This window comes from Cyclopterus lumpus, chromosome 5 (genome assembly GCF_009769545.1).
Source record: "Cyclopterus lumpus isolate fCycLum1 chromosome 5, fCycLum1.pri, whole genome shotgun sequence".
NCBI classification, from domain to species: domain Eukaryota; kingdom Metazoa; phylum Chordata; class Actinopteri; order Perciformes; family Cyclopteridae; genus Cyclopterus; species Cyclopterus lumpus.
This window is the reverse complement of record NC_046970.1, coordinates 14,089,554-14,231,024: the sequence shown is the minus strand read 5'-3', so window position 1 is coordinate 14,231,024 and position 141,471 is coordinate 14,089,554. Positions and strand designations below refer to the sequence as shown.

The following is a 141,471-nucleotide window of genomic DNA, read 5'->3' as shown; positions in this document are numbered from 1 at the left end:
GATAGTTGTCATGTTGCCACAACTAATGATTATTTTCTAGGGCTGTCCTTGACCAAAGACATTTTTTGTCAACTAATTGACTTTTTGTTTATCGACAGATCTGGAAATCTGTGGAAATTATTTATTTAACATAAAAATGCATAGACAAATGGCTAATCAACTCAAGAAATGTTAGTCCACTAGACCAAAATAACTGATTAGGCGACTAATCAACTAAGACTGAGCAGCCCTATCTTTTGCATTCATTTTTTTTTTGTATTGTTTTGTCTATAAAATATGAGAAAACTATGAAAAATGGGCATCATTTCATGCATTGATTTTTTTCAAATAGTTTATTTCAGTCCAACAGTCCACTACTATCATAGACAACTAAGAAAAATCAACACCCATAAAGTATTTTTGTTTTTACACTATCTCATCACTGACTTTTTGCTAATTTTAAGTCCATTGATCTATAGCCATATTATTGCCTGAAATGGATTGCCAGTATTTAGCAGATGCTTCTGATAAAGTTAATTTGTAATGTCTGAACAATGAAATAAAGCATGTTTATTCACTAAAACATTGTGTCTGATAACTGTGATTTACAGGTTAAATTATGACCACATAGATACATTTTTTTGCTTTTTCACCATCTTGTGTTAAATAATTTAGACACTTTGCTAAATGTCTTACTATACACTGTTATCATAGTGTTGCTGGATACATTTTCTAATGCACTTTAACACTTGATCTAATAACTTGTCAACTGATTTTAGGACATTTCTGAATGACACCAGAAAATTCTACTAATATACATTTCAAAATTACATTTATATTATTTGATACAAGGTTTCGGGGGATAATATATTATGCCAAAAAGTTGTAAAGCTAACCTCACTTTTTATTGCTTAATATTGTCTGAAAGCTCACAGTATTTAGTGAAACTGGTGACTCGTTTCGGACCATGATGATTTGTCCTCTGATGTTCTCTTGTTGGTCTCGTTTAAATGGCAACCTATAGCATTGAAACACAAAACAGTCAGAGTTTTTTTTTGTTTAAACCAGAGTGGAGTGGAGACAAATGAAGCTGCACAGTGTGAGTCACTTACAGCCATGGCGGACTTGACGGCTTGTAACTGGAAGAAGACACGCCCCCCTTCCTCTTGACACACGGTCTTCAGCTCCTCTCTGGTCATCCCCAGCAGCATAGAGCCACTCAGCCCACCCAGACAGCGAACAGTGCTGCAAGAGATAAGTGACATTGGTCTGTTGTGAAACAATTCTGGGGTTCGTTCTAACAGGAGAGGTACTGTATTACTTCACCACAATAGAATGTGTGTTGGTTGAGTGCAGGTATTTTAAGTTGCCACTGATGTTCATTTGAAAAGAAAAAAAATGGATTGCACTACAACATTGTATAATCAACTGTGAAACTCAAAGCAAAAGAGGCTTTCTGTTCAAGTGTATCAGTCATCCAAAGCAGTGTAGAGAAAAAGAAAACATATTCTTCTTAAAATAACTGATCAAATTATTCGAATATGTAATATAGTCATAGATTCAACCTTTAATGATGCATTTACATACAGCTATAACTTGTTTTTGTTAAGGTATAATTGAATATTTTTGTGAGAGACAGCACCTCATTGATTTAAGTAGGTTTTGTTTATCAAATTGAATTAATCACTCAAATATAGCTTTATTGTAAATGTTAGTTTAATGTAACATGTGATGACTTACATTTTACTAAAGCCCTTGTCTTCCAGCCAGACTTTCACATCTGCAGGCTTGGACTTCTTTGTGAGGACAGGAGAACCTCCAGAATACTGAGAAAATGTAATAATGATGTTAATGAAATGTAAGGATAAATTACATATGTATAAATATACTAAACATATACACATACAATGCACATGTACATTATTGTTTACATAAACCATATTAATTATATGAAATAAAGCTACCAGGCATATTTATTTAGTCATATTTCCCATTTTGTCATTCTGGTAATATTTACACTCCAAATTACTCAGGTACATTTCAGCAAAAGGTCAAAACCACTGAGAAGTAACACATTACACACACGCATATTGTGAAACTACTAAGTGCTAATGGACTGAAGGGAAACAGTTACTTAAACCGTAATTGCATTCCCACCCGTGTTTGAGAAGAAGTTTGAAAGAAAACGGTTTTCTGGCAATGAAGTTGCGGTTTTCCTTCACCGTCATTCACAGAATCCCCCAGTGACCTTCTAAGTTCTTGAGGCTTCCTTTGATATCAAGTTTAAAGTAACCTGCGGTGTGTAAGTGGTACCCACTTCGATTGGTTGCTTGTCATGAGCCTCTAGGACATTATTAGGTACAAAGCCCTCCTCCCCTCTGCTGTTCCTCACTTTCCACCACTGCTTCGACATGTCCAGCAGCTGTGGATGGACAAAGAAAAGAGTAGCCTGGGTCTTGAAGTAACCTCTTTTGTAACCAATGCCACTATGATAAAACAGAAAAAGAAGTTGCTTCATGTCACTCACTCACCTCAACTATTTCTCCTTTTCTAACGGTGAGCTCTCTGTTGTTTCTTGAGATGAAGTCATACGTAACATGTATGCAACCCAGTTTTGACTCACCTGAGCTGAAAACACAAAGGGCGTCAAAAATGATTCACATGATATTGAATTATATTTTTATACTGTGCGTACCGTGTCTTTTGTGGGGGCAGAGGTGATGGTGTCAACTTGGTGGAAGTCTACACAGAAAGAGAAGATGGTCTTGTTATGCTTTTCATCTTTCTCCCTCTTCTCTCCAAACTAGCTGTCTATCAGCACTGAATGCTTGATGTGAAGGTTTACCTGGCTGGTTGCAGGTTGTTGATGCTCCTGCCTTCTCATTGGTTCACTGGGTTCAGGTGCTGCAGTCGCCTCAGGAGGCTGCCAGCCATCGGAGAACTCCAGAGTGTATGTTGGAATGTCCTCGTCATCTTCTGGCCATTTGGTGCTGGTAATATTGTCAAAGTCTTAACTGATTATTATCCTTCTACACAGCAGTCTGATATATTTGACTAAACCCAACTGAAATGTGAATGTATGAGCAGTAGTCCTCTGGTTGAAGAAGTATTCAAATAGTTTACTTAAGTAAAACTACCAATGCAACAATGGCAAAAATATTTCAGGTACAAAGTAGTAAGTTATACTCTGATTGTATGTGTTTTATGTAAAATCTATACTATACACTATACTTCTAAACTGTTCTTAAGTACAGTACTTGTACTAAGTTTCCCCAACTGCAGATGTGAAGTGAGATGAAGGTTAGATTTCGGTCCAACACAGTGTCTCACCTGGGGATGTTCCAGGCGTCTCCTAAAGACTGCCACAGCTGGTCCTCCTCTGTGGAGGCTTCTTCACTCAGGAAACGGAAACACTGAGGCGTCAGCAGCGGTGCCACAATGGTCTGAGGCAGATCCTCGGCGCAGTGAGATGCCACCTGTCAAGGAAAAGCATAACTCACTTTGTTGTGCAGTAGTCATGCAATTGTGCCAGGTGCATGGCCCCAGAGGATGTCTGCACACTAGATTACATCTCCCACAATGATTTGACGACAAATTAAGCAAATGCATTGGTTAGATTGATCGATCTCATGAATAGCACATTTTACAAACAAATACAAATACATATCACAGAAAATGTATTAAATACAAGGAGAAAATATATAAATGAAGTGACAAGAAGGGTGTAGATAATACATGTGAAAGGCTGAGCTAATTATACATATTATTTAAAAGAAGAAGACAAGAGAACCAGGTTTTAGGTGTATTTGTAAATCATTTTAACGGTGATTATAAATTCTAAAAATCATACATTATTTGTGGTCAAGTTCAATTTGAGGAGATGTAGTCACTTACAAATGCTAATGTGGAGAATAAGGAGTGAACAAATTCAGGAGCGCTGGGATTATTAATCATCCCGTTGAGCTCCCCCTGTCAAGGGAAACATTTTACAGTTACACAAACTGTACACTACAGGAAAACTGTGAGGATAGTCTGTACATGTGATTTAGGACACATACCACAAGGTTGAAACCACATTTGATTTTATGGAAACACACTTCAAATTCTGCTGCAGGGGGCATACCGTCCATGACTAAAGAACCAAAAGAAATACATGATAAAGTCTCACAACTGATTGATTTTCTTTATAGAATTAACATTTGTATACAGAATATTCCTTTACAAACTATACAATGAAGCTTACGTGGAAGTTCAGTCACTTTACACTCATTTTCATTAATATATCTCTCAGTTTCTTTCTCTCCCTTTGCTTTACTCTATCAGATGATTGTGGGCGTTCATTTTAAATTAACCAACCTGGTTCTGCACAGTTTCCTTAAGCCAAACCCATCGTTACTGTCAAGCTTTAAAATAGGTTCTCCTCTCTGTTGCTGTCAGTTGTCATTTCAGCACAATCAGATGCGATTCTGCCTTATCTGACCTCAGCATCACTACCCCTCTATACTTCAGAATGTCCAATTATCAAAGACTTTGCACTATTACATTTGTATGAATTATTGTTAAATTATAAGGAAGTCTCTCCTGATTGAACTGTCATTTATATACAGTCTACAATGTATATCTTCATTCAATTTCTGTATATTACCTTTTCCTTTTTTCTTTTTCTTCTTTTTCTTTGCATTTTTAGCTACTACTGCAGCTACTTTTCCCATGAAGATTTCGATGTCACTTAAAAGATGATTCAAGATATCCTGTAGAGAAAGAAAAAAAATCACGTAATTTACACATTCCTCTTCTTGTGAATGTTTCTAAACGTGGAAAATTAACTAATAATAATAATAATAATAATAATAATAATACATTTATTTATATAGCACCTTTAAAAACAGGGTTTACAAAGTGCTCTACATAGAAGCAAGGTAAAAACATAACATCAATACAAGTAAACATTTCACAAAATACATGAGGCAAAGGAGACAATGCCATATAGGCAATGAACACAATAGAGGAATAGCAAATTACAAATACAAAATAAAGCAGAACAGACAAACTAAAATAGGGGAACCAAAGAACTGCATAAAAGGACGACATCTTGGAGTGTACCAGTCCGGTTTTGGGGAGTGGAGTCAGCAGGAAGAGTAGAGGGTGGTGGGGGAGCTGTAACAGTTCCTAATTTCGTTGCCACTATCTCGCTATTGGGGACTGTTGTTGTGATGACGAGCTGCAGCGACCATCGGAGCACCAGGACCGCTGAGAGGCGACCAGCCTCAGAGCAACAGGATGGAGCAGGGAGTCGGCAGCCGCCGGCCAGCAAGAGACCGTCGGCCAGCCAGCAAGAGACCGTCGGCCAGCCAGCCAACGCCAGTTGTCCAGGATTGTACGGCGGCAGCGGTGGAGAGCATCCAGCAGGGAGTCGGCTGGCTCGTTGGTAGCCGCCGGCCAGCAAGAGACTGTCGGCTAGCCAGCCAACGCCAGTTGACCAGATCGCAGTGGTGGAGAGCAGGAGCCAACGGCAATCACAAAAATAAAAAATAATCCAAGATTTGCAGAATAATTAAGTCAGAAGAATGGCTACACTGTTAAATAACATTTTAAATAATTTAAATGAATGTTAAATTGTAAAAAAGGTAGAAAAAAACAAAAACAAATAAAAACAGTCCTAGACGGAGTGGTGTTAAGTTTCGCCTGCGTCCCCGTTGCCAGGACTACTAATAGGCAACTATATCACAGCTTATACACTCACTACATTCCTGTCCAGCTCTGTGTATGGGCGTGGGGTAGACAGAGGTTCTTCTTCGTTGGTTGAGTGCTGTGGTGATGGCACCTCCTCTCTGGGAGCTGTGGCCTCCTCCTCCTCCTCCTCCTCCTCCTCCTCCTCCTCCTCCTCCTCCTCCTCCTCCTCCACCTCCTCCTGAGGTACAACCAGTTCAGGCGTAAGGACGTTATCCTCCTCTATATGGACAAAAATGGAAGGTATGTGTTGATTTTGACTATATCACTAATACTCATATCAATAGTTATATAACTCCTCAAGTTCTGACTCACCATAGTCAGGAACCATCCATTGGGGCTCTGGGTCAACTGCAGGCTTCTGCTCTTTAGGTTCATTAGATTTTTCAGCATTATGAAGGTTATTCATTCCCGGATGTCCTGCTATTATACCTGCATTGCTGTTTCAAAAAGTGTGAGAGGCATTTTGAGGAATACAATTAATTAATTAATCAAGTTTCAGGTATTTATTCTCACTGACTGTAAATTCTTACCTGATGTTTGAATCATGTCTCCTGTGTGACAATGCTCCTGAGAGATCCCTCTGAACATAGTCAGCCTGTGAACAACAACAACAACAAACACAACCATTAACTCACTCAGTCATTTCATTTTACAATCACAGTAAGATAAATTTCCATGAGTTTGTCCTCACCCTGACATCCTCACACTGAAACATGAAGACAGTGGTGGTGTGTTTTCCCCCAGGCCGGACCGACACTGTGAGCAGGGAATTAAACACTCCAGCGTCAAGCACAGCCTTCAGTTCCAGGATGTCGCCGAAAGCCATGGACTCCAGCTCCTCCTGAGAAAACAGAACAGGTTTTCATACACATAAACCACGTCGAAGACCTCTGCATATACATTTATATTAAAGAAAAAAACAGGGTGAAGTATCTTCAAATTCACGTTTATTATCATCTGTATCGGAACCACTGTAATCTATACAATTACAAAAAACTATATATTAGCTGTATTCTGCGACCTTGAAGCTCTAGAACAGCTTCAATGTTCCTTGGCTCGAGATCCTAAAGGTCTATAACTAAATAGACATTTATTCATTTAATCTAAATATTCATAATACAATTTAGATAGAGTACCTTTAATACCTTAATATGTTATTCAATGTGCTTCACAAAGAATGAAAATTAAATAAGTAAATAAATCATGGTTAACTGTGGGTATAGTAATCTTTGGCTAAAGTTTCTAATGAAAAGTAAGTTTTAAAAGATGAGCTTTTCATTTTCATTTAAAATGTGTGTCTTGTTCGGTTTTAACGGAAGACCCTTTCGACCCTTTCTAATCGTTAATTTCCAAAATGTAATTAACAAGATTGTCAACAGGAGTCAGATCATCAGGTGAAGCAGATATACTGTTATCTTAAAAGAAATTAACAACATATAAAAGTGTTTTCGGATCGGATCCCCCTCTGAACATGATTATATTTGTTTGCCTTTCAAAACTTTTATGATGCAACAACCCTATTCTCAAATATAGAGTTGTGTGTTGTCTGCGTAGAAGTAGAAACGGATGTTTTTTTCGAAGACCATATAAATATGTACAGACAGAAAAGAATGGGCCCCAGGAATGAACCTTTGGGTACACCTTAAGGAGGGAACCAAACAAGTTGTGACCTGTTAGGTAAGACCTAAACCAGTCTTGAAGAGGTCAATCTCGAAGAGCTCAATCCACATGTCTAACCATTTTAAAAGAAGATTGTAATTAATTGTATCAAACATAATACTTTCATGACTGTGGTATTCAATTGAGTTGAGATATGTTAATTGTGAAGGCAATAAGATAACATCACATGACATAATCACACAATGTGACGTGACATAACATGATCTTTTGTCATGGTCATCTAACTATTCAGTGAACCTCTATACTTTGGGTGGGGCCATCCGTGTATAGACAAATCACATCAGATTTGAATGTCAACTTGTCTGTAGGCTTCATATGCTGCTGACCTTGGTTTCAATGTCTGTGAGCAGCAGGTTGGCACCTCGCACCTCCAGCTGCATGCTCTGACCCCACACACGACCCATCCCGTCCAGCAGCCTCAGCCGCTGCACACAGTCTGCTATGCTTCTCAACCCCTTCCCATCCAGGTCACAAGTGAACAAGTGCTGCAGCAGCAGAGAGGCATTCAAACACAATATTGAACATGGTATGATTGAGAAAGGGTCACATTTGTATGGAAAATGTTATATACCTCCACTCTGTACTGAAATTTGTTCATCATCTTGTTTATTGATACTGCATACTCCATCCTTTGCACTGTTAATCATCAACAAGAGCTCAGTGTTAGTCATGAACATAAACAGTACAGGTGTAACCACTAAATTTGTTGAATGCAGGGGTGATAACTTACAGTAAATTGACTTTGCACTGGGCCTCGACAGACTTGACACCTGTGATGAAACCTCATCCATAGAATAACCACTGTCACAACAAATGCAAGCAAGTTACAACATTGATCATCTGCCGATGAATAAAGTAATGAATGTAACAATCACTTGATCCATCAACAACAGAAAATGGTGAAAGCCATACTTGGACTGGAATGATCCTGTGTAGCTACTGGTGTCATTGCCAAAGGGACTGTTACTCCTGAACATGTTCACCACTGCCCTGACACACCTGCCATATCATACATGGTATGAGTTATACACATCATAAATCTATAATGTCAGTGGTATGAGCTGTGTCAGCAGCCTGCATCTGAAATAAATCTATAAATTATTTCTTTGGGAAGTTTGTCGTATCATCATTGTTTATTCAAAGCTGACAGAAGCTTAAAAAACTCAAGTTTTGTTAAGTTGTAATTGACAAAAAAACAGGTCTTGATAGTCATCAACTAGTCACCTAGCAACACGACACTGTGATCAACCTAACAACGACATCTTCATGGTGCTGTTGATATATTTTAAGCGTTTGCATATTTTAAAGACCGTCTGTGTCTAACACAAATGTAGATAAAAACAAAAAAGGTAAATTATCTCTTTGAATACAACAAAACAAATTCAACATTTGTCAAACACAAAAGCTGTGTGAATGGTTGAGTACATTTTACAGTAAGTCAGAAAAGTAAAAAACTAAGTTCTAATTACATCTGTTTTTCTTAATATAAGGAATAACCGATCATTGTGATGGAGACTTGTTTGAATTGCGTTAAATGAAATATGAACAGTACAGAAAGCATTAAGTACAGATCATGTACAAACATAACAAAGACATATCCAGTTTATTATGGAGATTCATGGTCAAAAGCTCTTACCTTTGATTTCTGGTCGATGAATACTGTGTTATTATTTAGTACAAGTCCAACTCATATTTTAATTCTGTACATCAGTCGACGACCAACACCCAGGACTTCCTCATAAAGGAGAAGGGCAAAGTCCACTGTCAGCAGCCAAGTGGGAGTCGACTCAGTGAAACCTTTAGTGTGGCGTCCCGCCTGAGCAAAGGTTACTAGATATGAAGGAAATTATCCTGGAAAAGCTTAAAGGTCTCCAGGTCTATAAATACATTTGAGGGCCCATCAGCATTATGCCATTTTTCATATTACATGTTGTGTGATTACGAGTATTGAGCTACAATGCTCCAACTCCTCTTTTGATTCTTCTTCCTCATTAAAAACACACAAAGTGTACATCCTATCTGAGATAACTATCTCCAACTCATCTGGATCACGTTACAGTGAGTTAAAATATCTACAGAGCGAGAAGAGAATGAGTACATTGCAGTATTGATATTTATTGTTCATAACTTCTATTCCAGATGTGTCATATTTTTGTAACTCTATAATTTTATTGTACTTTAGTTATATAATGTAAAGGAAAATCAACTTCCCTAATAACCATTTCTTCATATATTAAGGAGTAAATGTTGGGCCATTGCCAAAGAAAGAGCAATTAGGGAATTTAAAAGGGAACTTCATCAGTGTTGTCAAATTGTAGAACTTCACATCTGTCAGGACTGTGTTAATATACTTGACAGACTGGCTCCACAATAAAACCGTAATCCCTTGATTTGTAATGTCACACTGCCGAACATTAACCAGAAAACATTCCTTAATGATGTAATGAACCCACAGTGAACATCATCTATCAATCTATCTTTGATGTTTTTATGGACAATACAGTATCTTTCTCAACTTCAATATAATAGGACTGAATTCTTCAATAAAATATATTTATATTATATATATATATAATATATATAATAATATCGCTCTACATGGTTCAATTTAGGACTGTCACAGCAAACAGGTTGTTGCATTATTGTCTAAAAGGGGTCTGAAGGAAGTCTGGCGCACTTTTGGGCAATCGCTGTTCCAACACCAAAATATTGGGCTGAGCTCTGGCTCACCTGGAGACACAGTCCTTATTGAACTATAAGGGCTGTGACCTTAATTGTAGAACATGATACACAACAGCAGCAATACAGGATGTTTTAAGACATGCATTAATCCAGAAATAGATTACGTTCCGAGTTACTCAAGACCATTAAAACAACAACTTTTTCGTTTTGTTTCCCCCATAACTATTCCAATGACTCGTCATTCATACTCTATATTGGTCACTATAATTATATATTTGGCAAGCTTCAGATGGCTGGAAATCAACTGAATGTAACCAAAAAACAACCTGACTGATGCTGACACCAAGCACCAAATTACTCAACGTTAAGCTCATCCCAGACCTGCTGTGGTTAAAGTGAACACTGGGAGTCAGCAACACTTCATGAAGACATTCACAAGGTGCATGGCTCCAGTTGACGCACATATCAGTCAACCTGCAGGTATATTTGGAGCGCAAAAGTAAACAAACAGTTTGTACAAGAATGCATTGCACAAAGCTGATATATTTTAATCTTATCTGCCCAGAAACAAGTCTACTGTTAACAGTAATTCATAAACTCCCATTGTGTTTGTTCTTTGTTTTTTATTGATAAAATAAACATGCAATCACAGGATGAATTCTACAAGATGTAAAACATAATTCAGCACCTCAAAGTGCAGTGAAGATGAATTTTGTTAAATGCCTGCCTGGATACAAATAAATGATCTAAAAATCAAAGATGTGAATCCAAAGATAACCTACAATAACCTTATTTGATGGAAAAATAAATCAACTGAAGAAAAAAACTGTAGGCCAGGTGATCAGAAAGCTGAATAAAGATGGACTGTTAAGTCATACATTTATAGAAGAAAAAAAAGCAAGTCATACTTTAATTCATATTTGGCTAATTTTATCCAACGTATACAAATCCCATGCGAGTTGTGTTGTTTCAAAACAAGATTTAAAAAAAGGTATTCTGCACAGTTTCTCGACTCCAGTTTTAGATAAATACGGCACAGGGCGATTCCTGTAACTCATTAACTATGTTAAATATTCCATTGCATCAAGCAGAACTTTGGCCCATGCAGTCGCCACATCTGTCTATGGTAGCTGATGCAGGGTGGCTACTTTATATACAGAAAAGCCTCGTCACAGAAAATTACTTGAGAAAAGAACAAGAATCCTACAGTATAGTGTGCACACTTCTAAATATGATTACACATAAGTACTTCTTTGCCAACGATATGTAACTTCCAGTAGCAGTGTGAAACAAAGTGATATGTTATATTTTAGTTCACAGTGCTTCACTGTGCCTGCAGAGCCTGGACGATGTTCAAGCCTGGGCCGGGGGGCAACGTCCAGCCGTCCTGGCCCTGGTGGTTCTGCAGCAGGCAGTACAGCTGCTTTAGGTGGGTCACTATGTTGTCTTTGATATCTGGAATTGAGATCTGCAGGCGAACGCTGCCGCTGTCGAAGGACCGTGTGTTTTCTCCAGAAAACATCTCGCTCAGCATCCGGGCCACCACTGGAATGATCTGTAGGACAGAGGTGGGATGAGGACCGGCATGAGTCACACAGTCAGAGACTCTGAAAAGAGTACAGCTGATTGCTTTGTGGTTCACACAGATAAATAACCATCCTCATTATGAGAAGAGAAATATGAGTGGAAAAAGGAGTTAACAGTTGCAGCTAACGTTAAAATAAAACAGCTTCTATTTCCTTTAAATAAGAGGAACCTTTTTTTAATGAGATATTTTCCACTATTTATAAAAGATAATTAACATGCACATTATTTATTAAGCATTTTAATATTTCCATGCAGATTACTATTCTTCCAACTTTTGTAAACAGAGATAAAGTTTAAAGTGAAGCTGATTACTGGCCTCTAGTGTCCCGTGATGACCACTAAGATTCATTACTTTTTGTTACAAACAACAATTCTCACCTGAACCATGATCAGTTTCCTCTCTCTGGGTCTCCCATCAGGCCACTCCTCTCCAAAACACAGGTTGATTTCAAAGTGAGGAGGGTTTGGTATCTGGCCACGCTGATGGGCTATCACTCCTATACACCATACAAACAGTTATTAGATCTTATTATTAGGTACACATGTTATTCAATTTAAAGAGCTGCAAAGACCATAATCAAACCTACATATAACTCAAGTTGTTTTACCAATTGTTCCAAAAAAGCAATAATTTTACTTACCACTGAGATAAGACTCCAAGCAAAAGAGTTTGATCTTCCTCTGGCGCTCTATAAGATTTGGAGCAGCTGGATTTGGAGCACAGGGGCCAGACCAGTACACTTTGCACTGGCAGAGACGCACTGCGTAGATATCATGACCGCTGACCTCCAGGATTAGGCCTCTGTCCATCACATCCAGCAGGCGGTTAGTGAAAACCCGTTGCTTGTCATTGGTAATGTGCTCTGTGGTCGGAAAGCGTAGCTGCTCTAAGTTCACTGGCCCGAAGAGCTCCTCCTGATTGACCATGGGGCCGAGGTCTCCGTAGAACAGCCTGCAGCCCTGTGGGTTACTGACGTTCGCTGTGGGACACATCTCTTTCCCTCTGTAGAGAAACTGCACCTCCAGGTCGGTCACTGGCTCAGAGACAAATGTAGATGTGTGTTAAAACCATGTTTGTCATACAACTGAAGTTATGCTTTTAAAACCGGAACGGTTCAGCCAAACAACATAAACTTACAATTTCTCCCACTGTACCCAAAGTGTTGTCAGCTTTTATTTAATTATTCTATGAATTGATCCTTCCAAAGTATTGGCTCTGTGCCATAGACCTCAATTATTGTCAGAAATAGGACACATTACGATGAACACTTGCAATGTAGTTTAGTTGGAGTCAATCTCACACACACCGTCCTGGTTCTGTAAACACTAAATCACAGCTCAAAATTGTCCCCAACAAAAGGGAATATTAACTTGTTTATGGGTATCCTTTATTTAAAACTACAATACCCAGCTGTTTTAGAAAAATACACACTGGATTGAACTATAGTAGCTATCCCCAAAGCTACAGCCTGTGTAGCCACACTGCATCAGCTTGTAGCACTGAATATAATCTACTGACTGGGAAACAGGAACAACCCTAATTTTGTGCTTTGCGGGGGTCTGTCTCTTTAATGATGTGTGGTGTTCACTGGATTTCAACAATACTAGAAGAAGTGCTTACTCGGGAGGGAACTGATCCACATTTCTGGAGAGGCAAAAAAGGCGTCAGGTAGAGGAGGGGGTTGCATCGAGTGATCGGGCAGGGGAGCAGGAGGCAACAGGGGAGTTGGGTGCATCTCCACATCCACAGGCTCCTCTTTAGGCCAGATTTTAACAGACTCCTCTTTGGGCCAGGTCTCATTTGAAGGGGGACAACTGGAAAGCTGCGACTCTGAGCTAGGAGACCACATAATAAGAGGAGAGGGACTAGTGCCTAGATGAGGAAAGAGAAAATAATTAATTAGCTGAATTAACAGAAATCAAACTTTACCGCTTTGCTTTTATTGATGTAGAGCCAGGAATTATGCGTAATGTGTGAGGAGAATTCATTCACCGTTGGATGGGTATGGAGGGAGAGACTCTGGTGTATCTGGAATGTCTTCCTCACCACCATCTTCCTCATGTGGAGTCCAAGAACCAGCGTCTGAGGAGGCTGTGGGGTAAACATTATAATATGATGTGAAATTGAGGAAAATGTGTAATTGAGGATGAAGAAAGGCTGTCAGATCAAACCAGTTCTTATTCACCTTGGTTAATAGAGGGCAGTGGGATGTCGCAGACATCATATATCTTCAAAGGATTCATGGGAACCTCTTTGGTGCCATCGAAGACCAGGTTGAATTCTCTGCTTTTGTTCAGGGCACATCTAAGCTGAGCTTTCCACTTTGCAGGATCAGGTTCATCAACTCCTTCTTGAAACTTCCCGGTCTCCACAGCCCACGCCTGGAGGAACATTTAAACATACAGAGGTATCAATATCAGTCATGTTTTAACATTTCAGATTCCTGTACATGATCTACATAATTGTACTGCTTTTTCTTTAAAAAAAAAAAAAGGAAGCTGAGAATGTAAGAGACTCAGCACTCTGAAAGAGTTCCTTAAATCGTGGTGCATGTGTACAATGTGTCACCATTTGCATGCTCAGTACCAAGAGGTTCTAGTTTTACCAAGCGTGTGAACAGGGACAAAGACAACGCAATGCACTAATACAAGGAATGTACACAGTCCAGGAATAACTGGAAAAGAAAAACAGGAGCAGGATGGCCCAACATCACTGTCTCGGATCTTTAATTGAAGCCAAACACATACAGACCCAATGCTAGCCTTTAGCCTACCTACATGACCCCATGGCTTTCCTTTTCTTTTTAACCAGTATAAGCCTCGCTTAAACATGAGATGAAAAATATTGACGCAAAAAAAAAACGTGTGATTGAACAATTTACAAGTTGCGACAGTCTGTCGGGGGGGGGGGGGAAGAGACACACACATTCCTCTTTTAGCTGAACTCGTTTTATTTCCCTGACATCTGGGGTGACATAAGAGCCTTCACCTTAAATATGGTGTCCTCGTCCTCGTGCTGCGGTGTGTGTCGTGTGGCGTGTTTCCATGGGATCCTGAAGCGCATGGCCTCACGGTCAATCCACACCAGGTCTGGGTATCGGCCGCTGTCCACCTGAGCGACCAGCCAGGGCTTCAGGCGGACACGTCGAGGGGTGACCGACATTCCGGCTGAAAGGACAACACCAGCCGGTGAGTCTCACGGTGGACTGCTCCTGTGAGTCATGTCTAACAGCCAGACATCTTTAATAAACTCAGTGACAGACAAACATTTGAAAAACACTCTTGACAGGCGGAATGACCTTTGGCTTATTTAGTTATTCGTCGTCTAACCACAGCTGCTTACGGGCTCGGTCGTGGATGGTAGGTCAACATATATTTACATAAGAATATACATTGGAATATATCCAAAACTCAAATAGACAAAGCGACCAAACACGATACTAAAGAACGACACACATACCTGTGGCAAACCAGGAAGTCGAAGTCCGTCCTCGTCGGCCTGCTCGCCAGCAGCTGGAGATAAAACCGCGTCTCCTCTGTAAATCTGATCCAGTTTCCCTCAAATAAAAAGCTCACTGATATTAACTCGGACAAATGCGGGATCGAATAATAACAAATTGTTCTCGGAGGACTCCGAAGAGCTGTTGTTGTTCACTCCGGCTTGGCCCTTCCCCTCTCCTCACCGAAACTCAGGTACGTGCGTGACGTCACACCGGTGACACACCTTTTCTGAGCAACTGAGTGGATACCATTTCATAGAGCACTGGACACTTTATTTGTCCATGTGAACATCATTTCACAGTGACCCAACCTCAACTCATAATACCGACAGAGAGAGGCAATCTGATCATGAATAATTATACAATGTTCATAATATCACCGATAAACAAATGCTTTCGTCAGCAAAATCTGAAATTTCATTTATTTTGGTTTTGACAATTATCATGGCCATATTGTTTTTTGCAAAATTCATTTTGACAGCATTTATCACATTTTCATGGATGTTTTTCCTCTATATACGAGCATATATCATAAAGGCCTAACCTAATTACCAAATAATCCTGACTGGCTCCACAATAAAAAAAAATGTTTTTCCCTCTGCTGATCTTTACACAATTCCTAGATTTCTCTCAACGAATATATTTGTCTGCATTTTTTTGTTCTGAAGAGTGTGAGAAAAAACACATAGTTTTATCTGAAATGTATGAGTGACCTACTTACTGCATATGCATACATTCACTCTGCCGGAAGGCAGAGTGGGAGTTTCCACAGAAAACATCAGCTCATTCATTGCTAAGTGTTATGAGATGGGACGGTTGATGATGATCTTGTCACTAATACAAAACAAAACAGCCCTACAATAACAAGCCACTCCCTGAAACTACTCATGGCTTTCTGCGTGTGTCCGACATCCAGGTGCACACATTTGCCTTTGGGTTTCCTGGTTTCGACATAATATCCATAATAAGTTCTGTCGCCAAGTGTTATTTGCATTCTGAAACAGATGCCTTTCTGAGCCATTGGTGACTGGGTGTGATGGGTTGATTTGGGTACAAGTGCCAGCTGCCTCCCCGCAACAATGTGCATATATATGTTCCCAACCTGAGGTTCAGCATCCCATAACATAACGGTTATGGCGTTATAACATAAAGGTTATGTTATGCTGATAACATAACGGGACTGTAGAGGGGTCCCCAGATTAAAAAAGGAAAACAGATCCCACACAATTAGGGAAATCTAATCAGACTTTGCTTAACTTTTTGTCTTCTTGTTGTGGAATACTTAAAACTCTTCTCTCTTCAGGCCACTGAATATGATTCAAATGAAAAAGGCAAAACTCCCAGACTGTCCACATTAATGTCATTACCTGTGATGTAGGGTCAAGAGTAGATATTTTATTTTAAGTCACAAAATGTCAAAATGTTTAGGAACTAGCAACAACAAAGTCATCAAAAGGTTGTAGAGGACTCTGTGTTATTTTTCCAGTCATTCTGTCAGTCACAGCCAGTTAGATAATAGAAGAATACCTAATAGAAAATGAATTAAAACAAAGAATGAATACAAATCTATCACTGTAATATAAATATTGGATATGCTTATCGCTTAACACTTTAAAATGTGTTCACATATCAGAATTAGCTTTAATTGTTGCTGTCCTTAAACATAAATTCTCCAGCCAACAAACCTGATAGCATCATTAACTAATCTAATGTGGAACTTTATTTATATTGAACAGTATAATGTTTTGAAGCTTGCCAGGGTTGTGAAAAAGCTGCAACAGTTGTTAGCTTGTTGTTTCCAGTTTGCTTTAAGTTATCAATTTGAAAGGACAACAATTGGAAATACACACAACTTGAAATAAACAGTCAAAATCTAAATGGAAATAGATTCAGACTAGAGGCTGAAAGAAGAAAAGTAAATGATTTTGATGACTACACTTTTATTGTTCATTCTAAAATATTTATCAGAACTACTGTACATTTACCCAAATATAGTAGTAGTGGTGATGGTGGTGGTGGTAGTAGTAGTAGCAGGTAAGTATTGTTTTTACATCGAGGTGTTTAATTTCATCTGAAGTCCAACAAAGGATGCACTTGATTGTTAAAGTTCCTTTCCTTTTTATAAATACACCTTTCAAAGTTGGGGTTGATATAAAGTCTTTGTCTGGCTCATGATGTGAGGAAAAATCAAAACAGTACAACCGTGCTGCACTTTGACAATGACCCACAGATTGGTCCACATCCGTTGGTCCTGATGATTTGTGGGTTATCCTGAACCCACTTCTTCAGCTGTGGCATAGTTAAACACAAAAATGTATCAGGATCCATACAGTTAGAAGTATTAGATGTTGGTCCTCATCTCTCCTTGAATTTTTTGGACAATGTGTGTGAGGTCCAAGCTCTCTGTTAGTGTCGTCAGCAGCAAGCTGTCATTCTGAACCCCCTCCATGAACTCTTCATAGGAAAGTTCCACTGGAACAAACAAACACACACTCTGAACTTAAATCCTCTCTGCTGGCGATAACAGAGATTCATATTTAATCAATAATTTGCCAACGTTGAGGATATTCAGCTTTTTACCCAGCCCACTCCCCCAACCCAGTTGGTGCTCCCCAATTTCTGACGAAATATTTTGCCCTTGGGCCTTACCATCTCCATTGGTGTCAATCTTGTCAAACACCATGTTGGCAAAGTCCTCCGATGATATCTCACTAGGAATCCCATTGATCGCACGAATGGACTAAACATGACATAAAGAAAGGAGATCCTGTTAAAAACTGATAAATTGTTGCCTACATTTCTTCAACCAGTAGATGTCATCTAAGTGACAGCTATTGAACTCTGCACCTTGTATCACTGCAGTCTGGTCCACGCTCCTCTAAGCCAGAGGTGGGATTTCTGTGCCATATCTCAGTCAGACCCGAGAGGTCTGAGCAGGTGGTTTCAGGACAGTACTCTGGATTTTCCTGCTTTAACATGAAAGCTCATGCCCACCTTAATTATCTGAAGCAGCTCCTCACGGTCGATGCAGCCACTCCTATCTACATCATACAGTTTAAAGTACCAGCGGAGCTTCTGCTGCACTCCCTTCAGCACCAGGCTCAGAGCAGCTACATACTCCATAAAATCAATGGAGCCATCCTACAGAAGAAAAGGACATTATGGACATTGTCATGACATCAGTGTGTCATTTAATGTATACTCCTGCCACATTCAAGTCTGTGCAAGTGACTATCACATTGTGGAATTAAGGCCTGTTGACCACACATTTGATAGCTTATTGTAATGAAATGCACACTGATCTACACCTCCATGAAAAAGAGGTTGCACTGTCTTGTTTTCAGGTTCGTTGGGTAAGTAGCCTCAATGGGATACGCCCCCCTCTCTAATAGATTAAGTCTCTCTCTGTCCGATTTCTATTAGCAGAAACAATCTCATAAAAACACTGGCAGGCACTAAGGAAAAAACAAAGTTTTTAAAACATGAACCAGTTTCTTTGCTCTTACAGTTTGCCATAGGGAATGAACAGACATGAAATTAATGTAGTAGGTGGAAATAAAGTACATGCAAACAACTATCAATCTTTGTGTGTTCTATGATGAGGATGATGAGGATAATTTGAATCCTTATTTATTGGTAATAGTAGAAGCAGATAATCAAGATAATAGATATATTATGATTATGATCTGGATTATTATTCAATAATAGCAGAGTTATCAAATGAATAAAAAAGGCAATGAGCACTTAACTTCTGTATTTTTGTGCAAAAGGTGCATATTAAAAACATTTCACTGTCAATTCTATTCAGTAAGGATGAAAAGTAAATGAGCACACTTAATGATTTAGATTTATATATTACTCCCCAGAAGATTATAAATCAGCTTACATCATTCATATCAAACGTTGTAAACATGGTCTTAACGTAGGCGTTGGACGTATCCGACAGTTTCCTCAGACCAAAGAACAGCTTTAACTTATAAAAGCTGAGAAGTCCAGATGGGCACTCGGTCATACATTCTCTGTACCACTGATGACTCTCACATGCTTGTAGTTCCTCCACAGCCAAGCCCGTGCAGTTTCCCATGTCTGTTTATCAAAAATAAATCCTGTAAAAACCATAACCAGAATGTATCGCATCCACCGAACATCCGTGCATTGCCAGTATGCAGACTAAAAATAAAATAAAAATAAGCAGCAGGATGCAGTGGGTGTGTGTGTGTGTGTGTGTGTGTGTGTGTGTGTGTGTGTGTGTGTGTGTGTATGTGTGTGTGGGAGAGAGAGAGCCAGCCAATCATCCTTCTGTGCGTCTCTGTAGTATGAAAGGCTCAGAAGTAGTAATCCACTTTGTTTGCCAGCAAAGACTTAACTAATAAAAGAGACCTCGGAGTAGAATACATCATAGCATACAAAATGACACCAGCTGTCCAAAGAATGGTATTACAATTTCTGACTGGCTTTTGTGAATCAAATATCAATTACCCCAGCTCATTAAGTTTCTTTGGAGGCATTATTATGCTTGATGAACTTGTATGGATCAATCATCATTACACTATATTACTTACTGTGTGTTCACCCGACCAAACAACTATTCCATATTTAGTTTGATGTGTCTCCTTTTATGTAGTATTAGATTACTACTATTTCCTTGTGAAAGATTATCCAACACGTCTCTCCTTAGCATATATTTTGATTGTTAGTGGCCAGTAGTCTATGTTTTCTGTTACTGTGAATATATATTTGAATATTTGTCCCCCATGTTTCTGTTTTTTTGTTTTGCTTCATTTTGTTCTCTTCCTGCTTTGTATTATGTACATGCTGACGTAGCAGTATATACTAAGGAATTCATGTTCTCAATTAGATTGAATGTTTTCCTGTCATATTCTGTTTTGTCGTTTCATGAACAAGACTCTACAGCCTTGCTGGCAGCTCTGTACGTGACGCTCACATCAGCATACTAACATGCTTATGATGATAATACATAGCATGTTGATGTTTAGTAGGTTGGTTTACTGTGTTATCATGCTAACATTTGCTAACTAGCACTAAATCTGAAGTACCATCAATTAAAAATTGGGCTTTATTGTATGCAGATGTTTACCTGCTGGCCCTCTCCTTCACTGGGTTGTATTCTTTAATGTCAATGTGCGGTTATTGTCTCGCAGGTGAAATGGGAGCGAGGAACGCTTTTCAGAGGGCCTCAGTGAAGAAATCGGTCAGTCAACTCAACACTGTGAATGTGTTACACCTCTACAGACATTGACATGACCTCAACCTCATAGCGAACAGGTCATTGACACATAGGAGACAAAATGAAGTAAGGAAAACAACCATGAAATGCAGCGTTACATTTTTTTTGAACATGAAGTTATAAAAGCTCTTTGTGGCAAACATCAGTTTAAACATTTGTAGCCATATTCATTAACCTTCATTCCTTAAGACTTCTCACAGTGATCTCCGAGCTTACCGAGCTTCATTGGATTGACGGCACTGTTGCTTTATAGAGTAGACCCTATTAAAGCTCCTCCATCTGCTGTTTACACTGTTGCGGCTGCTGATTTGTTTGACTGGACCAGGATGTCAACCAACTGTAAACATCCCCTGCTATTGAGAGAATTAGATTTTATGGTCCTCAGAAAAAAGAACAAAATATTTTGTTCAAGCTAGATATTACAGCATTTTAAAGCTCACTTAAATTATATTGAGAAACAATACTTAGGAGTTTGTAGCAGTGAAAATGTGTCTTATTTGAATATGTCTGCTTCCACCAATCAATAGAGAGTCATGCAATTTTGGTTTACTGCTTTATTATTTGCTTCATTGATTTTTGTTAAGTAGAGATAAGTGAGTTAGCCTCAACAAGGTTCATCTGTCCCTCGACAGTTTTTACACAGTGGTGCAGGATTGAGTCCTAAAACCCAGAAATGATGTAATATTTTTGTACTTCCAGTTCCTTGTCTCAGTCTTTTTTTAATGTTTTTGTTGGATGCCTATAATAAGGTATGTGGTAGACACAAGTGTAGAATAACGTTGTGTTCAACAATACAAAATATGTCAGTAAAAATCGCTCTCATGGATATGGAAGCTGTTGAATTTCTTTAAAAAAATTGTTTTTTAACAAGAGGCTAAATAAGACAATTGAACGTTATCCTGCCGAATAGTCAACCTTCACAGCCTCGTTCTGTTTTCTTGCACTCATGCAACGTATAGTGGAGTTTGACTTCTGCTGATTGCATTCACGCTTCAAAAACCCTACATATTGCGATTATTTGTGAAGATTATCTTGGTGAACGAGAGTGGTTTCTTTGCCACATTGCTTATTTTCAGTAATAATCCCAAAAACAATGTAAAAATCCCATTAGCTTTTTGTAGGGGGAATCAGTGTGATGGTAACTTCTGGGGTTGGCCGACAGAAATACGTCATAGTCACCCTATATAGATAAGCAATAAAGACGCAGAGCAAATTGAATATTAATGTTGCTAAACACAATGTAATGCAATACTATATCACTTCAAATTAAAACATACATACAAGACATACAGTACATAGAGCAAGCAACACATTCATTAACAAACATAAATCAGATGCACGTAGGCTCACAGACCTCACTGTGAACAGTTTTCATTCAAAGTACTGTCTTTGGAAGAAATACTGCTGACAAAAATGAAAGCTGGCTTTAGATAAGAGATCTGTAAATATGAAACCATTTGTAACTGCTGTCATCTTAACTGCAAACATTCTTCCACACAAAAGAATCTGCTTCTGATATCATCTTCAGTTTCGTTTAAATTTACAACCAATTTACATCTCGTCATGATGGAATGCAAAATATTTATGGTCTTTCGGTCTTCACTTCTTTTTACATTAGTATCTATAAACCAATTATGTCTGCCGACTTTGTACTCATTTTGGATTCCTAACACAGGTCAAGGCCTGTATGGTTTATGGATAAAATAAGATGGAAACAAAGGCAATCAGGTGTTGATCAATACAAAATGCTGTATAGTGGTGCATGTATTAGCATTGGCACCAGTTTCTATAAATCACTATACTCTATGACTATGTTTCTATAAAACACAATACACCATTTTTATCAACCGTGTTCATATCTATATTAAATATCTGCCATCATTGAATAAGTATAATCTGTCAAAAAATAAGTGAATAAATGCCTGAATAATTCAATTCCAAAGAGCTCACGGTGTGCTTTTCACAATATTCATGGTAGAGTTGAACTTTACAATATGTTCAGCAATGGGAAGCAGCTAAAGTGCCAAAGGCTCTTGCCGACACATTCTTCACATTTCAGCCGGCATCAGGTGGCATGATGAATTCCCACTGATGACAGAGCAACTGGATGGACCGGTCTGGTTGTCTCCAGGGCAACTGAAGGTGAGACAGGCCGAAGTGACTTGCTCTCTAGACCGGTGATTATTTTATGACACACTATTATGTAATTAAAGTACAAGGCCAAAACTGCTCCTACTTAAACTTGTTAACAGATTATTAAGTTAATAACACAGATTTTTAAGTCTAAGTATATGCAATTTTACATTTGTCCTTACTGGATTATTACGATATCAGTAAGATTCACGGATCCGTACAAACCATAGTCTATCATAAACACCAGTAGTGGAAGAACTGTTCAGATCCTTTACTTAGGTTGAAGTAGCAAAATGTACCAAATACTAACTTTACACAATTTTTTTACCTAACTATGAGTCAAATAAATAGTGAATACATCGTCATCTTATATAACGTTTGACAAATAAAATAAATGAACTCACGGTGCAATTACTATCTTTTCATGTTTTTATACTGTGTTCTTAAAGAACCAACAAATAGTTGGTATAATAATTCCCATCCTTTAAAAGAAGGTATTGATTTCAATTTAGACCAAAATAATGTGATTTTTAGAAAGAGTAAGAGAGAGTAAGACGTCCCGGTCACTCCCTGGCCTGGCTGCCTGCTCTCCTGTGGCCGACAATACTGCTTATTTGCTTTGTTTGTTTAAGTTAGTTGTGGTATTTTTTAAATAAATGTCTATTTATTGCTTTTAACTCGTCTGGTCTTCCATCCATGTTGCAGCCTTTGAGCCAGGTCATAACAACATATAGTTCCATGTACTGAATGCCAATGTATAATATATAATACATAAGTGTACATACATCAGTAGTAACTGCAGCTGTAAAATTCAAGGAGAGAAGTGAAGTACAATGCACAGTATATTCCCTCTGAAATGTAGTGCAGTTGAAGCATAACATGTAAATGCTCATGTAAAGTAAAAAGACTTCCAGGTTGTACTGATATAGTTTGAGTAAATGTACTTAGTTACTGTGTGTTACTGGTTATGTAACAAAGCTCTTGATTTTCAGTCGGTGGGGGCTGCAGTAGATTCGCTGTCATGCGTCAGCTCAGTCTGAGCTTTAGATGAGTCTTGTTATCCTGCTTACATAGGTCGAAGGCTTCAGCATCCGGAAGTAAATAACACAGTTCAGGTAATACCTATAGAGATGACACATATTTATAATAAAGATGCAAAAAGGGGATTCATAACAGAAACGTACTGTTTCAACCATAATTAATGAATGACTGAGCAAACACCCAAAGGGATAATTAGCATAATACTAACAATAAGGCTGACTTTTGTAATGTTTAGAAGAGGAATTTATAGCTTTATATACTTTTGGCCAGTATAATTAATAATAATGCATCATGTGTTATAAGCTGATCATAGGTTTTGTAATTCAAATCTTGATCATCAGACTACAGCTGTAAATTAAAAAAATACAATGTTTTCATTTGAAATGAGGTGGAGTATAGAAGTATAGAAAGCTTCTGATGGAAATACTCAAGTAATGTATTTGTACTTTCGTTAGCTAGTTACTTTCCACTTTGATCATTGTACAATACTGGCTTTGAAAAACGTTATAGAAGTAAAGTCAATTAGAATACAGTTTAGAGTCTAAACTGTATTCTAATTTACTTTAGTTGTACTTACATGTGTCATAATCATTCTGGTCATAAGTAAACAGTCTAAACTTTAAAGTGTTTACTTATGACCAGAATGATTATGACTCATACAATAAATAGACACATTAAAAGCAGAAAAGCCATTTTATTTCCCATCAACATCTTACTTCCTGTTGGTGACTCATACAAAACAAAAGCCTTTTGGCTCTTCTTAATGTGCCGCAAAGGTAAAACTGCTCCTAATCATGTGTATTATGTAATTGGCCTGATGTCTCTACCAAATGAAGCACTGTTACAATCAGTCAACACACACCACGGTGCTTTGGAAATCAGCCGAGAGCGAGCACGGCTCATTCAGCGCGCAGGTGAGATTTGTGCTGGAATGAGAAAAGGAGAGTCACGGCCTCACCTGTTGGGAGTGTACAAAGACAGGGAGGCGCAGTGCAAAGGGAGTGGGCGGGGTCAACTTTTTTTTCTGTATGGCCCAAATACTTTGCACCAAATCATTGGAGTCAGATTTACCTGGTGCGCGGCGAGGCACCTGTCGCGAAACTATCACCTGCGCTTTGCCTCGGATTTACCTGTTGATTCAAAATGCGTCAGTGATCCTGCCGTCCAGTTGTATCTACACGCCAACTCATCAATAACCATGAAGAGGGGGCCGTTGAATTTTCTGGGTCGGAAGAATCAGTCTCTTTTCGACACCAATATCAAAATCAAGGACATGGGTGAGTAGCCAACACTGCGTACAGGGCCCAGTGGTTATAATAGAGAATACGCATTCACTTTAACTCGCTAAAGAATAACACGACCTTTGCACTATGTTGACATGGACAACAGTGTTCAAATCACGAAGCTCCCATGTGTAAACTTAACTGGCTGCCTGTTGATCCGAAAGGAAATATCAACAGTATTTCAATATGTTTAATGACACGTCCTGAAGTTCATGTGGCTGCAGATGCCATCAATGTGATTCATCCATGAAAAACCTGTTCTCAAATGTCAAAGTCCCTTCTTCTTGGTGGAGCTGTGACCTTGCCTGTCTGGCTTCACACTGACCTGTCCTCTGCCAATTATGTTCACTTACTGTGATTTAGTGTTGCCTCAACAATGCTTTGAGGAAACAAGGGATTGTGTGTGTATGTCTAGAAACTCCAACCAAGGAACATTGGAGGAACGGAAAAGATCAAATATATTGTAATTGTGTCTAAAACAGCTGCATTCAGTGTGTTTGTTTGTTCAACTGTTTAGACATTATCTGAGAGTAGTTTATGTAAGTATAATTTCAGGAAATGACTTATAATGATGATTGTGGTCTCACCTGTAGTGTAAGTGACAGATCATTTTTGTTTAAATACCTTGAGGGATTGGAAAGTTTTTGAGTACTTTAAGAACATATAACAGCATATATTCTTCAGCATTTGCTGAGGAAGACCATGAGATGCGGTTGAAAGCTCTTGAAAAATATAGTAAGTGGACCTTGAGTTCATTGTTTATTGCCAAACTATAAAAGAAAAGTGTGAAATGATGACCATGTATTTATAAGATAACTAACCAGGTGTCTGTGGCATTAGTTCCATTTGATTGACAAGAGCAGGACACAGGAGGCATTGCTACATGCAAAGCTGCAACTTGAGAGAGAATATTTGTCTATTTAAATGAGGCAGGTGCACAATGAGAAAACTAATATGTTAGACTGGTTCAACACCCAGGCCATTCTTTTAATAATTGTTTGTACTGAGTTGATCCTACAGCGTTGTAACATGATGGTTATATTAAATGCATAAAGGAAAAATACGTTGGGTTCCTTCCTTGTTTATAACGTGAAGCCCTTTGGTTTCTCTTCAATGAAAGGTGTGGTCATCGATGGCTGACGGCACATGCAAACTAATTACCTCTCAATGCCAAGTTTCTTTCATCTGTCACTTATTGTATAAGCACGATGACTGACACTGTAGAGGACAGCTAAGGTATATGTTGACATTCTTTTGCTTTGAACTGAACACAAAAAACAACAGACAACTTTCTTACCATTTCCACAACACAATGATAAATACCTCTTTGGCTTCAAAATGCTTCATTATGCTCTGCTGATTGTTGATTGCACTTCAAACAAAAAACCTGGAATGCATTGAAACCATTAATGCCAAGCTGACATTTGATGCAAGTTCTTTTGGAGAGTCAAATTAAAAACAACTCAAACTAATTTCACCTAACTTTATCCCAAGAAACGTGAACATGCTGAGATCAATTTGCAAAGTGTCAGATGATATCTCAATTTGAAAATAGGATTAACATTATTGTGTCTTATGCTGCAAGTTATCAATTCAGTTACTAGGATAATGAAACTTTCACTTCAACACAATGCTGGAGTATGAACAAAGATTGCAATCATCTGTTCAGCTTCCTGTAACTATTTAGTTGTCAACAACAAACCTGCCTTTCACAGCAGATTTTATCCCACAGTAGATCGTTAAGTTCAACCAAGAGGTCGCTTTGGTATGTCATCACCTGCAAAAGGACCAGAATGTACTCATCTTCACAAGAGAGAAGAACAATAGACAGATAGACACGGTGCAGTTTTGGATGGTGAAGGCTTTCAGAATTTTTTTAATTTGAAACACTGAAAAATTTATTTCTGGAAAATAATCATGAATACTGCACAGTCAGTAATGATGTGAATGTATTGTTCTTTTAAATCAAGACATGCCGTGTTTAGTTCAGCGTGTCTCGACCACATTGTTTGTCCTCACTGGCCAAACAAATCATTCTCAGACTTCAGAAATTGAATGGCTAAAAGCATTAAGTGTATACAGTACAAATCCTTTGCTTTTTATTTTCTCAGAAAATGTAGAGCTGGTGCTGAAGCCATCGGCAATCCCCGAGTCAGGAACTGCCAGTGTGCGGGCCAGACCCACCGTCAAGCATCATGCTGTGAGTATCTCAGTGAAGCTCCTCAGTTTCAGATATTGGAATAACATTAAATATGCGTCACTCTGAGCTGTCGTTTACATGCAATTGAAGGATTACTTCATCTTGCACTCTGTATCTGCAGAGCACAGATGCAAATGAATGATAAAGGACAGTTCAGTGCATGACTGTGAGTATATGGGTGAGCTTAAACAAGCACAGGGACAGTTTGTTAATCAATAATTTGTGATTTTGTCAGTTGAGCATTGAATTTCGTTGAATTTCTGCCCATTTGTGTTTGTTTGGTGAGAGTCACTTTTAGTTCTAATAACTATTATATATCCTCATGCGGGAGTGAGAACACTGACATTGTTCTTTAAATCATATGCCGTAGGCTGCGAAGGGCATAACTCATAATGTGTTATCATCGCAAACTGTCATCCACAATAAAGATGGTATCACCATCCAGGTGTGTTACATATGCTTTATATTTGTTCTGGAAAACGAAAGCTAAATCTGCTGATGTATTTTTCAAAAACCAAGAGCAAGGCATAAACAGTACAGTGCCATATGCATTTATTGCATTCAGAGAAATTCTAAAACTGGAAACTTGAAGTTAAGAAATTGTTAAGTGATTCATACATTTAATAGAAACAGACATATTTGATTTTGGTCTATTGATGATGTAACATCAGAGGTGGAAAGTAATTAAGTACATTCACTTTTTGTTAGTATAATTTAATTATTATTTATACTTTTACTTCACCACATTTGAGAGAAAAGTAGACATTTATCTGACAACATTTATCATTTATCTACAACTACTAATTACTTTTTAGATTTAGATTTTACATTAAGATATGTGATATTCTTTGACAATACATTGTTAAAGATTAAACCATTGGTTCCCAAACTGTTTGGCCTGTGGCTTCTTTAAAAATATCCGGGGTCGCTCATGTACAAACTAACACTCACAGGGACCATTCTGCAGCATAATAAGCACTTTAGCTTTTGATAGTCAAAGAACATTTCGCTGATAAAGGTTTTGTATTTTTACTAAAGTAGAATCGTGAATTAAAGACTTCTATTTATGAGGAAGTATTGTTACTTTTACTTGGTAAAAGATCCCATGGTTGTCAGGCCTCCCATTATGTTTTCATGGCGCAGATATAAATAAAGAGCTCCTTGCTGCTCTGATTCATGCACCTCAGAGTTTGGGAGTGTCCACTGAATGCATCTGTGGCATGTGTTGGACCTGGCACACCTAAGCACATGGGCAGGACAGCTGAGACTGCTGCAACAGATGAAAGTGAGTCATAGTGCAGTTGAAATCAAACTGGATCAAACACGACATTTAATGACACGCCCTCGACCTGTAGTGTTGGGTTCATACTTTTCCAAGAAGCTAATTGTGAGAGAGAAGTGTCATTTGAAGCATGACATCAGGCAGATCTCCAATTTAATTAAATCTGGAAGACAAGCATTTAAAGGGCTAAAAAGCAGTATACCATCAGTCATTACCAGCCTTATTAATAATGCATGTTTAAAGCGTGTTGCTTGGTTACTTAAAGAGCCTGCATCACATTAATGTCAAGAGATACAGCAGTAAATAAAGTAAAAGTTTTGTGTTGCTGGAATTATAATTATTTTGCCCTTACGAAGGGCATATAACCCGTTAACTCTCATGGACTTGTATTGTGTCAACACAGTCTATGTTTATCTTTGGTGGCCATGACGAGAACAGCAAATCATACTCACACACGCACATACAAGTCCACAGATTTTTAAGTGACAGCCTGCAATTTTCTCAGCCAGGCCCAGATTAACACTAGGACAATGTGACAAATATAGGTGTGTCCTACCCTATGAATCACAGAGTGCTCCTAATGAGTGACGTATGCAGAGTGTAAAAATTATCATTTTGAAATCTCCGTCTCTGCTTTCATCATGACAAACCTAAGAATAGCCTAAAAAATTCACTTATTTGGAAACAGACATTAGAACTGTATACATGTTGTAACTGAATAGTACATTGTATTATATTCCCTATAAATCATATTATATATATATATATACATATTATTGTATTTTATTGATTTAACTTATTTGCAATTACAGCTATACATACATTAAGTTCTTCATAATACCCAGCCCTGACAGCCACTAAAGTGACATGGACTATGTTTTGTTGATGCCAATACTGTAGAAAGTATTGGACACAGGCTCATCTGTTTTCAAGGTACAATGAGCTCTGCAGTAGTTTAGAACTGGTTTGTTCACTCCAGGAGTGAATACTTGCCAGTGCCTCTTAACAGGATGTGGACTTTATTTTATGTATATGCTTGTTTTCTTGTGTCTCAGATGTTGAAATCTCAACATTTTAATGTTTGTTTGTCTTCACAGTTCTCATCAGAGAGTTTTCAAGGGTTTGCCGTCCCAACACCCAAAGTCCCCCTCCTCCCCTCTATCAACGGTCAAAAGATCAACAGTTCAGGTGAGCGTCTACCTATCGCAAATTTGTACTTTGAGTTTAACTTCGTAAACACTATAATTTCATTATTTACACTCTCAAGGTGCCAGATCTTTTGCAGTGTTTTAACTTTGACTCATTTGATGGATCACAGCAATCAAAATGTCTCCGTAAAGGGTTGAAAATGCCGGGCAGGTAAATGTTTGTTCAGGTTATTGCTCAATAAACCTCCTGAATGTGTCCAAACCAGCATACCAGATGGCAAGAGTATTTACAGAATGGGAGTGTTAGAATGAACAAAGTGGATATTATTTGTTTCATTTTAGCTGTGAGTAATTCTGTAATTTACTGACTTTTAACTAATTCCTTTCAGCTTGGGCTGGGTGATAATTCAATGTGATAGTTTATTGTCTTTCTAACACAAGAGAATACAAAACCATGTTATTTCATTTATTTTCCAGATAACATGCTATATCGTGATATATATATATATATATATATATATATATATATATATATATATATATATATATATATATATATATATATAATTATCAAGATATGAAGTGACCTTGATTGGAATAGAACATTTTGTCTATAACGCCCAGACCGGATTTCAGCAGTAAACATTGTTGATTCTTTATGATCTATATAGTTATTTCTACTTTGATAAGAGCAAGACTCCGATTTCTTCTGTTGACCACCAGGTTTCATGAACAACATAAAACAAATCTAGACAAGGCATGGATTGTTTGAACGTTTCACACAGTTTGGCACCTCCTTAGCCTGTAAGCGTTTTCTTTCAGTAGTTGCTACTTAACATTTCTCACAGACTTATGAATACTTCTACAACTTCTTGACATATGATACATTTTATAATTGCTCCTGTTTCACAGTATACAACAGTGCCGAACCTTTCTCAGTTATTCTCTCTTTTCTTTCTTCCCTTAGTTGGTGGAGATCACCTTTCCAATGGATCTGTTAGATCTGTGCCTGACCTCGGAGAGGAAGGCATATTTGTTCCTCCTCCTCCCGCTATGGCTCCTCCACCCCCTCCAGGGACTTTTATCCCTCCACCAGACTTCATGGGTGACCTGAACAGTCTAAATGTGGCAACCCTTCCCTCTCCATCCATGCCCGATCCAAAACCGATCTCACTGGGACCTTTCATTGAGGGGGAAGACTTAACCTTCATAAAACCGCCACCAATGGCTCCACCAAAGCCTCCGCCAAAGCTTCCATCTACTAGCTCCAGTGGCTCTGTATCATCCGGACCCATTTCCAGTCCACCGCCAGCCAAAGTTCCTGAGCGTCCAACATTTTCCCCACCCATGCCTCCTTCTGAAAGGCAACTCAAGAACCCACCTCCAAAACCCATTAGACTGTCCTCTATATCCAACTTTGACTCCCCACCAGGGACTCCTGCCCCACCTCCTCCCGTGCAGACAGCCAGACTGTCCAGTTTCAATCCCCAAAATGCAGCAAAACTTTACCATGTTCCTCAGACCTCAATTCTCAGTGGGTATGAAGAGCATGACAAAAGACGCACGCAGATGTTACTCCTGGAAGATTCTGTGTCCGTTGACTCGGTCCCAGTTCTTGTCCAGGTGGATGGGAAAGTCCCTAAAGTGGCTACACCGTATAAACCAGCTCCCAAAATTGTAGAGGAGCTGAAGGAGAACTTACAAATTACCCAACCCTCTAAATCACCGCCTCCTGAGCCAAAAACTGAGGCTAAAAAAGGAACAGTTTCAGTACAGCCCAAAGAAGACCAACCCCTCCAGACTCCACAACAGACTTCACCACAGCTGCTGAAACTAAATGGTAGTCGGGTGAATTCAGAGCCCATCAGGGACAAATATGTAGGATCTCCAAGTCAAAGTCGTAGATTCAGTCCAATATTAGATCATAAACTGCGCAACCTGAAGAGTGGTGAAACCAACGGGGCACGAGATGGACCTGCAGCATCCCCGCTGGCTCTATTATTGGCAGCTAAAGAAAGAGACAAACATAAATCGAGTCACCCTCTGTCGCGGGAAAACAGCGGCAAGATGATTGCGCAGCCTAGTGCAAGCATTCACCCGAGTGACACTCGTCCCAATTCATTTATTGTCACCCCAAGGTCCAGCTCATCCTCTTCTCTAACATCTCTAGAAAGAATACAGGAGAGTCTAATGTCTGTCAGTCCTGTGGACGATACGCAAACAATTCAGGATCCAGTCAAATCCAGTAGTCCTGCTCTAGTCAGGGATGTGATGCCATCCGTCAGTAGGACGGCTGCATCCCCAAGTACGACCAACCTGGTTGTGCAGAAGTTAAAGGCATCGCAAAGCCCCTCAAATTATCAACACACACAGCCTGAGGACTTAAGTATGGCATTACTCCCTCCGCCACCAGAGTTTGATGATTTTGACGGGGTTATGGAGCCGCCTCCTTCCGTCCCAACACCTGACCCTCCCATGAAAATGGCACCAACAGTAAATGAGATCCCTCTCCCTCCATCTCATGTTCCCCCTCCTCCATCTCATGTTCCCCCTCCTCCATCTCATGTTCCCCCTCCTCCCCCAAAGCTCAAAGCCCCAGCAGCTCCAAAACTCCCGCCTCTTGACTTCGACTTCAAACCGAAGCTTCAACCCATGATGAAACCTAAGTTGGCCCCTGTTCAGCTCCCATCCACTATTTCACCCAGTCAGGCCACGCTCCTGAGCATCCTTCAAAAGAAGATGTTAGAAATGGACCACAAAATGGCCCCAGCGAACGAGGCAGAGTCCACATCTGATGACTGGGGCACCCCACTGCCCGATGAGGACAATAATGTCCCTGTTGTCCACAGAGCCGCACCACAGAGCAAGAATTACCCCGAGATCAGCAAAGCAGCAACACTGAACATGCGGGAGCTGGAGAGTAAAGTGGTCAAAAAATATAAGGAAACCTCTTCAGTGAAAGTTCCCACCAGGTAAGAGTGCTCAAAAATGAAACCTTCACTTTTCTGAGACAAAAAGCCCAGTGTCTGTCTCCAGAATCAACACATAATCATGAATGTGTTTTCTTTTCAGCAACGGGACAGAGTCAAAACATAAGTATGGTATGACCTTTACTGTTCGGCCTGGAACCAAGCAGCCCATTTCTCTTGTCAGTAAGGGGGATCCGTAATGAGACAGCTGCTCTTCTGTTTAGCACACATTGCATGGGGTGGAAAAGCACTTTGAACAAATGATCCTAGCTAATATGTTAAGAATGTCGCATTGCAATGTTCTGCAGATTTTTGAATGTATTTCTCAATCTTTGGAGAACACACTATCACTTTCAAATTGTGTTTTCTGATTTGTATTTTATTTTTTAAGTGTCTGGTGAACCATTTTTGTTTGGCTGCTGCTGCTTTTTATTCAGTATATAGGTTAATGTTGCATAATATGTTGCCTTTTTAACCAAAGCTTTTTATCAGTCTTCATGCCACATGGGTTATATTCATGAGTAAAATAATATTTAAAGTTATTCATAGCTGGTAAGTGTATGGTGAGTGAAAATGAATCTACTTTACTCTCAACAAATTTGTGACAAAGGCTTTGACAGATATATCGGTAAACTTAAAATACAATAATAATGTACAGTGCAGCTATTGTGGTTCATGCTGCAGTTACATGTCCCATAACTGAAATGATCTTCCACTGTTACATGAAGATGATGTAGGTCCACTGTAACAAAGCCAACAGTTAATTCAGACGTGTGTTTATCTCCCAGTAGGATTGTTTCTCATATTTATTGATCCTGGAAATGCTTTGCCATCTGTAAAATAGGTATTCTACTGCAGTAAATGTTGTGTCAATGTATCTACACTCATCCTGTACATATCAGTTTATATAAGATGCCAAAAGTACCTAGATATTGTACGATGTAGTTTATGTACCTTACGTTTGTACAATCTAAATATTTAAAATGTTGGTTGTAAAGTCTACACCATCTACACCAAATGTTGTCCAACAACTAATCCAAAAGTAATTGCAGTGATTACATGCTATAATAAAGGTCCTTGAGTTTTTTAGTGCACAGTATTTAATAATTTTATCATTTGTATTAGCATCAAGACATCTTCGTCACAAAAAGACAAAAGTGCAGATGGCATGGTACTAATGGTTTGTGCATAGGAAAAATAACTGGAATGACACTGTGGCACCAACATAAAGATCTTAATATCTTGAATAAACTTTTCTCTTTCTGTCTTGCAAGTTATTTCAAGATCCACATGTGTTGCAGATCTCAGTCTTAGTTTTAAATCCTTTGTGAAATTGATCTAATTTAGTAAGGAATTATTACAGTAATTATACATATTTCGATATTGACAACCACACCATTTCATCACTCAAAAATGGTATTCAAAATGGTACAGTAAGTGCTGGTGAAGTCAAAAGTCAGTGCGTTTCTAAATAAATACATTAAAGATAATATGTATTCCTGTCAGCAGATGGCGACCTCCCCCTAAATGCATTAGACAAGATCATCACGAGCTAAAGTAACGTGGTAGAGTAGAAGAAGTGATTAGTGGGTTCAAGTTTGCGGGGAAAAGAAAGTGACTGAATCCAACAGGTAAACTCATCATAAACTCAATCCCCAGTCGTGGTACACTTGAGTAAAGCCTTAGTTCGTAGCTATGACATGCAGGCACATTACATTTGACCATAGCTGAAGAATATTGTGTAACTTTAGCTTCTCTGATTGTATTGATCAAAATAATTCCGCTAGCTACACTGAACTACTTTGTGTGAGCTAACATCAGTTTAATTAATGGAAACGTATTCGTATGGTCATAAATGTATGACTGAATTGGGAGAATGTTTATAGCAACGGAGTTTACTTGTGTTTCAAACAGGCTAGAAAGCTAATGGTTAAATGAACTGGTGTGCTAATGCTAATCGCTGATAGCATGCCAGTATTACAGGAGATGTTCTGCCCCTTCAATGTCATTGGGTTAAAAGGATCCTTCAAAATAAGAGTTTACACAAAAGTATGGTAAGAGTAAAAGGTCCTGAGGCGTTTCTGGATAATATGCCCCAGAGGACAACCTCTGTATCATAACACCAACCCAAACCAGACAATGTAAAGTTACTTTTTTCTGGTAAGGCATTGCCCCATCTACTTTAATGATGGAGGCAAGACAATGTTCCTGAATTCCTGCATGGTGAGCTAAATATTTATATTGACAATTAAAATGTACCAAACTGCTATACAAAGGGAAGTAACTATAAGTATAGCTTGTCTGATTTGAGTAAATTGTATTGTATTGGCCCCAACACATTGTACTGGTGCCATGTGAAATTGATTGCCCCATCTAATCCAGTCTATGTCAGACCACAGATTCGCAACACCACCATAGTCGCTACAAATCACACATGTAATCTTGTTAACTTCTGCCTAAACAGCCCACTCTTGTCACACTTTCAGCATTTGACCCACAGTGGGTTTATCAATGTACAGTATATGGCTATATGATTTATAATATGTGCATTATAGCAGCCATTCTCAACCAGTTGGCACCTCAGAAGTGGGTAGTGAAGGTACTGCCAAATGATTGAAATAAAATAAAAAAGTGTGTGTGTGGGGGGGGGAGGGGTTACTTTTGAGTTAAAATATGCTCAATAACTCATATTTTCAATGACCAGTTGTTTTTTAACCACACCAATCTATGCAGGCAGTGATGGTAAGCAGAATATGTATGTTGGTCATTACAGCTGACAATAGCACACCAATTAGAGAGTTGAGGTGCCACCCCATTCGAGTTCAGAAAAATTATAATAAAAATAGAATTCTTCTCATCCTCAATACTTTCAAAATTCCTTCTTTGAGTCTTGCATTTGTTAGCATAAATAGATTCCAGCAAACACAAAGAAATGTAAAAATGCTCTTGCCATCAACATTAAGTTACCTTTAATGTAAAATTATGCCATACAAATGGGTTGCCTTAAGTGTAATTACACATGGACATATACAGAATGAAAGACGTGGATAGAGAGTACGTAGCAATGCACTGAGGCCAGGACTGGGAGAGCAAAAGTCCAAATATTCTGCACATATGTGGAATACTAAATGACCATGACACACTTTAATCCATACTTCCTGACTGACAGATTTAACTTTAGATATTATGGAAACCCCTTTAAAAATAGGGGGGGGAAGTAGTAATCATAAAATGTGCTGCTCTTTCCAAGGTGTGTGTGTGTGTGTGTGTGTGTGTGTGTGTGTGTGTGTGTGTGTGTGTGTGCGTGCGCGTCTAAGAGGAAGAGTTGGGGACTTCAGCAGCTGGATCCACCATGTGGTGAAGCACAAGGTGATCCCAGCCTACGGTTGTGAGTGTGTTGGAACCACCATGGAGCCAACACACACCTTTGACAAAGTCCTGGTGTTGCCGATCTTTGAGTCTATAGAGGAAGAATATATGAGTACTATTTATTTTTTTAACGGTAGAGGACTTTAACCATGTGTTTAAATATTTAAGTGCAAAAACTCACATTTCTCGCAGTTCACAGTTCAAAACAACGAGTGAACAATCATCACTTATGGAAGCGAGCAAGGAGGCACTGGGAGGGAAGAACATTTCAACAAAGTTAACATTTTGTAGAGGAACAATGTAAGCGCTCATGATAATATGTTAGAATGTATTACCTATGTGTAGAGAAGGCCAGCCCATTGACTCTACGGCTGTGGACGTTCTCCACCTGGGCCGGCTCTGTTCCCAGGAAATCCTTCACTGTCACTCTGCCCAACTCATCACCTAAGGCACAATAAACATAATCAGAAATGTAGGGACTGACCATTTTATGCATCCGTCAGTCAATCTGCTGCTGGGCCTTACCAAAAGCAATGGTGCTTCTGTGGTGGGGGTGCCAGGCTACAGTGGTAGGTGAGCAGTTGGCGGACTCTACATCTGAAACAACAATGGAATATGAATAATATTTGTGTTTATATATATATATATATATATATATATATATATATATATATATATCACAAAATGCAGAAATGTCTGGACCTGGTTGTTTAAGCTGGACATTTTGCTCACCTATTCTTGAGGCTGGTTTGTTTGGCTTTCTCCTGTCCCACATCAGCACACGGCCATCCTGAGGGATGGAGGATAACAGGTTGAGTTTGATGAAGACAAGTATAGTTTTATTGTAGCTTTGTGTTGCAACACAAGATGACAGAGGTTCATCCTTATTAATTTGCATGTTTATTCTGCAAGTTTCTCCAACATGTAGTTCAAGCTGTTATTGAATTGTTACGTGTTGTTTTTTTAACAATGCATAACAACTGTTATTCTGTGTCTTACTTGACCACAGGAGATGAAGAGAGACTCGTCTGTAGGACTGCAAGCAACACAGCTGACTGGCTGCGTGTGCACTGGAGGAAGAAACAAAGTTGAGTAACATATTGTGAGTTAAGTTTATACTATTTATAAACAAGCTTTTTTTTCTTCTTTAAAACATTTTTAAAATTACTGCACATAACTGGCAATTATAGGACACATGCTGAAATCTCTGAATTTAAATAGCTAATGAGAAAAGGAAGTTTCAAAAGATGTAATTGTTTTAGAAAATCACCCCAAAAATAAAACTTAGATCTGAACCAAAATATTATATTTTGTTCTTTAAACCCATAATTGAATTAAACCAGACCACATGTGCAGTAGTCTGTTCAAGGCTTTAGAAGATGATGTGCAAATAAACAGACACACAAATCAAGGGAACGGTTCTTATGATGGTGATTTTTAGGGATCTAACCTTCTACTTGACTTTAAAAAATGACTCTTGGACAAATTAATTTTATATATATATATATATATATATATATATATATATATATATATATATATATATATATATATATATATATATATATATATATAATTTGATTGATACATTAAAAAAAAACATTCTCTTCTAGATATTTCTAGAGCTGTCGTGAAATGTTCCCTCACCATTGTAAGTAGTGACAGCAGTCTCCTGACTGAGATCCCAGACTTTAATTCTGTTGGGGAAGTGCATTTTGATGAGAAAAGTTTGGAGAAAAAAAAGAAGAAGTGACAACCAAAATCACAATGCCTAAGTTTACCATAAATCAATCAACATGCTTCTGTTCAGCAACCGTGCATGAATGTGAAGAATGGCGTCTTACCGACAGTCCATGCTGCCAGTGACAGCGCTGCTTCCTCCAGTAACTGGGCTCACTGTCGTGACAATGTGGTCGTGCTCATGTTTGGTGAAGCGATTCACCAGTAGACGTTCATCCTCTGCCAGTTCCCAGAGCTCCAAGGCACCTGCACAGAAACCAGTCAAATGGAAATAAAATGTAACATTAAAGTCTTGAGACTAGTGTTTGATAAATAATTACTATGAATCCGTTTCATACCCGAGTCTGATGCAACAACAATAGCCTTTTCTGATACCCATTTGACATCTGTGACTCCAGTCTCAGTCTGCACACCAGCTTTGCAGAGGTCCTCATCGGGGGCCTGCTTTGGGTCACTGTAGATCCAAACTGATCCCTGCCAGCTCCTGCCAGTGAGGCTGGAGGCACCGAGCAGCAGAGTGCCATCTGTGAAGAGAGATAACAAAAGGAAAACAATTCAATAAAAATCAGCAATGTTTAAAAGTTATTTTGGAAAAATAACAAAAATGAAATTTTAAGAGTCAGCAACTAATTCTACTAGCATCCGATCTACAAAGTAGCAAAACAAAATTGGCTGCGAAATTTAATTTGTTTGCTTATTAACTAATTTAGTCCCCTGCGACACACTAGATAACTTAACGTTAATTCAGCTGGGCTGCTATGCTTGTGCACGACTTTTATACATATTATACATTGTCATTTAACATATTGACGGGTTCTATAACCGCTGAAGTACCAGAGCACCCTGGCACTTGAGTACATGCAGACTCTGACTAACAATAACCAACTAGCGGCACCACGTGTAACCCTCCAACTCGCTGGCCTTGTGACCTGACGTACCTGCTCTGTATTGCGCAGAGCTCAGATGCTTCTCCATGCATGCTGGGGCATTAGGGGGGACGTCCCACCGGTTCTCCTTGATCATGCTCGTATCCACTGCACTTTTCATTAGGATTCTGTGATCAGTGGCTACAGATGAATTTTTTTCCGAACAACTTTAGCGCAATTTCTACGTTAGCTAGCTAGGCTCTTACTGGTCGCGTACAGAGACGCCGCAGCTTTCTTCTTTGGTTTATTTTGGAAAGAAAGATAACAGGTTCGCCAAAGTTGTCGTTTGCAGAATGAATGAACGAGTGCGCAGTATCACATGGGGCCGATATGAACAGACACTTCCTGCTCCGGGTCTCTTCTTCTACTGCTGCGCCTCATTCTTCTTCGTTTTTTAGGCGGATTGCAAAACCAGATTTTCAGTGCATACCGCCACCCACCCCAGCGGAGTGTGTAGAACAGAATCCCTTTACATTAGACTGTAAAACATATGAATATAATATTCTATTAAACAATCCTGTGTGTATTAAACAAATCTAGCGGTTGCTATCATGGCACGTTGCTGATATCTTCTGGAGTTACCAAAGCTTAAAAAAATAGATTTATTTAATTTGATTATACCGTAAACAACATACACATGTATTATCTTTCACATAGTTTACATGGTCCTGGCCAAGATGAAATCTCTCCCAAACCTACCAAGAGAAAATAAGACTCTGTCCTATCTTGAGACTATTTCTTTATTAGAGTGAGAGATATGCTTTATAGTCTACTGTCAGTAAGTTGTGGTCTTGTTTTTATTTTTTATTTGAACATCTGAGCATAATTTATTTCCCTGGAATACAACTTATTTGGTCTGGATTTAATGTTAAATGCCACTACAGTTAATTATTTTGTTGCCTGTTTATTGTGCTGTTCTGATGTTGTGTCCTCATTGATACAATGAGTCATCTCTCAAAAATGTGGTATGACCTGCCCAAGATTGTAGGAGTGGCTTGTGAACTCTCTTTAATTATATGAAAATGAAAAAAACACAGAAGCAGAACATCAAAAAAACATACCACCATACCACAAAAGAGATCTGTAAATGTATCAAGTATCTTAGTAATACAATAAAGTCACCAATAGGCTACTTTAATTAAAGTGATTTGTAATACAACTTTAAGGAGTGAAACATTCTGTTCAAATCATACATTAAAACAAGAAAGTGGCTAAAATGAGCCCGTGGGGATTTATGCACAATATGATTTGAAACAGAATTCATGTCAGTTACTCGACGTAGCTGGTGTTGCAGTGTAATGTAGGTTATAAGGCTGAAGTGGTTTTGTTAAGTCGGAACGCAGAGGTTTAATGGCGAGTTGTAAAGTTGAATTCAACTAGCTAGCTGTGAACAGGAACTCCGATGCGCTCATTGCGCTATAAGCAACGTCGTAACTCACACGTTTAGTTTATTTTTTAATTGTGCCCCGTGGTTTCTAAATTCTCAAGCGGTCACTCTTATACGACCTCCATATCAAACTAATCCAACATTAAAGCGAGAATACAGAAAAGAAGCATCGCAATCTTGTAAACCACACGTATAAGAATCCATTCACGCTTTTATTCTGAAGGGGAACAAACGGAAGTGGAAGTCAACTTGCTGCCGCCTTCACACTTCTGTTTCTCGGTGTAAAATCGATAAGTGATTGGCTTTCTTGATTATTAAAGATTTTGGAAGTCTAGTAACGGGCTCCCAGAAGGTAAGCACACTGCTTCAAGGGGTTAAAGTAAAATATGCCCCATCATGTGTCGTAGTCTCACCTAACGGCAGCTTTGTAACGCTAGACGCTGTTACAGTGACGCCTTTGTCTCGTCTCTAACCAGCGTTAGATGATGCTGAAGGCTAACCGCGGAGTGTAGCTAACGTTCGCTGTTACGTGGTCGTTACCTGTCCACACCTGAGTGATAGTCGGGGGACAGCTGCCGGTTTGTGTGTAGCTTACTGCTGATGTGTGCCCACTGGCCGAAGCTCGTTGACATTAGGGAGAGCGGTTCACGTTTTGGTTGAGACCTCCAGACAGCATCATTGGTGTCCGTGGACGTAAATTACATTCTTGGTGATAATAATGAGCTGTTGTGGTTGTCACCTTTTTTTAATAATCTAACTATAAAGCGCAATACTCCTTCAAGGAGGTCGAAGGGCCTGTTGAAGAAAAAAAACAACTTGAATTGCTTATTTCCGTTGCCATTTTATTGCAGAATGTATCAACATTTAACACTAACGAGCAGTTGCCTCAAGTATAAGATTCATTGGGTAATTTGGGTGACATGAAATTGTCATTAATGACATGTGGGCGTCTCCCAACCCTATGGCCCTGCTTACACATAATGTAAGCATTTGTAAGATATATTCTGTGACTTCCAAAAAAAGAATAATATAAACTGTAACTCAGATATTTCTACATTTTCATTTTACAATGTAATACCATCTTGACAAATAGTTTCATGTTTCTTCAGGGGTACCCCTCCATCTCCACCATTTTTATAGAACTACATGTAAAAGTGAAGCTGTAGAACATAAATGGGTCAATGAAAATCACAATACAAATATAGACACAGTTCAGAGTTGTCCCTATGTGTCTCTATCTTATTCTGTTTCTCCAAATGTGTAGGCTTTGCATTCTGTCATAGCTTTTCTGCTGAAATATTTACATTTCTAGTATTACATCTAGAGACATGATTCGCACCCATAGACCTTTTTTTAATGGAAGCGCAAATTACAAAATATATGATGACTTATTATCCTATTTAGGTGATTTAGTTTCAGGGTTGTGGTATTGTGCATGTGAGTTTACTATCACACAGTTTTGTTACAACGGCTGTGTTATCAGTGTTTTTCCTGCCAACACAGATCAAAATGTGTAAAATTAAACACCTGCTCAGTTCTTCAGTATTGGTAATCATAGCTTCCCATTCACAGCAGTAGTCTGTTGCATTTTATTGGAGAGGGGTGTGTCATAAAGGGGAAGAGGCCATTTGAAATTAGAGTGTTAGTCTGTTTAATATAGATACATGGAAAACAATATCAGGATGATCAAACATTTTACAGTAATTGTGTGGAAATGGAAATCCATTTTGACGACATGGGAAGTCCAAACTAAACTACCATGAATTTGTATCATTGGATACAACACCAACTGCATATGCTAATTCGCAATGTTAAAAAAGATCCCACTCCACATCATCCATTGTAAATCACTGGGACAGTAGGCCTAAATATTGATTGATTCCCCATCTGTACTTAATGTTACACAGCTTCTTACTTCTAGCAAATGTAGCAACAACTTAAGGCAGCAAACCCACTGTGCAGGAGAGAGAAACTCTGCCAGCTCGAGGTATAGTTATGAAATAAACTATTTTGTCATGTTTTACAATATTTTTTTATTTGGTATTATACAATCAGGAACAATGTTTTGTGAGAAATCATTAAGGAGTCACTATTTTTCATGGCGCAACTATTCTGTTTTATGTGGCACGGATGGCAACGCTTTCAGCAGGTCTAACCATCCAGTGACCCTTGTTGAGATTATTCACTCAGTCTCCATAGTGTACACATTGTTCAGATACTGTAGAAAACTGAGTATGTAATGTCTATAGCTCTAATGGAAGATGTTCACCATGCAGTGATATTTGTTATTTTACTGGTTCTTTACCTCAGGGCTCGTCATGGCCTTGAAAAGGAGAAGGGCGACATCCCCCTCTAGCAGTGTGAGTGGAGGCGATTTTGACGATAGCCAGACTTCATCGTTAGTGTCTTCAATTGGGAGAAAGAGGAAAAGGACCTCAAACATTCCAACTGTGGATCCTGTAATTTTACAAATTTCAGTTTCAGTTTTTCTTTTAACACACTGTCAGAATTATGCTACCAGACTAATGAACTGGTTGGCATGGTGAAAGATGCAGATATCGTTCATTGTTTAATCCTTTCACTTGCAGATTGCTGTGTGTCATGAACTGTATAATACAATCAGAGATTACAAGGATGATCAGGGCAGGATGTTGTGTGAGCTGTTCATCAGAGCCCCCAAACGAAGGTGAGGAAAGGGATGAGTGGTAGATATGTGCATATAATTACACCATAACATTCTTTAAATATTGGTTATTTAACACAAACATTAGAATCAGAAAAATTACACAACTCTTTTTCTTACAGGAATCAACCGGATTATTATCATGTGGTGTCTCAGCCTATTGACATGATGAAGATCCAGCAGAAATTAAAGATGGAGGAGTATGATGATGTTGAACAACTCACTAGTGACTTTCAACTGTTATTCAACAATGCAAAAACATATTACAAGGTTAAAAAAGAAACCAACTTATTATAAAATAAAAATTGTTAACAAGTCTCTCAGCAGAAATTTAAATTATGATATACACCAACATGAATATTAATTGCTTGTGTCTGTATAGTCTGACAGTCCTGAATACAAGGCAGCCTGTAAACTTTGGGATCTTTACCTGCGAACCAAAAATGAATTTGTTCACCGAGGCGATTATGATGATGATGATGAAGATGGATACGATGCAAACGACAACCCCGGAGGGTCGACTGAGGACGAGGTGACACTAACTCACATTGCTGATAACACATATTTATCATAACTATACACACCATAAAACAAAAAAAATATATATGTTAGAATCAAAGGGAATCATGCAAGAAACACTTTTACTTAATTTTTTTCTTAAGTGACTTATACAAGCTATTTAGGAGAACTTGCCATATTCACCTAATTTTCTCGTATTTAGAAATTTCGCTTTGATACGTGTTTTTCACGAATAGATTGTATATTTCATTACTTAAAAGCGATTTTTCATTAGAAAATCTGAATTTGACTCTGCAAATTCAATTATAATATAATTCAAAATTGTCTATTGGAGCTGTTACAACAATTTGACTATGAACACCTCAAGCTGCAAAATCAGTGATAAGTATAACCGGGTACGTCATGGCTAATTTACCTAATTTGGATGACTTGCGTCAGGCCTTTGGAAGAGATCACATCTTTAGACAGCGACCTGATATTGGTAGAGGCAGATGGATGGTTCTTCACTTGCAGGTTTGTGAAAGTTGCCGTCCAGGGAAACATCCTCCGTTGCAATGCCTGATATTACAACACCATCTATAATGGCGTGTATTCTTTTGTCCATCTCTGACGGAGACTTCCCATGGACACCCTCCCGCTGCAATCATTGATTGTCTTGCTGTGGCTAGATGTTTAGATTTTTTCCATTTTCATAACAAACAATTAGTTTATTTCAGTAACAGTATGACCTTCAGGTAACACTACTTGTTATTTTTTCCCCATCACTTGGCTTGAGCAGGGCCCTAATCCTGCTACTGACGCTTTTGAAAAAAGTTTATCTTTCAAAGAGAAAAAATGTGGAGACTAAAATCTCCACATTTTCCCGAATTACCCATGTCATTCACAAAGTAATCTGAAGATAGGAGCGTTTGATGAATATGATGTGGCACACATACGAGCCCACAGTACAAAAAAGTAAGAGAAAGTTAAGATAACAATATGAAAATGTTTTTGCATGAGGCCCATTGCTTCTAATCTGTTGAATCATTCCAACCAATATGTCTACTAGGATGGTGTTTTTTAATGTGATACCTACAACACTGATCTACCTAAGATTGAAGTCTTGTAGACATCCTTTGAATAATTTTGCATTCATTTGGATAGTTAAGTATACTGCATGTCACTAAGGGTGATGTAGAATTTCCTTACCTAAACCGCGTGACCACTTGTGTATGACAGACTGCACCTACCTGTTTGAAAGAAGTCCTTGAGCAGCTTCTTGATGCCGTGGTGTCTTACACTGAGCCCACTGGCCGTCTGGTCAGCGAGCTGTTTCAGAAGCTTCCATCCAAAATGGTACAAGCACCTTCAGTATGACTTAAGACATTGTCTGTAACATTAGTGATTTGCCTTTGATGTGTTGTTTGCCTTTTTCTTTTAGCAATACCCGGATTATTATGCCATCATTAAGGAACCAATAGATCTGAAAATCGTTGCTCAAAAGATTCAGGTATGCTATTACACCTGCATCAAATATGCATTATAATATTAACAATCAATTTTGTGTTACATTTTAGTTTTTTGTTGATAAAATGTCCAATAACTGTATTTGTCTTTTAGTTGAGCAACTACAGGAGTGTTAGTGCCATGGCTAAAGACATAGATTTGCTGGTCAAGAATGCCAAAACGTACAATGAGCCTGGATCGCAAGTGTTTAAGGTGAGTGAGTCAATGAGACCATGCCGCATATTCAGTATTATTTGCAGTGTTTGAAATGCAGACCAATGACCTGCTCATGTGTTACAGGATGCAAACACCATCAAAAAGATTTTTGCACAAAAGAAGTCTGAGATGGAACATGGCGAACCAATCAAGTCCAGCATTCGTATTAGGTGAATAGGAGACAACACTGGAATCAAGTCATTTTAGCTTTTGCTTTTAACTCTATCGCCCTTGTTCTGTCTTTTTATGTTAGGAATAGAAGATCTGCCCAGGGAGACCGCCTCTCAGCTATCACCATGGCTCTTCAGTACGAAAGTGACGAGGAAGGCATACTCTCGGGTACATCTCTACGTCATTGGCTTCGGTTCATAAAACATCAGAATCCCTCGTTGTAATTAATTGACGGCATTATTTATGATCTTCTGTATTTGTCAGGTTCTGTCCACTATGATGAGGGTGAATCTGAAGCAGAGAGTATGACCTCCAACATGGACATGAATAATCCCATCTTCCAGCTATATGAGGCTGTGCGAGGTGCCAGGAACAGCCAAGGCCAGTTGATCTCTGAGCCTTTCCTGCAGCTGCCCTCCAGGAAGGACTACCCCGACTACTACCACCAGATCAGCCAACCCATCTGCCTCCTACAGATCAAGTATGACGGAGCTAGTACTAATCCGATGTCTGTGTGTCTTTCATCTTTAATATTCAACCACATTGAAATATATCTTCATTTTTTCCACCCTTAGTGATGTCACCACCTTAATTCAACACATATTTGATATGTTGTGTCAATGTATAGTACGTTAAAGGGGATTTAAAAAAAATGTAATCCCTGTTTTCACCCAGTTTCTAATCCATGTTTCATCATTGATTTGTTTTATTTTGTTTCACCAACATTCTCTCTTTTTATTTCCTACCCCTACGGCATCACACACTCACTATACAGTACAGCATTTCTGTGCCCTCCTTTCCAAATGTGAGAGCCCGTAATTCCCCACAGGAACAAGATAAAGAACAATGAGTATGACAGTGTTGAGCATATTGACTCTGATCTGATGCGGATGTTTGAGAATGCCAAACGCTACAATGTTCCTCACTCCTCCATCTACAAACGTGCACTCAAACTCCAACATATTCAACAGGTCAGTCCCAACTTACACTTTTTGCCAGCCATGTGGTATTTTAAGAGGTGAATATTAGCTGTATGTTACCTGTTATCTTTATAGATGAAGAGAAAGGAGCTGTTGCAGAGAGATGACGACGATGGAGACAGCATGCTCTCCTCTGCCACGTCTGACACCAGCAGCACAAAAAGAAAAAGGTTTGCACTTTTATTTACTCAATATGCTGAAGCTTCTTGTTTAATTGTGCATGAAAGTAGAGTGACAGTTGATCTGCATTAGAGTGACAGTTGATCTGCATTTGGTTTCCAGTCACAAGAAGAATACAAAGAAAAACCGAATGAAAGCTCTCTTTGCTGCTGTGGCTGAGGCACGAGAAGCTGGTACTGGTCGAAGACTATGTGACCTCTTCATGGTCAAGCCCTCGAAGAAGGACTATCCTGACTACTACAAGGTCATCCTGGAACCAATGGACCTCAGGAACATTGAGCACAACATTCGCTCAGACAAGTACATGACTGAAGATGCAATGGTGGAGGAAATTAAGCTGATGTTCCGCAATGCTCGACACTACAATGAAGAAGGCTCTCAGGTAAGATCTGTTTGGTATTTCTAATTACTGTTTCTGTCAGTTTAATTTAATAGAGTAGGAAAAAAAAAGAAGTAGCAACCAGGAACTTCCCATGACAATCGTCTTTGTTGTGTTGAAGGTCTACAACGATGCGGACATTCTAGAGAAGATTATGAAAGACAGACGCAGAGATCTTGGCCCAGTGACAGATGATGATGAGATAATGTCCCCAAAGTTGAAAATAAGTACTTAACTTTGTTAGTACCTCACATCACTGAATCAAATCCATGCAAATGCATGCACGTTTGTTATCATTAACACACACAAACAATGTATTTGATTGCAGGAAAGAACAGTATTACACTAAAGAAGTCAAAGTACTTAACACCCTTACAGCAGAAGCTCAATGAGCTTTATGAGGCTGTCAAGAACTTCACAGATAAACGGGGTCGTCGCCTCAGCACAATCTTCCTACGGCTGCCGTCTCGTGCCGAGCTTCCTGACTACTACATTGCCATCAAGAAACCTGTGGATATGGAGAAGATCAAGAGCCACATGTTGGCTAATAAGTACCAGGATGTTGATGCACTGGTGGAGGACTTGGTGCTCATGTTCAACAATGCCTGTACTTACAACGAGCCTGAGTCTCTGATATACCGCGACGCCCTCATGCTGCACCGGGTGCTGTTAGAGACGCGGCGTGACCTCGAGGGAGGAGATGATGCCCATGTACCTGATGTGCCCCGCCTCATCCAGGATCTTATCCGCAGCCTCTTTGTCTCTGTGTTCGGCCACCAAGATGATGAGGGCCGCTGCTACAGTGATTCACTCGCTGAGATTCCCGCCCTAGATCCTTCAAATTCTGAGAAGCCACCACTCAACTTTGAGATTATCAGGACTAATGTAGATCGAGGCTGTTATAAGAGGCTGGATGTGTTTCAGGACCACATGTTTGAAGTGCTGGAAAAGGCTCGACGACTGAATAGGTGAGGTGCTGTTGACCTTCCTGTCCAAAATCAAATCAGTCGTCTAATCACCTTTATGTTGATGTTGAAGGATTATTGTATTAAAGAAATCTAAAGTTGTGTTCCACCATATGTTTATTACAGGACCGATTCTGAGATCTTTGAAGATGCTGTGGAACTGCAGCAGTTCTTCATCCGAATCAGAGATGAGCTGTGTAAGAACGGAGAGATCTTGATGTCTCCTGCTCTCAGCTACACCTCCAAACATCTGCATAGTGATGTGGAAAAGGAGAAGAAAGAGAAGCTCCCCAAGGAGTTTGAGGAGGACAAAATCAAAAGGGAGGAGGAAAAAAGGGGTATTTTAATAAATATATTATAATGGTCACAGTACATAAAAGTTCTGTCATACGTTGTTTCAGCACATACTGTGGCAATGATTCACTGAGTCCCTTGTGAATTCCCAGAAGCTGAGAAGAGAGAGGACTCTGTTGGAGGATCATGGCAGTCTAGTATGCAACGCACATACAGTCAGGACTGCAGCTTCAAAGACAGCATGTACCACGTGGGAGACTATGTTTATGTTGAGCCAGCAGAGCCAAATCTCCAGCCTCATATCATCTACATTGAACGCCTTTGGCAAGACGATACTGGTCAGTCTCATTATTGCACTAATCAATAATTAGTATTTTTTGTAGGAAAAGCATAATAATATTTTCCTCTGATTTTTATGAGCTTTCTTCAGTTAGTGTTCCAGTTCAGTAAGACATATTATTTTTATTGAGAGCAGTTATAATACATTCTGTTTTTTTCTACTCTAAACGCAGGTGAGAAGTGGCTGTATGGCTGCTGGTTCTACAGACCGAATGAAACATTTCATGTCGCCACAAGGAAGTTCTTGGAAAAGGAAGTTTTTAAAAGCGACTATTACAACAAAGCTCCTGTCAGCAAGATTCTGGGAAAATGTGTGGTCATGTTTGTAAAGGTAAACGCTGTATGTTTGTTAGGTGTTTGTTTGTTTTGAAGCATTGGCCATTTGATTGTGTATTGAGTGTTGACCAAACATTTATGGTTTGTGGGATTTAAGGAGTACTTCAAACTTCACCCAGAAGGCTTCAGAACTGAGGATGTCTATGTCTGTGAATCGCGCTACTCTGCCAAATCCAAGTCTTTCAAGAAGATCAAGATGTGGGCCATGCCCTTGAGCTCTGTTCGGTTTCATCCCAGAGAGATCCCCCTACCTGTTGTCCGTGTAGCATCCATGTTTGCCCCCAAACAAGAGGAGAAACCGCAAGAGATAGTGGATGAAATCAAAATGACAGATGGTATTGTAGACAAGGTAAATGCCAGAGGCTTTCTTCATGAAATATGACAGAATATATGTAGAATACCACAGACTACTGTCAAGAAAACTATTTGTGTCTGCAGGAGAAGGAGGATGTTCCAATGGAAATTACCAACGGGGAGCCAGCGTGTCAGTACTATGAGCAGCTCAGCTACAACAACCTGTGGCTGAAAGTGGGAGACTGTGTTTACATCGGTTCACATGGACTTGTGCGCCACCGAGTGGGCAGGTAGAGAACATACATTTCTTTTCAACTGACCATGGCACACCTCCTTCCCTACAATCGCTGACACAGGAACTCTATATTGTCTTATGGTTGGAAAATATGGAACACAGGGAGTTTGGTGCAATGGCAAAGTGATGTGTTGGTAATGTGTGTGTTTGTAGATATACAAATGTCTGATTTCTAATGCAGCTTTTTTATATTAAACAGAATTGAGAAAATGTGGATGAGAGATGGAGCAGGATACTTCTTTGGTCCAATCTTCATCCATCCAGAGGAAACAGAGCATGAGCCCACTAAGATGTTCTACAAGAAGGAAGTATTCCTTAGCAACCTTGAGGAGACTTGCCCTATGACCTGCATCATAGGTATCCATAGTACCGACACTCTGTTTTCACAATAAAGTTTCACGTATGTAGTTGATATAAATCATTACACATTCACTGAGTTATTCTTCTTGTTTCACAGGAAAGTGTGTGGTGTCGTCCTTCAAAGACTACCTGTCGTGTCGGCCAACTGAAGTGCCTGAAGAGAACGTTCTACTCTGTGAGAGCCGCTATATCGAGAGTGAGAAGCAGATGAAGAAGTTTAAGGGTCTTAAGCGCTTTTCACTCTCTGGGAAAGTGGTGGAGGATGAAATTTACTATTTTAGGTAAAAAAAACATTTACATACTTTTAATTATCTGTTAATGTTAGGAAAGACAAACATCTTTGTTAAAGATTTATAAAAATAACTTAACGCACTGCATTTAATCCTGCTCTGCCGGCTGAGTTATATCCTTGGTTGTGTTTCTTCATGATTTGCTATGGGTGTTTTCCAGTCATATGAAAGATTAGCGCCAATTTGAAAGGTGGATAAATTGCACGGTTTATGCTTCTTATTGTCCTATCCAGGAAGCTCATAGTGCCCCAGAAGGAGCCATCTCCTCTTCTGGACAAGAACATTGAGAAACTGGAGGCTAAGTTTGCTGATATGACAGATGAGGAGCTCGAGGATCTTGGGGATGATGATGGCGAGCTAGGGGACCAGTCTCGCCTTCGGATGCAATCTTCCATGTCTAGTGATATTGATATCATGCCTTACACTCCCCCGCAGGTCAGGGTGGGAAAGTATTTACTCACAAATGTAAATTTCCACTGCAAAGTAATAAGCATTTATGTGGCTTTTAGCATTCTTGTGAACACACTCCTGTGTTTGGTTGCAGTCCACACCCAAATCTATTAAGGGCCTTTCAAAGAAGGAGGGCTCAAAGCGAAAGATCAACATGAGTGGCTACATCCTGTTCAGCAGTGAGATGCGAGCGGTCATCAAAGCCCAACACCCAGACTTCTCCTTTGGGGAGCTGAGCCGTCTCGTTGGCACTGAGTGGAGAAACCTGGAGGGTTCCAAGAAAGCAGAATATGAAGGTGAGCGGAACTGTTTTTTAAATAGTTTTTCATCCTGCACAGGAAATTAAGACCATATGCTCGTCTTTATTGTTTTACAGAGCGAGCAGCTAAAGTGGCAGAGCAGCAGGAGCGTGACAGAGCCCAGCATCAGACGTCCCCTAGAGCAGGTACCCCAGTAGGGGCACTGATGGGGGTAGTGCCTCCCCCAATAACCATGGGGATGCTAAATCCCAACATGATGCCTGCGTCAGGTAACCCCTCATTGATGCAGATGGATTCCCAGTGTACATTAGAAGGCTGACTGGAATTAGAAGCTGAACTGCTAGACGCATTCATATTTTATGTTTCCTAATCTCACCTTTGTCCGCATGTTTGTGACGTTGCATTGTTGTGATTTAATTTGATGTTGCCTCTAACATAATTTCACTTAATTGATTAGTGCATGTGCACTAAATTGTTTGCATTGTGTATTTTTCATCCATTCACATCCATCATAATGATCTGGTGATTAACTAAAAGCATATATATTAACATGTTTCTGCATGCTAAGTAGAGCAAGTAGTTGAAGCATGTTTGACTAATGCATGTCGCTGTCTTGTGTTACTACTGTCCCTTCTTAAGAAGGTATGATGGGTGCATATAGGTCAGCTATGATGCCCCCGTGGGGCCACGGTGAAGGCATAGTTAGTATGACTGGCATGCCACCACATCTCATGGGGGTGCCTGTTTTTCCTCAACATCTCCTGCCTGTTATGCCTGGGTTCCCTGGAATGCCGTACTTTGGTAAGAGTGCTGTCATAACCACCCCACTTGACACGCAGTTGCTTCCTGTCTACCAATCTGAATTGCTGGAGGGGCTACCTGTACCAATAGGCTGACATCCTTAGGTTGATGAATGGTCAGTTGAGAGCATAGAACCTCAACTGGGGTTCACTTTTTTTATTCTCCTCATTACGACTAGACGTGCAAGTGTTCTAATAGAGATGCAAATTACACAGGCTGATTTCAGTAATGTACTTTGAATGTAGTATTTGTAATATCATGCAATATTAAGTGGCATGCAGCATCTTTTGACAGTTTCTTGATCTTGAATATCCACAGGTGTTAATGGCATGGGAGGTGGTCCCGGAGCAGGAAACATTCATGGATCCCAGGTAATCTATCTGTAATCTGTAATCATTACAAATAAGATTAGAGTTCAGATACATATTGCTACCTTGATACAGATCTATGTGTTCAGAGAAGGATATCAGACTCTTACAATAAAGCTACTCCAAAAAGATTTTCAGAAATGAGAGGGAAATCGTATGTCCGTATTTTGTTGGTCTTTTTTCTAGTTTTTCGTTTACGACAAAGTTGAACAGCAGACAGAATATTTATAAAACATCCAGTCCATCATATGTGACAGTCATATGTGCGCTGCAGGTGTAGCGAATAAGAAGATACAAGATACATCTGCTCTGCGAACCATCTGTATGATTAGCAGAACAGTTTGTAGCTTCAAATCCACCACACAAAACTTTTTTTCTCTGTCCTGGTCACACTTGCAAATAAACAAACGCACAATATAAGTTTTATTTTTTTTTACTCTATGTATTTTAATGACGCCTGTGTAATTAATTATTTAGTAAACAAACTAAATACAAGTTAATGTCCAGTTGGAGATTTACATCTGTGTTTTATATTGACAGAGCTTCCAATAAGTCAATTTTTTTTCTGCAATAACACATCTATGCACCCACATTTTGTTACTTTTTTCCATTTTGCAGTTGTTTAGCTCTCGTAGACTATAGCACAGTATTCCTAAAAGACGCCTTCAAGAAAATATGACACAGATTTACTTATTTTGCTCATTAAATACCTCACTAATTTTGTGTTTTAAAAATCAATTGAAAATACTTAATTACCAACTTCACTAAAACATTAAAGCAAAATTAACATCAAGGGGCCTCTTCAAGGGGTTCAAGACAGACAGCATTGTCGGGCCAGCACAATGCCACCAGAATACAGACGGATTTGCTGCTATGGTTAATGCTTGATGTTATGGCCTTCGTAATGGGGCATCTTACTTGTGTTGGCCTTTGGTTGGCGACCCCATAAAACCTGCTTTTCCTTGAATGTCAAACCTTGTACTTGAAGCCAATATGTGCAACAACTATGTGACAGCTGGGACATTTTTTTGCACACACCAGTTGCAGATTGGGGCTTCAATTATCTTAAGATGTTGATGAAATACTGGATACATTTCAATCTATATCAGAGAAATAATAGATTTCTTATAATATTTTCATTAGATGGTCCCAGGACAGCAGGCTCCGCCACCGTACCCAGGCCAAATGGGACAACCTGCACACCAGCAGCCCTCCACCCCGATGTTTGTGTCCCCACCAGCCAAGTCTCAGCGGCTGCTCCACTCTGAGGCATACCTCAGATACATCGAGGGCTTAACTGCAGAGTCCTCTACCATTAGCAAGTGGGATCAAGCTCTCTCAGGTTAATTTGTCTTTTGATTGCAAGTAATGAAGTTTACATAAAATGACGATTACACTGGTCAACATAGCCTGTTTTATGAGATTATCCTTTTAGGATACAACATAAAAACATTGAAATATATTTTTTACAAACCTAAATAATACATATTAACACAATATTCGCTTATCCTAAAAAAATATTAGCATGTTGTAGACAGGTGAATATCCTCAGACTCATCACTTTAATGTTTTATTTCTACACTTTCAGTTCAAAAACAAGATGTGCGCCTTACCAAAGAACAAGAAAGCAGACTACCATCACATTGGCTGAAGTCTAAAGGCGCCCACAAGACAATGGCAGATGCACTTTGGCGACTCCGTGACCTGATGCTGCGAGACACCCTTAACATTCGTTAGACGCACAACCTGTAGCATGCTTGTATTCTGAGCCTCTGTTCCCACTGTTCCCGTGAGACAGGAAGAGGGTCAAGCTCACTAATAGTGTTACACTTGTGCTGTTGTTTAAAAAATGTTTGTAGTTATGAAAGCTGCTTTCTGTGTTGAAGCTGTTTTTTGGTTTACATTTCAGATATATTGTTCTAAGTGCATTATTGTCAATGGCTGTCGTTTCGTGATGAATGCCTTCATGCTTTCACAATTAAAATGTGTAGAGCTCAACTTGGCTATATTAATTTACCTAGTAGGATTTAGGTATCAATATTGACGTTAGAGATGCATCACTTGAAGTACAATACCTGCTCAAATGTCTAAGATTTAATTTGAGCATCTGCTAAAAGTTAAAGTAGAAAATACATTTCAAATTAGCTTTATAGCTATTTAGTGGAGAGGAATAATCACCTTTCAATATTGAATGATAATTTAAAGAAAAGTTGCTCCACTTGATCGAGATGAAGCAAGGGGCGTGTTTTACCACTTTCGTCTGTCATTTGCGCTTGCGCAGATTCTGACCGCGCAGTTCCTTTTCCTCCAGACGTTTGAAAACTGGCACGGCGAGCACGTCTGTGTGGTGGTTCGTAGTGCCTCCCCATCCCAGCTAAAATTAACTGTAACGGTAAGTCATCCCAATGCTTTAACAGTTAATGTATCCAGTAATACGGGTTTCAAACGTGAACATGTGTTCATTCTCCAACATCTTGCGAGTAGATGCGCAATGTAAGGAAAGTAGCTAACTTTATGGTTAGCACATAACACGTTAGCTAGCGCTAGCATTAGCAAAATGACTTGTAGTAGACCAGCTGCTGAATCGGTCTATAAACTGGATATTGCTTTCCATGCTGCGACAGATCATAATACACGTCATGTTAGTATGGGACAGCGCATATAACTTCTGTTAAATATAACTATATAAGATCAGGTGAATGTGATAACCGCCATGTGCTTATATTTCAACCTGGAGAAGACTAGGACACCTTTTAAACTAGCTTAGACGTTAGACTGCTTAAACCGATCTGAAGTCAGCGGCTAACTGAGCTAATGCCAGATTGAAGCTAACTAGCCTAGCTATGTTAGCAGCTAGCAAGCTAACGGCTAACCGTCAGCTAACTATTACAACTATGACTAAGCCTAGCTGACAGTCGGTACACTTTGGGAACGTTATCAATAATTGCATTGACTTGTTAGATCAGTGAAAGTGACGTATTAATTACAACGTCGATTATTTCAACAGTTCACACATTTCGTAACTTTTAATAACGTTAACACAATTTTACAAGAACCAATACACACGTTTTAGTAGCCTTCCGTTAAGTTTGTGCACATGATTACTCAGCATTAGCGTAAGTAATCCATGTGTAGTAAAGCAATTAGCCTCTTAACCACATTGCTGCCAGACATTGGTTTGTGTTTTTCATTCATCCACTCGTTGATTTTATCGCCTTTAGGCACGAGCATGGAACTGAATGATGGTCACCTTCAAACCCTCACTGAGTTCCTCAGGAAAACACTGGATCCAGACCCGGCAGTCAGACGTCCAGGTAAGACGTATTCATGGCATAGCATGAACTTGCATATCTTAATTCAGTTTATAAAGAATATTGCTTGACCTTTTTATGCAAAGTATGTATTTAATTGTGCAATCTCTGCTTTGAAACACCTGATTTCTATTTATTGTTTCTTTCTTAGCTGAAAAGTTCCTTGAATCTGTGGAGGGAAACCAGAACTACTCCTTATTATTACTCACTTTGCTGGAGAAGTCCCAAGACACAGTGATTCGTGTCTGTGCTGCTGTTACCTTCAAGAACTACATCAAAAGAAACTGGCGCATTGTGAGTCTCACTAAAAACAATCAAGTGTACATGTTATTGACTCTGGAATCGTGTATGTAGAAACAGTGTGTCTGCCTTCAGACTTGCATCAGATTGGGGCTATATGGGACAAACTGTATATAAAGTAGCATTTGGTACAAAGTCCAAAAGGAACCTGTGTTATTGTTGACCTGTACACTGAGTTGATTTTACTACTTTTGTGATATGTTTTCCCAAAGGTTGAAGATGAACCGAACAAAGTCTCTGATCCAGACCGAACAGCAATTAAAGCAAACATAGTCAATTTGATGCTTAGCAGCCCAGAGCAGATCCAAAAACAGGTACATCCTCAGATGTTGCATTACCTTTTTGAAAGGGTCTGATTTTAAGGTGTAAAGGAAGAGCCTCTGTTAATCCTTTGCATTTCCACAGTTGAGTGATGCTATCAGTATCATAGGAAGGGAAGATTTCCCTCAAAAATGGCCTGACTTACTAACTGAGATGGTGACCCGCTTCAGAAGTGGAGACTTCCACATCATCAATGGAGTGCTTCGTACTGCACATTCTCTCTTCAAGAGGTAGAGCTGACTTCTTAATGGTTTAAAAGGTATTTTAATGATTACATTTTAACTGAATTTATTTCATTAAAATGTCTGTCCCCGCCCTTTTTCTTTCTTTCAAGGTACCGCCATGAGTTCAAGTCAAATGAGCTTTGGTCAGAGATCAAACTAGTACTGGACACATTTGCCCTACCTCTGACGGAGCTATTCAAGGTTGTGATGACTTGCAGTTAAATTACCACAACACATACAAGTAGGGCTGCCCCCTCCTACTCGACTAATTGGTCCTTTTGGTCTTAATCGACTGAGATAACTTTCATTTGTATGCTTATTTCATGCTAAATTACTTATTTCCAAGAAACTTATGAACACAAATCTGGTAAACACAAGATTTAAAGTAGTGCTTTGGTGATTTTTATATATCTGTACATTAAATCTACAAATTGATTGGTCCTCAAATTTGCACAAGTGTAAAGCTTTGTTTATACTCGCACTGAAGTAGCAGCCTCCGCAGATGCTTCAACGGAAGCGTTTATAGAGTACTTAATTAAAACTAAATGTTATTCTCCGAAATGCCAGAGATGGTACAAACAAAATTAACTGAAGAATCAAAAAGGCAACGGCATAGATATGCCCATATACTTTATCTATAACTGGTAAAATTCCATAAACCAACCTACAATAATGAGGGATTGTAATTATCTATCAGCCCTATTTGTATTGAGTTGTTGTTTAATATCTGATACATGTCAATATGGATATGATATACTAATATGAAGAAGTATTTTAGTTGATTTTCTCTTCTTTCCTGTAGGCCACTATTGAGTTGTGTCAGACTCATGCTACAGACGTCAATGCCTTGAAGGTCCTCTTCTCTTCCCTCACACTTATCTCCAAGCTGTTCTACAGTCTTAACTTCCAGGTCAGTTCAATTTGCGTTGTACTTAAAGCCTTTGCTGTTGCGCCAGTAATTAGTCTGTAAATATTGGCTGCTGCTAGCGCGATTTGAAAGCCATAACGGGACACATTAGAAGCTGTTCATGTATTGTTTTTAAAGTCTCATAGAAAATGCCAGCCGTTGGCTACTGCTTTCACCCTCTTCTGCCTTTGGCTTCAGCCATGCTGCTTTGAGAGACATGGATGCAGATGCAGTAGGATTTTTCTTTTTTAAACAGCAGGCCAGGCTGGTTGCATACAGTTTGTTTACAGCTTGAAACCGCTGTTATGTAAAGTGCCCTATATTGAGGACTTATGCTAACTCCATACTCACCATCTCACACATGGCAGGCAGCCAGTCTTGCAATACACTGGCAGAGTATGACATGGAGACACACAGCTGATAACCTTGCAGCTTCGCCAATTGATGTCGACTACAATGCACGCATAGTTGTGGCTGTTAACTCTCACGGTTGGGTGAAATAGGGAGTCTGTTGCCTGTTTTGTGTGTACACTGCAGCTAGCGGTAAATAAATAATCGCTTTACCAATTAATTGAATATCAAAATAGTTGCCAATTACATTTTTCTGGCAATTGGCTAATTGTTGCACCAAAATACTTAGCATCCAAATTGTTTTTGCAAAACTCATGAAACCCTTAAGCCAATCTTTTTTTTTTTAAATTTTAGACAGAAGTAAAATATTCAAAGGGGGTCCTGAGTTTCTAAAAGCTACAATTTATTTATATTAATGATTGGAAATGTATGCAGACAAATAGTCAATCATACACCAACACTGAAGTGTGTGTGTGTGTGTGTGATACATTTGTAATCCATGTACACTTAATCAGAGATGTGGACCATTTTCCTTCAAATGTACTCTGTATTATTCCACAGGACCTTCCAGAGTTTTTTGAAGACAACATGGAAACCTGGATGACTAATTTCCATGGCCTTTTGACTTTGGATAATAAACATTTACAAACAAATGTGAGATATTTTATATCCTTTTTTTTTCACCCATGCAATTCATTTTCAACACTATTGTACTATAATTTGAATTGCTACGTGCTATATTTTTGTGTTTGTCTCTTTTGACAACTCCATAGGATGAGGAGGAAGCGGGCCTCCTGGAGCTGCTGAAGTCTCAGATCTGTGACAATGCGGCTCTCTACGCTCAGAAGTACGATGAAGAATTCCAGCCATATCTGCCACGCTTCGTCACTGCTATATGGAACCTTTTGGTTTCTACTGGCCAGGAAGTCAAATACGACCTGGTGAGAGTACCGATCCTTGACTGTTTCTATGTTCGCTTTTGGAAAGTTCACTTTTCCTGTACTAACTATACACCGTGTCTTTGTTGCAGCTCGTAAGCAATGCCATCCAGTTCTTGGCATCAGTCTGTGAAAGGCCACACTACAAGCATCTATTCGAGGACCAGAATACACTCACTAGTATTTGTGAGAAGGTCATTGTGCCCAACATGGAGTTCAGAAGTAAGTAAATGCTTTGTTCTCATCAGATTGCACCTGGAAATATCATCAGTGGTTTGCTCTGCTTGCTGGGTCACAAACATTCACTTGTGTGATACTGACCAGATTGCTTATGCCCGATTAGGTGCCGATGAGGAGGCCTTTGAAGATAACTCTGAGGAATACATCCGGAGGGACCTTGAAGGATCTGGTAAAGATGTAGATTATTGCTTATCACCTTCCATAATGTAAATTGTTTACTGAATTACACATAAGAATATGTAGGTCCCCCTCTCATTTTGAGTTTGACAGTTGTGTGGGTGTAACATTCGCACATTGGAGGCGCTCTATAGTTACATAATCAATTTGTTACACTTAAAATGTAAAGGTTCAATAGAACGTTTCCACATAAAATTAAAAAAAGAATGGACAGTTTACAAAAGTAACATAACCTTGTCCCCTTTGGTAACTTTTTTCTCATCATTCCTTAGACATTGACACTCGTCGTAGGGCGGCATGTGACTTGGTGAGGGGCCTTTGTAAATTTTTCGAGGGCCCCGTCACAGCAATCTTCTCTGGCTATGTCAACTCGATGCTGGGAGAGTATGCCAAGAACCCTGGGGAGAACTGGAAACACAAAGATGCTGCCATCTACTTGGTGACATCACTGGCATCTAAAGCACAGACACAGAAGGTATTGTTGCACTACTCCTTTTCAGAGGAGTATTGGATTTATAGCTGATTATACAATGAACATTTATAATCACTGTTCGATATAATTGGCTCAGTACCTACATTGTTGTGTTTTTTTTTTTTTTTTTATCAGCATGGAATAACACAAGCCAATGAGTTGGTGAATCTGAATGAGTTCTTTGTGAACCATATTCTCTCAGACTTGAAATCGCCCAATGGTATGGATAATCTTACCATTTCTCAATATGATGTAGAATTACAAAATCTTTGTGTTACAGCTGACTCACTATGTTTGGCTAAGTGAACTCTGGTGAAATTTGAATGTCCAATTTCTTAGGCTCACCTGTCATGTCCCGCTTAACTATATAATGATGAAAATAATATTGTTCAATGTATCTCATTTCTACACGTTAATTACCTCCACACACTTATTGCAGTTAATGAGTTCCCAGTGCTCAAGGCAGATGCCATCAAGTATGTTATGATCTTCAGAAGCCAGGTATGAACTTTCTCTGCAATATTTTAAAATGTCAAAAGGCTAAATGAATACATTAGAGAGCTTCTTCTCAATACTTTTCCTTCAGCTTCCTAAGGAGCAGCTGTTGCAGGCAGTTCCCCTCCTGATAAGTCACCTGCAGGCCCAGAGCACAGTGGAGCACACTTACGCTGCTCATGCTTTGGAGAGGCTGTTCACCATGAGGGGCCCCAACAACACCACCCTGTAAATATTGAGCAATATAGGGAAAATATACTATTTTGTGTGAACCAAAACTAATATGAGTATTGCGCACATGCATTTTCTTCCAAATGATCAAAATGGTCAGTAATTATATAGTGTATTATTGAAATAGGGAAATAATTGGGCTATATTCTTTTTTTTTAAAATTTGTATTCTGTACCCTCTTCGCACAGTCTAGTTTAGAGCAAGGTGAATATCTCCACTATTTCTGATTGCTTTCATGTTAGTTAACATATATTGGGACTGTAAATTGAACAATATGTACCACCATTTTGTTTAATATTAAGCTGGAAGATATCTTAACCACATTAGGTGAAAGTGAACATTTACTCCTTGCGTAATATTTACTAGGATGTTGTGATGCAATCACCCACTCCTGATTTTGGGAACCGTGCCAATTGTTTACCCTTTCTTCAGAGATCCACCTCCCCCTACAGCATGCAATACTAGCAGTCCTATTTGTCTCGGTGTTATAGACCACCAAGATGAAAGCATAAGTGCAGACCAAGTCTGCGTCCATCTGTATAGCTACTAAACCATTACTTTAGCCAATCATCCTCTGTATGTTTTTCAGTATCACGTCAGCAGAGATGGCCCCCTTTTACTGAACAGCTGCTCAACAACTTGTTCAAAGCGCTGGCTCTTCCTGGTTCAGCTGAAAATGAATACATCATGAAGGTAAACCCGACTCTCCTGTCATCTAAATGCTCGTCATTAATGTTTCCCTAGTCAATGCCAGACCAACTGCAAAGTTATTGAAGAAGCCTCATCATGTCTTGCTTTCTTTTAATCTTTAAAGCTATCATGCGCAGCTTCTCCCTGCTGCAGGAGTCAATTGTGCCCTACATTCCCACTCTGATTGGGCAGCTCACTCATAAGCTCCTCTTAGTCAGCAAGGTAATGCACACGTTGTCACTATTTATGGATATAGCTGGATTCACTAAGATCCTGGTTTGTTCAGGGGATTCATGTGTCAACTCACATCTTGGTCACTCATTTTTCAGAATCCCAGCAAGCCGCACTTTAACCACTTACTTGTTTGAGTCCCTGTGCCTGTCTGTCCGGATCACCTGCAAGGCCAACCCCACTACAGTCAGCAGCTTCGAGGAAGCACTCTTCCCAGTCTTCACTGAAATCCTTCAGAACGATGTTCAGGGTCTGTCACATTTGCCTATAGAATTTATTTATATGTGCAGATGATGTGCCCATAAACCCAAATGGTGGCTGAACAACTCCTCCTACTTTTGTCCTCTGTTGCAGAGTTTCTTCCATACGTGTTCCAGGTGATGTCTCTCCTCCTCGAGATCCACTCCAACTCTATTCCCTCTTCCTACATGGCTTTATTCCCTCACCTGCTGCAGCCTGTGTTATGGGAAAGGACCGGAAACATCCCTCCTCTGGTGCGCCTGCTTCAGGCTTACCTGGAGAAGGGAGGTGCCTCTATTGCCGGCTCTGCTGCAGATAAAATAGTAAGTGATAGCAGTTGTGTACGGCAGAAACATTATTTCAGTGACAGTTGATTTTAGTGATTGTTTCCCGACTGTTTTTATTCACTTTCTATTGTATTATTTATACATTGTGTGGCCACTATATTAATCTTATGCTCATCTTTCCCTTTCAGCCTGGCTTGCTTGGTGTTTTCCAAAAGCTTATAGCCTCCAAAGCTAACGACCACCAAGGTTTTTACCTTCTCAACAGCATCATAGAGCACATGCCAACGTAAGTTCATTCTAGTTGTGTTCTCAGTGGATCATCTATAAAATATTGTGAAATGTATGCTGTTTGAAATTCTGACATGTTTTGTTAACTTGAGCTGTTTGTTTTTTTTTGCCAGAGAATCTATCCTTCAGTACAGGAAACAGATCTTCATTTTGCTCTTCCAGAGGCTACAAAGCTCCAAAACCACCAAGTTCATCAAGAGTTAGTACAATCATCTCATAACAAATGATCATGTTTTGTTCCCGAGCTATTGATATCTTAAACATAGTCAGTGACTGAGCATGTGCCTTTAAACTGGTTATCAGCCATTATAGTGAAAATTAACAGTAGTCGTTGTATTAACTGTCAACGGATTTTCTTTTCTGTCTTGCAGGTTTCTTGGTGTTTATCAACTTGTATTGTGTCAAATACGGAGCCATTGCACTTCAGGAGATTTTTGACAGCATCCAGCCAAAGTAAGTGTATTTTTAATACAAGCAACACCATGTTGACCGAAACTGATGTTTCTGACTTCAGTTATTTAGTGGGTTAGTTAGTGAAGAACTCAATGGATTTATATTCACAATTATCACCATACGATGACTGTGTATTTCTCCTGCTTCCAGTATTGTGATATTTCCTGATCCCGATGCCTTTATGGGTCTCTAGTGTATCTTACATTTGATGTTTGTGCAGACGACCAGTAGTGAAATGTACAGTAATAATTGTTTTTGCTTTTTGTGTTGCAGAATGTTTGGTATGGTGTTAGAGAAAATAATTATTCCAGAGGTACAGAAGGTGTCTGGACCAGTTGAAAAGAAGATCTGTGCTGTTGGCATCACAAAAGTCCTTACTGAATGTCCTGCATTGATGGACACAGAGTACACTAAACTCTGGTAAGAACAAAACAACAACCTGTGTGTGCTCTCCTAATACAAACTGAATTGTGTTGTTTTTCTGAGTGTAAACAATGATTTTGGTTTTAATGTGTCTGTTCAGGACCCCTCTGCTCCAAGCACTTATTGGTCTTTTTGAGTTGCCAGAAGATGACAGCATCCCAGATGATGAGCACTTCATCGACATTGAAGACACACCAGGCTATCAGACAGCTTTCTCGCAACTGGCCTTTGCTGGGAAGAAGGAGCACGACCCGATCGGAGACTCTGTCGGCAATCCCAAGATCCTGCTGGCTCAGTCGCTCTACAAGCTCTCTACTGCTTGTCCGGGAAGGGTATGTGGGAAATATTTTGCAAATTATGCCGAAGACATGTTCTGTTTTTTTTTCTTTTTCTTTTATTAAAGTCGGCATGTTTTTGTTTGGAATATAAGACAATTATTGCATAACCGCTGTGCTCTGATGCAGATGATGCAGAAAGCAAATAATTGATTCCTGCTTGTCTATATTTTCTTTCTATTTTTGGGTGCAGGTTCCCTCGATGCTGAGCACCAGTTTGAATGCAGATGCCCTCCAGTTCCTGCAGGGGTACTTACAGGCAGCCACTGTGCAGTTGGTTTGAAACCGATGTGATGGTGTTCACTTAACAAGGAGCCCACAATACACTGCAGGAGTCGCATGACAGACCTGCTTCAGCTGAATTTCAATCTTAACAGATTTGGTTTGACTTGACAGTTTATGATGGATTTTTAAGGCTTTTTAAGAAATTACCAAAACTTTACTGAAAAGGATTTCGATATCAAGTTCCAATACAATTGTCAGTTTATTTCATAAATAGCAGGAGAGGTATATTTCAACAGTATTGTGGAACAGCTGAACATAATCATAGGAGGGGATTTCTTTAGTGCTTCTTTAGTTTTGAATTCCTTTTCATGGTTCTGAAGACTGCACTATGTGGCTCAAACATAACGGATAATAATTTTCCTGTAGATTTTTTGTCTAGTCTTTGTTTCTGCATCGTTTGTTAATGTGAAATAAAAAGAGGCACTTGTATAGTTCTGTTATCACAGCCTCTTTTTATGAGCAGCATTTTGAAGAATTCCATCCATCCATCCATCCATTATCACCCGCTTATCCGGGGTCGGGTCGCGGTGGCAGCAGGTTCAGCAGGCCGACCCAGGCCTCCCTCTCACCCGCAGCACTTTCCAGCTCATTCTGGGGGATCCCGAGGCGTTCCAAGGCCAGCCGGGAGATATAATCCCTCCAGCGTGTCCTCGGTCTTCCCCGGGGCCTCCTACCAGTTGGACGTGCCCGGAAAACCTCTAATGGGAGGCGTCCAGGAGAATTGATCTTGGTTTGTGAGTTTTACTGGCTCTTTGGCCTCCAGTTCAGACGTAATTTGCTAACTTTATTGATGAACAAGGAGGAGAAATTAGCTTTTCATGTAGCAAACCCAGGCTGCCCTTCAGATCCCGTTATGGTTCTTTAGAACCAACCATATTGGGCTCTACATTCAAATATTAAGAAAATACAGTGTGAACCTTTTGATATCTACATTGGTCCTCAGGGTTATAAGATAGGCTGATGGAGAGTTCTTAGGATTTGATGTGGCCAATGGAGTTCTTCAGTTCAACATTCTTAATGAAGGGTAGCATGCATTTGTCACCTCCCATGAAGCGATATGTTGCCACATTTGCCTCCCAAGGAAGTAATCTAAAGATAGGGAGGAAACGAAACAAGTAGTGCATTGATTTGTCTGATAATACAAAAAATATTTCTCTGAACCTTTCTTATCATTAAGGGCCATAGCATTCACTCTATAGTATACTCACGCTCGTGTCAGGAAGGGGATGTACATAATGCGAGGAATGCAGATCATTTGCTGTTCGCCTAAAATGGCTTCCATTGACTGCTGTACGGTGTAGAGAGGCTCCAGAGGTGGAATTAGACTCCGAAACTCCTTCCTGGTAGGTTTCAAGCAAAGTGGAGACTATAGAACTAAAGATGTTCAGTTTTAATAACCACAAGTTGAAATGATTATTGGCTTCTCACCTGATTTCACAGCCTGCAAACATCCCCGTGTCTACAATATACGGGCAGACTAAAGTGGTTTTGATGCCATTCATTTCTTCTGCAAGCAAGTCATGCGTCAGTGACTCGTGGAACCCGACGGCTCCAAATTTACTGGCACAGTAATCCTGAAAGTAAATACAAGCATTTCTATTCTCTAATGGATTGTTCTATGATTTGATCGTTGACGTCATTAATCACATCTCTTACCTCTACACATGCGGTGCTGAATAGTCCAAGAGCACTGGCAATAGTTACAATGTGACCGTGGTTCTTTTCTTTCATCTGAGGCAGGAAGGCCTTTGTCATCTGTTGGTTTATGAACATTTATTTTTATTACAACCGAAATACAGGTTTGATAAACCGATCAGCATTAACCTGAGGCAATAGCCTCAAACACGTAGCACCCTGCCATTTGACTAACCCCAAAATACAAAAGCTGCCAGCTGCATGGGTCCTTGATCATTTAAGGTTTCGTGGAATAACTATTTGTTGTGTTTATTATTTTAGGGAATTGGGCCAGTAAAGTCCTTGAATTTGATGTTTTAGAACACTCCAAATAGTACAGAAGAACATCAACAGGATTAATGTTTCTTAACTGTTATGGTATGAAGCATTGTATGGGATAAACCAGTGCTATCGAAGGCAAATATTCCAGCATATCTGGAAAAACTACTTCATCTGCACAGAAGTATATTTGGCCACAGGTGCACCATATTGTTTTTTAATATCCACAACTACATGTTAGATATCTAGTCATTCTTGTGTTTGCCATTTATGCGTTTGTCTATTAATTTTAGCTATCCATAATTGGATAGCTAACATTGAGCATCCCATTGTTGCCCACATACAGTAATACGCTGTGGTGCAGCTGCCAACAGTGACGCATTCACGTGCTGCATTAGGAGTGCTTCCACACAAATTTAGCATTTTGCTGATATCTTGATATTTGCTGCTAATGAGCTTAGCCGTTTATTGTATGAGTGCACGGGACTGAGGCTTTAAGAGGATCACGGACGGAGTCACATGCTGTCTTAACTGGTGGGCTCCTTTTGATTCTGTGCTGAGGGTTGCCACCACCTACTGTAACCGCCTATTAACCTGCACACATTCAGCTGTCACACGGACACGGTGTTGCTCTGCGCAGGCGCGGACTGCTCTGATCCTCTGATCCCTTCACACCTCAGTGCACAAACACAGACCCGGACTGCAGTGACTAGATGTTACGTCATTCATGTCAGGATGGATGATGTTAAGCAACGTTGGAGTTTCACGGTTTCCATTGTGCGTAAATCCAAATCTTACCCAAAACAGCGCGTGGCAGTTCACCAGCATCGTCCTCTCCAACAGCTCGTCAGGGCAGTCAAGCAGCCTCCGTCCGGCCACCACGCCTGCGTTGTTGACCAGTATGGAGACATCCCCGACCTCCGCTCTCACCCTGTCCGCAGTCTCATAGATACTCAGACGCTTGGACAAGTCCACCGTGTACGCGTGCACCTGAACCCCGAGCTCCCGCGCCAGCTTGGCGGTCTGCTCGTTGGCAGCCGTGTTGCAGTCCCACAGCACCAAATGCGACCCCTCTTTGGCAAACTCCAGGGCGAACAGCCGTCCCAGCGCGCCCCCGGCGCCTGTTATCAGACACAGCTCTCCATCAATGCACTTCAGCCTCGGCCGTAGGAAAGTCTGGATGATGGCATTCAGGATGGAGTAAGTCAGGTCAATGAGCATCAGCAGCAGGTCTACTATAACAATCATGATGCTGCAGTCTGGTAAAAGAGCCAAACAAGCAGACTGCCAAGCTTAGGAGGAGTCATGTTATATAACTTGTGTGTAGCGGATTAGGACGCCGACGGATGGTGGCCACCAATAGAAAGGTCTTTTTGTCTGATGACCGAGCAGCTATCTGACTAACCCGTGCACATTCATGACGGGCTCATAAACAGAGGCTGAGTATGACTGAGGCCGGGATTAAGGTAACACGGGTCCACAGCCAAAGCAGCACGTAACACCATATTTCATATCATTAAACTGAGGGAGATGTATAGATTCCGTACGGCTAACATTCAGGATAGTTTTTATTTTTTAAACATACACTGGTTAGCAAGCAACGATACAACTTACATATTTTGTGTTTAAACAATAGCTTGTTATTGGGTAGTCAGTTCAGATAAATGCTTGACACAAACACCTTTAACACAGGCAGCTGCCTTCTTCACATACACTCACTACAATTGGAGCTTTTAAAGCATACACTTTCATGTTGATGTATGGCCTCTTCTGCTTGATAGATAGGTGCACGTTTTTTTTTTTTACAGGCAGTCTTGTAGAACACCGCAAATTTGCAAAACACGCTTTAGTAGAGTGAAATGAAATACCTAAAAAAAAATTATGAAGAAATCTCAGTCTCATAATTAGATTTGGATTTGGGTAAAGCAGAACTTGTGGGAAATCAACTGAGAATATAGGGTAACTTCTTTTACAGTTTTTTTTTTTTTTTTTTTTGTTCATACAGGTTTTTAGTAAGAGTTGCATGGAAAAGACCACACAATGTTATGTTATGTGAAAAAGGAAACTCATAACTTACTTACAGTTGTGTTTGACTTTCATGTAAGATCTTCACCCCAGACACAATTGACAACAGTAGCCTAAACTAATTTACACAAGCATATGTTTAGTATTGTATCCATGGCTGGTCACCTCTTACGTATTCCTTTTATATTAGAAAGTTATTCCTGATCCATGATGTGAGGTGGATAGGGTTGCACGGTGTACCGATACTAAAAAGGTACCGCGGTACCAGTACGTTCAAAAAGATACGGTTTTGCATATTTTTAGTATCGATACTTTATTAAAATAGTGCGCGATCAGAGCGCACTCACTGCTCTGCGTCTTTAATGCTGTCCAGCGCGTTGACTGCAAGGGGGCGGGGCTGCGCAGCGCTCACACACTAATGCTGTGTTCACACCAAACGCGGCGCGAATGTTTCGCGCGTCTGGATTCCATGTAAAGTCAACGTACGGACGCGTTTGACGCAAATTCGCGTCGAACGTCGCGTTAGAAGCGAATCGGGCGGCGCGAATTTTTCACCCGAGTTGAAAGTTAAAATTCGCCTCGGGCGATAGCCAATCAGCGTTGAGATGCTCCGCCCGTCACTGTGCCGCCACAACTTGTCGGGCGTCGAAACTCACGCGAATAACGCGGCGCGAATATTACGCAGCATAACAGGCAGCGCGCTCTCACTCAGTGATCACTGGGAGACAACATGGCGTCAGGTGCCGGCGCTTTTTGCGACTTTTTGTAAACAAAAAAAAAAAAGATGCGGAAAGCGCACGGACATACAGACAGTGAAGGAAGGCCCACTGACATACAAAGACCCGTCTGCAAAACGTGTTTCAAAGCCACTCAGACCAAGGAGCAACACGTTAAACATTAAAGCACCTTTCAGACAGACACCCTGAACTTTTCAAAGAGTTCAAAGAACGACAGGTAATCAAATGTGATTATAAACATGGTGCACACCTTAAGCTCAACCACATACAGCCTAACACGAGTAGTCTTAGCCTTTGACCACCAGTCCATGTGATCATGAGGTCACAATGCACACACGTGTACTAAATGAAACACAATTGATGCAAAATGGCTACATGCTGGTGGATCTTCAGCTAAGTCTTTTTTATTTTAGTTAACGAAAAATAATGATTCCATGAATTAAGATAAAATATGAACTCTACAATTGCTCATACTTATGGAAGGAACTATGTAGTCATCTGGTCAGATACGGACAAAAGCCCTACATAGCCGTGTATAATCAATGCTGTGATGGCACCATGTAGTTTTCATTAATATCTTGCTGTAGGCTAATACTAATATTAATACCATTCGTTAAGTGTTGAAAAAGCTGAGAAGGAACAAGCTAGTAAAAAGGGAACCATACAGATGTTTTATTTATTACTATTATAGATAAATATACCAGTATCGTATTTGTGGTATCGAATTCTGGTATCGTATCGTGATATTTATGGCAGGTATCGTATCGAAGAAAGAATTTGGTATCGTGACAAACCTAATTACAGTACATTAGAACCTAATCCTACATGTTTTTGGTGGAGAACATGTAAAATCCGTCCCAGAGTCCCGCCAACTCCATTGTCCAGTAGAGAGGGTGTAGACTGCACGGTGGAAAAGCGGCTGTGTCAGTATGTTGACAGGAATCGTACATACTGGAGGCACAGGTCTACACCCTCTCTAAAAAGCGTCAGGTGACGATCTACGGACGAGAAAATAAAAAAATGGTATATTATATTATTACATTACGTTAGAACCTAATCCTACATGTTTTTCGGTGGAGAACATGTAAACTCCGTCCCAGAGTCCCGCCAACTCCATTGTCCAGTAGAGAGGGTGTAGACGGCACGGTGGGCAAGCGGCTGTGTCAGTATGTTGGCGGGAATCGTACATACTAGAGGCACAGGTCTACACCCTCTCCAAAAAGCGTTAGGTGTCGATCTGCGGATGAGAAAATGAAACAAATTGTACATTATATTAAAAATATTACATTACATTTAGGGTTGCACGGTGTACCGATACTAAAAAGGTAGCAGTACGTTCTAAACGATACGGTTTTGCATAATTTTTGTATCACAGGTCTACACCCTCTCTAAAAAGCGTCAGGTGACAATCCGCGGACGAGAAAATAAAAAAATGGTATATTATATTATTACATTACATTAGAACCTAATCCTACATGTTTTTCGGTGGAGAACATGTGAACTCCGTCCCAGGGAGGCTGGACCAGTGGTCCAGAGGATGGTCCTTGTGATGCCGGGCCAGAAAGTGTCTGGGATCCGGACTTTTGTATATTTGCACCGTCTAGGCATCTGAAAAAACAAACAACAAACAAGAAAATTACTATTATTATCAGTCCAGAGAGTCCATCTCCAATCAGATACTTTTTACGCAGAGAATTTTACGCCAGACTACATTTAAAATAAATGTCAATTTGAAGCCATCTGTCTGATTGTGTAAAAGTCAGAAACATATCAGCGCTTTTTTTTTTATGAAAGAATATATTTTTGTGGTTGTTTCATTGGAGGAATGCAGAAAGGATTATCAACGTTGAGTGAACCGTGAACATTGTACGAGAGCAATAATGTTCATAACTTAGTGGCTGGTGAGCAGTTATCCTATGGTTTGGACTTGTGTGATTCTCAAGAGGTAAATACGAGTTTGTTTATTGTTTTCTATACTGTGACCAATATTACGTTTTCTAAAGTTTATGATAGAAGTTTGAAGTTTATCTGGCTGTCAAATGATATACAGTACAGTACACCACGGACAGCACAGGTACAAGCACATTTCTCCACATCTTTACATCCCAGCATAGTTAAGCCGAAACTAATCAGCCAACTAAAAATGAATGCAAGCTAGAATGACCATCTTTGATTCAGTCTAGTCAGACTAGTCTCTCTCGTGTGAATTTGGAAAGTCACAAATGTACATCTGATCACTTGTTTTTAAAATCATGCATTTCTGCTCTAACCTGTCAACTGGAATCGGACACACTGGAGAAAAAAGTGCTCCACTAACGAGTCGGATATGTGACACAAACCCATAACCTTGTGATAAAGGAAAGTAGGTATGTGTATGTGTTCCTGAACGCATCGCTCTCTCTCTCGTCTGGTAAGCGTATTGCATCACATTCGGTTGCCAGCTTAGCAGCTCGCAATGTTTTCTTCTCCCCCTCCCGCTCAGGAGTCTCATGTATAGCTATTACTCTGCCTCCCTTAATGATAACGGTACATGCAACAAGTGGAGTTCATTTGCTAGGTTGGAGGCAGTTCTAAGTGGGTTAGATGCACGGCTCCGCACCAACGAAGCTCAGACAGTTACGCTAGTTAGCACGCCTCCCCCCATAGCCGGGGCGGAGCCTTTAGCATTAGCCTCTGTTAGCTGTCCCCCGGCAGCCCCCGAGCAGCCGGATGGCTGGGTGACTGTTCGAAGGGGTTTTAAGTCTAAACAGAAGCTCACTGAGCACCACCAACCTCTTCACGTTTCGAACCAGTTTTCCCCACTCAGCGACACACCCGCTGAGAAACCCACTCTGGTTATAGGTAGCTCCATAGTCAGAAACGTGAAGATAGGGAAGCCAGGGACCAAAGTCATATGCATCCCGGTGGCCAGAGCGGGCGACATTGAATCTTGTTTAAAACTGCTGGCTAAAGATGAGCGTAGTTACAGTAAGATTATAATACACGGCGGCGGTAATGACACCCGACTGCTGCGGTCGGAGGTCACTAAAATGAATGTGGAATCGGTGTGTACTTATGCCAAGACAATGTCGGACACCGTAGTTTTCTCTGGCCCTCTCCCCAATCTGATCAATGATGACATGTATAGCCGCATGTCGTCATTCAACCGCTGGTTGTCCAGGTGGTGCCCAGCAAACAATGTGGGCTACATAGATAACTGGCAGAATTTCTGGGGAAAGCCTGATCTGATGAGTCGAGACGGCATTCATCCCACTTGGGATGGAGTGCGTCTCATTTCTGCAAACATGGCGAAGTTGATTAGCGGACTTAATCCATGACCCAGAGTTCAGATCAGGAAGCAGAAGCAGAGTTGTAGTCTTCCACCCTTCTCTGCACTTCCATTCGAGCAGTTACCCACCCTTAACCTTAACTCTATAGAGACTGTGTCTGTCCCACGGCCACTTAAATTAATTAAATCAAAAGTAACCAGAAGAGGAGTCATACAAAATAACCTCATACAGGTTAACATCACTATTTCAAAAGTGCAACAAAACAAGAGAATTAAATGTGGACTCCTAAATATTAGATCTCTGTCATCTAAAGCTGTATTAGTAAATGATTTAATATCAGACAATCACATTGATTTATTGTGTATTACTGAAACCTGGCTAAGCCATGAAGAATATGTCAGCCTAAATGAATCAACTCCTCCAAGTCATATTAATACTCACATTCCTCGAGGCACCGGCTGAGGAGGTGGAGTAGCAGCCATCTTTGACTCAAGCCTATTAATGAATCCTAAACTAAACTACAACTCATTTGAAAGCCTTGTTCTTAGTCTTTCACATCCAACCTGTAAAACATTACAGCCAATCCTATTTGTTATACTGTACCGGCCACCAGGTCCATATTCAGAATTTATATCTGAATTTTCAGAGTGTTTATCAAGTTTAGTCCTTTAAAAGTGATAAGGCTATTATTGTAGGAGATTTTAATATTCATGTGGATATTGATAATGATTTCCTTAGTACTGCATTTATCTCATTGTTGGACTCGATTGGCTTCTGTCAGAGTACAGAAACCCACTCACTGCTTTGGCCACACCCTCGACCTTGTTCTTGCATATGGCATTGACATTGAGCATTTGGAGGTCTTCCCACAGAACCCTCTTCTGTCCGACCATTACCTCATAACTTTTGAGGTTATACTCCCGGAGTATACACCGTTAGTCAAAAGTTTCTACACCAGATGTCTAACTGACTGCTGTAGCTAAATTTAAAGAAGCGATTCCTTCTGCATTTCATTCAATACCACGTCTCAATGTGACGGAGGACTCCTGTGCTAACTTTAGTCCGTCCCAGATTGATCATATTGTCGATAGTGCTACAGGCTCACTGAGAATGACACTAGACTCGATAGCCCCACTGAAGAAAAAGACAGTGAGGCAAAGGAGGTTTGCTCCCTGGTATAACCCTCAGACCCGCGACCTAAAGCAAACTTCACGAAAGCTCGAAAGTATATGGCGTTCCACCAATCTGGAAGAATCACGCTTAGTTTGGCGAGACAGCCTTAAAACATATAAAAAGGCTCTCCGTAATGCCAGAGCAGCCTATTACTCATCAGTAATAGAGAAAAATAAGAACAACCCCAGGGTTCTCTTTAGCACTGTAGCCAGGCTGACAGTCACAGCTCTGTGGAGCCATGTATTCCTATAGACCTCAGTAGTAATGACTTCATGAACTTCTTCAATGAAAAGATTTTAACTATTAGAGGCAAGATTGATGATCTCTTGCCCTCAACTACTGCCGATCTGTCATCAAGAGGAGTGGCCTTGGAAACAGCTGTATGCCCTGGTGTATATTTGGATAGCTTTTTTCCCATTAACCTAGACCAATTGTCCTCAATTGTTTCTACTTCTAAACCGTCTACCTGTCTCTTAGACCCCATCCCAACGAGGCTGCTTAAAGACGTGTTGCCTTTAATTGGCACCTCTCTGCTGGATATTGTTAATGTATCTTTGCTAACAGGCCATGTACCACATTCCTTCAAAGTAGCTGTAATTAAATCTCTCCTGAAAAAGCCCACTCTTAATCCAGAGGTGTTGGCTAACTACAGACCAATCTCTAACCTTCCCTTCCTCTCTAAGATCCTTGAGAAAGTAGTCGCAAATCAGTTGTGCGACTTCCTACATCAGAATAGTTTATTTGAGGAGTTTCAGTCAGGATTTAGAAAACACCACAGCACAGAGACAGCACTGGTGAAAATTACAAATGACCTCCTAATTGCATCAGATAAAGGACTCATCTCCGTACTGGTATTATTAGACCTTAGTGCTGCGTTCGACACCATTGATCATGACATCCTATTACAGAGACTGGATCAGTCGATTGGCATTTCAGGTACCGCACTAAGTTGGTTTAAATCCTATTTATCAGATCGATCTCAATTTGTATTTGTAAACGATGAAGCCTCAATGACCACCAACGTTAATCACGGAGTTCCACAAGGTTCTGTGCTTGGACCAATTTTATTTACCTTATATGCTTCCTTTGGGCAATATTATCAGGAAACACTGCATAAACTTTCATTGCTATGCAGACGATACTCAATTATATCTATCGATCAAACCAGAGGAGACCAACCAGCTCGCTAAAATTCAAGAATGTCTTAAAGACATAAAAACATGGATGACCTGCAACTTCCTGATGTTAAACTCAGACAAAACTGAAGGTATTTTACTGGGCCCTGAACACCTCAGAGATCAATTATCTGGTGATGTGGTTTCTGTAGATGGCATTTCCCTGGCATCCAACACCACTGTAAAGAATCTCGGCGTTATCTTTGACCGAGACTTGTCCTTTAACTCCCACGTTAAGCAAATCTCAAGGATTGCATTTTTTCATCTACGTAACATTTCAAAAATCAGGCACATCTTGTCTCAAAAAGATGCAGAAAAGCTGGTTCACGCGTTTGTTACTTCTAGACTAGATTACTGCAACTCCGTATTATCAGGCTGCTCTAATAAGTCTCTTAAATCCCTCCAGTTGATCCAGAATGCTGCAGCTCGTGTACTCACAAAAACTAAGAAAAGAGATCACATTACTCCTGTATTAGCTGCTCTGCACTGGCTCCCTGTAAAATCAAGAATCACATTTAAAATTCTTCTCCTCACCTACAAAGCCTTGATTGGTGATGCACCATCATATCTTAAGGAGCTTGTAGTACCATATTGCCCCACTAGAGCGCTGCGCTCACTAAATGCGGGGCTACTTGTGGTTCCTAGAGTCCTAAAAAGTAGGATGGGAGCATGAGCCTTCAGTTATCAAGCTCCTCTTTTATGGAACCAGCTTCCACTTTCAGTCCGGGAGGCAGACACAGTCACCTCATTCAAGAATAGACTTAAGACTTTCCTGTTTGATAGTGCTTATAGTTAGGGCTGAATCAGGTTTGCCCTGGTCGAGCCCCTTGATATGCTGCTATAGGCTTATAGGCTGCTGGGGGATGTTTTAGGATACACTGAGCACCTATCTCATCTTCTCTCTCTCTCTCCTTATGGATGAATTTACATCTCTCCATTCCACCTTATTAACTGTGCTTCCTCCCCGGAGTCGTTGTGACTTCACGTCTCATAGGGTCCATTGGACCTGGCGGTGTTTGATGCCTCCTGCCTGGTGAGCCGGCCTCCCGCGTTGGCCCTGCTGATGCGCCCCGCCCCCTCCTCTCTACCTCCTTCTGTTTCATGGATTGGAGTTCCATTCATACATTGTCATATTCATGTAATGTGTTTATGTAACTTTGTAAATGCTGTTCATTCTGTACACATGACATCTATTGCTTCTGTCCATCCGGGAAGAGGGATCCTCCTCTGTTGCTCTCCTGAAGGTTTCTTCCATTTTTTCCCTGTCAAAGGTTATTTTTGGGGAGTTTTTCCTGATTCGATGTGAGGTCCTGGGACAGGGATGTCGTATGTGTACAGATTGTAAAGCCCTCTGAGGCAAATTTGTAATTTGTGATATTGGGCTATACAAAATAAACTGAATTGAATTAAAAGTAAAAATAGGACCAAAAAGTTACCCCATTATAAGTAAACGTCCTGCCTTTAAAATGTAATTCAAATAGAAGTCTGGAAGCTTTATTAGAATAACATACTCATAGTAAAGTGAAAGTACTCATTATATAACGTTGGGTGGTTTAATATGTGATATATATAAATAAATGCAGTTTATTTGGTGTTCAGGTGACCAAATAATATCCTTATTCCTTTAGCATAAGGATATTAGCATAAAAAGGTAGATCTGCGGCGGAGAACAACAATAATATTAGAATATTATTACATTACATTACATGATAACCTAATCCTACATGTTTTTCGGTGGAGAACATGTAAACTCCGTCCCAGAGTCCCGCCAACTCCATTGTCCAGTAGAGAGGGTGTAGACGGCACGGTGGGCAAGCGGCTGTGTCAGTATGTTGGCGGGAATCGTACATACTGGAGGCACAGGTCTACACCCTCTCTAAAAAGCGTTAGGTGTCGATTTGCAGATGAGAAAATGAAACAAATTGTACATTATATTAAAAATATTACATTACATTTAGGGTTGCACGGTGTACTGATACTAAAAAGGTACCGCGGTACCAGTACGTTCAAAAAGATACGGTTTTGCATATTTTTAGTATCGATACTTTATTAAAATAGTGCGCGATCAGAGCGCACTCACTGCTCTGCTTCTTTAATGCTGTCCAGCGCGTTGACTGCAAGGGGTTGGGGCTGCGCAGTGCTCACACACTAACAGGCAGCGCGCTCTCACTCAGTGGGGAGACAACATGGCGTCACGTGCCGGCGCTTTTTGCGACTTTTTGTAAAAAAAAGATGCGGAAGGCCCACTGACATACAAAGACCCGTCTGCAAAACGTGTTTCAAAGCCACTCAGACCAAGGAGCAACACGTTAAACATTAAAGCACCTTTCAGACAGACACCCTGAACTTTTCAAAGAGTTCAAAGAACGACACGTAATCAAATGTGATTATAAACATTGTGCACACCTTAAGCTCAACCACATACAGCCTAACACGAGTAGTCTTAGCCTTTGACGACCAGTCTATATGATCATGAGGTCACAATACACACGTGTACTAAATGAAACACAATTGATGCAAAATGGCTACATGCTGGTGGATCTTCAGCTAAGTCTTTTTTATTTTAGTTAAGGAAAAATAATGATTCCATGAATTAAGATAAAATATGAACTCTACAATTACTCATACTTATGGAAGGAACTATGTAGTCATCTGGTCAGATACGGACAAAAGCCCTACGATACGTACGTATCGGGTATCGTGATATTTATGGCAGGTATCGTATCGAAGTTAGAATTTGTTATCGTTACAACCCTAGAGGTGGATTATCAAACTCAGAGTAAAATGTTACGGTGATAAACTGCTTAGCACGTGTGCAGAAATCCCGAATGTATCCTCACATTACATAAGTACTCTGCTTCTCCAGTAGGTTACATTACACATTACATTAAATTACATTAGACATTCCATTTGATTGAGTTAAAACATCTTACTGCACCTTAAGGCCGACTTTATTGGCTTTGGTTAAGAGAAATAGTTCCTTGTGGAAGTTAAGAATGTTTGTGATTTGTGAAAAGCCTGAAGTTGGGACTGGCATTGACTGTGATGTAATCATCTCAACACTATGGTCATGACATAATGTTACATAAATAAATGGGAATCTGTAGAACTGCTTTGGATGAATATTTCACTGATATTGTGTCAGCCAGTTACAAACCTGTGTCAAACAGTTACAGTACCCAATACAGATAACTGGCCCCCAGATTTAGTTACAAAGTTGTTCTTTACTTGAAGTCTACTTCTTTATGTATACAAGTATAGGTAATTCTGCTTTAGGCCAACAATTCATCACTAGTATTGCACTTTTACACACCAACACAGGATTCATGTGGTTGAACAGAATTTGATGGTGCTACACTGCATTAGAATGAAGTTATTTTATCATTCTACAGTTTATAACCGTCAAGTTATTTAATATTTTTTGTGCGATAAATACTCACCAATATTCACCATAATTAATCAAAAGCACATTTCATCTAAATAAGTGCTGTAGTACAACAAGGATTACTATTGATGTATGAACGGATTTCAATCATTCTACACTTTATAATAGTGAAGTTATTGAATATTTCTTCCAATACAAATTCTCCATAGTTAATCACAATTAATTAAACACCATTGCATCAATATAGCTGTTGTAGTACAACAGGGATGAGCCCATTGATATATGAAAACATGTTGTTAATACTACACTCTATGAACAGGGGAGTCATTGAATATTTTTGTTTGTATGTATTTTCCGCATTACACCTCGAGACGAATGTTATTCGTCCAGCTTGGAGAACGGCCCGTTTTGGTAAAATGAATGTTATTTAAGGTCGTAGCTTGTTGTCTACATCACTATGGTTACAGAGAGGCGTTGTTTGGGTTTTAACACCGTTTCGCAAACAAGTTATTGATCCGGAAGTCAGAATCTGTGAATATCTTTCCAACTCTACCGAACTGTCCACCTCTCGTCAGAGGTCAAACACATGGAAACAGCATGTACAAACTTTGTCAAAGTCGATCGACAGATAATCCTTTAAGTCATTTATCCAGCAAAGACATTTGCTGGCTCCAGCATACTAAATGTAATTGCTGCTTCTGTTTCTATAACTGGAAATCTAATAGGCTATTTTGGGCTTTTGGACAGTTGGTCTGTAAAAATAAGACATTGTAAAAGGTCACTTTGGCCCGTGGAAAATGTTGATGGATATTTTTCAGATTTCTTTAGAAAATGATAATGAACACAATTGTTAAGTGCAGCCCATAACACAACACTAGAGGTTACTGTTGTACAATATTTCCATCCACAAAGCACATGTCAGTCATTGCGCAATCTCACTGCTTGCACTCATTCATTACATTCCTCTCGTGTATTCAGTGTTGTTTATAGAAACATATTAAACATTTCAGTTGATAAAGTGAAGCAACAACACTTGATTATTTTTCCTTTATTAAGCATCAGTCAGAAAAAGGAGAAAATTGCTTCAAGGTTGCTGATCATAGATATTTTCCTATAGCTTCTTCCATGATATTTACAAGTTATGTAGGTCAAAGTGTAATAGCGCTACATACATTGAACAACAAGAAACCACGAAAATGGGATCCTACTAAGTCAACCGGTACAAAATATGAAACTTTACAAAACAACCATTTCCGCACACACAGTAAGGACAGCGTACAGACCGTTGTGAGCTGAACAGAGGTAATTAATTCCCTCAAGAAGGGGGAAGATTCGGAAAATTTAATTATGTGTGTGTATTTGGCTTACACCTCTCGTGTGGCTTATTGTGCTGAAAGAAAAATACATTATACATTGTGCTTATGTGTTTGAACCTTTGTATGTTGACATTTTATTTGCATGGTTACTAAAAAGCAGAGGATCATCAATAAAGTGCAGTTCAGAAAACAAGAAAACAAATATAAAAAGCAATCTTGACATTCATCCAACAGAGGAAAGAGTTGTATCCAGATAGACTATGGCTAGTTTGAAAGTGAGTCCACTATGAGGATTTTTCAGTTTTTACTGCATGTCTGATGAATTTTATTGAATGTGTGTAAGACAGTGAAGATACATTAAGAAATAAATATTTTGTCGTTCTTGCGTTTCTCATGCCTTCAGTATAGTTAAAAGTCATACGACCATTTATCAGTTTTACATTTTTATATTATTACCATGCAGCGTTAAGGGCTTGGCTTTTACAAATCCCACGCACCAGTGACTGTTGTATAGTTTCCCGTAAGCTTCCGTAGTCCCCCCTTTTATCAAAGTCTTCTGTGATAAAGTTTGTTCCTCCATGACATTGCTGTAACTGAGCCTTTCCTTCTTGCCCAGGCCCTCCTTTTGCATGCCCAGGATGATATTTATAGAATCACAGAAATTAACACATCCTCAAAAGGATGTCTCAACTGCCATTTCTGTACTGTCATTCTGCTCAAAAGACTCAAGCACAAGGCTGGTGCTTGTAATAGAAAAACACACCCCAGTGCACGAGTGTGCAGTACTTGGCTGCGCGTAACCTTCTCGTTGACGGATCATGATGGCGATTGTCCTGGAAATGCTATAAAAGAGAGATCCCACACACAATGTTTTGAATGATCATCTTGGCTGTGTTACAGATTTGGGCTGAAGCTGAACATAAGGTGAAGGAGCACAGCAATCATTGGGGATGTCAGTTGTAATCGGGCTGCACAGCTCTCTCTGTCAAACATGGCTTCTTCCTATTCCATTCACCCCCCGCCCTCCTCATGGGTAGGTTGTTCAAGTGATCATACACATCATAGCAACAGCATCTTTGTTTCAGGCATATTTTGCAATGGCTCTTCCGATTTTGCTGAGATTTATGGAATAAAGTGATGACGTGGATGATTTAAAGGCCCACAATCCAGTTTCCTGTTTACATAATTTCTTATATAATTGAGGGTTCATCAGACTGTAGCCACTTGTGAGGAGGGAAACAGAGATGAATGAATGAATAAATGAATTCATGAACAGAATGCAAACGCATATATTTGCAATCGTTATCTTAGTCTTTGAGGACTCTGTCTCTGTAAATTACTCTACTTGCTGGCATCAAATGCAAGCCGTCCAGTCATCTCAACCATCACCATGGAAACAGTGGTTGTTCACTCTCCTGACAGCGTCTGCATTCGTTTGTTTTGGTGAATTGGGCATTTGTCGTGTAAATGTTTGGTGCATTTACGTGTACTAGAAAGACAGTAGAAGGAGGGGTGTGGGTATCTATTATTGCAGTCTGACAGCATAATGACCCAGTTCTCTGTGTGTGTATTTGCTGTACAGTTTGTTTAATTTGGCTCCATTAGACAGTGACATTCAGTGTGTAGGTTAGGCGTATGTTAAAAGCAAAGGCACGGAAATATCTCACATTATTTCTATTGATTGCAAACAACCATACAGCATAAATACTTCTATTTCTTGAAGCGTAAAGTTCCACAATTTAAAATAGATGCTTTGTAGCATGCTCGCATGTTATGTTGTAAAGTTAATAGTGCTATAAAACCATGCTTGCATGAATATAGTCATAAAGAGCAAGAGAGGACCAGATGAAGCAGGAACAGGATATTTGGTTGAATTAAAGCGGCCTACAGACATATGAGGTACCTCCATGCTAATTGTGTGCTGGATCTGTATGTCACTGCGAGGTGGCTTTATGCTTTCTAAGAGATGTCCTGTGAACTCGTAGAAGTGGGATGTTTTAGATCCCTGGAAGCAAACATATTGCCAAGATCCAGTGTGTAAATAATCAAATTAGCTTTCAAGATGGATGTAAAAGTGTTGTGTTCCCTCTTCATTTTCCGTCTATACTGTCTCCCAGTCCTCTCATCGGCATACATGCTTTTACCGGGTGAAATATGTCAGATTTTTTAAAAGGAATGCTAAAATTTCTTTTTCAGGAATTTTCTTTCAGTAAAATTAACCATCATATCATTTGTACGAGTTATGAGTAAGAACAATTCTTTGGTTCTTCACATTACACAAAGGTTAGAGGGACATATATGTACAAGGAGACAGTGTATATACTATAGTATATTGTGTAACAAATGCAACTCCACACATTTGAAACCCAAAACTACACGATTAGCACAATATATTTGTCTAAAAGTCTATTCTTTTAGAAAATATATTAAAAATATAAATTCTTTTCATTCTTTTCTTTGTACAATAAATGTGTGCTTTTTATAATATTCTGCTTGTGTAGTTGTACATGTACAATAATCACACTTCTACAAAACTGGAGGTTCAACATAGAAAATCTCAGTGATTTCCTGTGTTTCCAGCTATAGCGATGCTTATTTTATCTGAAGTTAAGATTAGGACAGGAATGATGACACCTTTGAGAACATTTTGAAATAACACAGAAGACTTTTTGATTTTAAAGCAATAGAAACAACAATAAAGTTATTTCTGTGTGTTCACAACAATAATAATTATCATGTTAAGGTGCTCTCTCTTGCCAGCAGTCGGACACAATGGGGACAAGAAGGAAATCAATGGATGCAGTCTCAGTGTCTCTCTGTCTAAATGTATTCTGTGCAGTAAGAAATATAGACCAGCATGACCATAAACTTAGACACAAATACTTGATTCTCCTCAAGTTCACACTAAAGAGATCAAGAATGCTACATAACAATACATATTGTGTGTGTGTGTATATATATATATATATATATATATATATATATATATATATATATATATATATATATATATATATATATAATGTGTGATCTTTCTGTCTGTCTCTCTTTCTCCCTCATACAAACAAAAAACAACATAAACTAAGGCCAGTCATGAGGAAGGAAGTTAAAGGAAGCAAACTCTACATCTTCCCAACACACAGTTGATTTTGTAATTCCATACTTATACACAGTTTAAATATAATAACTTCAAGAAACATGTAAGTTCCCCCTTCACACAACAACAACGTTATCTAAACTACAGCTGAATGAGTTTCCCATCTTGCAGTGCCATGTTTCAATGCTTTCTGTGGTTTGCTACAAATTGGACAGCTTATTTATCCAGGGATGTCATAAAAATTATATCATATACTCCTACAGCTAGGTTGTTATTATTATATGTCGATCTCGACGAAAATAAATGTATAAATAGTACAAACTATCAGACGGGCAATCTTTGTCATTTTCTAAAAACCTCTTAGATCAGAGTCTTCTGCTGAATTCAGCAGTCTTAGAAAAAGTTCAAACACAAAAATCTTTCCCATTGGCTACAGCTATTTCCATGGCAGAAGCATTTTGTAATATAATTCTTCAAATGTTCATGCAACTGTTTTATATCTAACTGCCTTTTCATTTTTAGTTTAGTTTTGCTGAGTTCACTGTGCTTCTTACATTTCCCTTTTTGCTTTCTCCTCTCCTGTACAAGTCTTTCATGGCCTCTCCCTTATTGGACCCTTTATTGTATTTTATTTTATCTTTAAGTGTTAAAATGACTCTTCTTTCCCTGAAGTGGTTGTAGTTCCTGAGCCACATGGTTCTCCTGCCCTTCTACTGGCAGCGTGCAGTTCCACAGCTTTGTCTGCAGGCCCTCCATGTGGTTGGCCCCTTGCTGGAACCTGGAGTGATGGCCAATCTTGGGGCTTGCTCTTTCCCGGAGTCTTTGGGATGGATTGATGCCTGAACCATCATGCAGGTGCTCTTCCTCATCTGTGTCAGCGTCAATGAATTCATTGATGGATGGATCGTGGAATGTGAAGAGGCTGCTGGGCAGTAAATTCTCCGGGCTCCTGCTGGGTGTCCTACTTCTGGCAGTTGTATAGACGGACACCTCAGGGCCTTGCACTGACGAGCTGTCTGACAGGGCCCCTGTCCCAGGACCCTCCCCAGCTCTGAAGTTGACCTTGAGAGAGTGGCTTTTGAGCGGGTTGTTGAAGCGTAGAGCCCTGGGACTGTCAGCATATGGGCCGAGCTTGCTGCCCCGTCTTGTTTGGGGTGTATTGGTGCCCTGGGATCCTTCATGCTCATTCTCCAAAGTGGGCTCCAGGCGGGGGTGCGTGCTGACCTTCCCTGGCATGCTACTGATGGGGCTGTGGGAAAAGCGAAAGCTCTCAGGGAAGTCAGTGGTGCAGCTGATGAAGCTGTCAATGCTGGACATGCTCCTCATGTCTGCAACTGTTTCTGCTTTACATGTGATGGCTTCAGCGGTGATGCTTCCCATCTCTATTTCTGCTCTCTGCCTAACTGCTTTGGACGGTGGCCCCTTTTCCTTGCTGTTGAGGTTGGGATGTGACTGGACCTTGGCCATGTTATTGTACATCTCCTCCAGTTTCTGTGCGCTAAGATGCTGAGGGCTGCTAAAGGGCTTGGCCTGCTCTTGGTAGCTTGCTTTAAAGGTATTGGTGGGGCTGCTGGGACTCATCTGTGACCTGAGTTTGGGTGTGCCTTTCTGCACCCTAGGAGACACATGATTATCATGCATCTTCTCCACCATTATATCCATGAGCTCTTCATTGCGGCCAAATGCTTCTTTCATGTTCATCGAAACAATGCTGCCATTTATCTTAGCCCTGTCCAGAGCCTCCCTTCTTTTGACAGCTTTCTCTTGCCTCTTTTGCTCTTTGTAGAACTCAGAGAAGTTATTCACAATAATGGGGATAGGCAGGGCTATCACTAATACTCCGGCAATGCAGCACAATCCTCCAACTATCTTTCCCAGGAGAGTTTTTGGGTAAATATCTCCATAGCCTACTGTTGTCATAGTAATGGTAGCCCACCAGAAAGAAGCTGGAATACTTTTGAACTTGGTGTCCTCTTCATCCTTTTCCGCAAAGAACACCAGACTGGAGAATATCATGATGCCCATGGCCAAGAAAAGGATTAGCAGGCCCAGCTCATTGTAACTCCTCCTGAGTGTGAAACCCAGAGACTGAAGACCTGTGGAGTGACGAGCCAGCTTCAGAATACGCAAGATCCGCATGATCCGGAAAATCTGAACTACGCGGCGGACGTTCTGAAATTGCAGCACACTCTTGTTGGATTCTGTCAAAAAGATGGTAATGTAGTAGGGCAGGATGGCCAACAAGTCGATAATGTTCAGCGGACCCTTAAAGAACTTCCACTTGTTGGGGGAGGAGAGGAAGCGCAGCAGGTATTCCATGGTAAACCAGGCAATACACACAGCTTCCACGTGGGCCAGCTGCGGGTTGTCTGTGGATTGACCAAACTCATCTGTGTCCTGCAGCTCTGGAAGAGTGTTCAGAGACAAGGCAATGGTAGACAACACAATGAAGAGGATGGAGATAATTGCCAGGATCTGGAAAAGAAAACACAGAAGAAAATAGTGAAAAATACTGATGAATACATAGTAATGTCTGAGGAATATAACAGTGTGTTGTATATCCTTTTCTTTCTCTAGGGATAGCGATGCCTGTCGATATAGACTGAACTATCACAATAAATATGGGAAGGATTGTCATGATATTACGTGCATGTATTTATGGTCCTAAGAGGATTAATCATGCAGACTTTGGTGTTTCCCTGAGTTTGCATTTAGTGCCATCATCAGGTCAACATTTTAATTTATACAATAGTTTTATTGTGCCTCACTGCCAGCAAGGCTGTAGATGCATAGTCCTGTTCAGTGATTTGTAGTTTATACATTTCTCTTGAGGGTCAAAACCAGCTATTAAGTTTGAGTGTTTGTTTGCGAAAACATTTCCACAGCATGCATCACTGACTTTGTCTCTTTTGCAATTTGCAATGTTAAAAGGTATATTAAAGGCCCGGATGTGACGGAGCCCAGTGGAGCTAAAGTTAGCAGTTGCCCCTGAACTACATGCTGAAAGTTAAAACGCTCCATCAAAGTGAAGTAGTGCTTTAACAATGTCAGAGGAAGAAGGTCAGTCCCGTGAGAAACGCCATTTCAATGTGTCAAAGCGGTGTGATTCCATTTGAGACACTAAATTGCATTTCAGAAATGACTAAAATGAGTTGCAATAGCTTTTACAGATGATATTTGTTCACGGCCCATTTCACTTTCTCGCTGCTTTTTCCGAAGTATTCATGAAATGTCATGTCAGTATTTCAAAAGAAATGGGGTCAAAGCTAATGCGATCTCTGGGGCAGATGTTTTTGTTCTTTCTCTTCAAGTCTTGACAGAGAGAGAGAGAGACAGTGAAGGAGGGAGACAAGAGAGTTTGAGATTAAATTGATACATTTTTAAAACCTCTGCCCCACTTCACTGGTTCTCTGTTTCTATACAGTGTGCTTCAATCCTTCGATGCCCAAGGCTACAAGAAGACCACCATGTATTACTTGTATTACAGAGCACACCATGCTGTGAGCCTGTTTGACAGGTACCTGGAGACCTCTGAAGCATTGAGACACTTACTAAAGATATAATCTGCTGAGTACATCTTTTTCGATTATACCTTGAATAGCGAAGGTAGCGGAGTAGTAACACTTTAGTAGCACTTAAATGGCTCTCACTGATAGCACTTTGTAGTTTAACTTTATTGAAGAAATTGTACTTTCTTAGTTCTTATTGTTGAAACCACATTCGTCAGATCAACACTAATCTATATTGATGTTCTGATTTGGCCCGAGCGTCACTAGTGAATCATGCTGAATACAAAGGACAGCATGAAACTGAACCTAGTAGGTGTGTAGTGTGTTTTGAGAACAACTGAAGCATGACCAGCTCAACCTCCCATCAAATTCTTTCTCTTACACACCTTTTCCCCTCCCACACCGGGAGTGCTCCAAACCGGGGTCAGCCAGAGGGGAGATTGTTATCTTACCATATAGATACAGTACAGACAGAGTGAGAGAGAAGTGTCTGCTGAGGACACTCAGCACTGTGATCAATCTGTGACACAGAGGGAATGAGTCTGAGCTTTGCTGCCGAAACTTGTGACTTTCCTTGGTTAGTCAATGTGACCTGAGTGTTTATGTATGATTTGTGTGCGATAATGACATTGTTTTACAAATCAGGAAATTTAATATTAATATCTAATTGTAGCTTCCATACAGAGTTGAGCAGAAAGAGAGAAGTGTAATATCCCAGTGCAGATAAAGGCAATATTGTATTAATATATTTGACTATGCAGCAGAGATATTAGGAAGCAAATGCAATGCTAAAGAGGGATATGGTAAGTGTTCTGTTACCTCATTCTTCTTAATGACAAGTGCTGGGGTTGTGAGGACAACATGTCCCAATTCTTGTCTGCATAAATGGAAGATTAATCTGACCAAGACTGCTGCTACTTCAACACAACTCTGACACACACTCATGCATAAAAAACAAACCCACGTGCATAATATACACACACTCATTTTCACTCCCAGCTCAGTAATTAGACCCAAGTCTCCCTACCCCACAAACAAAGAGGCAAGGTACTGAATATTTAATATCCTCCTGGAGTGCAAGCTACCCTGTCCTGGAAAAGGTGTGCATGAGCAGGTGCTCACAGGGCCATGACGGTTTGCAGAGCTGGAGAGGTAGCCTAGTTTTCTCACTGCTTTCTCCACGTGAGGTTAGTTATGCTTCATGCTCGATCAAGGACGGGATGAACAGGGAAGGGAGTCACAAGAGGAGAATCCTCAGAGAGTGTACCAAAGGATTAGGTGTCCAACAATTACCTGGTGGGTAGCCAGGTTGTGCACGTTTCATGAATTGATAAGTTGTCTGGAGGCATACCAAATGTCATGACAATGTAGAGACATTTTACTCAAAGACACTAATGTTAACCTGTCAGTCAGAAAATCGCCAAAGTCAATAGGATGCATCCTCTGGGGAACGTGATTATACCACAATTTTACAGCAGTCCATAGTTTAGATATTTCAAACTGGACAAAGTGTAAGAACCAACGTCTAGACATTGCCAAAATCAAACTTTTGTCATAATATGGAAAAAATACCAAGTTTCTGTCTTTAACCTCAACAATGACCCTGTAATGCTCTAAACATGTCCCTATAGCACAACAACAGTAGATCACTAGTCTCACTCATTGGCTTACTTTTATATTGTTTATCAACTCCATGGCACTCTTCGGATCACATCCTCACTGTAAAAAAATAATCCAAATAATGGTCTCAAAATAACTTTCCAGTGAGTGAACAGCTGATGTTATTAGTGTGTAGTATTTTTCTGGATGAAAATAAAGTTGCTGCTAAAATATAGTCATCTGTTATCCGGAGTGAATAGGTTCACGCAGATTATGACATACAGTCACATACTTGAGGCGTGTAAGGAAAGAATGAAAACAGAAATACACACAAGTGACATGTGGGTCTGAGAACAGATGACATGAACAAAGTGGCATTGTAATTGCCAAAGGAAATCTTTCTGTGTGGTATTAAGGGCTTTCCCTTACGTCATGCTGTGTGAAATGTTGATTCACTTCTGGTCCTTCCTCATCGTAACTGGTTTTCCCTTTATACTACTTTGAACTGAATCAATGGAGGCATTGTTACACTGAGTGACTCACTCACTTTGTTTCCTCTGAACATGTTGATGGCAAGGTGGCAAGGTGGCATATCTAATCCTCTCATTGTATTACCACCTTTGTGATTTGCCAATACATGTTTTCTGGCTACCTGTGCTGACAGCTAACCTTCCTCCTACAGAGTCTGTTATGGTGCTGCTGTACTTCCCTCTGCGAGATACAGTGTCAAGGTTTTTGTTTAAAGCTAATACTTCATTGGAAAAGAAGGATGGAATTACGCTGCCAGTAAACAGTGGAGAAGCCCTTTGCAGCTGGAAACACTTCCTCCCCAAGGTTACCATTATCTTCTTGGAAAGTTCCTCACAGGGACCGCAGTGCAATAAAACTACTCTCACCTGCTGCCCTCTTATATAAACTAATGACAATTAACATCTTAGCATACATACCCCCCTTTGTTTACCCTTACGTAGTATTAAGGCTGCCAATTCAATTCAATTCAATTTATTTTGTATAGCCGAAAATCACAAATTACAAATTTGCCTCAGAGGGCTAAGGGATAAGTTTGACAGTATTCTATATTTTTATTACGGTAACCAAATATCACAAAAAGACCAAAAGCAGCAATCTCAATACTGGCTGAAATTAATTACGTAGTCTCAATGATTCCTTAAATAACTGGGCCCTGTAGGTTTTACCAAACATTACTCAGACACAAGTAAATAGTATTTGTTGGGCACTATTTTTACCTGCGCTTTCAGATGTGCTGGTGAATGTTATCCACAGCAGGATTGTGTATGAGCAGAATCAATGGTTCGTCTCAAAATAAACTACATTACCGATTTTCATGTTAAAGAAGAAACTTTTTAACTAGTGTAACAATAAAAACACTCAATTGAACTACAATCATTTTTAGATGGAAGTCTATGGCACAAAGAAATAAGATGTATCAGCTTTTAGTCTTTTTATGGTATTCGTTGAAATACCATTACATTTAATATCACCAGACTCATTCTTTAAAATCAGCCTTACAAAATCCACAAAAACCAGGAACAAGCACGTATGAACCCAAGAAGATAAACATGAGAAGAAGAAAAATGTTAATAGTAAAACACATAATTTTGAAGCCAGGGCTGTAGATCGAAAGCCTGTTATATTAAACATGCATGATTTAATGCTGCCATGGCAATGGGATCAAACATTGGAGTTTTAATAAGTTTCAATGGTCTACGGGTCTATATTTTGACTAGACATCATAGGCTTATTATAGCAGCTGAGGTTGACCTTAGAAAAAGAACACTTCACACCTTCAAACCTAACGCCTTTTGCATTAACACTGCCCTGACACTGTCCTGACCTTTTGGCATTTAAAAGGCAAACATGTCCACTTAAAATAAAGGTTTGTGTTTTTAAGCAATATTTTCTGGCATGAGTTTGCAATGACTAACCCATCTACAGGGATTTTAACCTCCTAAAACAACAAGCAACATCATTTACTGTACATACTAAAAATGTAGGCATTACCTGTCCCAAATAGGGACTGAACAAATCTGATTAAATAGAACGGCAGGAGGAACGACCTACAGGCTTCTCAGGGAGCGAGCACAGGGATATAAACTCTGAGAAGTCATTGAGAGGTCAGTTGTCTTTCACTGATGCTAATTTTTATTAAATACTCTAACCTTCAAATTTGATTTCTATTCATTTTATTATGGTTTGGGATTTTTTTGTTTTGTTTTGTAAAACATTGTATCATTTAGTCATTTATAGTACATTGTTCACTGATGTTGAGCCTACACTGAGGGAGTTTGAACAATTGATGTGAAAAGATGACAACTATACAACAATACGTAGGAACAATGAGCAAGTGGAGCAATGATAAAAGGCCTTTTTAAAAATATTACTTTACATCCCAATTCGTTTGAGAAGCAATGAGCACCTTCTAGTTATATAAGTGCCCCCGGTTCAACGTTCCCATCTGTTTTTAAGCCAGAAAATTGATTAGACCCCCTGTGTGCCACACATATGTGCCCTCTGTCTCATCTGCCTCATATCTCCTTGCCCTAGCTTTTCTGTCCCACCTTTAAGCATATAGCAGGGAGCATGTGCCTAATCTGTGCTGAGGAGGAGACAGGGAGATGGATGACTGAGCTTGCAGCTATGCACAGGAGGTGTTCTTTCAGAAGTGTGAAGGTGGTGTTAAAATGATGAGGCAGACAGAAGCAGAGCATTGTGTATGCACTGATGTCTTCTTTGTTATTAGCAAATGATGATTTTAAAGATTGCTTTTAAGAGAAGGGCATACATATAATTTAATATATCTATCAACTAGATAGTAGATACATAACATTAATCTTACAGCGGTGGAAAACAAGTACATTTACTCAAACGCAGCATTTAAGTACTCTTTTCAGGTACTTGTACTTTGTAGTTTATATTATTTTATATTTATTCCATTCCATCATTCAAACCGCTTATCCTGTTCAGGGGAGGCTGGAGCCTGGGGCCTGCAAAAGTCATAATAAAAGAGTGACAGAGTGAGAAAGTGATACAAGAGATTGCTCCCCTGTGGCTGATGTACCAACCAGTGCTGACGCTGAGAGTCAGTTCCCACTAATAAAACATCTCTGCTATCACCACCGGCCTTTTCACCTGGAACAAAAAACCATGCCTCTGAAACATCTGGAACAGCTGTGTTATCAGGTGTACATCGAAGAATACGTGCCAATACTTCTCCTGTATCTGTATCTTATTTTTCACAACATTTTAAAGAAATCAATAGCAAAACTATGCTGTACTGGGTTGCTGTAGATCACTTCCTCATTCCATCTGAGTCATTTCGTAAGGCATATAAATCAGTTTGAGGATGACATGAAAGACTGATCCAAGATTATTAGGTGATGAAATACCAGATAGACTATTGATTTCAAACTATAAATAAATTGCTCCATGATCCCTAGAAATCTCCCTGCGTCCTCATGCTGTCACCATCTACGTGATGAATAGGTGTTATGTAGTATTCTAATAAGGGTGTTTGAGCCCTTCTGAAATGGACATGTCATTATGCAGATCTACATTAATACTCGTAAATATGTAGAATATGTAACTAAAATGGAAAGAGTTTCCTGTATTATTAATCTCATAACATTATTAGAATTCATTTCAGCACCATGTGCTGCTCATATAGACTCTCTCTCTAATGTTGGGGCCGTATTAGATTAGTTATAAGATCGTATTTATTTGCCAAACACTTAATTATATGTTTTATCAGAAAGTTATGATTTTTATTTTGTTGACTTGAAGGTTGGGTTTTTTTGGGACTTTTTGTTGTATTGTTTGAACATGTATTTGTTGCATTGTAGACTTGGCTTAGCCAAATATATTAAATATATACTTTTTACTTAAATACATTACAGTTTTAGTGACAGTGTTTATCATTAAATGTTTTAAACATAAGAGCAAATTAGTTTCATTAAATTAATCCCATCAAAACATTTTCAGATGAGGTGAATTGTGCTGAACTTTTAATGAAGAGCCGGTCTGTCTGTTTAAACATGCTGTGGGAACATTAAGCTGGGGAGACTCTCCTCCAGGCTGCAGAAAGATAACACACAGCCTGCACAGCTGAGCCCCACTAATGGAATAAGTATGGCATCTGTGATCCTGAGGTCTACAATCCTGATATACAGCGGCCGTTTTTATGTGGCCCTGAAATGCAGCACACCGGAAAGACTCACGGCTAACAGCACAATCAAATCTCTACTCGGCAAAGACACATCACACCTAGCTGAAAATGACAAGTACTCAAAATCTGTCTTTGTTCTTGATACTTGTTTTGTGCAGGCTGGAGCTCCAACTGTCTCTTGTTGATATGGTCTTTTCTCAATCTGAAACTGGCAGCAGTATTTATTGGCAGGCAAATGTGCAAATTGACGAGCGATAAAAAAAGAGTACAGAATATATCATGCTGAATCACCACCAGCTCTGTGAAAATGAACCATTTGGCAGCATAGTGCACAACAAAATCATTGTTTAATTTTTCATCTTTTATTACGGACGTGTTGGTGTGGTCATTACACAATAGAATAAGTACCAGTAGAGAAAGCTGCAAGGTTACCTTGGCGAAATTAATGTGTCAATCAGTCTCGTCAAGTTAGGTGAAATTAGAGCAAAGGAGCAGTAGCCATAAAAAACTATTAGCTTTAATGCAGATTAGGACCAGGATGAAAACAGAGGTCAAGAGATTACATCAGACCTGGAAGTTCATGACCTCTGTCAGAGAAAAAGTATGTTATGAGGTTGAATGAATGGAGGCAAGTGATTGAGTAAGTTCCAGTGAAAGCCCAGTAAGTCCAGTAACATTACACATCATGATACCATTCGGACGAAGAGCAATATGTTTTTCCTGCGGTCAAACTCTGCTCCATGGCTACAGAGTGCAAAGCCTCATCATATGATACAGAAGGATGTCCAACCTAAAGCTTGATATGAGCCTGTGCCACGCAGCCAACACTGAGGTCAATAATATGCCTTCACTGATCTGGTGTCTGCTGACAGCTAAGTAATGTTCACTGAACTTCCAGTCTCCGGTGACCTGCCACTGAGGCCCTGCAGCCCTGTTCAGTGTTTACCATAAAGAGCGGATAACAATTGGTTCCTGTGACATGATTGGGTGTCGGCACTGAGTGGAGAGAGTAACCTGCTGCTTACAGTAAACACCACCTAAAATTGGAGAGCGCTGCCCACACCTCTATATGAAGCCATATCAGCTTAACACTTCAGTTTCAGTGCGAGACATTTGATGACATTCAAGACTGATAAGGCTGATGCTCAAGTGTAATCACATTAAAAGGTACTGTACCCTATGGTAGGGGAATCATTTGACATGTTGGGAAATATGCTTATTCGCATTCTTGCCAAGAGTTGGATGAGAAGATCAATAGTGCGCACCTATATCCAATAAGTATGAAATTACAGCGAGTACCTTAGCTTTGAATAGTTATCATAAGTCTTGATAAAGGGAGAGATGGTTAGTATGGCTACAATGAGCTCAAACAAAGACAAAAAAGGGACATTTTGGGCAGTTTGACGATCTGTATAGCAAATATGAAGCTACAGCCAGTTAGCTCAGGTTAACATGAAAACCGTTAGCCTTGCTCTGTCAAATCCTCCAAGAAACACCAATGTTTTGTACAAATAAAACAGACAAAGAAGATGTTTCCAATTTGTATGCTAAGCTAACCAACAGTTTCCTATTTAACTAACATAAGGGTGGTATTAATCTTGTCATTTAGCTCTCAGCAAGAAAGCATCGTTCTCTCAAGGCAATGGCTCATGTCCTTTAATGAATTGTCATTTTAGAGCTGAAGTTGCTTCTCTTGATACATGTTGTATTGATCTGCACTTAGAGCACTAGCCTTTCTGGACAATAGTTTTCTGACAATTTCATTATTGCAGCAGAATTCTGGTCTGTCACTTTTCACCTGTCTGTATTCACGTGTGAAATTGCTAATGCAAGAAAACTGAAATCATCTCAACTAGTCCCAGTGCGCCAAGCCCACCACTGTGTAGCCATGACAACAAACTCACCAGGTCGCAATTATAGAAATAGGTGCACGACCGGCTGTCTGGCAAAATCTCTTTCTGCACCTTTTCTCTCGCTGTAACCTTTGTTCTCCATTAAAGCATGTGATGGTCATCTCCCTCTCCGTCTGAGTAGGAAGAAATTTCTGTGTAAGCATCTGATAATTAAAAATGGTAAGTCGTAACGTCATAAGCACCGACGCTGTGCCCCATTCAACATTCTCTGCTTTGTATAAAGATCTGTGATAAGAAAACAGAATAACGAAAATGTCCGTTAGTCTTGTTTTAAAAGCACTGACACAGCACCAAATATCCAAACTCAGTCTAACAGCATGAACACTTTAGATTTAGTCTTTCCAGATCTTCCTGTTGCTTTTTCTTATTTTTGCTAAATGAAATTGTCCAAATAGTTTCTTCAGAAACGTCATGCAAATCAAACCCAAGAATACTCCTCTTGCACATTTAACACAGATATAGAAGTCTAATAAAACAATCTATTTTCCATTCTGTAGAAGTGAAACAGCCGCGTTGAACTGAGTTTCCTCTTCAATGATTCAGTACGGGGTGGAAGGGCAGATCAAAAACTTTCTGCCTGACCGGCACTTACGACCACAGCTCTCTACACGTGTGTGTGTGTGTGTGTCTGTGTGTCTGTGTGTGTGTGTGTGTCTGTATGTCCAGTATGTCTCTAGCCTGATATCTCCTACAACAGTGTCAGTCCACCAAATATTTCCCGGTCCTGCTCATTTCTGCCCAACTGTACTGTAGTCAGGAGGCCACGGCACTCTGAGACCTGCTCATTGTCAGCTGTAAAGCAAGGTTAGAGATAAATAATGCAAAAAGAGACCAAGAGAAGAAAGATGTTTGAAGTGCAGCGTATAGTGTATAATGTATGCAGCTGGGATGTGCAAGCACTAAAGGGCCCTCAGGCAACAGGCAGAAAAATAAACTTCAGAAGTGACCTACTTTCTAAAACACCTTAATGAAATGTTTAAAACAAAGTTAATAATAATCAATGTCTGAAATAGAGTAATAAAACACAATTGGTTGTATGTCCTTCAACTTGACCAAGTAAGTAAGTAAGAAAGAAAGAAAGAAGGAAGGACACAGAGTCTGTCTGACATTTACAACAAGGACAGTTTAGGGGAATGTAACCTTTAAAAAATGAACATTCACTCTGAGCTTAGACGCCTGATATACAAAAATAAAACCTTTATTATAACTGACTTTGGTGATAGAGCCTTTCAATGCAGTCTCAAATTAACAAGAGGGCAGAATGGGAACATGCTATACTTAACGCTATATACTTAACGGGACATTTACGGCATACATCGGGAACGTTCAGTCATGCTATAATAAGAGTGGACCGAGATTGTAATGAGACAGAAAAGCGTGCACAGCTGTCTGTCACAACATATGGAAAATGGACACAATGGCAGGCGGACACGTGTGATCTGCATGAATGACTGAAGCAGGATTTTCACACTGGGGATCAAAAGCAGGGCTGGCTCCATCAATTCAGAATGCAGTGGGATTAATTGGCATGTTGTAATAATGGAGGAGGAAAGAAAACACAGGCTTACCCTCTCTGCCTATTTCACACTATCTTCTTTCTCCTCTCTCACACATACATTTTTCCCTCTTACACCGGGTGCAAGTGCACAAACACACATATGAACTGGCAGACAGCAACACATGTGTACACTGATCTCCTCAAAGGGAGACTCCAGTGGCAAACAGCTCAGCTGATTGTTTCCATGGTGACGTGAGGCTTTTTAGCATTTGCATAACAGATGCAGCAAGGCATTCACAAAATCAGTATGCAGCAAACAGAGGCCAGCGGATATGTGATCATGCTGAACCACACAGTGGGAAAAGGTTCTTGCACTTCTGGTAATATGGAGAGGCGAGTTCATAAAAGCCGGCACAGCTTTCTTATAATTTAATAGGAAAAAAAGTTCAAGCTCCTGCCACAAATTCCAAGAAAACTATTCACACTAGAGCGGAAATAAGTTCTCGATTAATCGGTTTGTAGATTGACAAAAACAATGTGTATTCTTTGTTTCAGTAATTTTTGTGTCAAACATAGCTCCAGCTTCTCAAATGTTAGAATTAGTTACTTTTCTTTGTCTTGTGCAATTATACATGACGTGTTTTGACGTGTTTGAGGTTTCAGACTGTTCATCAGACAAAAAGGCAACTGAAGGTGTCGATATTGAGTTTAAGGAAACTGTAAACAGCACACACTCTTTTGTCTGTCTAATTATGTGCTCTTGTTCTAGTTTCACAGGTATGGGGCTCAAGTGGAGAGCGACACTCACTGCTAAACACATGTCAGACTGGTGCCTGATGCTCCACACACTAGGCTACCTGTATTCATCCAGGCCTTCTGTAAACTGTCCGACAGTCAAGCACGCTGGCCCAGCCAATCACTGCCATAAATGGAGATTCTGACCACAGATTAAACCACGCTTAGCCGTTCTCCCTCTGCTTCTCTTGACCCTTTGTTTACCTTATCTGATCTCACTTCCAGTTCCTCGCCACATGCACCCCCCATTACAGATCAAACCTTACTATAGGTTGAGTAAACAGACAGTAGTTTTGTGACACGTTTGAGTCTCGGGCAGGCACCAAAGAGGGCAACACACACAATCGTGAGGGCAGTAACAGCCTTTATTTGTTCTGGTTACGCTTCTGGTAGCACACGATCCAGGCATCCGCTACCCGTTCCTCTTTTCCTCTCCAGCTACTCCTGCTCTTATACAGAAAACAAAACACACACAATTGATCCCAGCTGAGGCTGATTTACACATCACGACACCGTTTCCTGAACCACACCACCGCTCCACCCACTCTGTAGCTGAGCCTAACCACACCCCGCTGCCACAAGTTTGTTTTGAGTAAACAATTTATTTGCCTGTCCAATTGTCCGTCACAGTGCTTCTCTTAGTAAAATAAATCAATCAAGAAAATAAATTGCAGCTGTTATCCTTCCTGCTAATCTACTGATCTGACTCTTCTGCTGCTCGTGCATCTTAGACTACTGTAGTGTTTAATGTATATCAAAGAGAGGCTGCACAGAATCCTGTCGGTTACAGACATCATCTTTTTCCATTTTGAGTATCCAGTAAGTATCCACCCTGCTGAAGTGTCTGCTGTTGCTGGGACTTGTATATTGGCTGCAAGTGAAAAAACAAACCAAGAAGGGATCAATAAAGTGACACATTCACATTTCTGATGCTCTTGGCACATTGATTTATAGTAAGTCAGATTTCTTCCCGACCTAAAAGAATAAGAGAAGCTGTCGCTGCCACTACCACATCTGCCACATCTCAGCGACACTCCAAACACATGCCTACAGTATATTTAACCAGCCATATTCTCTCTTTCTTCCTGTCATTATTCCCAAATCAGTTAATTCATCTCCTTCACTTTCTCCAGTCACTTCCACACAATTTGAGTGCAATTCATTTTAATTTCATGGTTACTCTTAAATCATTCAAGCAATCTTTATTTCCTGTTCCTCCCCAGGCCACTCCCAAACCAATTTGAACCTTATTGTCTAATGTATAAATTAATGATTAATTCAATTTGCAAAGTATTTCATACTCTGTATATTATATGTACATTTATTTATGCACAAGGAAAAAAGGTGTTTCATTTACAAATCTAATAAAAATACAATATAGCAATTGACCAAATCTCTTTCTTTGTGAAAGATCCTCAATGTTCATAGTGAGTATGTTTCACAACAAGAATTGCAAGCATTTCTGTAATCACTTTTTGGCATTAGACTGTGAGAGTGAGAGATCACACTAAGATTAGAAAGCAAATCCGTAGAGATTTGGCTTTTGTCGGCATTATCCACAGAGCCAAGTTCTCCATGGGATAGCCCCTGGGATTTCTGTCTAATACTGATTTTGATCTGGGCAGAGGGTTTATGAAGAGCCTCTAATGAGCAGCCTGCTCGTCTAATTTTCTCAAAGCTCTGCTCTGCTGCAAACCCACCGTGCAGACCACAAGAGGAAGTGCATTACATAAAGGAGAGGAGGTTATATATCTGTCAATGTTAACTACAAGTCCTATTTACATAACATATAACACATGGTAGTGTCTATTGTAATGACTAGTTTGGGGATTTATTATTTTATTGCAGTATGTAAGTCGCAACAGTACGTTTCCCTGCGTGCTGAAGAATTGTGCGTGGAGCTGCAGTAATGGTGGAATTTGGAGGATAATGTCTTTTTTTTCAGCCTTTCAAAAAACAAATCAAAAGTCTAAGAAATTAATCAAACTGTGTTTCTTTTTTCAAACATAACCTGCAAATCGTCAGCATGTGTGGCTTACTTTAGTTGACAACTTTCAGTAACTGAGCGTCACTTCCAAGTCCAACTACATTATTTTGTGGTGTTACAGGTTACATAAAAAACATCCCTGCTCACAACTCACACATCCACCACATAGTTTTACCACTGTTTAGAAGCCTTCGTCATTTCCATGTCTTATTATGGAAAATAAAGGATGCTGAACTATTAGCTTAGTCTCAGTCTTTGTAATATCAACAGCTGCCGGCTAGCTGGACATGTGTGACTAATTTAGGGTGCATGGTTTAGCGAACGGTTAAATAAACAATCAATCAATTCATCCAGTGGCCAGTGAATGCAACTCTTCATTGCCTCACTCCTCAGCCTCGGCCCTTGCACTCACACGGTGAGACTTTCCAAACTGTCACAGATGAGTCTGTGTTTCTGTCCTCAGGGCTGCATCTGGAACCACAAAATGTGCTATTGGAACGACATGGGAGTCAAGTTTCCCACAGATCACTAACCCTTTCAAATTACATCACGCTGCTCAGTTTACACCGGACCCATCAACGCTCAGCTTCTGTTCTCGTGGGAGATGGAGTTGCCTGTGGTGGTTTGTTTGAGAGATAGATGTCACAGACAGGCTGATGCTGCCAGGCGATGGTTTTCCAACAATTATGAGCTGAAACCTGCAGCTTTAGATACGTATCACCACGCCAGTGATGTCATTACCATATAAACTAATTTAAAGGTGACAGGAGAGAAAGTAAGGAAGATAAGTATTTAATGGGAGCAAACTATAGTGGAAAGAGTACAGGGCCTTCAACACACAGTAGGAGGAAACATGGAGTCCTGGTATGGATGAACATAACGAGAAAGTAACAGACCATGTTATGCCATTTTTCACCTCTGGTCTCGATGCTAACTCACCTTCCACAATGTCATAACCTTCAACCTGTGACCCACATCCTTTTCTCTTCTCTCCTGTTTAGCCCACTTAAGACCAACATGCCTATATACCGCTGTGGCCTATATCTCACACCAAACAAAGGTAAGGTGCTTGTGAATAGGGGCTGGTAGATGGAGGAAGGAGTGCGAGAAATGAGAGCAGCGAATAGGCCGAAGACTGGGGAGAACAGGGACTCCTGGGACTGTTGCCTCAAGATTAGTGGGATAGTGATTGAAACTCACACAATGCACCCACTCTGCACTGCCAGACTATCAGCTACACTGGCTCTTAGTGTTACATAGTGGGGTATGTGAAGGACAGCATTTATATTCTGATAAACGCTTCGGACCTTTCCGGGATTCTTTATAATAAGAAACACTTGCATGTGTCCGCCACAGGGTCGAAGGTGAGCTACCTGAGGAGGTGTTCTGCTTTCAGCTGCTCCTGAGGGAGTCATGTGCCAATACGGTCACCTACGTCTTGTATGGCTCATCTACAGTTCTCTGAAACACCACTCCAGAATGTAATTACAACAAATGAGCATTAGTTTCTCTTCAGTCAGCACACCACAGGAGTCTTGCATAATTAACATCAACAAATACTGCAAGGATGTGGCTTTGATCCTTTCTCACATGTGTTCACACTGGATTCTACATATGTTAAAGACTTTTGCTTTCCTCACTTGAATGTATACATCACTCTGCGACTGACTCCCAGTGTGTCTGTCGTCCCACTACAAAAGTTACTTGTAAACTTTGCAACCTGACAGATGAAATTCACAGTTGACTACACAATACAGCAGACATTTCGAAAGACAGAAAGTATGGCTTTATATTCAGTTTTAAATAGAAACAAAATCTGCTGCAATTGTTGGCTGTGACCCAGAACAACTTTTATTTTCCACATTGTGTCTCTCTCTCTCACTTAAGCAGAAAATAAAAATAAATACAGACACCCACATACAGTATGTGGTACTGTAAATACAGTGCGCACAAACATTAATACAGCACAGTGTATCATGCAGACAGGTCTGGTAGTCTCACGGTGTATTTCTATTTTAAGTGTGGGATCTTTAGCCATGCAGAGAATCTATGATCTTTGCACTATTTTTGCTCATGAGGAGCCTATTATTCATTATATTCTTGTCTAATAACTGCAGACAAGTTTGTAGATGTTGAAAGCAGGTCTATAACCTTCTCTTACGGGTTTTCTGTGGAAAATTGTTTCTGAGATTCTTCAGAGTCTATTGATTCTGTGCCATTAAGTGCAAATGAAACACCCATTAGGCACCAATTACAGCAGCCATTAGGTAACACGTACAAACAAGCCCTGCACTCTTGGATAAAATGCACACAAGACAAAAAGACATCTACCAACACCTCTAATGCTCACTAATTAATAAAGGGTCCTAGTTTGGCCGGGGTCATAGTTGCCAGTGCAAGAGAGGCAACTCGAGAAAGTTGCTGCACCCCAAGGGCCAAGACATATTACCCTGCAACGCAGCAAGGCAAATCAAAACAAACACTACTAATGCTGCATTTGTGTCGGGACCACCAGTGTCTATACCAGTCAGAATCCAGTGTTTAGCTACTGGCAGCTTTGGCTGTGGTTTAGGTGTGTTTGACGCAACACAGAGAGGCGAGTGGTGTTTGAGAACCACAATGGTGGTTCCTAAAAAAGGTAGGGTAGATGCAGATTTCATTATGTTTTGATCCTAATAGTTTTATGTGAAGAACTTTGAATTGCCTTGTTGAAATGTGCTATACAAATAAACTTGCCTCCCCACTCAGTTATATCAGAACTGGAGTTATTCTTCATTGAAAGAGCAAAGAGCAAGTTTGATGGACAGATGGTTCATCCAATCCCCTGAAAGTGTCTCCTCTTTTCCAAACAGTTTCTAATGCCTGCCTCTCAGATTGTGTCACAAACCATCTGGTGGGTCAGATTAAAAGAAATAGTGCCCCCAAAAAGCTATTTTTTTTATTTTGACACTTGTTTCTATGTTTAAAACAAACACACTATAACATGCTAATTAGTGACCTTTATCGAACTCCAGACAAGAAAGGGATGAGCAAATTTCTGTGCTTAACATTACAAATGAATATTAAAATATATGGGCGCACTTCCAGCTATATTGAGGGGCACTGAGTGCACTGTAAAACCACAACTATCAGTGAACTGCCAGTCTATGTAACACTAAACCTTTCCTTATCACTCATGCTCTCACACACTTTTCTGTCTCTCTCTGTGTGAAAAAAACCTTTGCAATACCCTCCTCTGTCGGATTCACAAGTATGTTACTTTTATAAATCCGTCTGCTGTTGGGAAATTAGACAACCGACAAACAGTTTGATGTAGTCCAATGAAAAGGTATCAGCATGCGTATGTGTGTGTGCGTGTGTGTGTGCGTGTGACACCGTATTTATTTATAGAGGCCCCTTGGGAGAGGAGTGCCATTATTGTGCTAAAGTAGAAACTTTGGTGGGGCTGTGCTAGATGTAACACTGAGGTGGCTTCATCAGATCTCGCAAGCTGGGCCTCATTAGGATGGGCAACACCCTGCATAATATTAAAAAGCACACCTCTTCTGCATTGTCCTTCTAAAACCCTTTGTGCACACACCATTAAAGCAAAACACCACAACATCTCTGTGGATCGTAGTTGTTGAAAAGACCACAACATCAGTTTTCTCTGTAAATTCATGCTGGGGTTCTTATTTTTCATACAAAATTCATCAAATAGTAAAGAGAAACATACTCTATCTTCAATTGTTATGCTTTCTATCATTGATTGCCTTGGTTTTAGTTATTCTGTAGCACATGAATTAAAAAGATTAGGTGGAAACATTGATCCAGAAATAGAACTGAACTCCTCATGACTGTTTCACACTGTTCTGGTAATGCCTAATGCAACAGGTGGTGCACACAGGTGAAAGGTGAGAGGGTCACAACAAAGTGAAGGAAAGATCCAATCTCCCTGTACTGGCTTACTCTGTGACTGTCAGGATCTGTAGTGTTGTCGTGTTTCCTGTTTTATTTTGAAGTCCTTGTCTCTCGTGTCCTCTGTTTCTCTTCACTTCCTGTCCCTGTGATTGTCTGCCCTGTTCCTGATTGTTTCCTCCTGTGTCCAATCACCTGCACCAGCCCTCTGTATTTAAGTCCTGTTTGTGTCATTCCCCTTTGTCGGTTCGTCTTGTCTAGATCGTGGAAGATCTTGTGTGTTAGACTGTTTTGTATCCTGGTTTTTGAAGCCTGTTTTTGGAATCCTGTTTTGGAATCCTGTTTTGGAATCCCGTTAAGCAATAAAGTTGCTTTTCCATCGTTGACGGCGTTTGGGTCCAGTGTCCTGTAGCTGCACCCATAACAGTGACAATCATTAAAGGTGGGGACACCAGGGAAACCAATAACCACAAACTCTGTGTTGGGGGCTTGAAACACATACTTTGATAGTGTATAGATAAATAGAAGATACATACATTTACAGGAAATTCCATTCCCAACCTCCTCATGTTGCAGAGGATCATTTGTGGAGTATACTTTAAAATGTGCATCAGCCACCCAACTGTATCTAAAGCTGATTTGTCTTTTCATGAAGGCACACATCTCGGTCTAAATGTGAGCTGTAAAATGAGAACAGCAGATGACAGGATTTAAACACAGCTCCCCTATTTGCTTTTCGTTCTCACTCTATTTGCTAAAGAGCCCGAAGCTATTCAAACCTGTCTGGAGAACAATAGGTACTTCTCACATCTACCTGCCGATATTCCTGCTGACACATAATGTGAGCAGTATTTTATGCACAGTGAATGTGTCACCAGCTTTGTCACAAATGAGTGGTATGCTATAACAGTAACCTGATACTTTCCTTAATTTAGCCTGTCTATCATGGCAGTGATGCGCCACGGTGAGAGACTGGTGGTGATCTTGTGTTAATTGAACTCTGTTGTTGACTGTTCATCTATGTAGCTTTCAGGTGTTGGGTTCTGTATAAAGTATTAACCTGTATTAAGGTAATACTTACTGTTGTTCAGACTGGCAGCCGCTGTAAGTGGCAGTTCACGCGGATCTCCTCCTGCCTTCGTCGAGAGGAGGGACTTCAAACACCACTACATTTTTAATACAAGAACATGTTTGTTGGCGTCTACATGCTGTCTCGTAATGGTGGTGTATTTGTAGAATCTGTTTTTGTAGTGTGTATTGTTTGTAAAAAAGAGAGAAGAGAAGCAATTTTCCTGGCAGGGAATTGCTTTAGTATAACTTGCATAACTTACATTTTTTGTACCAGGCTCAGAGCCCTCTAAACAAGACTGCACTTTCTCATTCAACCATCTCATATGACCAAAGGATGATTAAGGAGCAAAGACAAGGGGCGGATGCAAGTAAAGGAAAACCACTTGATCTCTGGTACTGTAGCTAAACAAAAGGACAACGCTCTAAACTTCCTCAATTACATTATGCTTCTTTACTCTATCTTTGACAGCCAAGTGACCCTGGATGAGGTGTACATGACGAAGGAAGCTGATAAAAAATGCATGAGCCAACTTTTTGTTCCGCTGTCCCCAATTAATTACATTTAGGGTAAAGCACATGGATCACTTGAGTTCAGAGATGGATTACATAGATTGAGGCTCGACAGCAAATAAATCTGCTGTCAGAAAAAGCATTGTACTGACGACAGAATTTCACTGCATTATTCAGTCATGCCTGTCATTCCTGTACGGGTGGCTGAAACTGACCTTTTCAGTCTCCGCCTGCGGAGTGAGCGATGAAAACCTTGGTGGGGTCTGCAACTGTAGCTTAGGAAGTAGTTTCAGCACACATTTGCTTTGGGTTCTCATGTCTAACTATCTGGAAACTTCTGTTTTCCTCTGCATTGGACCACGCGGCCCCACTCCACTCTGTCTTCTTGAGTCATGTTCTCTCGCTGACAGGCCCTTCTGAATAATGAACGACTTTTTAAATGTCAGTTTCCACAGCCTCAAACCCTAGTTCACCAATGTGTCAGGACTTTGAGGAAAGTCAGATAAGGCATTGAACTAAAAATAAAGCTTAGATTGTGTAGGTCTGTCAAACAGAGATACTATGCAGTGGGAGTCTGTGTGTCTGTGTGTGCATGTGTAGCATACTGTGTTGGCCCAGCTGGCATGCGGGATAAGTTAATGTAGCGTACAAGATCACCTCTCTCCATGGAAACTGCAGGGCAATGGATGGGCTCCAGTAACCTCTTCCTGAAACCATATGCTCTGCAACTAGTAGAGGAGACATCCGTACTATGAAGAAATGCATTGATATTTCATTTGTGATTTGTTATTTCTACCCACTCAAATCACAAAGTATTTGGCAATCATAATATCCCAAAAATACTCAAAAAAACTGCCACAAGCCAAAATTAATTTGATAATTTAGAAATCCCAAATAATGAAACTGAGCCAGTAAAATCAATTCAATTCATGTATTCATTTTTTCTAGCCAAGTATCACAAATCACAAATTATCTTCAGAGGGCTTTACAATCTGTACAGCACACAACATCCTATGTCCTTTGGCCATTGCATCAGAAAAGGAAGATAAAATCCAAACAAGAAAATTAAATATGCTAAAATACTCTATAGAGCTGATGGGACCTGCAGTCAGGAAATAATTGTCTCATTGAATCATCTGAAGCAACATCTTTATATGAACTATGTAATTTGATCCATTGCTAATATAGCAATATTGATTGCTTTATGATTATACATATTTTTAATTAAAGAGGGCTTCTAATTTGATTTGATTTCCATATTATAACCTTAGATGGAGAAATACATGCTCTTACACAACCTCTAAATGTGTATAACCCTCTCTCCATGCTTGGTGGTCGAACTCCAAAACGTAATCTTTTATAGTTATATAATAGTTTCACCTTCTACAGTGTTCACAGTCTGGTATCCAATGTACAGCCACACAGAGGAAATTAAACAATGTATATAGCCAGTCTGTGCATTAGGTCATTTATGTAGTGACACAATTAGTACAATGCTAAAGAAGTCCAGAGAGAGAAAACAGTATCTGGCAGGCAAAGTAAGCAGTCTGTCCACACAGCACGTCCACAAATGAAGGAGGCCCGATCAAAATGTCAAAATTTGAAACAACGTTTATTGATCATTTCTGAGGGAATGGAAAAGAAGTTCTGGTGTAAAATTTCTCCTCCATCTATAGCACATTGTAGAGCAGTGACATTGTTTTCAGTATCGGAGCTTGATGAAAAAGCATGAAGCATCCAGTTGTCAAACGTATATAAAACTGGCTCCAATGCAATGTGGAAGCTCTGATTACAACGCAAGCCTTTGAAGTCTCTGAAAAATCGTTTCAGCTTAGGACATAAAATGAATGGGGAACACACTCACACAAACAATTTAATCCTCATCTCTGTGGTTGGGCAGATTTTCTCTATCGATTTGTAGCCACTGGGACATCCATCCATCCATCCATTATCACCTGCTTATCCGGGGTCGGGTCGCGGTGGCAGCAGGTTCAGCAGGCCGACCCAGGCTTCCCTCTCACCCGCAACACTTTCCAGCTCATTCTGGGGGATCCCGAGGCGTTCCAAGGCCAGCCGGGAGATATAATCCCTCCAGTGTGTCCTCGGTCTTCCCCGGGGCCTCCTACCAGTTGGACGTGCCCGGAAAACCTCTAATGGGAGGCGTCCAGGAGGCATCCTGACCAGATGCCCAAACCACCTCAGCTGACTCCTTTCGACACGAAGGAGCAGCGACTCGACTCCAAGCTCCCCCCTGATGTCCGAGCTCCTTACCCTATCTCTAAGGCTGAGCCCGGCCACCCTACGGAGGAAGCTCATTTCGGCCGCTTGTATCCGAGATCTCGTTCTTTCGGTCACGACCCAGAGTTCGTGACCATAGGTGAGGGTTGGAACATAGACCGACCAGTAAATGGAGAGCTTTGCCTTCCGGCTCAGCTCCCTCTTCACCAAGACGGACCGGTACAGCGCCTGTTTTACTGCTGCAGCCGCACCGATCCGCCTGTCGATCTCCCGCTCCACCTTACCATCACTCGTGAACAAGACCCCGAGATACTTGAACTCCTTCGCTTGGGGTAGGCAGTTTGCCCCCACCTGGAGGGAGCAATCCGCCGGTTTCCTGCAGAGCACCATGGCCTCAGATTTGGAGGTGCTAACTCTCATCCCTGCCGCTTCGCACTCGGCTGCAAAACGCCCCAGTGAATGCTGGAGGTCACGGTCCGAGGAGGCAAACAGGACCACATCATCTGCGAACAGCAGAAAGGCGATCCCGAGACTCCCGAACCGGATCCTCTCCGCCCCCTGGCTGCGCCTAGATATCCTGTCCATGAAGGTCACGAACAGGACCGGTGATAAAGGGCAGCCCTGTCGGAGGCCAACACCCACCGGGAACGTGTCTGACTTACTACCGAGGAGACGAACACAGCTCCTACTGCAGGCGTACAGAGACCGGATGTCCCGTGCCAACGGGTCCGGCACCCCATACTCCCGCAGCACCCTCCACAAAAACCCCCGAGGGACCCGGTCGAAAGCCTTCTCCAGGTCTACAAAGCACATGTAAACTGGTTGGGCAAACTCCCAGGACCCCTCCAGTAATCTTGCGAGGGTAAAGAGCTGGTCCACTGTTCCACGACCGGGACGGAATCCGCACTGTTCGTCTTGAATCCGAGGTTCGACAAGCGGTCGGAGCCTCCTCTCCAGCACCCTGGCATAAGCTTTTCCCGGGAGGCTGAGCAGTGTGATACCACGATAGTTCGAGCACACTCTCCGGTCCCCCTTCTTGAAGATGGGAACCACCACCCCGGTCTGCCAGTCCATGGGCACTGTTCCCGACCCCCATGCGACAGTGAAAAGGCGTGTCAACCAAGACAGCCCAACAATGTCCAGCGCTGTCAGCATCTCAGGGCGGATCTCATCCACCCCTGGCGCCTTGCCACCAAGGAGCTTTTTGACTACCTTAGCGACCTCTGCCAGGGATATGGGTGAAACCACCACAAAGTCTTCCGGCGCTGCCCCCTCTCCGGGGGACATGTTGGCCGGGTTTAGGAGTTCCTCAAAGTGCTCTTTCCACCGCCCGACGATGTCCCCAGTCCGGGTCAGCAGTTCCCCCCCCCCTGCTGAGAACAGCCTGGGGTAGACCCTGCTTTCCCTTCCTGTGCCGTAGGTGCAGGGAGGCGACCCTCTCATTCCCCGGGGAAAACTCCAACACAGCGGCGCTCAGCCGGGGGCTCGTGAGTATCCCCACTCCCGCCCGGCGCCTCTCACCCTGGGCAACTCCAGAAAAGGACAAAGTCCAACCCTTCTCCAGGAGCTTGGTTCCAGAGCCCATGGTGTGCGTGGAGGTGAGCCCAACTATATCTAGCTGGTACCGCTCCACCTCTTGCACCAGCTCCGGCTCTTTCCCCGCTAGTGAGGTGACGTTCCACATCCCTAGAGCTAGTCTATTCCGCCGGTGATCGGCCCGCCCAGGTCTCCCGCCTGGCCCGCCGCCCGGTCTACATAGCACCCGACCCCGATAATTCTCCCTGCGGGTGGTGGGTCCACAGGGTGACTGCTGCTCCATGGTGTTTTTTCGGGCTGAGCCCGACCGGGCCCAATGGGCAAAAGCCTGGCCACCAGACGCTCGCCGACGAGCTCCCCTCCTGGGAGGGTGGCCCGGTTTTCCTTGTCCGGGCAAGGTAGCTTCAGTCCGTGGGCTGCTATTCATCAGGGTTTATTGAACCGCTCTTAGTCTGGGCTCTCCCCCGAGACCTGTTTGCCTTGGGAGACCCTACCAGGGGCTGATGCCCCGGACAACATAACTCATCATAACTCAAAGCTCAGCAGAAACAAAAATGGGAAAGCATTCAAGCACTTTGCTGTTCCAACCAAAGCCTGTCAACATGACAACCTTCACATCTGGCGCTGTAACTGGTGTCAACAGACTCCAAAGTGAAAAAAGAGTCTGGACATTAAAAACAACAACATCAACAGTATGGATGGTTTGTGTATAGCTTGAGTAGAAGTATTGGATTTATTATTTGTGTTATTATTATTATTGTATTTTTACTATTATCTATTGTCTCTGTGCATTTAGATCAATAGTTTTCAAAGTCTGACACTGTGGGCCTCATTGCGATAACTAATGTAAGTAACTAATGTCATTTCTTTTCACTTCCATTCACTGACGCTCCCCTGAAAATGTTTGGAGCCCACAAAACTCTATAAACAAATAGATTTGTAGAGTTATTTCTATCTTTAGAATAACTTGGACTTGAATAATGAGGAGGGAGTACAATAGGAGAGAACAATAACAGGGAGATGAGGTGATAAGAGAAAACTCTCAGCGCCGTGACTTCAGAGCTACCGCTGAAAATAACAACAGATACCATAAAATCATAGTGACTGTACTGCTGCATCTCCTCTAGTCCCAGTGCACTCCCTGAGAGACAGCGCTGGAGGTTAGCACGAGTGACTGCATTCTGGCCTCATACAGAGCTATCAGCAGGCAGTGGTCTCTAGGAAGTCACATGTCTGAATCCCTCTCTAATGGCTGTTCAGGGTGTGCCCACACCCAACCCAGCTTGCCTTACATCTTAAGGTGTTTCCCATCGATTTCCCCCCGTAGCCATGGACAGGGTGCACAGAGATCTCTTCACTAAGAGCAAAGCAAAGTGCAGCTAACTGCCTCTATGTCTGTCTTCGGCTCACTGAGGAATTTCCATGCAATTAGTTAAAATAGCCAAGGCACAAGAAATAAGTGTCAGTTTTGATAGCTCAGTATCCTGTTCTAGACCAAAGCTTCAGCGGGTGTAGAAGTGCTGCAAGGCTTTTAGGAGACACAAACTCAAATTCCCAGAGTGCAAGTGTCAAAAGTCTTTTGAGTGAAATATGTACTGAAATTTTATAAGAACTTGCTCCTTTTCTGTTTGTCAGTTACCATTAGGGTCAGTCAACTTACCAACTACTATAGAAATTTGGAGTTTATTTCACATGGATGGTTTATTTTTTTATGGATTTTGAAACGCAGTAATTTTCTGTTTTCAATATCTCAAAGCACCCTCCATCCAACGCCAGGAATGGATTATCAATCCAATTTAGTTTGTTAGTGTTTTTTTTTGTCTATGTTGTGTCTTTTTGACATGTTGAATCTCTTTGTTTTACTGAGTGTTAGCCTACACATTATTAATTAAATGTAAATACAATCCTAAATTAAACAAATTAAATCTAATTTAATTTTCTCATCTTTTTCTAAGCTCTGAGATGTTGCTTATACCCACAATGTTAAATGAGTTATAATATAATTCTAACTGATTCATACTGACGCCACAAAAAAAGGTAATTTGATCTACATTCCCAATGCATCGACCGTTTGAGAGATGTGAGGTAAAATACCAGGTATATTTCCTGGAATAATCTGGTAATCAGTTATTCAAATTTTGTAATACAAATCTTAAAACAAATATTAAGACCATAAACTGTGCATATATGATATTATATTGCAGATACCACATTTGAAACGGACTTCACACATGTCTAAAGCACCCGAAACCTGGTTTGAAATCTTTTCTATAACACAGAATATTTGTGACTAAATAAGTAACAGTCAAAAGTTAAAGTTTAAAATATTTTAGCAGATTTGGATGATATTGGTAAATTGACTAACCACGTCGAAACTGTCATCACAATTATCAATGTAGCTAAATACTGAGAGGTGCATCTCCTTTACTAAACTGAAAAAAGCCCTTTTTAAAACCAGTGTGAAGAGCACAAACAAACCGAACAGGCAGAATCTCTTGTGGAAGTACTCAAACTGCTCTGGCTCGTGCAGAACATGTTTGTGTTCATGTACAAGTCTTCATACCGTAGTAGCTGATTGGGAAAACCTTAGAGCTGCTGGCCTTTAAATACAACCATTTCAGATGCCAAACTCCTGGGAGTGTGATTTATAGGGCGAGTGTGATCCCTCCAAGACTGAACTGCCCCTCAGGAGAATAAACAGCAGAGGCATGCTTAGACATGCTGTATTACATAGACTGGTACACTCACAACCCACTTACCCTTTCCTCCCACTCGGCCCACGCTAAAAATGACAACATGGGCATTCAGCACATACTGTTCTGTATCAACAAGCGCTTATCTTTTTTTTATTAAATGATTACCTGCACATTTTCCCTGAGTTTCCAGGAGTCCATATTGTTATGATGAATAATTTAGTGGGCATTTCCATGTGGAAATGCAGACTCAAGTGGGTCTAAATCCAAGTGGCCTGCGAGTAACTGTCAGACCGGCCCACTCAATGCATCGCACGTATCGACCAGTCAGTTAGCCTATTTGAAAAATACCCATACACTTAACATTATTTTTTACATTACATTACATTACATTACATTACATTACATGTCATTTAGCTGACGCTTTTATCCAAAGCGACTTACAATAAGTGCATTAAACCATGAGTCCAAACTCAGAACAACAAGAATCAAGCAAGTACAATTTCTTCAATAACGTTAACTACAGAGTACTATCAGTAAGTGCCATTTAGTGCTACTAAAGTGGCTAAACAACAAAGTGCTAGTCGGTAAGGGACATTTAAGTGCTACTACGGCTCTACCTTCCCTATTCAAGGTATAGTCGAAAAAGATGTGTTTTAGTTTGCGACGGAAAGATGTAGAGACGTTCTGCTGTCCTGATGTCAATGGGGAGCTCGTTCCACCAATGAGGAGCCAGCACAGCAAACAGTCCGTGATTTTGTTAAGTGTTTAGCTCGAAGTGAAGGAGCTACAAGCCGATTGGCGGAAGCCAAGCAAAGTGAACGGGCTGGGGTGAACGGTTTGACCATGTCCTGGATGTAGACCGGAACCCGATCTGTTCGCAAGCACGGTACGCAAGTACCGATGTTTTGAAGCGGATGCGGGCGGCCAACGGTGTGGGGTAAATTTCGGATTATTTTGGATGATTACAAAGAAATTATATCATATATGTTTGTTTTTTTATAACATTTCAATTAAATTCAGTTTATTTTGTTTTTTTATAACATTTCAATTCAATTCAGTTTAGTTTTGTATAGCCCAATATCACAAATTACAAATTTGCCTCAGAGGGCTTTACAATCTGTACACATACAACATCCCTGTCCGCAGGACCTCACATCGGATCAGGAAAAACTCCCCAAAAATAACCTTTGACAGGGAAAAAAGGGAAAGAAACCTTCAGGAGAGCAACAGAGGAGGATCCCTCTCCCGGATGGACAGATGCAATAGATGTCATGTGGATCCACAAATTTGCCTGGATGGACATATGGAATAAAATGATACTGGCTATTGTAACACTCCAAGGTAGGTATAGTTTGCTAGATGAATATGCTTAACTCTGGCTAGCATCAAATGGATATACATACAACTACAGAGCCTTAAGGAATTAATGTCAGCAGAGAAGATCACACAATAAAGAAACTGGAATCAGAGGGTATGAACTATATTGGAGAAATGAACAGAACAGAACATATGATGGGAAGTGAACATCAGTGGGATCAGTAGCATGCTGGGTGTGTGATTGTGTGTGTATGTGTGTGTGTGTGTGTGTGTGTGTGTGTGTGTGTGTGTGTGTGTGTGTGTGTAGGGGTGTTGAAGGTGCATAACAAAACAATAAGTTAAGTAACAGAACCTAAACTAACTCTGCCGGCCCAGCTGTATTATAGTCACATAATAATAAAAACAATATCGTATATATCATGTGTTATTATTACCTCACTACATGAATTGTTTTTGCAGAAGCTCACTCTTTTCTGCAATACCGTCTATGATTTTCTCACTGTCCAGCATCTGCAAAACATCTGTCTGAGTATCCATCACATAAAAGCCTCTAGGTGCTGTTGAGAAAGTGAGCTCCTGAGCCTGTTTTTGATATCATTTCAGCGTTGAAGAGCTTCGCTCACATGCTACCTGTGTGACAGAGAGGATTAGAAGCGGGAACCTGTATGCAATGATCTGGTATGCATGTGTCAAGAGGTTGTACTGCTTCAGAACTCGGTAGCAACAGATTGGACAGTCCTTGCAAGATGAGCACGTCGTGCTGGACTTTTTGAGCTTGCTTTGTAACTCGGCCTCTGTTCCTCTGTCATCAAATGGCAGCAAACACTTGATCAATTCTCGGAGTGCTGCCTCTGGGAAACTATTGCCGTAAGATGTTTTTCGGGTCCAGAAGTGCCAGATCAGCATACAAAGTGCCATATTTGAGGAAAAGCTGGTGCATGCTTCCTGCGACTGTGTCCATGATTCTCTTCAGGCATGGATTTCTTTCTTCTTCCCCGTTTCTGTGGCAGAGTGGTCTCCACCTCCAGCTCAGTCTCCACACTCTGCTCCTGTAGTTGATGGTTGGCCCACTGGACGAATTTGTCGGCTGCTGTCCTGACACTGGAAATCTCTGGTCATATCCTTCAGTTCTGCTTCTGCAGCCGCAACCATCTGATGAGCTGTCAGGATGTCCATCCACTTGTCTGAAGGTATTTAGAGACTGGTGACGTGACCTGGAAAATTTGCACTAAGATCTGAGGTGTAAGTATCATCTCATACTTCAGAAGCTGACCGATGTATCCCCGTGCATTGACTCGTGCCGTGGCATTGATGGTCTCTCCATCTTGAATGTGCTGACAGGGTGTGGAGTACATCAACATACAGAGCCCTGTCTGGCTTTCCAAAAGAGCCAAACACCTTTGTCACAGCTGCATCTTTGGACCACCGGCGCATTTCTCTTATCGAGGTGAGATGTCTGCGTCTTGGATCTTTGCTCTCCTTCTCCCAGATATTAATCCTCTGGTAGGACTCTCTGAAGAAGACAGTGATGTTGTTCAATCAGGAACAAAAGAGAGCAGCTTGCCAGTTTACACTGTGCTGTGTCTGACAGCACAAGGTTTAGGATATGTAAATAGAACCACACATGGATTTGAGTCGGGCACTTTTCGGAGAGCAGTGCAGAAAAGCCTTTATATTGGCCTTGCATATTGTAGGCCCCATCAGTAGACTTTCCAATACACCGCTTTACATCCAGATCCATGGTCTCCAGCACGTCATTCACAAGTTGGGCAAAGTACTGCCCGGTGAATGACTCACATCTTATCACAGTAACTAGTCACTCACATACCGTATGACAACAGAGCACTGATCGTGGGCTGTGATGTCCTCTGTGGTGTTGATCTGGACCGAGTACATTCCAGGATTCCCGGACTTCAGCAGTCATGGTATTTTTCATTAAGCGTTGAATGGTGGTGATGAATGTAGCGATGGTCGTTTTTGGATAGGAGAGTGACAAGGGCAGCCTCTACCTTCCTCTTGAACCAGACTGCTGTATCTGCTTGCTCTTTTAGATGCAGAGAATGACGTGTTCCTTGAGACAGATGTTCATACTTTCTCAGTAAAACTATCATTTCCAAAAAGTTACCAGGGTCAATGGTGTCGTCATCAAGTGTGTATGCTGCCTCTCCCTGCTTGCCTCTGTAGCTCAAACCTCTTTGCCGATGAGCTTCATCACATCTATAATGCGCTCCAACACTTGTCACCTCCTGCGTACTTGCTCTCTATGGAGCGACATCTGAGGTCCCATGAGAAGGTCCCTGGATCGTGCTTCTTGAGAATCTGAGGAAATATGCCTCAGCGAACCTCTGTGCAGGTGCTCTTCTCATGCTCTTCAACTCTCTGGTGTACGTGTGTGAGATTGGACATGCCAGTGATGAAAGAGCTGCTTTCTCTGGGATTAGCAAAAGCCAGACAAAGGGAACAGAAGAGGGGCTTGTTTGTCTTGACTTGTATGATAGCCATTTTCATTTGTGCATCTTTGCAAAAAAAAGGCTCTCTGCACTACAGCCTTCTGCTGAGGCTGAAACCGGAAGAAGAGGTCTAATGTGTCTGACTGCGGCATGGTGAAATATCAAAATCTTGCCTTCACTTTCTGTGTCATCATGCCCTTGACTATCCCTGCCATCTTGGCCTTGACTTTCACTGTCATCCTGGCTGCTGTCCCTGTCGCTGTCATCTTCAGTTTATATTGGTAAATAGGTTTATTATGTTAGTATGTTAAACCATTGACACAACACTATCAGCAAACTATGGTAGTATTTAGTATTAGTACCCCTGTGTGAAAAAAGTACACTTAAGTACATTACATTTAGTATACTTTTTTGTACTTAACTTTCCACATTTGGTTAGTACACTCAAAGTGTATTAGATAAGTATACTTTAAATACATGTGCTAAATTGAAATACACTATTTTTGTACTTATATTAAAGAGTAACTTACGGTGTAGCGTAAGTTGTACTTTAATATATTAAGTGTACTATTTTATACTAAAATGACACACACTGAAGTTGTAATTAAGTACATGTAAGTATACTTTTCTGTACTAATTACTGTATGGTCCTGGATCTTGGCTCTGGGGCCCCTGACTGCTGCTTCCAGCAGCGGAATCATCAATCTAGATAACGTATTAACATTGTTTATAATGTGTAACACAGTAATTTTAGCATAACAAGCTAGCTGGTTAATCTTTACAACTACCACTATGGATAGCTTGCTCATCGATTGTAAGCAAGTGACTACGTGTTAAATTATAATGTTAAATTATAATCTCGATGATGACAACAGCGCCAGCTTGCTTATTTGACCAGATCATAACAGTCTCAATTTTTGACATTTATCTAGCTAACGTTAGCTAGGCTAGCTTGTAGGGAAGGTTACCTCATCTGTGAAAAGCAAGCCTAACATTGGCCAAGTCAACGCCGCATCTTACCTTCATATCACTGTCACCAGTTGTTGGTTTCCCAAATAGTCAGAGATTTGTAAATATTTTGATGCACCTTCTCCAGATATCTCTGCTTTTTCTCCCTGAGCTTTTCAGGTCTACCTTTAGAAGATTTACATTTTGGTGCCGGTGCCATGCTGCCGGCACCTACGAGCAAGTGACACAAGTGTTGAGTTGGCTAGAGTGATTGAAATTGAATAACACCTAAAACAAAGTTAGACTGACGGAAGAGATTAGATAAGTAAAGAAGATGGAAACTATGAGTGTGAATACAGATCGCGAGGAGTAGTATAAATGTCAGTCAATGATTATTGACTAGAGGTATTAGAGTAAATTTAACGTGTTCTGTGAAGCATATATAGCCGGGGCCGGTTATGTCAGAGGGAGGGCCGGTTGGTGATGGAGGTGGGCCGGTATTGGACCAGCCCAACCTCGTCGGCCTCCCCTATCCCCTATCCCCTGTCTAAAACTATTCAGTAACACCTTAACAAACTCAAGCAGAAAGACAGACTATCAAATGCTTCACACATGGTGTCCTTCACTGCTACTTTGACATGACAATCTGGTCGTCCAAGAGAGTGCTGGTGCCTATGTGTGTTTTTGGGGAGGTTATAACTGCCAAAGGTTGAGGAGGAGGTGACATCTGCAGCGATAGATATTCTGGATCACACCTTCTCTCTCCGGCAGTAAATTAAGCATTAGTAATGTGCAATTAAAATGTCCTCTCGGCACTGAAAAATAAACGAGGCGGAATATGTGTTTGGGAACAAGCCAATTCACCGAAGCAACTCATCAATTACTTCCTTTTCTTTTGTTCAAAGGTTTTCTGGGCCCCTTAACTGTGCTATTGTGTTTAGCTGGTAGGAGTTAATGCGAGAACATTTTCAGAGGTGAGCCAAAAAAGTTAAATAAGTAAAATGTAAAAGAAAGGTAAAATAATACGGATGTATCTTCTTATGTCTGATAACAGGCCAATCCTCATCATTATGTCTCTCACATTAATTATAATCTCTCCACATCACTGTAGACCATAATTACTTTAACTCCATCAAATCAATTAAGGATATGACGGTCAATTGTTTAATACTTTTACTATTTTCTTTCTACCCAGCCACTCACCTAGGTTTTTGTAAGTTAAAGTTACGTTTCATAACTGTTTATGTTTTATTTAGCAAGAAAAAATAAAAGTTATAATTCTTATTATAAATAGTTATAACAGTTATAGTTATTATTATAGACAATTATGTTCTTAAATTACACTGGCAATAATAGAGGTACCAGTGTATACTCTTGAGGAACCCCACATTCAATTTTAAGGGGATTATTTTTGGAACAGCAACGATACCCGAGTTATTAGATGAAATAAAGCATATTTTTATCTAAATCAACAGACTTTCTAAATAAAAAAGATGCCCATCGATATCAAAAGCTTCAAGTGAGTTAGACAAGGTAAGGCTAAGAAGATTAAAAATGAGGCTGAACCAACACAAAATGACAATAAATAGCTCTATCTACATTCTTTGTCTTGGAGATATGAGTTGCATTCTCAAACAGAGTAACCTCAGAAACCGCTGTAAACCCTGATATTTAGATGGCTTTTCTCCATCAACCTTGACCAATTGACCTTCAACCATTTCTACTTCTTAACCTTCTACCTGTTTCTTAGACTCCATCCCGACAAGGCTGCTTAGAAATACTTTCCCTTTAGCTCCTACTATCAATCTGTCTTTACTAACAGGCCATGTACCACAGTCTTTCAAAGTATTACCTTTAATTAGCACCTCTCCAATGAGGGCGAAATCTGACCTACAGCTAGGTCTATGTTGAAAAAAACGCATTTGCGGATCTAGCCACGGCAGGGGAAGTCGCATAAATCCGTACACACATGTGAAGAATCCACAAATGCAATGCGATTGACAAATAAATAAACACAGACACGTCGTTCTGCGTGCATTTGTGAGTCTAATTTATTTGTAATCCTTCTGTGTGCATTTGTAAATCAAACATATTTGTAAATTGTTCTGTGCGCATTTGTAAATCTTTGTGTTTGCATTTGTAAATCTCTCTGTGTGCATTTGTAAATCGAAACATATTTATAATTGTTCTGTGCGCATTTGTAAATCTTGTGTTTGCATTTGTAAGTCTCTCTGTGTGCATTTGCAATTATTGAGACTGATCTGACTCTATAAGACGAAACCAACCAGTTCGATAAACTTGTAAGCATATCTTAAAGACATTAAAACCTGGATGACCTGCAACTTCCTGATGTTAAACTCAAAACAAAACTGAAGTTATTTTACTTGGCCCAGAACACCTCAGAGATCAATTATCTAATTATATAGTTTATCTTGATGACATTGCCCTGGCATCCAGCACCACCGTAAATATGAATTGTCTTTGATCAGGATTTTATCCTTTACCTCCCAAGTAAAACAAATCTCAAGAGACTGCCTTTTTTTCACCTACGTATTATTTAAAAAATCTGACATATCCTGTCTCAAAGCAATTCAGAAAAACTTGAACGTTGACGCATTTGTTACTTCTAGACCTAGACTACTGCAATAACTTATTATCAGGCTGCTCTAATAAGTCTCTTAAATCTCTCCAGTTGATCCAGAATGCTGCAACTCGTGTACTAACAAAATCTAAGAAAAGAGATCTCATTACTACTGTATTAGCACTGGCTCTCTGTAAAATCAAGAATCAAATTTAAAATCCTTCTCCTCACATACAAAGCCTTAATTGGTGATGCACCATCACTTATAGTACAATATTACGCAATAGAGAGCTGCGCTCACTAGATGCGGGGCTACTCGTGGTTTCTAGAGTCCTTCAAAAATAGGATGGGAGCCAGAGCCTTCAGTTATCAAGCTCCTCTTTTATGGAACCAGCTTCCAATTTCAGCCCGGGAGGCAGACACAGTCACCACATTTAAGAGTATACTTAAGACTTTCCTCTTTGATAGTGCTTATAGTTAAGGGCTGAATCAGGTTTGCTCTGGTCCAGCCCCGATATGCTGCTATAGGCCTAGATTGCTCTCTCCTCTTTTCTATCTTCTTCTGTATGAATTAATGTCCCATCAATGCACATTACTAACTCTACTTCTTCACCAGAGTCTTTGTGCTTTCTCGCCTCACAGGTTTCCATGGATCGTGGTTGTGTCTGTATCCTGGTCCTGCCTCCTGCCTCCTGCCTCTTGCCTCCTTGCCTCCTGCTAATTTTGCTCCTTTTCCGGATTCTTTGTGCTTTCTCACCTCAAGGTTTTATCTGGACCCTGGTTCCTGTCCAACACCTACTGCTATTATCATTAGTATTATTGGTTGCACTGCTATTAGTATTGCCAATACCATTACTTGCTTTTATTATCATTATTACATCCACTGTTGCTGCTATTTTTGGAAGTTGTAACATTTATGATGGCTACTAATCATTATATTAATAATTTGTTGTAACTCTGCTACATTTTTGATTCTGTACACATGCCATCTGTTGTACTTCTGTCCCTCCAGTTAGAGGGATCCTCCTCTGTTGCTCTCCCAAAGGTTTTTTTTTTGGGGGGGGGAGCTTTTCCTGATCAGATGTGAGGTCCCGGGACAGATGATGTCTGTTGTATTTGTGTCCAGATTGTAAAGCCCTCTGAGGCAAATTTGTAATGTGTGATTTTGGTCTGTACAAATCAATTCAATTCAATTCAATTGAAAACTGATAAACCAACTCTGTGGTAAATGTAGAGTTACTGAAAAAGGCAACAGCACTAAATGTATTCTCCAATATGCAGAGGACAATGTGGCAAATTCCCCAAAGAGTTGTATTGGTGAAATTTAATCGGATAGTTATTTAACATTTGTGGTTGAATATTGACCCAGTCACATCTTTCAGTCAGTTCACTTAAAAGGCACAACATCATTGATCGAGCAAAAGTGAAGTACTCTTCTGGAGTGTGAACTATGAGCCTGTTAATGAGCTGGATGATTCAATACTGGACTGTAAATAAGGCAGGGATGGCTAATGTAGCTAAAAGGGGGTGACTGTGCAAGGTGGTCTAAAAATATATATTCTTATCAGGAGAGTCTCTTTAAGTCATGTTATGGATTAAACTCTAACACTAAGTGTCATTATTGTTATCCCCTCTGTGCTGACATTGAAAAACAAACATTAAATAATTACACCAGGAGAACAGCGTGCAGGCAATACATGTCTCAGGAACAGCTATCTGACTGAAACCAGTAAAGGGAGCCAATGAATGCTGTCATGTGTTCACCAACAAAAAAGGCTTTGAATTATCTTGCCGGTAAAAACAGCACATTTTCTTCTCAGGATAATACACCTAGTTAAGATTATTGAATTAAGTGGAGTAACAGTTCCAAAGTTATACTATTCATACACACTGATGAATAGGCAAAGGTTTGCTGACAACTTTGATGTTTACCTCATGAGTACAAAAACATCTATTTCTTATTCTCCCCTCTCTCTTGAACTCCAGCTGCTCAAAGTGACAGATTAAAAGCAATGGATCGTATTTAAAGAGTCAGACATCAGATCAAAACAGTCTAACAGAGCCTGGATGTTGAACTTAATTTCTTATGTTCCCCCTTTTCTTGTTTTGTCTGACAATTTTTCTAAATGTCCACCCTTTTCATTAGGACCAAACTACTCAGCAACCTTCCCTCCACTGCTTGAAGGATGAATATTTATTAAAAACGTAATTAATATAGACCTGTTGGTTGTATATCAATGCTATTCTCACTCATGGTGGCTGTGTAGGACATTACCTTAGCAGCAAATGATGAGCTTGGTTTCTCCAAGAGGTCCCAGAGCTTCTTCCTCTTCTCGGAACAACATGTGGTTGTAAACTCCTCTCCGACCCTCTCTCTCATATTCTCAGCCTCTCTCTTCAGCTCCTCGTTCATTTGCTCCTTTTTCTGGTGGTACCTGGCCTGGCAGCAGGACTCCAGGTAGATCTCGTCGATGCCCCAGAAGTCCAGCTCTTGACTAAACGAGAGGGCGCACATTTCCTCCATCATGTGCAACTTTCCAGTGCGGTAGAAGTTCAGAATGGAGGTGAAAGCGCCGGGGTGTCTGTCGAAAAAAGTACTCGCTGTCATCCAAGCTGTAGTCATCACATATCTCCAAGATAGAGTCCGTGGGTGTTGCAGTCCCTCAGTTTGCCCAGTCTTGTGCGGGGCAGCCTGTCCAGCGTCCTCCACAGGACTTCGTGGAGAAGGCCCCCCACGTTGAGTCTCACTCGGCAGGTGTGCGTCTTGCTGCCGGTTCTGTCCATGGTATCCGTTGGCAGCGAGGTGGCCGACTGAGACTCCGTTTTGATCATCTTCACTCAAGTCACTCAGTCACTTGAAAAGACTAGAAGATCAAATTGGGCAGATTAAGAAGACATGGTCCGGTAGATGACCGCATCAGGGTCCCGCCTTGTTTATTGTTGTGGCTGTAATTACATTTAAAAAAAATACATTATTGAAAACACTGTTGAACAGCCAGTGCCGGTGTCATACAGTAGGAATGTCAGGTGGTTTATCCACTCATCAGAGAACCAAATAGATATTCTAATCAGCTTTGAGAGGCACAGCCGCTTTTCTTGCTGACATGGGTGGCGGTGGGGGCGGGGGGAAGGGGTTGAGAGCCAGCCAATGATACACTGGACTCTACTTGTGAGCGCTGTCCGGTGCTGAAACGCCTGTCTGTCACTCTGCAGACTGCTGTCTGTCGCTGTCCGCGGACTATGGTGCTGAGACGTCTCAGCTCGTTATGGTACAGGGATCCATCCCGATTCAATTGCAGCGTAGTAGAGAACTACTCATGTAAATGTGTTGTTATTATTACAATTCTACATATTAATATGGACTGATACTAATTACCAACTATGATTTACAGCCCATAACACATTATAGCAACCGATCAGATCAGTCTGTAGTCTAGTTTCAATGAACAAACAATTATAGCAGTTCCTAAAGTTAGATGGGCAAAAATGCCATAACTATTGGCGCGTATCTGAGTCATGCAAAACAACTGCATTTTCGGAAAATATATGAATATTCCTTACGAGCTGAAAGTCAAAGTACATATTGTACAGCAACGCCAAATGGAGACAGTACATACACTATCAAAGTGAATCCAAGTTTCATTTCATACGTGCCTCCCGTTTATTCCGATCATCTTATGGCCGGCATCAGCAGTATTTCAAGTGTAAACGCGAAAAACGTGCTATGTCCGTGCAGGTGTCGGGTGCTCAGCTGGGAGTTGGTGGAGGCATCATGAGCTACGTGGCGACATGTTGGAAAATATACCACCGTGTCCAGTCCGCCCTGCCCATTAAACTATTGAGAGTAGCCGGGAATACTCTCGGTACCTCTCCTTTTCCTGCTCACAGTGTGAGTGAAAGCTGGCCCGCGCCTGGTACTGTGAACGGGGTCCTGCAGGGGGCTGATTTCACTCATGCTCCTCCAGCGGCTGCAGCCTGTGCGAGTTTAACCCTTGCAGAGCCGGTGAGCCACAGCTCAGTGCATCTACATGGTGTCTCTGCGTTGTGGAGCCATATTATGGGACAGCAATCAATATTAGGAACTCTCCTTTGGCCAGAACCTTTTCAAAATAATTTAAAGAAGGTACTATATATCCATAACAATTACTGCAAAACTGTAATCATATGAAAATGATTGTAGACATTTTAAATATGTATTATTTAACATTATAATATGGCTTATTATAACATATCAGTTTTTTTACAGGGGCAATGGACAATAAACATTTCCCTTTTTAAAACAAGGCACAAAGTAAAGTTGGATTAATTAAGTAGTACAAAGAAGAGTAGCCAATAAAAGAGTACCAAATACACTACTAAGGTAGTCAAACGTATACCCCCCCCCCCCCCCCCCCCCCCCCCCCCAAATAAGGCCACTAAACCTACCTTATGGGCCACACATTCAGCCTACTATTAGAGACAGACCTACTGTAGTGTAGTGACAGACCAACTGGCACACAGTCAGGCTCAATAGGAAACGTAATCATTGATCCACACAAAAGGGCTCAAAGCAATTAAACTGAAGCTGCATTTCATGGGGCTGATTTTGTCTATGATTGTGCCCCAACTCTTTACATATTGTTAATTCTTAAACATAATGTAACTCAAGAAAAAGAGCATATTCTTTGTTGTTCCTCTGCAAACTTGCACGGTACCTTACAGTCTGTGGTCCAATGTAGATACTGCTTCTTCTAGTAAGTGATCAGTTACTTTTCCAAACAACATAAATCTAAACTTTCCACTCAGCTTCAGTGTGCAAACAGCAGGCATGTGTCAGTGTGACAGATGTTGCAGCTCTGTTTACAGTACAGGGCAGTCCCTAATTATACCCTTATGCTCTGTATTTAATATACAAACCCATCCTCCAAAGCTGAACTACTTACAGCTCCTAAAACCGCCACCTTGTGAAGACAAATGGCATTGTCTTATTATTAGTTTGACAAACCATAATAATGTGGGGTGCAGCACAAACGTTTATATGACAGTAATGCATTCAACAATCATTTTACCAAAAAACTCTTAAGAAATTTGACAACACAATATTGTATTATTTACATTTATTGATAAATAACAAAATAATGATATACTATCATATAAATAGAGAATAAAAAAGTAAAAAGGGCATATTGACACTATAAACAAAATGCATGTGTTGAAGTGCATAACTGACATGTGTATTTGCTTGTTTTTAAACACCTAGTTTATAGGTTTGTATCTGACAAGCAAGTCCCCCTCCGGTTGTAGTATCCCAAATCCATAACGACTGGCGATTACCTCCGGCATCTGAGCAATTGGGTCACACAGCTCCAAATCATAGTTAGTCAACACCATGTAAACAAACCTGAAGAATAAACACAAACAAAACATAAAATTAGAAAATTCAAGCCGAAACCAGTGTCGGACATTTTGAGGCCTTAACCGATTGTAAAGTTACATGATGCACTCATTCTAGGACACTCACTGTCTAATTGTATTGATGGCAAACTGCTTTCCCAAACAGCCATTGGTCCCTGCGCCCCATGGCATGGTGTAATATTTCAGCAGTCTCCCTCCTTTGTAAAAATCTTTCTTCACTGATCCGTCTTGATTCAGGAACCGATCATACTTGTATTTCTGGAAAGGAAACATATTTAGGGATGCAAGCAATTAGAAAATACATATTTATTTATGAACATGTGCTTATTCAAACAGTTTAATGTCTGTTTGTTTGTCTATGTTCTTGTGGGCAAGAGTTTTTTAATGCAGCCTGCAATGTCCTTCCCACGCTGCGGGAGCTGTGTGTTTCTGTTCCCGTGCTCATCTACTCCCTCAATGGTCCACTGTGTTTGACCTCTCACTGGGTAACACAGGGCCAGCTTTGTGTAGGCGTCAATTGCACCCTCCATAAACAACTACGCTAATTACATTTAAGTCTGCCTTCAACGAGTCCCGAAGACAATTACTACTATACTCCTGCTGGCAGCCCAGGGAGTTTTTCATTTTAACAAGACAGGACAACAAACCTGTGGCTCGTGGTGAATTTCAGGGTCCATTTGAGGGCTGTTGAAGGGGAACAAACACACTCTGTCTCCTTTCCGTAGCAGGTACTCTTGGCCATCAGCCATGTGAAGGGTCTTTTCCTGCACCACTTCTCTGGTAATGAAAGGGGCAGCAGTGAGTCTAAGTGTCTCTTCCAAGACGCTATCTGGGGAGGGGTAGAAAGAATAGTTGTTATTAACAGCAGCTTTTGCCCTCATTTGCAATATTTCTATACTTTTTTGCAGTATATATGTACGTAATGTGTATTTTTCAAGATTTCTTGAAATGTGAAACTAGACTTTAGTTTCAACCTCCTCTTACTGACAATAAGACCAACCTACAGTACCACCAATACATGTTTCTCATTTTACAAAAGCTGGGATCAAGCCCTCACTAAACACAGGTGTGTCCTTAAGTCTGTCCGGTGATGAGGTATCTGAGGTTTCCATCATTGAGATCCCGCTGAACTCCCTTTTCACCGCTGTCAGAGCTTCAGGGTTTGTCAATAAGTAGCCCAAGAGCCAGAACGCAGCAGGACCAACATTACCCTGAAAACAAACAGAGACTCACGTGAAGACAATGATAAGGTTGTCTCTCTCTCACTCTGGCGTTGCATAGTGACGGCCCAGGTGGTTATTTGTTCAAAGTAAATAAGAACATCAGAAGGCAGCCATCGTACTCACATCTATCTCTTGTTAGAGTTGCAATAAAGTACACATTAAATAAAAGTTTACTGAAATTAAATAAAAAGGTCTAATGAATCTTAAGTGCTGGCGAGATTTAAAAAAAAGAAAAAAGAACAGCTTCTTTTTATGTATCTGGGATGAGAGGAGCCACACTCTGGATAGTCTCACGACTGGCAAAGCTCAGCATGGTAATGGTTTACTTAAGGAAAGCCATTGGAAAGCTGAGGTCTTCTGCCATCTGTCTGTGTCCAAAAGAAGGACAAGCTATGAAGCTATTTAGTTTAACAGCCAACTGAGGTTTGCCATGAGTAACCACATGAAATAGTATACACTGTAGAAACTTAACACAGTGGATCTATTACCATGTAATTGCCTATTAAGTCACTGCAAATGCACCACACAGTGTAAGTAATGCTTACTTTAAAATACTTGATAATAGAACTTAGTTTCACAAGAACAAGACATTATCCAAACATTTGGCAGATGTATCATAGACCTGAGTGTGGGAGAGCTTCTAAATTGTTCACTGTTTGAACTTAATAATACTAAAATTGACTGTGATTACAATACTGTTATTCATTGCTACAAAAACTGTATGCCTTGAAAACACATGTTAAATGCTCCCACTAAAGTTTTAGGGAAATATAAACAGTGACTCTGTGACAACAAAAAGTTATGACTCAAAACGCGTAATCAAATGGGGACAAGCGCAGAAAAAAGGATGAGTAAGCAGCCTGCAGTGTAAATAAAATGTTGAAGTAAACATCTGATTAATGCTTTTGATGCAATAAACCCCTCCAGCAGGCTGTAGGCAAGACTGTGTCAAGACCAGCTCATATCTATTTCAGGGGGAACATTGTGAACTGTGTGTACTGTAGTGACAGTGAAAACATATCATTTAAGTGGCCGTTTCTCTTTTTGTGACGCAAAAATAGTCATGACAAGATTCAGCCTTTTGAAGTCCATCACTATTAAAAAGTAGTCGAGAGACATTGTACTATAATACAATATTCTATCTTTGTTCCTGAAGCCTTTTCCTGGTTTTCCCAATCAAAGACAGAATAACTGCTGTGAGAGCAGAAGTGAACAGCACACTCGTGTGCTGAGTAAAAGTACTGCACAGTGGTGGGAAAAGTAGGCCGACTCAGACTTATTACTTAAAGGAACAGTGTGTAACATATAAGGATGTTTATTGGTATTATGATAATATTCATAACTATGTTTTAATTAGTTTATAATCCCCCAAAACTAAGAATCGTTATGTTTTCCATAGCTTAGAAAAAGCCATTTTATATCTTTGTAGGGAGCGGGTCACCCGTGTTCCACGGAGTCCGCCATCTTGTACCGCCATGTTTCTACGGCAGCCCAGAACGGACACTAACAAAACACTGGCTCCAGCGTTTAATGTTATCTGAAGGTAGTGATGCGTTCTGGAACACATAAACGAGCCCCGGTGCTAAATAATTAAAGATCGTAGTATTAATTAGCCCTGACGTTACTGCTGTTTTTTATCAGTACTTTTAAATGTTTTGATGTCATTTATTAACACGCTGCAGCACACACTTGCTTTGCATTTAGTCATTTAGTTTTAGTCTTTTAGTTTTAGTTAAAATCTCCATCTGAAAATTACCTAGTAACTGCAGCTGTCATGTAAAAGAGTAAAAAGTACAATATTTGAAATGACATGTAATGTAATGTAATATTTTTCGTCAGAAAAGTAGTGGAGTAGAAGTATAAAGTAGTAGAACATTGAAATAGTCACGTGACGTACCTCAAACTGTTCTACTTGAGTAAATCGACCTGGTCACTTCACGACGACACCATAGAGACACAGTTCATCTAAGTAGACAACTTTCCTAATCTATCGAGGTCAACTGAAATTCTTCCTTTGCACACACATAATTAACTCACCTGCGTGGCCCAAAGTTGCATCAGTACTGCTTTCTTCTGCATCTCTTCATTGACCCCCTCCTCCTGCAGGAGCCGCCTGTAGTCGTGAAGCCAAGGGCTCGACCCCGAGTGCTCAGTCAGACCTGCTGGAGCCAGAAGCTCCCACAGCCTCTGCCGAACACTCTGGGCTGTCCTCTTCTCCTCTGTCACACAGACAAATGTCACAAAGTAGGGGATCGAGTGAGTCACAGGCAAAATATAATCTGTTGAACGGAATGTGAACCAAAGCCCAGATACATAGATATCATTCTGCATAATAGGTGGGTGAGGAACATTATTTCAGACATGACGAGAAGGACTGAAGGAGGCGTGCATAATATTATAAATCTGGGTGGAACAAATGCAATTCTAAACAAGGATATAGCACACAAAGAAAGATGAGGCCTCTTGACTTGTAATGCTGATGATCCGAATCTACGCATGATATGCTGCAGGCCCAGACAGACATGTTTTGTCATTCAGTTCGTCACAGATAACTGCAGGCTGAATGACTAAAACTTCTGATTTGCTCATGAAGAATATAACTGGGCACATGAAGTTTTGAAGCATTTCCTTGTGAGAGTTGTTTTCAGCGTCAATACCTGGCTTTAGTGTGCCCCTCGCCATTTTGGTTAGGAGACCATCAAACTTCTTGTACTCTTCATAGACACTCGAGGGTTCTGTGCTGTTGTTGTTTTGTTCTCCTCCAAAGAGCGTCAGGTACCCCGCCCTGCAGAGAAAGAGATTTGTGTTGCCTTAATGGAAAATAACCAGTCCCCACAGTTTTTCCCATTTGAAAGCACTCAACCGATCCCCTTTCAACTGGTATTTTTCCACTGGCCCACACAAGGTGCAGCATCTCCTTACGGTGGATGTCACCATGTCACTGGAAACATTAGCCCCATATACTGTTTCACATTCCAGATATCTACTCTCTCCTTTGTTTGCTAGTAAAACTTCAAGACAGCTACATTTTGACTAACATCTGTACATTTTGACTAACATCTGCTCTGCAAAAAAGTTTCACCGGAAAGGACCTTTGTGTGTGAAAGAGTCAGGCTACATTTATCTTGCTGTGTTTACAAACAGAGGACTGACTGGTGTGTAAACTGTTTAGCTGAAAGCTTTTGACATGAATGCTTCTTTTAACGTAGTTCGGAGGGAGTGAGTGTGAGTGTGAGTGTGTGTGTGTGTGTGTGTGTGTGTGTGTGAGTGTGTGGAGCGGGGGTGGGGGTGGGGGGGGGGGGGCACTCGTACTTGAAGAGTAAGCTGTAAGAAAAGTTGAACAGTCCTTCCTCTTTCCAGTCTTTCTGGTTCTGAAGCATTTCAGCTGTCAGCGAGGCCTTCAGGTGTCTGCTCATGGTGCTATTCAGGGCAGCACAATTCACTCCCATGAAGTGCCTGCGGACACAAAACTTTAGAATTTAGATCTTTTGAACGTTAATATAAAAAAGATTTGTGTGTGGTTTTCTCTCCTTTCTTTGATATATGCCAGTGTTTCATTATAACAGGTGTCAGAGCAATAGCAAAACAAGAAGCCCTAAAAATAGGAAGGGTGTTTAAAAAGAATATGCACAGCCATACTGTGCACGGGACTCGAGTGGGAGGATCTCCACAAACAATTTTCGCTTCTACATTTATATGAAATGAAATTGAGAACATACACTACAAGCTTTCAGTTTGGAGTATAAAATAATAAGGGCATACTTCTTCATTATTGCTTTAGCTTTAACCGCCTGGTGACATGGGAGCCTGAGGTTGAAAATCCTCTCCATGAGCACCTGTGCATAGCGATTAAAGTCCAGGGAGTCGGAGTCTTTGATGACTGTGTCGTACGAGTGCGGATCCAGCAGCACCGTCACATAACGTCCAGCAACACGTACCTGTACATCCGTGCCAAAGTGAGAAATGAGTGAGATATAAACAGCTATAACTCTTTTTGCTGTTTTAGAAAATGCAGTTAACACAGTTATACTATATTGTACCACATGACTTTGTTTTAATTAATGTTATGTCTTATATCTTAATTATGTTGTTAGTTTATAAGCAAATCATATTCATCCCAGTTTATTTGATATCTGTTGAAATGCAATATTCTTTTTAAGGACCACATATCTTGGGATCACATTTCCTGGAAAAAAATTTGATAGTGCCACTCATATCAAACTTTGTATTTTTGTTTCAGGATAAGTCAATCCTAGTATATAATAATTTTTTTATGTTGTTGTATCCGTAACATGATCTTACGTGAATATCAACATATTCTTCAATCTTCAAAAAGTATCCTAAACTCTTAAACTCTTCCATATTCCAGAGTCAGATTATTATAATTCACCACACATTAATTCAATGTTCTCCTCTAAATTTAGCATTAAAACTGACTACAAAGCATTTGATAATAATAATGAAAATAATATATCATCAGATAATTCTACTCATGAAATTAATTATTGACTTTGAAAACAGTTGTTGACAAAACAATCTGACCTCAAAGTCCAATTAGTAGTTGATCTATCTATCACAGTATCTTCTTCATTGGTGGTAGTGTCCGGGAATTGTAATTTAAAACAGTTTCTGAGCAGTTTAAAGACTTTGAAGCTGAACTTTGCCATGCATATGAAGTCCTTAGTACTCATAAAAAAAGAACATTTAAGTATGTACAGGTCTACGCACTGTGAAAATGTCACCGTGTTTCAGCTTCATTCGGTTCAAGAACTTGAAAGCATCTTTTCCAAACTCAAGTGCATGGCCTAACCATGGGATAACTCCTTTATCTAGAGGAGGATCCCTCTTGGATCTAAGAAAAACAAAGAGGAAGAAAAAAGAAAAAAAAGAAAAGTTAAACTGATTGTGTATTTTCAAGTAGTTGCTACTTTTAAGATGCTCACCAGTTTGTTATCGGCAGTTTTAAAGGTGGGGACACAACTAACAACATAGTGATTCGATCTCATTGGACACATGTATATCCTTGGATAGAATAACATTAGTATGTGGTGCAGCATGTGTGTTGTATCATGAGATTATGTGTATAGAAGTAAAGGTCAACTTAACAATAAATTAGTTTAATTGCCTCAAAAGAAAACGAAAACCAGTAAAGCTTCACAAAAAAAACAAGTTTACACTCTCGTGGTTGAACCACATTCCTCTGACTGGCGATTGAACAACCTGTTAAACTAACTATCACCATGCTATTAGCGATACACTTGACAGCAGTTATTACAGGAACATAATTGACAAGAGCCCAGCAGATGCAGTGTCAAAAGGAGTTCCTTGTTGTGGCAAATAGTACAGTATTTACAACAGTATTTACAAGTACACAGGACAATACACGTGAATCAAACAGTCGCTCACCTCGATCTGTGTGTGAGAATAAAGTAAAAGAGGACAGCTTGCCCAAGCAGAAAAAGGGTCCAGATCATCTCGTGTGTTTATGTTCCTCGAGGCGCAGATTCAATAAAGTCCCTCCAGCGCTCACATGGCTTTTTATGAGCTCACATCTACGTCAGTGTGTTGCCTGCTCGTCAAACTAAGACCTCTGCTGTGAGTGGGTGTACTCTCTGACGTTATTCCCCGATGCCATGGCCCGGTGACTTTGATTGACACAAGGAAATTAATTAATATGAATTAAATTCCTCTTACGCAGGTTTTACGAGCTCACAGTAGACTATGTGTTCCTGTGCAAGACTATATACAGTATAGGTGACCTAGGAAAAGATATAAATAAATCAATATTAGCATATTCCTTTTAGTTTTCAGATGGGAGTGATCCACACTTAGATCTGCCTAACTTTGAAAAAATGTCGCGCTCTCACTATTCAATATGAATCCTAACTACAGCATATTAGTTTACAACATGGCTGTATTTCACTACTATCAAGACCCCAGAACCTTCTGTGGTCTTTTGTTTAATAATTTTACACCACTTTCTTTCTTTTGTAATAGTCAATAGAACTGTTTAGAATCGTACTATACCTCTCCGTTTGAGAATAGTTGTGCGTTGCGAATCCTCGTGTCAGTTTATTCGCCAGTCAAGTTGTGTTCATTTGTGTCTTTCGCAAGCAGTTGCGAAAAGGGGGCGTGGCTTATCTCCGTGGCTTGTCTCGGTAAAAACGCGCTACCAGAGCAGCAGCAGCAGCCCAACGGGCTGAGCATCTCAACGCTGATTGGCTGGCGAGTTGCGAAAGTCGTTGGAAGTTGAAATATTTCAACTCTGGCGACATTTCGGAACGCGCGAAACTTTCGTTGCGATAGACGCGTTTCGCAACCAAACTGTGCGTTGAAAATTCGCAACGCGTTTGGTGTGAACGCCCCTTTAGGCACAAGTTTACCGAAAGGTTAAAGGAAGTAGGTTATAACCCTGCATGAAAATGTTCACGCACACAAGTGTTACTCAGAAATACTCTACTTGCCTTATGAGTTATTATCAGGTAATATTCAGCGTGTTCAGGTCAGCACGGCAGATACAGAGGAAAAACAGATTAGAGGTGCAGTGCCTCATTCTGTGAGGTGTTCACCTACTGTCTTCTGCAGCAGGTCAACTATTAAATATTAGTAATAACACATGATAATAATACTAATTAGAAAATGTACGATAATAATAATGATACCCCTTACTGTACCTTCTTTGTTTTATCAGTCAGACAACTTGTATGATGTGATGAATATTTACATCAACTCACATTTTGTTTGAATCTTTTATTAATCAGAACAATATGGCAATGTGCAGTTCCTGTAAAGTGGATGCAGAGGGTCTGAGGACCCAATTTTCAGCAGGTTTCTGAACAGCATTATGAAAAATTAACTGCCTCACTCAAACCGAGAGAGAGAACTAATAAACTGTTGCTGAACATGAAAATAGCTTTTCTCTTTCCAGTTCGCCATTTATCACATAACCCCAAAATGAGAAATACCAAAAAATTGTTCACAAAAACTACCTGGCAAGCCTGACCAGATAACCTGAATGAATTTAAAAAAAAAAGGATTTATTGAAGAGAATATAAATAATGTTGATCCTACAGGACCTCAAATATAAACTCAGAACTTAAACGCAGGATGTGAATTAAGAGAGCTCCTCGGCGCCCTTCTCATCCCCCTCAGCGTTGACCGTCTCTCTCGATTCATGGACATCTTCCGGAGTTTGGCCAAACACGGCCTCGGTCCGCTTGAGGAGGTAGACTCCAGCATGTAAACCCCCGACATTGACCCAAACGGTATGCAGCCTCCTCCACAGTCCTCCCATCCTCGAGATAGCCTGGAGACAACATAAATATCATTAGGGAAAACTGACAAATGAGACATTTGTTTTGTGTAAAACAAGAACTGTGAAACAAATACAGCTGTTTAAATCCTTTTCCATGACTCAGAGACTTAGCTGATGACCACGTTAGGATGTTTAAACTTGATGGGGAACTGCATAAACATTTAAAAAAGAAACGCTGGCATTTACAAATGATCAACTGATGGATTGTGGTAGAAGAAAATAAAACCAACACTGGCCCTTTCCACTTCACAATAGAACACCATGTTAGTATACAATAGTATCCATTATTTGAGTTTGACCAACATCTTTTTAAATACCAAATGAAGAAGAACTTTGGTAATCCACTGACTTTTCTCCAACGCTGCCATCTGGCCAAAATGATAATTTTCCCAATACTTTGGTTTACAACCAAATACTTTTAACAATTCAATCAGACTCAACTGTACAGTGTTTAGTGCTAAGTAACAAGTGTTAGCATGCATTACTAAAATGACATGTAGGTATGTGTCATAATGTGTAAAAAAATAGATGTTCAGTCTCATGGTTAACGATTAAAAAAACTCCAACTACCTTAAGATATGTGGTTACAGTATATTGTTGACAGGCAGAGTGGTCTCAATCTTTTATTATTTTATTAACAGATTCTGACTGACTGTCAGTTAATACTTTACTAAATCACAGGAATAAAGTTAGAGAAACATTTATACAGATGTAACAGGATTGTTTTGATGAGAAAACTCTTTCTAACAGTTTGAGAAAGTGGTCTTAAGACACTTTCTAGGTTCCAGTCAGCAGTTTAACCATAAATGTAAACCATGGAGCAATGTACAGCAACTTTAAGCGCAACAAACGGTTGTTCCTTGTTTTACATCACTATGACGTTGACACATTATTCTTGCTAAGAGCAAGCACTCCCTGGTTTGACACATCATGGCTACTGAGACATGATGGAACATTACACAATAATGTGTCAGCTACACATGAAGATACACAGAATATACTGTTTTAACTATTCTGATCTGGTTTTAAAAGGAATGTACCGATTGGCAGAAAGACTTACTACTGGCTGGGAACAAAAAAGAATAAAAAGAAAAGAAACTTTGTTGATATGAATTATTTTTAGAATGACTTTCTTGGCAACAGGTGTTATACTTGTACACACTGTGTACTATTTCATTGAAATCTTGACACACCTCCATCTCACGCTCACTGAGGTGTGGAGAAAGCAGAACTATTGATAATACAAGGGTGGAGATAAAAACTAAATTGTTTTAAAATGATGTATTGTCTTACTGTATATGGAACACACGTCTAATAAACACAAATGGCGGCGCATCAGAGGGCGCAATGTACTATACTGCTGAGCAGGGGCACCCCAGTGTAAATCAGTACAAATTGTGAAAGATTTGAAAACGGGTGCATGTTGCCGACTCCGGAGGAGTAATCGTGTTTCCCAAATGATGCAGCTAGTGACAATATTCAGTGTTGGTCATATTTCTGTGTTGTCTAAGGTTTAAGGACTTATCGTTGTTATTCTGCTATTTGTTTATCAGTGCGAGTTAGGTGCTGCTTTATGAATAACAATATACAATATACCAGGAAAGGCAGTTTTTAATATATATATTGTATGCAGAGGCTGGGAACAGGCGGGCATCTGCTTTACCATTTAGATTAAGTGATCAACAGCTGCAACGATTACCAGAAAGTTGTTGGCAGGACAGGACTTGTTGCACTGTGATTTATTTAAAGGTTTTATCTCATGGAACCCTTTTTTTGCTTGGAACATGTTTAGCAACGTCTTAACCGGAAACCCTGTCATCTGCATGAGTATACGGTTACCTTGGTGAAGCACTTCTTGTCCTGTGTCAACAAGACAGCCTTCCCTGTGCCTGGTGTGCACACACGGGCCATTTCTCTCAGACAAGGAGGGTACAGGTCCCAGTTCTTCTTCCTTGAGCCCATTCTTTAGGAAAACAACGGAAAGATGTTAACAGTTGGAGAGAAAGTGATGAAAGATAAATCCATTATTAAGTATTTTCTGTTTTAAAGTGTTTTTTCAAACCAGCTAAAGCACCATTGTTATGTTAGTCCACTTAGACCTAGTATTCAAAACACTGAGTTATTCAGCATCATTTCTACATACTATTTAATCAGCCATGTATTACATGTAAACCACTGTTATTATGGTACCTCTTCCCAAAGGGCATGTCAGTGATGACAATATCGACAGAGCCAGTCCTTATGGGTAAATTGCAAAGATCCCACTGCACTGTATCAATGGGCAATCCAGAAGCACTGTTTGAAAAGAGCCAAAAGGGATTTAAAATCATTATGAACATCAACTACACAAAATTGTATATTCAAACTACCTCCTCATGAGATGTCCAGCTGTGCAGCCTCTCACCTGCCTTTGTCTGCCCTCCGTCTCTGGATGTGAGATACATTATTTACTGTGCGGTTAACTGCCATGTCATTGTTGTCACCGGCAACGTAGAATGAACTGTTAAATTCAATGGCCCCCTGGTGAAGAAATAGAAAAAACAAGAAAAAGTGTATATTCATCAGTACACTTGCTGATCATTTGACGATTGAAGTCTTCAGTCTGTAGTTTGCTCATGAAATGTATTTAATGTGGGTCATCAGAAGATCAGTGGCAGTGGTGCAATGTAACGATGTGTTTTTCAGTGCGAGGTGCTGGGTATATGGCACTGTATACTGTAGAACACATTTTTAAGCAATATTTGTAGTCCAGGTAAAGCAGTTATGTCTCACCTCCAATGGTATAGCTCCAGTCCCACACATTGGATCAATTATTATATCTGATGCCTGAGGTTTACAAAGCCTGTCAACAGACAATAGATTGTGAATACAGTTTATTACCAGTGCACCATGATATGGACTAATTTTATACATGTCAATATATAGCATCTGTTGTTTTTCTCCTCAGATGGCCAAAACCGGTTTCTGATTAATTTGAGCACTTCTTCTGCAGATTTACATTACACATACATTTCTAATCACCACTCATGCTGTCTTAACAATGGAATATTTAAAGAGTGATTTGATTTGATTTCACTGACTTGCAAAGTGAGAAATATACAGTAATTGACAGCCAATCCATCGTAATTCCCACTAGCAGAAAGAGATTTGGTCAGAACCCTAAACACGACTCTCATTAAGTTGTTCAATTACTGAAAAATACTGACCTATGACATGTCACAATACACCCAACTGCACATTTCCTCCCTCAACAACATTCATTGTATCTAATGCATTTATCACTTTATTAGAACCAATTCAAACTGGAATGTGCTAAATGTTAAATAGCTTGAATTTCATCAAATATTTATAGTTTGGTTAGCATTGCATTACATTGTTATTTCTTTGCTCTCATTGTACTCATACGGAATATACACAAAAGGTGTTTTTATTTTACTAAGTTTCTGTCTAATTACCAATTATTATTTATTTTTGATCATATACTGAATGAACCTCTGAAAAAACAATAACTGTAGCATGACCTATCATCAGCGATTTGCATATTCAAGTTTAAACAGATAACGCACCACGTGTCTAAATGGATATTAAAGTAATGACTCATGTATCTGGGCCAACCTCTGTTGTACAAACTATTAATGGTCCTCTCCCTTTGGCGCCTGACATAATTAAAAAGGCTTTGAACAATGATCTCCAGCCTACTATTCTCTCTGTATATAAATGTATTCATATAAATGTATTCATATAAATGTACTAGCTCAAATATCCTGATGATACACAAAACAAACATACATCCACATATTAGCTGAACCTGAAGAAGTTACGAAACTGTATTTATTCTGTGGATGCACCTTGTTTTCAGTAGTCAAATAACATATAGCTTTCTCTCCTTTACTCAACAGAAAAGATATACAGTACATATATATTCTAGATATTGTGCACATATCATCACATCTGTGTTAGGCCTACTAAATTGTTTGGACAAATTTGTGTTTTAAAACCCCGAAATATGAAAGAATGCATTTGAACTTATGTGCTAATCTTTACAAAAGGTGTTACTTAGCTGTGGTGTTGATTTTCTACAGTATTTTGTAATGCCTTAAAGTGCACGAAGGCGTGACTTGCAATTTTATCTCCAGAGAAGAGTTGTTTTTGGCCGGTTGGACGTGTTGGATTGGCCTGCATTCAGTCATTACAAGCACATAGTCATGTCCACCATCAGATGGAGGAGGAATTGTTTTACAGCCACACCAATGGCTTTTAAAAATATTCCATTATATAGTATCAGTATAAATGTATTGATGCTTTTATTCTCTATGTCATTTGGCCAACTTTGCTTTGGATAAGTACTCAGTCAAAGACATAGTTCATTGATCGATTATTATTAGCCAAGTTCTGGAGCATTATTTACATTCCAGCCCTTTATCTGTTTGCACCCTTTACTTCATGCGTGTTCATTTGTGTGAATGTGGAGGCACACACAATAAAAATCTGTTGTAACAGGAGGTAAGAGTCTGCGCGTGCAGCTTGCAGTATTTTTGTCACCAACTCTTCTTCCACCTTCTGTAACTTTGGTAGCTGTCCAAAGTGGTTGCACCTGTTATTCCGGGTGTATTTTTTAATGACTAAAACGTTGTCAACACAACCTTCAGTTAATGAACCAAAATTAGTGAGCCAATTATAAATTTGGAATTAAAAATGATTTAAATAATATACACATAAAAAAAAGCTCAACTATATCCTTAACTCTGTGGGACATTTGAAAACAGAGCTTAAATAGTGTTATAGAATTACCTGAGCATGCCATAACACAAGGTAGACCGCAGAGTGGTGGGTCCAAAGTGACTGATGTTTCTCCTGTGAAGACTCTCTTCTGTGAGTGCAATGCCGATCACCACCTCTTCCTTGTGTATGTTTAGTAACACCTAGTTCAGAAACATACAGTTCATGATTAGAAAGAAATAATCAATGTAACCACCACGCCTACATTTTTATATTCTATGGAGCTGAAACAATCGTCAAACAAATGAATCACCAACTATTCTTATGTAGATTAAGTGTTTCTTAACAGCCTAATATGTGTTTATTTAGTAAACAAACATGCAAGCACAAAGCAAACACATACAAAATTTACTAATTATTTTTAACATCTATCCAAACATGCATATATCAGCTCACCCAGAATAGGCACTAAAACTGAATTTAGTCTGTGAACAAACTGCCGTTTTAGTAGTCAAGTTACACACAACTGGCAACTGCTACCATGAATTAAAAGACTTTTTTTTACAAAATATAGGCGGACACAAATTGTTACCACTATGAAGACACCTTTTTAAATTAATTAAAAGGAATACAAACATCATCTCCATCATTTAAAACAATGAAGCGTATTTGAACTGTCACCACTGAGAAGAGAGTTATTTTTCTTTTGTCACTCCTTAAACTACATCATGCCTTGCAAATCCATCTGGACAGGCAAGGTTTGTATTGGCCAGTGTGATGGTATTCACTTTGTGTCGGTCCAGTCTGAACAAGGATGCCTACCTCTATGTCAAACTTTGTCATGTCTGCTTTCCACTGGAAAAATTCTTGCACAGCCCCACCAAAGTCTCTGGCTGCCTCATTAGAGGTAAAGCTGTGTTTATCACCAGCCCTGTTGCACGTCACACGAAACTTGATGAGTTTGGCCTCGGGTTCTGCTTCTTCTGAGTCCTGTGTGCTGGTCTCTCTGTCAGCCGTGCTCTCTGCCTTCGTCTGGTTTTCAGCAGCAGACTCCGCCTGTGGTAGCTCTTGCTGCTCAGTTTCAGCCACAGTTGCATCCGTGGCCTCAGCATTAGATTTAACTTTGGTGCCATTTCCTCTTTTCCGGTAGCCTTTCCTCTTTTTTAGGGTGCCATTTAGTTTCCAAACCTCTAAGGCATTAGTCCAGGGGAGTTTGGAGGCAAGCTGCTGCATCTCCCTCAATGTATCCTCCTGCAAAAACAGTGTTTATTACCCCTGACGATAAATATCAGCTACAACATAATAATGCTGGTTGTAAGTACCTTTGATTCTTTGAATTGGTAAAAATCATCCTCCTCAACCACAACAAACAGGTTGTCCACCGATTTCAGAAGATGGACCTAGAGATTCAAAAAACGAACAGAAAGACAGACAAATAGATAAGACTGAGGTTTTCTGGACATATTTTTCTCAGTTGTACTTAGTGTTTCAAGATATGCAGCATCAAAGTAAAGTGTTCTATGCAAATAATGTAATTTGACAGTAAGAAACACCGTGGAAGAAAAAGGCATGCATGGATTTCAGGTTTCCTACCTGGAAAAGCTTGTCAGTGGTTATTGGAAAATAGATGCGTCCACGATCTTTGCCTATTCGTGCATCAACCCCAATTTTCTCCTTGACCTCTTCTGCAGCAGTGTGCTCAAATCCTGTCGGCACAGTTGCTCCAATGGTGACAGTGAGGACGTCCCCAGTGATAGCATCATTCTTAGTGGAGGAAGGGGTAGATGGTCCCACTGAGTCGGGGCCTGGCTCTGCACCCCCATTTTCCTGGGAGGACATGCTGTATTTGTGGGCTGTACCTCACCAGACACGGAGGTATAACTGGAGGATATGTATTACAGTTGGTGCCACATGTAACCCTTGGAGGGGAAGGGGGAGAGAGATATTCAAACTGTTAATACTGCATGTGTGTGCCACACTCAGGCATGATTAGTCATTTGCAAGGGAGCAACGTGTTAAAATATAAATTAATAAAATATATATTGTGTACCATTATAAGTCATATGTTAGCATAGAATACGGTTTAATTAAACAGAGTGAATACACTTGTTATAATAAACGGTATTGCTGCGGAAGCAATGCCGGTTAACTTAGCTAGCTAAAGTTAGCCTTAAGGTGCTAAACAGTTGTTACGACTAAACAACAAGCTAACGTTGACGTAAGCTAACGGCTTTTTCTACGTCGCTGCCACATGATGGTACGTGTTTATGAGAGAAGCCTCCCCGGTGGAACTGTAGCAGTAGATAACAATTGTATAAGAGTTAAAATAAACTTGCTAACTGGAGTCAGACCAACCTGTCAAACACGAGGCGACTATATCGTGTTTTCACTTAGCAGCAACAATACCGAGGCTTCCGGCGGAAATCCGCAAGAATAAAATCATAAATTCCACAAACATATTCACACACATGAATATTTTTTTTCTTCTTCTTTATTTCTCTAAATATCTGAAAACTATTAGAGTGTATCGTGTCCAGTGAAATGCATCTTTGTATTTGTAATATTGTTCAGTATCTACATTTTAAAATATATTTAAAAATTACATGAAAAAAACCCCGAAACAATCAAAGAACAAATTGCAAGTCAAATAATAAAATTATTGTATTTAAATTATTTTATTTTATTTTCAAAACTGTCACCATTGTTTGTATGACCTTCATACGCTTAAATTAGAATGCAAATTATTAAAACTATCATAGCTCTACATCTTAAAAGCTTTGGTTTTGTTTTGAAAGTCAGGGGGCCAAACAGGAAATGTAGTTTGCCTGAGCTTGTTTCATCTTGCTCATTTGTTTCCATTTATTTTCCCTGGCTACTACTTCCGGGTACAACTTTCCAATAGCTAATCGACAGAGGGCGCCATGATATCTTTTTTTGAGCTTATAGTTTGAGAGCGCTGAACAAAACCATTCACCTTACACGGAAAAAACTAACGATACAAAATCATCATAAGAAAGATAGCATATTAAGAGAGAGGCCACACACTTAACACTTGGATAAGAGAAATACAAAAAACAACAAAACAACTGTAAGAGATTTAGTGGGAGGAAATAAAAACATTATAGATGAATAATAAGATCATTTATTTTTCTTTAATTATGGGTTGTTGTTCACCAGTGATCGTAATCCATTGTTTAGACATTGGGTTGACAGAGATACAACAGTGTGGTCACTAAATAATTATTATTAACAATAATGAGTATTCAGTTGAATCAAACACATATCACATCAATAGTTACTCATAGTAAAAATATGCATGCTTGATATGTGGCTTGTTAGTGGCTTATGATAAAATAGCCAATAACACTGCCATTGATTTATTTATTTGTTTTTAATGAGAAAAAGGTCTTTCCTCTGGCCAGTCCAAGTATCTTAGTTGTTTTAAAGTCGCCCATAATCTTCTTCCCAGACTCATCATTTGTGATAATGTGGTTTATAATAACTCCCTTCTCTTCTGTGTCACATTTCCGTGTGTGATTAAGGGCAGTGGAAGTAAGAGCTTTAACTTAGTGAGACAATTATCTTTTTATTAATAAAGAGCAGCTCTTTTTATATTTACACACCTGTTTTCTAATTTAATGTGGTTAAGCTAGGTTTAAAACATTTAATTAGGATTAAAGTATACAGAAAAAAACACACATATCATAGCTTGTTCCAAGTCTCTCCACACAACATACAGCGTGTTTATTGAACATGTTTTGTTGTTTTTCTAACTGTTTATTTAAGGTCAAGTCTGTTCTTTCTAACTGATTAGTAAGTGTGAAGTCTGGGAGACGAGTGGGCATGTGTTCATGTCAGGGAACGAAAAGTCCTGCACAACAGATGGCCAGTGTTGCACAAAGTACAGTAAGGCAATTTCTGACAACAAGTATTTTTAGACGTGGAACGTGGAACAGTGGACCAGCTCTTTACCCTCGCAAGATTACTGGAGGGGTCCTCGGAGTTTGCCCAACCAGTTTACATGTGCTTTGTAGACCTGGAGAAGGCTTTCGACCGGGTCCCTCTGGGGTTTTTGTGGGGGGTGCTGCGGGAGTATGGGGTGCCGGACCCGTTGGCACAGGCCATCCGGTCTCTGTACGCCTGCAGTAGGAGCTGTGTTTGTCTCCTCGGTAGTAAGTCAGACACGTTCCCGGTGGGTGTTGGCCTCCGCCAGGGCTGCCCTTTATCACCGGTCCTGTTCGTGACCTTCATGGACAGGATATCTAGGCGCAGCCAGGGGGCGGAGAGGATCCGGTTTGGGAGTCTCGGGATCGCCTCTCTGCTGTTTGCGGATGATGTGGTCCTGTTTGCCTCCTCGGACCATGACCTCCAGCATTCACTGGGGCGTTTTGCAGCCGAGTGCGAAGCGGCAGGGATGAGAGTCAGCACCTCCAAATCTGAGGCCATGGTGCTCTGCCGGAAACCGGCGGATTGCTCCCTCCAGGTGGGGGCAAACTGCCTACCCCAAGCGAAGGAGTTCAAGTATCTCGGGGTCTTGTTCACGAGTGATGGTAAGGTGGAGCGGGAGATCGACAGGCGGATCGGTGCGGCTGCAGCAGTAAAACAGGCGCTGTACCGGTCCGTCTTGGTGAAGAGGGAGCTGAGCCGGAAGGCAAAGCTCTCCATTTACTGGTCGGTCTACGTTCCAACCCTCACCTATGGTCACGAACTCTGGGTCGTGACCGAAAGAACGAGATCTCGGATACAAGCGGCCGAAATGAGCTTCCTCCGTAGGGTGGCCGGGCTCAGCCTTAGAGATAGGGTAAGGAGCTCGGACATCAGGGGGGAGCTTGGAGTCGAGTCGCTGCTCCTTCGTGTCGAAAGGAGTCAGCTGAGGTGGTTCGGGCATCTAGTCAGGATGCCTCCTGGACGCCTCCCATTAGAGGTTTTCTGGGCACGTCCAACTGGTAGGAGGCCCCGGGGAAGACCGAGGACACGCTGGAGGGATTATATCTCCCGGCTGGCCTTGGAACGCCTCGGGATCCCCCAGAATGAGCTGGAAAGTGTTGCGGGTGAGAGGGAAGCCTGGGTCGGCCTGCTGAACCTGCTGCCACCACGACCCGACCCCGGATAAGCGGGTGATAATGGATGGATGGATGGAAGTATTTTTAGAATGTTCAGTGTTTTTAGAATGTTAAATGTTTTTAGAATGTTCTGTGTTTTTAGAATCTTCAATGTTTTTTAGAATGTTCAGTGTTTTTAGAATGTTCTGTGTTTTTAGAATCTTCAATGTTTTTTAGAATGTTCAGTGTTTTTAGAATGTTCTGTGTTTTTAGAATGTTCAATGTTTTTAGAATGTTCAGTGTTTTTAGAATGTTTTTAGAATGTTCAGTGTTTTTAGAATGTTCAGTGTTTTTAGAATGTTCAATGTTTTTAGAATGTTCAGTGTTTTTAGAATGTTCAATGTTTTTTAGAATGTTCAGTGTTTTTAGAATGTGTAATGTTTTTAGAATGTTCAGTGTTTTTAGAATGTTCAGTGTTTTTAGAATGTTCAATGTTTTTTAGAATGTTCAGTGTTTTTAGAATGTGTAATGTTTTTAGAATGTTCTGTGTTTTTAGAATCTTCAATGTTTTTTAGAATGTTCTGTGTTTTTAGAATGTTCTGTGTTTTTAGAATGTTCAGTGTTTTTAGAATCTTCAATGTTTTTTAGAATGTTCAGTGTTTTTAGAATGTTTTTAGAATGTTCTGTGTTTTTAGAATGTTCAATGTTTTTAGAATGTTCAGTGTTTTTAGAATGTTTTTAGAATGTTCAGTGTTTTTAGAATGTTCAATGTTTTTAGAATGTTCAGTGTTTTTAGAATGTTCAATGTTTTTAGAATGTTCAGTGTTTTTAGAATGTTCAATGTTTTTTAGAATGTTCAGTGTTTTTAGAATGTTCAGTGTTTTTAGAATGTTCAATGTTTTTAGAATGTTCAGTGTTTTTAGAATGTGTAATGTTTTTAGAATGTTCAGTGTTTTTAGAATATTCAATGTTTTTAGAAAGTTCAGTGTTTTTAGAATGTTCAGTGTTTTTTCATGTTTGAACTATTGCCTCCTGGACGCCTCCCATTAGAGGTTTTCTGGGCACGTCCAACTGGTAGGAGGCCCCGGGGAAGACCGAGGACACGCTGGAGGGATTATATCTCCCGGCTGGCCTTGGAACGCCTCGGGATCCCCCAGAATGAGCTGGAAAGTGTTGCGGGTGAGAGGGAAGCCTGGGTCGGCCTGCTGAACCTGCTGCCACCGCGACCCGACATGTTCAATGTTTTTAGAATGTTTTTAGAATGTTCTGTGTTTTTAGAATGTTCAATGTTTTTAGAATGTTCAGTGTTTTTAGAATGTTCAGTGTTTTTATAATGTTCAATGTTTTTAGAATGTTCAGTGTTTTTAGAATGTTCAATGTTTTTAGAATGTTCAGTGTTTTTAGAATGTTCAGTGTTTTTAGAATGTTCAATGTTTTTAGAATGTTCAGTGTTTTTAGAATGTTCAATGTTTTTTAGAATGTTCAGTGTTTTTAGAATGTGTAATGTTTTTAGAATGTTCAGTGTTTTTAGAATGTTCAGTGTTTTTAGAATGTTCAATGTTTTTTAGAATGTTCTGTGTTTTTAGAATCTTCAATGTTTTTTAGAATGTTCTGTGTTTTTAGAATGTTCTGTGTTTTTAGAATCTTCAATGTTTTTTAGAATGTTCAGTGTTTTTAGAATGTTTTTAGAATGGTCTGTGTTTTTAGAATGTTCAATGTTTTTAGAATGTTCAGTGTTTTTAGAATGTTCAGTGTTTTTAGAATGTTCTGTGTTTTTAGAATGTTAAATGTTTTTAGAATGTTCTGTGTTTTTAGAATCTTCAATGTTTTTTAGAATGTTCTGTGTTTTTAGAATGTTCTGTGTTTTTAGAATGTTCTGTGTTTTTAGAATCTTCAATGTTTTTTAGAATGTTCAATGTTTTTAGAATGTTTTTAGAATGTTCTGTGTTTTTAGAATGTTCAATGTTTTTAGAATGTTCAGTGTTTTTAGAATGTTCAGTGTTTTTATAATGTTCAATGTTTTTAGAATGTTCAGTGTTTTTAGAATGTTCAATGTTTTTAGAATGTTCAGTGTTTTTAGAATGTTCAGTGTTTTTATAATGTTCAATGTTTTTAGAATGTTCAGTGTTTTTAGAATGTTCAATGTTTTTTAGAATGTTCAGTGTTTTT

The 141,471-nt window shown here is 40.1% G+C and overlaps 11 protein-coding genes across 19 annotated transcripts; 3 read left to right on the top strand and 8 right to left on the bottom strand.

The window, feature by feature from the left end:
• Window positions 1-985: 985 nt before the first annotated feature.
• Window positions 986-8,377, bottom strand: eps8l3a (EPS8-like 3a). The gene is made up of 19 exons (XM_034532200.1): window positions 8,305-8,377; window positions 8,123-8,193; window positions 7,964-8,028; window positions 7,719-7,877; window positions 6,404-6,553; window positions 6,243-6,307; window positions 6,025-6,149; window positions 5,885-5,931; window positions 4,625-4,730; window positions 4,038-4,111; window positions 3,874-3,948; window positions 3,310-3,455; window positions 2,825-2,969; window positions 2,675-2,721; window positions 2,511-2,607; window positions 2,297-2,401; window positions 1,720-1,805; window positions 1,062-1,224; window positions 986-997 (listed from the first exon to the last, which is right to left on the bottom strand). The coding sequence occupies exons 1-19, from the start codon at window positions 8,367-8,369 to the stop codon at window positions 986-988; spliced, it is 1,803 nt and encodes a 600-aa protein (XP_034388091.1). The 5' UTR covers window positions 8,370-8,377.
• Window positions 8,378-10,687: 2,310 nt separating this feature from the next.
• Window positions 10,688-15,383, bottom strand: irf6 (interferon regulatory factor 6). 2 transcript variants are annotated; one of them, XM_034533757.1, is made up of 8 exons: window positions 15,122-15,383; window positions 14,651-14,829; window positions 13,848-14,043; window positions 13,655-13,753; window positions 13,283-13,534; window positions 12,303-12,695; window positions 12,040-12,158; window positions 10,688-11,629 (listed from the first exon to the last, which is right to left on the bottom strand). In XM_034533757.1, exons 2-8 carry the CDS (start codon window positions 14,822-14,824, stop codon window positions 11,399-11,401), a joined length of 1,464 nt encoding a protein of 487 aa, XP_034389648.1. In that variant the 5' UTR covers window positions 14,825-14,829; window positions 15,122-15,383; the 3' UTR covers window positions 10,688-11,398. The 2 variants fall into 2 exon arrangements, with proteins under 2 accessions (XP_034389648.1, XP_034389647.1); XM_034533756.1 differs by having other exon boundaries at window positions 14,651-14,886; window positions 15,122-15,362.
• A 2,023-nt stretch (window positions 15,384-17,406) lies between these two features.
• On the bottom strand, window positions 17,407-19,245 carry LOC117731098 (guanylyl cyclase-activating protein 1). Its single transcript, XM_034533252.1, has 4 exons — window positions 19,048-19,245; window positions 18,156-18,302; window positions 17,811-17,901; window positions 17,407-17,633 (listed from the first exon to the last, which is right to left on the bottom strand). Exons 1-4 carry the CDS (start codon window positions 19,243-19,245, stop codon window positions 17,503-17,505), a joined length of 567 nt encoding a protein of 188 aa, XP_034389143.1. The 3' UTR covers window positions 17,407-17,502.
• Window positions 19,246-24,668: 5,423 nt separating this feature from the next.
• LOC117731453 (proline-rich protein 36) lies at window positions 24,669-33,728 on the top strand. Of its 2 annotated transcripts, none has more exons than XM_034533832.1 (5): window positions 24,669-24,860; window positions 26,978-27,066; window positions 29,446-29,536; window positions 30,464-32,468; window positions 32,569-33,728. In XM_034533832.1, exons 1-5 carry the CDS (start codon window positions 24,782-24,784, stop codon window positions 32,663-32,665), a joined length of 2,361 nt encoding a protein of 786 aa, XP_034389723.1. In that variant the 5' UTR covers window positions 24,669-24,781; the 3' UTR covers window positions 32,666-33,728. The 2 variants fall into 2 exon arrangements, with proteins under 2 accessions (XP_034389723.1, XP_034389724.1); XM_034533833.1 differs by lacking the exon at window positions 24,669-24,860 and adding an exon at window positions 28,254-28,351 and having other exon boundaries at window positions 27,012-27,066.
• Window positions 33,729-35,409: 1,681 nt separating this feature from the next.
• wdr77 (WD repeat domain 77) lies at window positions 35,410-38,900 on the bottom strand. The gene is made up of 10 exons (XM_034532385.1): window positions 38,513-38,900; window positions 37,913-38,098; window positions 37,679-37,820; window positions 37,482-37,531; window positions 36,834-36,904; window positions 36,567-36,624; window positions 36,360-36,431; window positions 36,170-36,278; window positions 36,016-36,084; window positions 35,410-35,925 (listed from the first exon to the last, which is right to left on the bottom strand). The coding sequence occupies exons 1-10, from the start codon at window positions 38,619-38,621 to the stop codon at window positions 35,778-35,780; spliced, it is 1,014 nt and encodes a 337-aa protein (XP_034388276.1). The 5' UTR covers window positions 38,622-38,900; the 3' UTR covers window positions 35,410-35,777.
• A 1,201-nt stretch (window positions 38,901-40,101) lies between these two features.
• Window positions 40,102-53,550, top strand: pbrm1 (polybromo 1). Of its 5 annotated transcripts, none has more exons than XM_034532383.1 (30): window positions 40,102-40,239; window positions 42,198-42,247; window positions 42,476-42,573; window positions 42,693-42,840; window positions 42,953-43,102; window positions 44,308-44,424; window positions 44,510-44,578; window positions 44,689-44,787; window positions 44,875-44,960; window positions 45,044-45,129; window positions 45,226-45,442; window positions 45,791-45,932; window positions 46,017-46,111; window positions 46,224-46,503; window positions 46,622-46,727; window positions 46,829-47,468; window positions 47,592-47,803; window positions 47,912-48,097; window positions 48,272-48,429; window positions 48,532-48,783; window positions 48,873-49,018; window positions 49,223-49,380; window positions 49,481-49,664; window positions 49,907-50,108; window positions 50,218-50,419; window positions 50,500-50,652; window positions 51,023-51,184; window positions 51,503-51,555; window positions 52,696-52,894; window positions 53,141-53,550. In XM_034532383.1, the coding sequence occupies exons 2-30, from the start codon at window positions 42,206-42,208 to the stop codon at window positions 53,287-53,289; spliced, it is 4,791 nt and encodes a 1,596-aa protein (XP_034388274.1). In that variant the 5' UTR covers window positions 40,102-40,239; window positions 42,198-42,205; the 3' UTR covers window positions 53,290-53,550. The 5 variants fall into 5 exon arrangements, with proteins under 5 accessions (XP_034388274.1, XP_034388272.1, XP_034388273.1 ...); XM_034532381.1 differs by having other exon boundaries at window positions 42,198-42,346; XM_034532382.1 differs by having other exon boundaries at window positions 49,907-50,138; window positions 53,141-53,548.
• A 262-nt stretch (window positions 53,551-53,812) lies between these two features.
• Window positions 53,813-63,191, top strand: cse1l (CSE1 chromosome segregation 1-like (yeast)). Its single transcript, XM_034533135.1, is given in 27 exon segments — window positions 53,813-53,944; window positions 54,774-54,866; window positions 55,015-55,157; window positions 55,376-55,477; window positions 55,569-55,714; window positions 55,819-55,909; window positions 56,511-56,618; window positions 57,528-57,620; window positions 57,740-57,907; window positions 57,997-58,126; window positions 58,248-58,313; window positions 58,594-58,796; window positions 58,929-59,013; window positions 59,233-59,294; window positions 59,380-59,516; window positions 60,109-60,130; window positions 60,132-60,209; window positions 60,330-60,431; window positions 60,539-60,565; window positions 60,567-60,690; window positions 60,795-61,003; window positions 61,156-61,253; window positions 61,369-61,454; window positions 61,627-61,708; window positions 61,982-62,128; window positions 62,232-62,463; window positions 62,660-63,191. Coding segments are annotated over 26 exon segments (2,916 nt in total). The 5' UTR covers window positions 53,813-53,944; window positions 54,774-54,781; the 3' UTR covers window positions 62,750-63,191.
• A 510-nt stretch (window positions 63,192-63,701) lies between these two features.
• On the bottom strand, window positions 63,702-65,952 carry LOC117731020 (retinol dehydrogenase 10-like). The gene is made up of 5 exons (XM_034533133.1): window positions 65,503-65,952; window positions 64,408-64,506; window positions 64,180-64,325; window positions 63,960-64,091; window positions 63,702-63,840 (listed from the first exon to the last, which is right to left on the bottom strand). The coding sequence occupies exons 1-5, from the start codon at window positions 65,950-65,952 to the stop codon at window positions 63,723-63,725; spliced, it is 945 nt and encodes a 314-aa protein (XP_034389024.1). The 3' UTR covers window positions 63,702-63,722.
• A 14,873-nt stretch (window positions 65,953-80,825) lies between these two features.
• LOC117731518 (potassium voltage-gated channel subfamily B member 1-like) lies at window positions 80,826-119,952 on the bottom strand. The gene is given in 5 exon segments (XM_034533930.1): window positions 80,826-83,356; window positions 117,885-118,202; window positions 118,204-118,254; window positions 118,256-118,555; window positions 119,477-119,952. Coding segments are annotated over 4 exon segments (2,391 nt in total). The 5' UTR covers window positions 118,442-118,555; window positions 119,477-119,952; the 3' UTR covers window positions 80,826-81,520.
• A 738-nt stretch (window positions 119,953-120,690) lies between these two features.
• LOC117730498 (prostacyclin synthase-like) lies at window positions 120,691-128,376 on the bottom strand. 3 transcript variants are annotated; one of them, XM_034532229.1, is made up of 11 exons: window positions 128,254-128,376; window positions 127,633-127,985; window positions 126,955-127,078; window positions 125,989-126,164; window positions 125,539-125,682; window positions 124,884-125,011; window positions 124,264-124,445; window positions 122,061-122,214; window positions 121,651-121,832; window positions 121,110-121,261; window positions 120,691-120,989 (listed from the first exon to the last, which is right to left on the bottom strand). In XM_034532229.1, exons 2-11 carry the CDS (start codon window positions 127,698-127,700, stop codon window positions 120,845-120,847), a joined length of 1,455 nt encoding a protein of 484 aa, XP_034388120.1. In that variant the 5' UTR covers window positions 127,701-127,985; window positions 128,254-128,376; the 3' UTR covers window positions 120,691-120,844. The 3 variants fall into 3 exon arrangements, with proteins under 3 accessions (XP_034388120.1, XP_034388121.1, XP_034388122.1); XM_034532230.1 differs by having other exon boundaries at window positions 127,633-127,871; XM_034532231.1 differs by lacking the exon at window positions 127,633-127,985.
• Window positions 128,377-128,961: 585 nt separating this feature from the next.
• Window positions 128,962-136,748, bottom strand: thumpd3 (THUMP domain containing 3). The gene is made up of 10 exons (XM_034533458.1): window positions 136,616-136,748; window positions 135,854-136,179; window positions 135,583-135,660; window positions 135,083-135,511; window positions 134,333-134,463; window positions 132,314-132,383; window positions 131,946-132,061; window positions 131,732-131,836; window positions 131,381-131,504; window positions 128,962-129,532 (listed from the first exon to the last, which is right to left on the bottom strand). Exons 2-10 carry the CDS (start codon window positions 136,097-136,099, stop codon window positions 129,341-129,343), a joined length of 1,491 nt encoding a protein of 496 aa, XP_034389349.1. The 5' UTR covers window positions 136,100-136,179; window positions 136,616-136,748; the 3' UTR covers window positions 128,962-129,340.
• Between the last annotated feature and the right edge of the window lie 4,723 nt (window positions 136,749-141,471).

Excerpts from the sequence above, each read along its gene's own strand:
- eps8l3a (XM_034532200.1), bottom strand. The coding sequence starts at position 8,369 with ATGTTCAGGAGTAACAGTCCCTTTGGCAATGACACCAGTAGCTACACA. Across the intron at positions 3,949-4,037 it reads AATGTGGTTTCAACCTTGTG|GGGGAGCTCAACGGGATGAT; the intron begins GTATGTGTCCTA and ends TTCCCTTGACAG. Across the intron at positions 1,806-2,296 it reads ATGACAAGCAACCAATCGAA|TATTCTGGAGGTTCTCCTGT; the intron begins GTGGGTACCACT and ends ACATTTTCTCAG.
- irf6 (XM_034533757.1), bottom strand. The coding sequence starts at position 14,824 with ATGTCGGTCACCCCTCGACGTGTCCGCCTGAAGCCCTGGCTGGTCGCT. Across the intron at positions 13,535-13,654 it reads CCCTCCATACCCATCCAACG|GCACTAGTCCCTCTCCTCTT; the intron begins GTGAATGAATTC and ends TTCCTCATCTAG. Across the intron at positions 12,159-12,302 it reads CTTGGAGTCTTATCTCAGTG|GAGTGATAGCCCATCAGCGT; the intron begins GTAAGTAAAATT and ends TATGGTGTATAG.
- LOC117731098 (XM_034533252.1), bottom strand. The coding sequence starts at position 19,245 with ATGGGAAACTGCACGGGCTTGGCTGTGGAGGAACTACAAGCATGTGAG. Across the intron at positions 17,902-18,155 it reads AGCTGCTTCAGATAATTAAG|TCCATTCGTGCGATCAATGG; the intron begins GTGGGCATGAGC and ends TGTCATGTTTAG. Across the intron at positions 17,634-17,810 it reads GATTGACACCAATGGAGATG|TGGAACTTTCCTATGAAGAG; the intron begins GTAAGGCCCAAG and ends TGTTTGTTCCAG.
- LOC117731453 (XM_034533832.1), top strand. The coding sequence starts at position 24,782 with ATGAAGAGGGGGCCGTTGAATTTTCTGGGTCGGAAGAATCAGTCTCTT. Across the intron at positions 27,067-29,445 it reads CCACCGTCAAGCATCATGCT|TTCTCATCAGAGAGTTTTCA; the intron begins GTGAGTATCTCA and ends TTGTCTTCACAG. Across the intron at positions 32,469-32,568 it reads TCAGTGAAAGTTCCCACCAG|CAACGGGACAGAGTCAAAAC; the intron begins GTAAGAGTGCTC and ends TTTTCTTTTCAG.
- wdr77 (XM_034532385.1), bottom strand. The coding sequence starts at position 38,621 with ATGAAAAGTGCAGTGGATACGAGCATGATCAAGGAGAACCGGTGGGAC. Across the intron at positions 36,905-37,481 it reads TGCTGTCACTACTTACAATG|TGCACACGCAGCCAGTCAGC; the intron begins GTGAGGGAACAT and ends TTCTTCCTCCAG. Across the intron at positions 36,085-36,169 it reads CTGGCCTTCTCTACACATAG|TGCCTCCTTGCTCGCTTCCA; the intron begins GTAATACATTCT and ends CTTCCCTCCCAG.
- pbrm1 (XM_034532380.1), top strand. The coding sequence starts at position 42,206 with ATGGCCTTGAAAAGGAGAAGGGCGACATCCCCCTCTAGCAGTGTGAGT. Across the intron at positions 45,130-45,225 it reads CGAGGAAGGCATACTCTCGG|GTTCTGTCCACTATGATGAG; the intron begins GTACATCTCTAC and ends TGTATTTGTCAG. Across the intron at positions 48,430-48,531 it reads GTGTGGTCATGTTTGTAAAG|GAGTACTTCAAACTTCACCC; the intron begins GTAAACGCTGTA and ends GTGGGATTTAAG.
- LOC117731020 (XM_034533133.1), bottom strand. The coding sequence starts at position 65,952 with ATGATTGTTATAGTAGACCTGCTGCTGATGCTCATTGACCTGACTTAC. Across the intron at positions 64,507-65,502 it reads ACTGCCACGCGCTGTTTTGG|ATGACAAAGGCCTTCCTGCC; the intron begins GTAAGATTTGGA and ends ATAAACCAACAG. Across the intron at positions 64,326-64,407 it reads TCAGCACCGCATGTGTAGAG|GATTACTGTGCCAGTAAATT; the intron begins GTAAGAGATGTG and ends ATTTACTTTCAG.
- LOC117730498 (XM_034532229.1), bottom strand. The coding sequence starts at position 127,700 with ATGATCTGGACCCTTTTTCTGCTTGGGCAAGCTGTCCTCTTTTACTTT. Across the intron at positions 121,262-121,650 it reads AAATTCACCACGAGCCACAG|AAATACAAGTATGATCGGTT; the intron begins GTTTGTTGTCCT and ends TTTCCTTTCCAG. Across the intron at positions 120,990-121,109 it reads GCCATCAATACAATTAGACA|GTTTGTTTACATGGTGTTGA; the intron begins GTGAGTGTCCTA and ends TTTATTCTTCAG.
- thumpd3 (XM_034533458.1), bottom strand. The coding sequence starts at position 136,099 with ATGTCCTCCCAGGAAAATGGGGGTGCAGAGCCAGGCCCCGACTCAGTG. Across the intron at positions 134,464-135,082 it reads TGACAAAGTTTGACATAGAG|GTGTTACTAAACATACACAA; the intron begins GTAGGCATCCTT and ends TTTCTGAACTAG. Across the intron at positions 131,837-131,945 it reads CGGAGGGCAGACAAAGGCAG|TGCTTCTGGATTGCCCATTG; the intron begins GTGAGAGGCTGC and ends CTTTTCAAACAG.